Genomic DNA, 119,429 nt, shown 5'->3' on the forward strand with positions numbered 1-119,429 from the left:
CGGCCAGACCTTCAACAGACACTACTAGGGATGGGAAACTGGAGCATGAGCTCTGCTGCTCGCTTTAATGTCATAGCTTTTGCATATATTATTTGTTTAAAAATAGTCCCAAAGGCCAAAACAGCTTAAAGGTAACTGAGTTTACTGTATGTTCTAACTTGGGAGTTTGTGAAAAGGTAAAAGATACACGTGGGGTGGGAGAGTTGGTTTGTGGTGTCCTTTCCTCTCTGTGCTTCTCACACAACATGTAGTACGTTCCAGCATGCCATCTCCTTCCCCTGACCAACTATAGCCAAATCTGTCCTACACCCAATGATTGATAGAGAGCTGCTTAATTTGTCCTGATAGAACCTGATGGAACTCTCTGGGGAAGCCTCTTAAAAATGCAGATTTCTGATACCACCCTGGATGTTCTGAATTAGATCGCCCTCCGGTGGGGCCAGGAAATCTGTATTTTGGAAAACTTCTCAGGTGATTCTTATGCACAGCCTAGTTTGAGGACCAGAGTCCCAAGGGATATTGCATTTGGATATCAAACGGACAGAGCTGAGAAGGCATCTCCCAGCTGTTGTTCTGGGAGAAGCATAGAAGGGAGATATTTGTGAGACATGTAGCAAGGAGAAATTTCAATGTGTATGTGATTACCAGTCATACATATGTACTATTGCAAATTAAACTGTTTTTATAATAATACATCCATATGATAAAAAATAAAAAATCAAAGCATATATTTGGATATAAAATGAAAAGTTAACTGCCCCTTCCTGCCTTATTCTGCACAGGACAAAGGTTCTCATTCCTGACTGCAGTCTATGGAGATCTGAAAAAATACAGATGTCTGGTTCCTTCCCCAGAGCTACTGAACCCATAGCGCCTAGGAATCTGAGCGATTGTTTTAGAAACTCTAAAGGTGCTGTTGACGTGCAGCTAGATTTGAGATCCAGTGGTTCGTATGCTCCTTTAATTTGTTACTTATTTATAAGGTTATCAGGTACATGGGTTTTGCTGGAAGTCGTTATTTTTATCCTAAGATCCCTCAAAATTCTGGGCTCTCATTTTGGTGTCGGGGGAATCCACACAAAATCTGGGCAAGAACCTACTTGCTCCACAATTGTTTTTGTACAACGCTTTTTGGCTCTAGAGGAAGCATCATGCAGGAAACATTTGTGAAATGTGGTTGTGCAATCATGGTAATAGTAGCAACATTAACATAAATCAGAAAAAAATTTAAAAATTACCCATCAACCCAGCATCCACCCCAATAAATCAAGCTACTTTCATTTTCACCCGTGACTTTTTCTATCTGTGTACACACGGATACATAAACAATGGAAAAGTTGAGGCAACTCTCCAATGTATGTTTGCATCTCTCTGAGATTAGACCAAAATAATGACAGAGTTGGGATTTCCAGATGCTTAAGCAATTGCCCCAAATTATTTGGCTTTGAACTTCCTAAAGAAATAAAAATACTTTGCAAACGTCCTCTACCAGAAGATAAATGTGACAGTGTTTTATTCTCAACCCAGCTACTTACAATCCCCAAAGAATGTATTTTAAAGTTCTTTCAAAGTAGGTTTTCCAAAAGTTTCAAATCTATATTTTTTCTCTGTTTTATCAGAAGCTGATGGGCATCTAAATAATAACATACTGGAGGCTTTGTTTTACAGTGTGCAGCCCTGAGTTTGGATTTTTTTTTTTAGGCACTTACTTTCAAATCTAAATATTGCTTCAATTTATCTGCTTATAGGTCCTAAAAGATGAAAGTGGCAATAAATATTTTAAAACCCGGAATTTAACTTTTTTCTTTATGGTTTGAAAGACTCAGTGTCCCTCATTATTGGAGTTTGTGCAGTGTATTTGTGTTTTATTATCCTTAGACATATGGCTCAGCAACTTTATAAAACCCACAAAGCTTCTGAGTAACATGAGCCCCTGCGATTCCCTCAGGTTCTTTTTGGCGTTATCAATATTTCATTGTTTACCATTTGCTTCATGGTTTGGCACGCTTTCTGTCCTCCTCCCAACCCAAAAATACTCTGTAGTTTAAGCAGCAGCTTCAGGGATGAAGGGGGAACGGTTGGTTGGGGTCTTTTGAAACTGGGGCACAGGAACAAGCATCTAAACCTAGTTTAAGATGAAGCTTTTGGACTCCTAGGCCCATGAGAGAGCATTCGGAGAGTTATGGTTGAAATTTTATGAAAGGAATCTTTTCTGATTCACATGGAACTTAAGTGTTTCTGAGCTAAAACTGTGACCCTTAGAAAATCAAACTGCAACCAAATATGTTTAAGAATTTATAAGAATGTTCTTGACGCAGACTCGTACAAAACAATAAGTGAATTTAATTGGATACTGGTTTTATACATTTACAGGGTACATTTCTTTGGCTACTTGCCCAATAACGAGTGGGATTTTTATTCTGAAGTTGCCGTGGGCATTCATTTAAAATGTCTTTGACTATCAGTGACTTGGATGACGTTTGTCACTGTGTGCTACACAATAGGCCTTTACATAGGCACCTTTCATGCTACTAACAGGAAAACTCTGTGGTCCATCTTCTGCATACCGCTCCTCGTTAAAAGCAAATTCAGTTTGTCCCACGATGCCTGAGCTGGTACCTGTCTCCCCTAAGGCCCTTCTCTGTTTTACGGGTCAGCGTTGGTGCCACCATGCATGTTGTTGTCACTGTGTATTAATGGCCTGGGTGAGTTAAGATCCATGTTTTGTACTCAAGAATGTTGGGTCTCCCAGATTGAGGGGAGATGAGTGGTAGGTAGCCTCACCTAGATGGAGGTTAGTCTGAGGGCGCCATCAGGCCTCCCATAGCCTTCTTCATCTCGGGGGGGGGGGGCGGCTGTTTTCCAGGGGAAACTCTGATCTACCACGTGACGACCACTGCTTTATTCCCAGCAGAAACTCATTGTCTTTCCCTGTTCTGTTTAAAACTCTCCATCCACAAAAACAAGAGTAATATGTATTTGCACACAGTACACTGTGACGTACTGGGAGTGCCTCTGCTGGATTTCGACCATTATAACTGGAGACCTTTATTAGCATTTGATCACCAAGTTTTATGGTTACACAGTAATCACTTGGCCAGAAGCTGTACACTACGTGGTCTGATGGCCCAGTAAAAAGTAAATCCCGGAAATTCCTAAGTTAATGATATCCTTTAGTAATAGATATAACCTGAAAAATAAGAGACAAAGGATACTAGAACATTCCATTCAGTCATTAACAATTGGTTCAGTTTATCATAACTGTCCTATGACTAAAATGTCTCCCATAGCAGTGCCACTCAGGTTTGCAGATTTCCACTTGACCTTGTCAGATTTCAAAAGCAGAGGTGGTCTTGGCAAACATGACTTTACCCCCTCAGGCATCTGATATAATCGAGCTAAGAGACAATATCCTTCTGTGGCTTTGAGCCTCTCTAGAGGCACCAATGAATAATTGGATGTCTCCTTTGGATTTCTCCTTTTGCGTAATCCATTTACTCCTTCCTTTACCCCCCAGGTAGTTTCTCCTTCTCTCCATGTGTCATCGATTTTTACCCAAACGTTTTTACCTTTTGAAGGAATGTTACATTCAGTCACTGTGCTGGTCCAAGCAGCAATACCAGGGTACAAGCGTCTCCCTTCAGTCTACTCCTGTTCGCGTAGAGTAAGTTACAGGGGTACACAGCTAGCGGGCTATGGCAACCCCTGGGCCGCACAGCTGCACTCACTGTCACCCTGATTTTGCCAGATGAAGTGAAGGCACAGGCCCTTAGGACTTTGACATAAGATTTAAAGGTATAGTTACAGCTTTTTGCTTAGGAATCATCTCTGCTTCATCCTGTTTCCAGGACCCACAGTGTAGCCCAGTCCCAGAACCATCCGTTAGGAAAATAAAGTTGAGGTGATGTGGGAAATAACTGTATGGTAATACTAGCATCATTCCCACTCCCTCTCCTCCAACACCCTCCCCCCACCAAAAAAGCAGAGGAATCTATTGAATGGGGAACCCTCCGTGACCCCCCTCATGTTGAGTGTGAGCACGCACTCACAAAGTGTGTAAACCAGACCTTCATGCTTTTACCTCCCCCAATTGTAGACAGTAAATGTTTCAATGCCCCTGCTAATTCTCTATCAAACTGCTACTCTGACATGATTTGCCCAGTTGATGTGATAGCTCCTTGCCTACCCTTGGACACTGTGGGCCGTAAAGTGTGTTCTGATTTATACCTCAGGAGTCCAAACTGGTACAGCATCTTCGGGTCCAGTCCTTTCCTAGTGTTTTGCGCATTTGTATTACTACTAGGTATGCAAAGCCCAGTCCAAAGTAAGTGTCTGTTTCTGTCAGGACCCGTGTATAGCCCCTCAGTGCTCCTGGCAGCAGCCCAATGTCTACATGCAAACCATGCATCGGGGTCTTCTCCCTGGCATTCTGCCCCACAGCCCTCTGCAGACAGGACAGCTCTAGTTGGCATTTTGTGCGTCTGGAGATGCAAGAGGAACAGGCCAGCGATCATGACATTTCTTCATTGCTGCAGCTGCCCTAGATCCCGGGCCCAGTTGCACGCTTCAAGTGAGGGCTCCCAGATATCTCCTTACTCATTCCAATCTCCTTCCAATCTGGGAAGGAGGTTCTTCTGTTGGGCATTGACATGTCCTATTTAGTGCATCCCCTAAATTCCCATAGTGATTTCCACAGGGCCATGTCCCATATGGATATCCATGTAATAGTCCAGTTTCCATTGTCTTTCTGCCTGAGCAGGTGGCCAAGCACTGACTACAGTCCAAGGGTCAGAGTACACCTGACTTCGGGCTCTAATTGTTGTTCACTTCCTCTATCACTGCAAGGAAAACAGATGCAATCCAGCCCACTGAGCTGATGTGTTCTCCTCTTCTTCAATCAGAGCTTTCCCTTCAGTTGGTCACAGTTCACAGCCTTTCAACAGGATGCTGCCTCTCCACTTTAGAACTGTCATCCGGGGACCAAACAGTTTTTGTTGCTCAGTCGAAAGCAGTTCATAAAACACCACCCACGTGTCAGTCATATCTGGCAGCTCCTCAGATGGTTCCAAAGTCAAGGCTAGAGGAAATGAGGCTACTTGCTCACGACCATGATGGCAACCTCCTTGAATTCCTCCAGTAGCCTGTTCCTGAATAAGCCATTTCCTTGGGCACTTCTCTTCACTGGCTTCCTTATTGGAGTATTTCTCCAACATCACCAAGATATTACGCATATTTCAGGTTTCAGATTATTTTATATCCTTCAGTCATAGAGGAAGTTTCGATTAATGTCCAGTAATATCAAGCCAATAATTGTCTCTCAAATGCCATCTGCCTTACTGCTGCATCTGGTCATTTTCTGGCCCCCAATCCCAGTGGTCCCCAGTGGGCAGCATTCATGGGGTATTGCCATTAGCTCTAGTCTGCGTTACCTGTAAGTGGCAAATACTTACAATCATATCAGAGTATGGATCATAAGGGCCCAATAGTGATTGAGCCATTGCTTGGTGCTGTTGTTGAGGTGCCCATTCAAATACAGCTGTCTCTCAGGTAGTTTTATGATAGGAGCAAGAAACATTCCCCGGTGTGGAATACGCCTTCAAATTTAAATAACCCAATAGGCGCGGTGCTGCTCTCTTAGTTCCAGGGATGGTGATGAAGATTGTTTCTTTCCAGTTCCCTGTGGAATATCAGGGATGGCTCCGGCGCAGGTCACGCCTCAGAATTTCATGTTTGGGTGAGCTCTGGGATCTTTGCCGGATATGTCAACTAGCCTGTCATCTGAGTGACCACTGCTTTTAAATCATCCTGGCTTGTTCCTCAGCTTCTGATATTATCACGACATCATCAATGTAGTGAATATCAGACCAAATTAAGGCAGTAAACTGGAGAGTTCAAATAACCCTGGGGCAATGCAGTAAATGTAAATTGGGAATCATCCCGCAGGTAGGCAAACTGTGGTCAGCTCTATTCTGAGGTTGTGATCAAGACAAAAGCATCTGCAAGACTAATCTCTGAGTACCCATCTCCTCTGGCTTGTATGTTTTGCAGGGCGGAAACCATATCAGAGACTGCTAATGTTATAGGTGGCACTACTTTCTTCAAGCCTTGATAATCTATTGTTAGCGTCCACCAGCCATCCACCTTTTTCATGGGCCACACAGGGCGAAGGTACAGAGAATTTGTTGGCACCAGCACTCCAGCTTCGAACATCTCATTAATTAAAGTGGAAATCTCTTTTTGTTTACTAGGTATCTAATACCATGTCAAATTAACAACCTGTATAGGCCCTAGCAAATCTATCGGTTCTAATTTAGTATGTCCAATTAATAATATCTGAAGGGCAAACTTACATGCCTTCCGTTTTACAGTGTAAGGTATAGGAAGAGTTCCCTGGTCAGACATAATACCCATCCTGGTAATTTATTCAGGTAGAGGAGAAACAACTACTTCACATAAAGTCTGTTCACACATTATTTTAAATTTCGTCACCTTAGTCCCATCACTGCTGCATCCCCATATGCTCCAAAGCTAACCGTAGTCTCCATTAGGACCTCACCAATCAGTTTTTAAATCACATCACATTAGAATCCTGCATCAAGAAGTCCCGGAAAAGTTGTTGTCCACCCCCTGGCCATTTTACCCACACATGCGTACATGGCCTTGAGTCCCCAGCTAGGGATCAGGCCAAGGGACTCTGGCCCTTTCCTAGGTCTTCATCCTGATTAATTTGCCTGACTGACCCTGGGATATTGTGATTTATAAAAAGAAATAGATATTTGGTCTTCCTCCCATTCCTGGCACAGAGCTCCTACAAACCTTGGAATTTCCTAAGTGATGAGAGCCAACAAAGTGTTTTGTGATGTTAATAGAGTGACTTTTGGAAAGCACCTAAGGGTAGAAATGGTTCCCAGGGGAGCCAACCATGTGATTAGAGGGTTGGAACTTTCAGTCTCCACTCCCCAATCTCCTAGGAGGGAAGACGGGCTTTGAGTTCAATCACCAATGGCCAATGATATATTCAACCACGTGATGGAATAAAGCCTCCATCGAAACCAGAAAGGGCGGGGTTCAGAATGCTTCTGGGTAGGTACACTCGGCGCATGCAAGCTCCTCATCCTCCTCACACACCTGGCCTGCGCCTCTCTCCCTCCTGGCTCGTCCTGAGTGACATCCTTTCACAGTAAATCAGTGCTCTAGTAAGTGCAGTGTTTCTGTCCTGTGAGCTGCTCTAGCAACTTAACAGAACCCAAGATGGGGTTGTGGGAACCTCCCATCTATAGCTGGTACGTCAGAGGCACATGAAACAACCTGGACTTGCAACTTGCATCTGAAGGTGATAGGGAAGAGGGACAGTCTTGTAGGACTGAGCCCTTCACCTGTAGGATTGGATGCTCTCCCCAGCGAGATAGCGTCAGAATCGAGTTGAATCGTAGGACACCATGCTTGTGTGTGAAGATTGCTCTGTGGTGTCGGAAATCCCCCTGCCCCCAACACACATTGGAAATCGGGTGCAGAATTAACAGTATTACCCTGACTGGAGGTCAGGTTTTTCATTGTCATCTTTACCTTCCAGCTTTTAAAATTCTTCCAAACTAGGGTAAATCGAGTGGATGTGTTTAGGGCCCTTCAGTGTCGGGGCATCACCAGGAGCTCCTATCAGTGCACTCGGCCTCTGATAGTGCGGCATTAAATTAAGATCTTTGTTTCAACCCCATCGGTGTCCTCCATATTCATCCCATTTCTTAGTAACTGTTTAAAGATTTCAACCCTGTTGGGACTAGTCCCATGACTACCCTCCTTCCTCCTCCACTCCATTCTTTTGTGAAGGGGTCTAATTTTCTTAGTCTAAGGGTAGGCTGAGATAACAATCCTGATACGGTTTCTTGGACTATTGCTTGATTTTGCAGCAATTAGTTTACCTGGGGTGCTTATGCAAAAGGGGCTCCCTTAATCACATTTGCTATGACCTGGGTAAGGGGCATATTAAGTAAATGAACATCCTGATCATCATAAAGCCAGTCCAGCCTGAGCTGTCTCATTGGGGAAGTTCCACTTAGCATTTAAGGAGGGAAACCATCAGTTTACCTTCTCAGGGTAAACACACGTGACAGTGGTTTTCCTCCAATCCACCACGCCAGCTGTCCCTTCAGAAACAACCTGCTATGCTGTCCCTTCGGAAACAATCCTGTGTCTGGATTGTGTACAGCCATCTCTGGTTGTTCAACAGTAAGCTGAGGGTCCAGCATCAACCCAACATGTTCTTGTACTCTGCAGCGTTCCAAATCAAGAAGACTGCTCCTGAGTCATTTGTTCTCATAGCCCAGTTTCATAAATGTCCTTCAGGAAGCTAACGATACCAATCTACAAAACGAGATAGCTCCTTCACACTATGTTGCCTGGTTTAGTGGTTCCTTGGTTTTGCACACCCTCGACCCCCTCTCTTGCACCACCTGGAGTACTTTCTAGGTGACCGCAGGTTGTAGAGGTGTTATCTGTTGTTCCAGTATAATTTGGCTCTTTGGTAGTGGCCCTGAAACTAGAAACATAGCTTTGAATGGCCAAATCCAAGTACGGCACTATTCTAGGATCTGCCCCATCACTTTCCTTTTACTTTCATTTTAGTTATTACGGGTGAAAATAACCAAGGGATTGTATTTTAATTGGTCTCTCATTATTTTGCATTTTTAAAATCTATCCAATGAGCCAACTCTTTGGGAAATGGGTCTAGCATGTCAAAATTCCACTGGTGACCTTTATCTCCAGTAATTGACGGCAGTACAACTGCTGTCTCACCTCTCATTTTAAGAGGTGAGACAACTCAAGTGCAGAGAAGTTATGTAGATTGCCCAAGGTCACACAGCAAGAGAATGACAGAGCCAGTATTTGAAATCAGGCCTATCTGACCTCAAGGACCTTTAGCAATACTCTCCCCTATGAATAGATTCTAAACCTTAAAAACAAGACCTTCTCCCACTCTTCCATGTGGATTCCTTTTCCAGCCATACCCCTCTTTTTCACCCTTTGAGATTGGGCAGTCCACTCAATCTTGCTCAGCTTCAGATGTGTGTTGGGGGCCAGGAACATCCTTTGGGCTCCTCTTTGGGTCTCTTGTCTGTTGCCACCCAACGGCCTCTACTGGGAAGGAGGTGGCAGTTGAAATAGATCACTGATTCTTAAACTTGGCTGCATGTTGGAATTACCCAAGGAGCTTTAAAAAATACTAATGACCAAGTTCCACCTTAAAGAGCCTGATTTAATTGGTTTATTTCTGTCTTAGTCAGTTTGGGTTGCTACAACAGAGTATCATAGACCAAGTGGCTTATAAAGAACAGAAATGCATTTCTCACCGTTCGGGAGGCTGGCAGGTCCAAGATCAAGGTGTCAGCAGATTTCGTTTCTGGTAAGAGCCCGATTCCTGGTTTATAAACAGCCGCCTTCTTGCTGTGTCCTCACATGGCAGAAGGGCTGAGAGAGCTCTTTGGGGCCTCTTTTATAAGGGCGCTAATCCCATTTACGAGGCCTCCACCACCATGACCTCATCCCCTTTAAAAGGCCCCACCTCCGAATACCATCACATTGGGGATTAGGTTTCAGCATATGAATTTGGGGGCAAGGAGACACAGACATTCATTCTCCAGCAGTTATAGTGGGTTGAATGGTTGCCCCCCAAAAAGTATGTCCCTTTCCAGAGTCTGTGAATGCAACTTTATTTGGAGAAAGTGTCTCTGCAGATATAATTAAGTTAAAGATCTTGAGATGAGATGATCCTGGATTGTCCCAGGGGGTTCTAAATCCAAGGACAAATGTCCTTAGAAGAGACACTCAAAAAACTAGCAAATTAAAAAAATAATGTGCTGAAAAAATAAATAAATAAATAAGGAAAAGGAGACACTTAGAGCAGAGACACATGGAGAAGAGGTGAAGGCCATGTGAAGATGGTGGCAGAGATGGTAACTATGCAGCCACCAGAAGCTGAGGAGACGGGAAGGGTTCTGCCCTGGAGCCTTCAGAGGAAGCGTGGTTCCTCTGGCACCCTGATTTCAAACTTCTACCCTCCAGAACTGCAAGAGAACAGACTTCTGTTGTTTTAAGCCACGGGTTTGTGATCATTTGTTGCACAGTCTCTGGAAACTATAATAATACGGTTGGGGTGTGGCGTGGGTGTGTATATTTTTAAGGCTCCCTGGGTGGTTCTAATGTGCAGCCAGGGCTGGGAAACACTGGAATGGGACATTTCAGAAGCATTTCCCCTGGTAGTGTTCCTTAGCTCAGGGCTTAAATAGTTTTTGCAATATCATGATGTCTTAATTATATTTTTATTATCTTTTAGCAGAGTAAATATTTAATGCACTGTGGGAGCAGGCAGGATATATAAAGTTTATAGTAAGGAAACAAAAAGCTCTATGTACAGGTATAGAGGTGTCTGTATCTTAAGGACAAACCCCAACACCCAGGATGTTTCCTCTAAGGCTGTTTCGGCTGTATCTGCAGGATTGTTTACTATTTCTTTATCTGATTATGAGTTATCCTGCCCCTTTTCTCTCCTGCCTTCTTGTCCCCCTCTGCTGCCTCTTTTAGGGCCTGTAGTCAGGGACTCATCAGCATCTCTGGAAAGATAGGCCTGAGGAAGGTAAAGGGACCATGCCAGGTGCACACCTCTGGCTGCTCTAACAGGCTGAGGAAAGGTTGAGTGGGTGAGCAGGGGATGGCTACCGTGAGGTTTCTGGTGTCTTGCCCTGTCTCTATATTGCTGGACAAGGCGATCCTGTTGGTAATGTACAGTCACCTTTCAATATAAACCTTGAGGAAGAAGATGCTAGGGAATGTTAAGGGCTATCTGTACTCATGTACTCAGGTAAAGAGAACCTGTTACAGCTTTAAGGGAGTGGGGAGTAATAGAACTGACATTTTGAGAATTTCCTGGGGGCTGGGATTCAACACAAGTCTGACAGTTCCCTCTTCTATTTTTTTTTCTTACAAATCTGATAGTTTCTGAAGCCTATAATTTCTCCACCATCCTCTGCCTCTTCAGAAATATATATTATATATATATATATATATATATATATATATATATATATATATATAAAATCTATCTATATATATAATCAATACCAATATATAACTATATGTAAAAATATATATACCATGTTTCCCTGAATATAAGACCTAGCCAGACCATCAGCTCTAATGTGTCTTTTGGAGCAAAAATTAATATACGACCGGGTATAATGTAATATGATATAATGTAATATAATACCGAGTCTTATACTAATTTTGGTTCCGAAAGACGCTTTGGAACTGATGGTCTGGCTAGGTCTTATTTTGGGGGAAATACAGTATATTTAGTGATACATGCTAAAACATGGATGACCCTCAAAAACATTATGTGAAGTGAAAGAGGTCAGACACAAAAGACCACATAGTGTATGGTTCCATTTATAGAGTGTCCAGAAAAGGTGAACCTATTGAAGAGAGAGTAGATTAGTGGTAGCCTTGGGCTGGAGATGGGAAACGGGTCTAACTGTGAATGGACAGGAGGGGTCGTTTTGCGGTGATGGAATTGTTCTAATAGATGAAAATGATGGTTGCATACCTTGGTAAGTTCACTAAAAACCATGAAAGTATACACTTACAATTATTTTATGGTATGTAAATTATACCTCCATAAGCTGGTTTAAAAACTTGTATATATAAAATATCTAAATTTAACCCTGTTACTATTAGCGTGCATGTTAAATCTTTAATCTTTAGTTTAACACGCTGGTGGCAGAGCCTCCTTTTCTCTGAAGGGGTTGGGCACCTGTCTAATCCTGTGAAGTCATGAAGGAAACATCTGCTAAAGTAACCTGAGACCCAGGGAGTTTTGCTCACTAGGTCTTCAGGTTAGTCCAGGGACTTTCTCATGGCAGATAGCTTGGAAAAGTGACACTCGTTTCCTCTCCTGTCAGCACCGTACTGGGATATGTACAAAGGGTTTATTATTATCATCCATAAGAAGATCATTATAACCATATTATTATTACTAGACTCTAAGCAGGGCTTCGGTTTTAATTCCGGTATCGGTCAGGATGGATTTCGTTTTGCTGCAGTAAAAACCGACACCCAAATCTCGGGTGGTTTAAGAGAACAAAAGTTTTTTGCATACTCACAGGACATGACTTCGAGGGTTGGTAGGGGGCTCGGCTCCATATCGTCCTTACTCAGGAACTCAGGCTGACAATGGCTCCATTATCTAATGACATTGTCAGTACTAGGACAGGAGGAAGGGATGATGGAGAATTACATACCAGCTCTTATATGCTTCTACCCAGAAGTCGCAGCATCTTTTCCACTCATGTCTTCTTGCACAAAGCAAGTCACGTGATATCACTTAACTTCAAAGGTTCAGAGAATGCAATTCTCCCTCTGGCTGGGAAATACAGGGGAACAGGAAGTGGGTGGGCAATACTGATGCCTGCCACATCCACCTTCACCAGAAGAAACAGCATAGTAGTGATAAGGATTCACAGGCTGCCCTCTGCTGGGTGAAAAACCTTCCCATTTTTCCTGGGATAGGTTTTCCTCACTTTTCAATGCTAACACTAGGACTAACACTAGGACTAACAATGCTAACACTAGCACTTTCAATGCTAACACTAGGAGAGTTGCAGGCCAATTGAGATGGTTGGTCACCCTCGCTGGGTTCTGACCCTGATTCCCCCGTTTAGAAAAGCTGCCCCAAACTCTTGTCAGCCTTTTAATTAAAAATTGAGGTTACTACAGAGACTGGCCAAGGAGTTCTCAGTGGACCCCAACTCTGAGAGGGAATTAGAGGACTTGTCTCCACTGGCAGGGCCTGGGAACTTCCTTTGCTCTTTCAAAAACCATCACAGCTTTCACCACGTGCATGAGGTTTTGGTTGGTGAGAGATCCTTCTCTGGGTCTGGAGTAGTATCTCATGACAGGAGAGGTCACACTGTGAATGGGGGGGGGGTGTCTTTGAACTGTTACAGGAATCTTAGTTCTTCTTGCCTACTTGCCTACGCAGTGAAGAATCAAAGGTCAGCAAGCTGATTAGTATGCAAGCAGGGTTTATTAGCGATATGTTTGTGGGAGAGAGGGCGGGAGTGAGAGGGAGAGAGGGAGAGAGAGAGAGAGAGAGAGAGAGAGAGAGAGAGAGAGAGCCTTTGTCCTGAGGACTTATAGTTTGCTGGGTGGGGTGAGGGAGTGAAATCTTGATTTAGCGGGAAAAGATGGTGTATGCTCTTCCACAGGAGGGTGTGACCTCCTAAGATGGGTGGAGGTCTGTTGACTCAGGTCCTTATCTTGCTCCAGACCACCTTTGGTCATCTGTTGTAAAAATAGATACCGTGGCTGGAGGCAGTTAATCAAAGCCAGTTATGAGCTTTTTCTGTAGGCACTAGGGACACCCTCCCACCCCTCCTCCTCTTACATTTTCTAACTTCTACCTAATAGAGCCACCACCCAAAGGGACCACTGCCCCCATTGGAGTCTACCTGCATCTCATAAAAGGACAAAGCAGTCTTTCCAACTTCTTTAATAACAATGCTACCGGTTTTCACACCTTGTTCCAGGTGCTTACACATGCTATTCTGAAAGTGTTTTTAATCCCAATGTAGCAAACAAGGAAAACCAGACTGGAGAGGTTACTTCCCAAATTCATAGAGTAGGAAGTAGGGGAAAAGGGTCCAGCCTAAGACTCTCAAATGCTTTGCTGTGTCCATTCCTGACAGTGAAATGAGTCCCCATTTCGAGGCGGCTACTTACAGCCGATGAAGCTGAGGCCTCAGATCCCCTCACTTGCATTGGGCTCTTAAATGTGTTTGTATGGTCATGTGTTATATAAAATTTACGAAAGTAATATCTGTTTGTACATTTTTTCTGGAAGAGGGCTTCCCAAATTTTATCCTTTTCAGGCCCGCAAAACCTGGATTGTCTCCAGATTGCATCAAAACATGTCCTCTATGCTCTTCATCAATTTCTCCTCATGCTTCAGAAGGCAAAAGGGCATGACTTTCCTTAGGAAAGCTTTCCCCGTCTCCCCAGGAAGACATTTCGCCCCATTGTACATTTTCAGAGTGTTAGGCACGGCGGGAGCAATGAGTCGCGGGAGACCAAAATTGGTCTATTAGAATTTATTTGGCATGTTTGAGCTGCGGGAGGTCAGGCTAGAAAACACCATAACCTCCCCGTGCAAAGAGGGGTATGGAGTTTTATAGGAGGGGGTAAATGAGGCTGTTCCCCCTTCAATGCTTCAGGGTGTTTTTGCTGACAAAGGGTTTCAGGGCATGGCCAAGCCCTCCAGCTCCACACTTTGGCCCCAGGTTGCTGTCCAGTCAGCCCAGGCCCACCCAGAACAGCTGATCACAGGACCCTGGCTTTTAAGATAAGGATTCTGCTCCGGGCCTAAATATGGCTTAACACAGAGCACCACCTACCTCATTCATAACACGGGAGTTGCGGTTTTAACATTGGCGTGTGCAATTCTGTGATTAGAGTCTATCTCTCCCCTGTGAGACTGTCCACTCCGTGAAGGCTGGGCCCATGTCCACCTTCACTTGTCACTGTACCCCCAGTGCCTACAGGGTGCCTAGTACATGCTCAGGTCTCAATAAATGTTGCATAAAATATCAGAATATTGTGTATACTGTATGCATAAACATTTATTTTAGTTAAGTTTATTTTGAAGAATTTGTTGAATCCTTAGAAATAATTGCATATAACCTAAAATTTTGCAAAACTAAAGCTGAGTGTCACTGCTTTAGGTTAATATCTAGATATTGTATCTAGATATATCTAAATAATATAGGTTAACATACATACACTCTAGTGGGGTCACCATTTCTGCCTGGGACATGAAACCTCAGTTGTCCAAGAATCTGAAAATATCTCATATTAGCTCCCACAGTTCCTTGAAATACAGATAGGAGAAAGCTCAGTAACTAAATAAGGAAGGAGCGTGTGCTTTGGTTCTTTCTTTCTTCCTCACTGGAAAGTAGACTTGGTAGTAGAAGTGGTAGAAGTCTTGATGGTTATTGCTAAACTAATTCACTCAGCTTTGAACTGTCTCACTCTAGAGCAGGGGTGTCCAAACTTTTTCAACCTTTTTCACCAAGGGCCGTATGCGGTGAAATACACAAACAGCGGGCCACTCACTCGAGGTGAAGTACGTATTGCCTCACCTGGTTTATTTAAGTAAGCTAACTATATTTTTGAAATTTGCTGCGGGCCAATAAAAAATAGATTGTAGGCCGCAGTTGGCCTGCGGGCCGCAGTTTGGACACCCCTGCTCTAGAGCCTATCCTAAGCTAGGCTTTCAAAGGCAACCACGTTTAGAAGAATTTAGCAGAACTCAGAGGTAACCTGCTCTCGGGAAGCAAAATGGCTGTGGCAATGAACCTACATAGGTGGGGATGGATGTTGACTCCAAAACTTATTGAGTGACCATGGGCAAAGTTCTTAATCAGTCTGTCCCTCATGTCAAGTTAAGAAATGTCCAAACCTGTAGAGAAGTTTTATAAAAGTTTACTTGAGCCAAACTGACAGCATATGCCAGAGCGCAGGATCTCAAATGCTCCGGAGAATAACAGTTGTGCAATTTCTTTTATGCATTTGAAATTAAGGAGGGAATGTGAAGAAGATTACATGGAGGTGGAAGAAAGCAAGGTGGGGATTGGATTACAGGATAGTTAAGATGATGTGCTCTCTTGAGAGTGGTCCACTTTAGGAGAGGTCTGAAAGGGTGGTCAGTTAGTATTATAGTAGGAGGAGTCTGAAAGGGAGCATTTCAAAGGTATGTTAACCCAGATGCACAGAAACAATGGATACGACTCCATCAAGTCAAAGATAAGCCTTTTAGTAAAGAAGTTACAAGCCTGGGATGTGACTACCCCCCATAACCTTCCCAGTTAGAGATTTACGATCGTATAAATCCTGTGAGGTTACTTTCCATAGAACCCCATTTTTCATCCACACTCAGTTTCCTTAGCTGTAAAATGGGAATGATAAGAGTAATTACCTCATAAGGCATGTGTGAGGACTAAGCAAGGCAATACATGTGAAAGAGCTTAACACTATTGCCAATTGCATTATAAAAAGTAGCAAAAATTAGTGATTATTATGATTATAAATAGTCAACTGTATAATCAACCATATAATGTTGATAATATTGTTGATTTGTTGATAGTACCAAAGGGGATTTGAGATAGTACATTTAAGATGCTTAGCATATAGTCCTTGGCATATAGTAGGCACAATTGCTGTTATTACCAATATAGAATATTCAAAATAGAAAAGGACCCCTCTCCCCACAGAAAAGGCAAATAAATGAATAAGAATAAAGATATTTCCATTTAGATAGGGTAGTGATAATATTTATCATCATATATTTGTAGAGCAAGGACTACTTCATACAGTAATAAAATATACTAATCCTTTCTCCAGCTGCTTTAGCTGAGAATTTATTGCCTTGAGCAGGCTTTGCAAACGACGTTTGACCTTGAGACCTCACCCAATTTGAAATCCTGTTAAAAAGTCTTTCACTTGATGTAACATCAATAACAAAAAAAGAACTAGAGTTAATGGAATACATAACAGGTGATAAAAGAATCATGGGGTGTGATCTACTGTTAAAAGAGAGATAAAAGGATAAACTATCGAGTCTTTCCAGAAGAAAAATTGAAGAGACTCATTATTTTAGAAACCCAAAATAAACATTGATTTTTTGAGAACAGAAGACTGGAATTCTGGCTTTCCCTTTGTCTTGGTGCTTTAGCAGCCTTTTAACTTCCTAACACTGGAGTAGAACTTTGTAGAACTTAAAAAGTATGAAGAGAAATAACAAACAATTGAAATGGTTGTCATTTTAGTTCTTCAAAATAGTTCATAAGAAACATTTAAGAGTTTCTCAGTTACTTTCTGCAGAAGACTTTATAAACAATGAAATAATTTTGGTTTGATCAATTCCTTCTGGGTTTCTGTGGCATTCCTTTATTGCTCGTTAACATACACCTCACCACTGATATTAATTATTAACTTTTCCTGGTAATAGTTTTACCATACCACAAGGCAAGAAGGGCGCTGCAAATCCTGGGACCAACAGCATCACGGTAGGTGATTCAATTCAGTTAGAAGCATACATATTTTAGGAGTATTACTAGAATAATAAGGAACGCCTTTTATTGAAATAACACATTATAGTGTTCAGTGTACTTCCACAAGCACTGACTCATTTCACTGTGGTTACAGGGATACAGTACAAGAAGCACTCTTAGGCAAGTTATTCTGTGCCTCTCTTTTCCAATCTGTAAAATGGAGATAACGCTACTTTCTTTATCACAGAGTTGTCTTGTGGCTCAAATGAAAACATATGTATGTATGGGAATGCTTTGCAAACTGTAAAGTTCTATGTAAATAGAAACCATCATTTAAAAGTAATATTAAAGATGAGGAAACAGAGGCTGTGAGATGTCCCTGGACTTGGTAAAGGTGACTGGGCAGGTCATGGCAGAGCTGGACTCCAGCATTCTTCCAAAAAGAAGTATGTAGGGAATGGAGGCCTGTCATTCTTTTTGGCCACCCAGCAGATGAACCCCTTTGCCTATGTTTTGAAGATTCCCCTCCCCACCCCCTGCACCCGCTTTGGAGGCCTACTCCTCCTCTCATTACTTAAATGGAAAATGCCACTCCTTTTCTTAGCCTCCCCTAAGCTGGGGGACAGGCTGTGACTTGGGCCCCAGCAACCTCCAGCATCTCCCTCATGCCTTGGATTGGAAGCCAGAGAAATGAAGATGGGGCTGGGCCCACGTGGCTCCAGTGGTGAAGTCCACTGCTGATTTCTGGTACTATAGGCTGCGGGCCTCACTGAGCCCCCCTGTGGAGTGCTTTGAGCGTTGTTCCAGACAGCAACATCCCAAATTTGGCTCTCTGGCCTTCCTGGAGTCTGTGAACTACCCAGTATCTTTTAAACCAGTGCCTGTCAAACTGGAAGGTACACACAAATCATCACCAGGTTGTGTGAAACGTAGGTCTGAGACCAAGAAGGTCTGGTTGGGTCTGAGATTCTGCATTTCAATCAAGCTCCCAGGTGATGCTGACGCTGTTGGTCCATGGACCCCACTTTGTGTAGCGAGTCTTTTACTTTATTTTTATTTTATTAGTTTCAGGTGTACAAAACAACGTTAATATTAATAGTTAGACACTTGCACCCCTCACAAGGTGATGTGTGGCAATCTTTACTATATTTGTTTTCAGCTCACACTAACAACCTTACTGATACATAGTGTGTCATCAAAAATGGGAAGGCAGTGTTTATAAACAAAACAATACCAAAACACACAAAGGAACATTTCCAGTTTTTCTGGAATTATAACTGTCTACTGTACTCTAGAAAAAAAAAACACAGATGATATTTAATTTTAAAAATTAAGGTGAATTCAAATTGTGTTGAGCGATATTTTATTGTTCTGTAACAGCCCTAGAGTTAATTGGAGGCACCGTGATGTATCATAAAACCAGACTTGGAAATCACTCCATGAGGCAGTTACATCTTCCGCTGCATGACTAGAATGGAGGGATAAGGGGTGTGGAAGGCAGGAATAGTAACTTCCTGGCTAAATTTACTTTCCTGGAATCCCTTCCTCACACGCTCCTTGTCTCTTTAAATAAATAAAAGAGAGATAAAAGTTCAGCTAGATAAAGGCGGAAGCATAGCAATCCTCCAAAAATATAGTAACCTTTGTCGACAATAAAAGCCTAAAGACTAGCGTCTAAGTTATCCTGGGTTGCCATAACAAAATACCACAGCCTGGGTGGCTTAATCAACAAACATTTATTTCTCACGGTTGTGGAGGATGAGAGCCCTCTTCCTGGCTTGTCGATGGCCGCTTTCTCCTCACAGATGGAGAGGGAGCTCTGGTGTCTCATCCTCTTCTTACAAGGACACTAATCCCCTTTTGGGGGCCCTATGATCATGACCCCATGTAAACCTATTTACCTTCTCAAGACCCCACCTCCTAACACCATCACTTTGGGGGTTTGGGTTTTAACAGAAGACTTTTGTTGGGATATAAACATTCAGTCCATTACAACTAGATAAAGATTCTTCTAGATAAATGATTTAGCTTCCGTGTCAGGAGTCTGTCAATTCTGGGCAAAGGTCTCTGATGCCAGTGGTGGTGTGTTTCACTGTAACGATTGTGTACCATGATGAGCTCTGACTGAGAGCAGAACAGGGAGCAACATTCTCCGTGGAACCTGGAGGATCATGAGTTTTGTTGGTTAGAGAAGCAGATGCATAGCAAGCCCTACGATGCCATGAGAAGTACCTCAAACAAAAAACTGGATGTCCTCATTCTAGAAAACAAACACCGCAAGCTCCAAGGTAGCTCAGAAACCAGAGAATACATCAAATGACCTTTAGGAAAAAAATTGAGTTGCTTAAATACATAATTAAAGATTTCCACTGGCTAATGTCAGCATCCAAAGAACTTCTTAGTGTTGCTTTTTTGGCTGTACCTGTCTTTCCAGGCCTGATACAGAAGAGACGAGTCTACAACACAGAGAAAACAGACATGGAGAGAAAACTGGGTAGTCTTTGCCATATTTAAATCAGGAAATGGCTGGTCTTTTCTTATTCACAGCTTGGATAAGCAATTCTCACTTTGATATTACAGTATTTAAGGAACTCTCCAAGGTGTCTTCAGGATATCCTCTCTTCAAATCTCCAACACCCCATTCTTCAAAAATTAAGATTAATAAACTTACACTTTTAATCTAAAAATATGCATGACTCACAAATTTCATATAGTGTATTTAGTATCAAAATAAGGTAAGTAAAGTGTTTTATAAATGGAATAGTGCGAAATATGTAAACAGCAAAATTTGTTCTGAGGACAGACATTTGAAATATATTGTGGAATAAAAACAAATTAAAAATTAGTGCATATGTGCATACAGTCTTTGAGGCAAACACACACACACACACACACACACACACACACACAGAGTTTTCTATAATATTATTAAGATTCAGGGAAAATGATCTGGAAGAGACACGTCCAACTGAGAGGAGTAATTACCCAGGGAAAGGATTGAACAACCACAGCAGCACTCAAGAATCCAATCGTGGGCTCCACCAACAGGTATTTCCAAGAACAAGACCCACTCGAGCTTCAGAGAGAGAGGACCCACCATGTTCATGGATTTAACCAAAGATATTTAAATAAAAGGAGATGGAAAAATAATCACTTTATCCCATTGCCCTCCTCTCCCACTCAAATGATGCCTTGGTCTTCACTTCCTCAGGCAAAGAGAGGCCAAAACTAAAAAGTAAAACAAAGATAAAGAAGTTAGTTCTTGACCAGGTCTTCCTGGTCATTTGTGGGACCCTGGGCTAGTGTACAAATGATATCTATATGTAATATGTCTGACTATTTAAAAGCTATAAGTCAAGCTAACACACTGTTAAATAAAATATATTCTGTCCTCCTGCCTTGAAAAATATTCCTATAAAATGGCATGAAGAGCCAGGTCAAGCTAGAGTTCTGAGTCCAACACCAGTGTGAGGCAGCCTTAGGAGAGCTGGCTTGGCGTCCATAGGCCACCTCCTCGTGTTCTTTAACATAATATTTATTGCTGCTGCTGCTGTCCCCATGGCCAGGGGCTTTGTGCACACGTGAGGACCATTTAGCTCCCACGTACAAGCTCCATTCATATATCGCTATGAACAGCTGCCCCTTGGTGTCACCTTGGCCCGGTGAATGCACTCCCGTGGTATGTTCCACCCTTGGAAAGTTGGACTGGGGAAAGACCTATGCAAGCCCTAGAAATGGGTTCAGGGCCATTTGGACAGAGAATTTGGGATCTCTCATTCCCTGAGTTTGGTCTAAAAGAGTGTGTGTGTGAGGGGGCAGACACAGGCTCTGGGAGGGATATACCTTCGCCCTCACTGACTCCTCACCTCGTGGGAGTTGTGGATGGAGAAGGGCCATGGTGGGGCTCTGTGAAGCAAGAGTGCAGGGCTGGGCTCCCTCTTACACAGGTCTGGGTATTATTCTTGGTTGGGCGGAGTCCTAGGCTCAGGTCCTGATGAGTTAAGGGATTTTGAGACTCATTTTACATATACGTCTGTGTGTGTGTGTGTGTGTGTATGTGTGTCATGTGTGTATGTATGTATGTGTGTATGTGTGTATCCCAAGTCAGAGTTAGACTAATTTTTCCCACTGTGTACAAAACTTGGATATTTGAAAAAATGAGCAGCACTGCCAGTGTCAAGACTTTCTCCTCTATGAGAGATGCCCAGAAATGGGACCGAAATTGACTGATAAAACCAGACCCGCCTCTTACATCTCATCATCTCCTTTCACTGGAATAGCAGGCGGAATTGGCAACACTGTTGAAACTGTTCTCTCTTCCTCCTTTGAGGACTAAGTATGGATGAACTTACGAAAATTAAAAGTGCAAATGATTTGATTCCATTGCACTAAGGATCTTGTTTCCTGTTTGTATTATTTATAGCTGCATAACAAATTACCCCTAAATTTAGCAGCTTAAAAACAACAAACATTTATTATTTTATAGTTTGTGTATGTCAGGAATCTGGAAGGGGCTTAGCTGGGTGTTTGTTGCTCAAAGTCTTTCATGAGATTGTCCACCAAGGCTTGCAATCATCAAGACTCAACTGGGGCTGAAAGATCCACTTCCAAGACCACTTGTATGGTTGTTTTCAGGTTTTAGTTTCCCACAGGATGTTGGATGAAGAGTCTCAGTCCTCATGGGGTTCAGTTGCTTGTCATACCGTGTGGGTCTCCTGGAAACCAAAGGAGAATTTCAGGAAGGAGAAAATGGTCGAGAGTCAAGGGCATATGGAAAAGGATACCTCAGTCTAGCAGCAGCAACATAAGTGGTGACTTTAACAAGATTGGGGAGTGGGTTGGCAACCATATTACAATTGGTTGAGAAGTGAATGGTGGAGAGGGAAAGGGAGATAGGGCCAGTAGATCCCAAACCAGGGTCTGCCAACAGGTGCTGCGTTGGGCCACCTGGAGAGCTTGGAGAAAAAATACCAATTCCTTACAGTTAATAGCATTGTATTGCGTATTTGAAAGTTGTTGAGAGTAGATCTTAAAAGTTCTCATCACAAGAAAAAAAATGTAATTGTGATGATGGATGTTAACGAGACTCACTGTGACCATTTCACAATGTATAGATATATAGTTATAATATTGTACACCAGAAACTAGTAAGTTATATGTCAATTATATCTCCATTTAAAAAATACCAGTTCCTAAGAACCACCTCTCCCCTTTTGTTTTGCAAGGAAGCTGAAGTTGAAAAAAATGACTTGTTCAAATTCCTATAGCTAGGAAAGGGCAGGGCTGGAATTCTGCCCTCATTTGGAAGCCGAAGTTCAGGTGAGTAAGGAACATGCTAGCCTGACTCCCCACAAACCCATGTGAACACGAACCCTGGCTCTCCACTGATAGCTGGGTTGCTGTCGACAGACAGCAATAATGCTGAAAAATCGGGTAACAAACTGTACAGTGAGGGTCACCAACAGTCTAAGAGGTTCTGGCACTTTCCTGCACATTGGAATCACCTGGGATCTTTAAAAATACTGATGCCTGAGTCCCACTCCACTGATTAAATTGGTCTCGGATAACACTCAAGGCATCACAATTAAAAAAAAACTCGCTGGGTGATTTAATGTGCAGCAAAATTTGGGAACCACTGGTTTAATCCATAGCTTACAGTTTGGGGTAAGAAGGGTCAGACAGCTGTTTAATCCAATGAAGGCTGTGGTCCCTCACTCTAGCACTTATGTTTAGATACAGAATCTGGCATAGAATTTCAGGGGGTTTACAGATCCTAAGAAGCGAATCTGGGGACCCCTTAGAGGAGGGGATGTCTCGTGGTCCCCAGTGAAAATCTCCAGGTACAGGAGTATCCAACTCCAATCAAGGGGACTTGAGTTTTCTGTCCCCTGCAGAACGGCGGGGCCCTTCTCCTCTACAGAAGCCTCAGCATTAGTGTCGTCAAACCGAGTTCCCACATGGCGAGGGCTCTGACAAGCAGGCACGCGCGGCCGTTGTGCGAGGGTGCACGCCGGTGTGCACGCCGGTGTGCACGCCGGTGTGCACGCCGGTGTGCACGCCGGTGTGCACGCCGGTGTGCACGCCGGTGTGCACGCCGGTGTGCACGCGCGGGTCCGCCGCCGAACTCGCGTTTCCGTTACGGGAGCCAGGGCCGCCTCTGCCGGCGGCTGCAGATGGGCGCCCGGCGCCCCCTCCCGCCCAATCCCCTCCCCCGGGCGCTCTCGCTCGCTCTCCTCCCTCCTCCCACCTCACCCACGGCAGCGGCGGCCGCCTCCGGATGCGCAGGGCAGCGCTCCGCACGCGAACCCCTCCTGCAGCAGCGGCGGAGCGAGCCGAGCGCCGAGCCCCGGGCGTGCGTGCTGCTCCCTCCCAGCCACCCAGAGACCATGAGCCGCGGCGCGGGGGTGACGGAGAGCAGGTGAGCGTAGCCGCAGGGCTCGGGGTGGGGGTGGGGGGCGGTGCGGGGTGGGGGAAGTAGTAGGAAGGAAAAAGCGCAGAGCTGGATAGGGGGCGGCTGGGCCCCACATCGCCGCGTGCGTCAGGGGCTTCGCCATCCCGACCCTGGGCGGGGCGAGGGCTCCACTGCCACCCCGGCATCCCCCCTCCAGTCACACAAACAAAGCGCCCTTCGACGGCGGCACCTGCCCCGCGTGGGGGACGGACTATGCGGACGCGATGCGCCCCCCATCCCCCGACGACACCCTATCGGCGGCAGGGGGCTGGGAGGTCGCACCCGGGTAAGGCAGGCGGCGCCGGAGTCGCGCGCAGGTGCCCGCGAGGGAGGCGGCGGCGCGCAGCTCGGAGGCCCCGCGCTCCAGGCCCGGAGGCGGGGCCTACAGGCGGCGCTGCTGCCCCCTGCAGCTGTGGCTTCCCTCGCGCCTGCAACCCGGCTGCGCGGCCACGGCGGCGGCAGGTGAGCGCGATTTGTTCACATTCTGGTGGTGGTGGTGGCGGCGGCCGGCGCCGGGCGGAGGAGAGCGGGTCGCGCGCGCTGCGGAACCTCCTTTGCTCTCCGTGGTGGACTGGCGCCCTTCCCGCCTCCGCGGGTGATTCCCCGCCCCGAGGCCCAGCCTCTGCTGTCCTTATCTGCCCCCAATTCTCGGGCTTCAGCTCTCCGGAGCGTCTGCGCCCTCTGCACCTGGAGGACTTGGGAGGTTTCCAAGGCGGGTGCTCCGTGTTTTTCTCAATACTGGCTGCGCTTTGGCCACAGGCTTTCGGATAGTTATAGTGGAGGTCAGGGTTAGTTCCCTTCACATCCCCTTTGCCCATGCGTGGAGCCCCCCCCACCCTTCCTGTCAGCCCCTCACCCCCCATTTGGCACTAACACAATGTCTTGCGCAAAGAAGGTTTGCTTGAAGGCTTTCTGCTATTACTGTAACGGTAGCCAGTGCCTCTGTTGGTGATCAGAGTCCCACAGACCTTTAAAAGCCGATGCTTTTTACATGGGAATGTTTATTAAGAGGTGGTTTGGGGACACTCTAATCGTGGGCTGTCGGGTTCTCCAGAGGTAGTACCCACTGTCATCTGCAAAAGCAGGCTTTTATCATTGGATGTGGTGTTTCAGCAAAAGACACGTGATGGTTGGTTTGTGAAATGTATCCTTTTGGTAATCCTCTCATTGCAGTAAGAGTGCTTGCAGGAAGTCCACCCAAAGCGGTACAGACACACTCAGCCAAGATTCAGAGTCTGCGCAGAATTTACTTTCGGGACAGTCACAGACTGCAAAACAAAGTTTCTATAGGAACAACTAGAGGAAGAAGAGAATGCCAAGGTTTAAAGTGTCCACACTTCAGTTTTTGGTGGATCATTAAACATTTGGCCCAGCTTCTCTCAGGGTGGAGGGAGGTGTTTTTGTTTTTTGTTTTTGTTTTTGTTTTGTTTTGTTTTCCTGTTCTTTCTTTAAAACACTATTGCAATCAGGAAGACAGCTTAGAAAAGTCGTTTATTTATTAATTTATTTGGATTTCTTGACATTAGGATCATGAGTAAAACTACACTGGAACATGAACTGAGTCCACTTTGAAGATCAGAAACACTTCTTAGAGGTTTCACTCAACAGCAAGACTTGTGAATGATGTTAAAGAGAACTTGGAATCAAATTGTGGCTTAAAGTAAAAATTTCCCCCCCAACACAATAGAGACAGGAAGTGAATTGAAATGTAATATGTGAAATTAGCACAGTTATTTACACAAACAGCTAACCAAACTGCAGGCTGCTCAGAATCACCAGCCCTTCCTAGTATTACACTAGTATTACACTAGGAAGGGCTGGACTCTCCCCAACCCTTTCCATCAAAACTCCTTCATCTCATCGTCTTGCCTCCAGGGACATTGTTGCTAATGTGTTGTTTTCACATTTCAGTTCATATAATCCTATGTCAGGGCGAGATGCAATCTTAGTAAACTGTAAAGCACTTGATAGATGTTTGCTACTCTTGTAATTTTTAGTAGCTGCACAATAAGTCACTGTGATACTTAGTCATTCCTATATTTTTGGCCATTTAAGCTGTTAGTACAGATTTCTTAACTATTGAGGAATAGAGTCTCTACCTTATATCTAACTACCATATTCTTTCCATCATTTATTTGTCCAATGAACATATTTTTTTTTTTCAGTGAAAACTATGTGCCAAGCAATGTGTTGGATGCTGGGGATTTTGAAAACTTGCTGTGTGTGCGCGCGCACACACACACACACACACACACTCTTAGTTCCCAAGGGTGACCAACTTACAAAGAAAGCATAGCAGAGCAGTGCAATAAAACCTTTAATCCCGTTGTATGTCAGACAATATTGGCTCAAGACAGGCAGTGTCTAAACCTGCAGAATATCAGGGGGTCGCACAAAGGCAGCCCCCATGTATGATGTTGATGACAGCAGATTCTGGGACTGCTATTGACTGCTCTCAAGTTTCACTTTCTCCTAGAGATGACGGCTCAGCCGACTGAGTGATCGCCACTCGTGGGTGCCCTCAGTTTGGTCACAGAGTTAGGATTTCTCTACTTCCCTGTCCCTCCTCATCTCTTGTGCCTCTCTCTGCCCCACCACACTTGCTTTCCTCCTCTTCCTGGAGGGGGTGGAGTGGAGACTGGATCCCTTCTCCTGGGCTAAGTGGTGAGAATCCCCCCACGCTATACAATTCCAGCCCAGGCTGGCTCTCCTCCTTGCTCATCCTGGGCACTTAGGGTTTCTTTCTCTTCCCTCTTCCTCTCCCCTCCTTGTTGCGTCACTGCTGGATAGATTCCAGCTGCCTCCCTCCTCCCTGCCAGCCTAGCCCCAGCCCTTTTCCTTCCTGGCCCCACTTCCCTTGGGAGTACGTTATGCAGAGATCTCATTGACAGTTACAAGAAGGAAGAAAGGAGGAACCCTAAAACTGCCCCCCGAATTCCTGCCACTGCACAGCAGCTGTCCTTTAGGCCATATCCCTGATGCAATCAGTCTCTTTACCTTGCCCCCCTACTACCCAGGGTCATTCTCCATTTACAACCGAGGACCACAAAGCTAAAGCCCTAAGTACTTTACTTTTCCTTTCCCAAGGTGCTGAAAACCCTTCCTCTGTGTATGTGTGTATATACAATCACACAGAAAACACGGGCATCTTAAGCATGCAGCTTGATGAATTATCACACAGTGAACACATGTAGTACAGCCATCACCCAGGTGGAGAAATAGAACATCACGTGCTAGAAGCCCCCCCCCCCCATATTCCTCTTACTGTTACAGTCCTTCTCCCCAAAGGCACCAGAGATTAGTTTTGCTTGTTTGTAAGCTTTATAAACATGGAATCACACAGTATATATGCCCTGTTGTGTCTGACTCCTTTTGTGCACCCTTATGTGTATGAGATAAATCCACATGGTTATGTGTAGCAGTTTTTTGGTTCTCATGGTTGATAGTGTTCCATTATATGACTATCACATTTTATTCATCCATTATCCTCTTGATCAGAGAGGAGCTTCCAGTTTTTGCCTATTACAAGTAATGATACAATGAATCCTTTAGCTTTTTGATATCAAAGAGCTACCAAGTTTCACCATTATTTTTTCCTACTGGTGTAACAACAAAGGAAAGGAAGAGAGGGGTATGCTGGCGTGATGGAGCCAGCCTGGAGCGCCAGCCCTGTGGATTTCCCATCTTTGCCAGAGCTAAGTCCCTTCGGAAGCATTGAAAGGTGCTCTCATTCAGGGACCCGGACATGTGAGGAGAAAACATGGGATTGCTTCTGTCGTGGTCAAGTTGACGAAGTGGTGATCTTTGAGGTGCTTAGAAGAAAAGAAAGTGGGCAATGATGGGAAACCAGCCTGGCTTGGGAATTATTCCCTGAGAGGATCGATCGATACCTGGCAGCTCAAGCTGCTCACATCTCTCCTATCCCCCCACCTGCTTCTCACCTTCGAGCCCCTGATCCACCACCTCAGGGCCTAGTTCCAGAGGTCTGGGTACCGAGGAAGTCCTGTCCTGGTCAGTATGGAGGTGGTTCTGTTGTTGGCTTCCAGAGCTCGATTCTGAATGAAGTCCGTTTCCCTGGAGGATGTTTTCACATCACCTAGCCTCTTGAGAAGGATTTCTCATCTAGTCGACAACTTCTTGAGCAGGGTGGACTGAGTTTGTGGCCTGGAGGCGTGAGGTTTTCTTTAGGGAAGGGCTTGGGCCTTTTGGGCTCAATACAGGCAGTGTCTAGACCTGCAGATTATCAGGGTCACACAAGGTCAGGCAGCCCCCAGGTATAATGTTGATGACAGCAGATCCTGGGACTGCTATTGACTTCCTCCTCTGCTCTCAAGTTTCAGTTCCTCCTAGAGACGACTCAGCAGACGGAGTGATGGATGCCCACTCGGCATCCTGGTGGCTGCCCTCAGTTTGGTCACAGAATTAGGGTTTCTCCTCATCTGTCTTGCCTCTCTGGGCCTGACTACACTTGCTTTCTTTCTGTTCCTGGACCTCGATCAACTCCTTCCTGCCTGGGACAGAATCCCAACCTTCTCCCCGCCCCCCAGTTCTTCCTTTCTTCTCCATTCCTGCCTGTCCTCTGTGGCTCAGCTTCCGTGTCGCTTCTCCTGGAGCCCCCCCCTCCCCAATTCCTCAATCTTAGACAAGCTCTCTTGTCTTCTCTCAAAGCGCTTCCTGTTTTAGATACAGGAAGAGCCTTCCCCATCACACTGGGGTTTCTGGAAGGCACAGACCCAGACCCAGTTGCTGTGTTCCCTGGCGCCTAGCACATAATCCACACATGTTAAGTGAACGGACTGTTACGGAAACCAGGAGGCTGAGACGAGTTGTCAGAGGTCTCTGCTTATAACTTCCTATGTGATCTTGGGCGGTTATTCACTTTACCTCTCCTAGAGTCCCATCTCCCCCTCTGTAAAATAAAACATCAGACTTCTAAGACCTGGTAGGCTCCTTCTGGTTTCAACTTTTTCTAAGTCTGACAGAGGATCTGTTTGGGGTGTGGTTGCACTCTGAAAGTGCAAGATGGCCTGAGCATTGTGGTTTAACTGGCCTTTTAGTTAGTGCCTGTTTCTTGGCAGTAAGAGCTCAGTTCTTCCCAGGTCATCATAGCCTGCTCTGTGCTAATGCTGTAGCTTACGTTTGTTTTTAATTGTGCTCTTCCCGCATCATATACATTTATTTTTTTTCTGATCTGTCTTTTCCATTAGTGTGCCCTTGGGGACAAGATGCATGAGTTGTGTGTGACTTTTATATCCTCCCGTCCGCCTGTCATATGGTAAATAGGTGTTTGGGTTGATGAAGAGAGAACTGTATTATAGAGAATATTGCTTTCATTGAGATTATGTCTGGGAAGTATATCTATCTAGTGATTATACAATAGTTTGTGACTAACGTAAACTCTTTTCCACCTTTTTTTAAACCCATTTACTTCTCATGGCCTATTTCCTAGAAGGTGTAGGGGCTAAAAGAAGTAAAACGCTACTTGGTTTAAAAGTGAAAAGTTAATTAAAGGAGGATTTGGGGCCCATCATGGATTTAATTATGCCTGATAACTTTATATTAGTTACTATAATGTAACCATAGTTGAGAATTACCTTCACAGGCAGTAGGAACCTTAGGAAGAGAGACTGGTAGGGAGGTGTTAGCATTGCTGTCTGCCTGGCAGAATTTTAGGCTCCTTGTTGTAAAATGTACTGATAAAAGCTTGGGATCTGCAGTCTGATGGACCAGGGTTCTTAGATAAGCTACCCAAGATTTCTGAGCCTTATTTCTTCATTTGTAAAATAGGGATAATAGTGGTTCACTGTCAGGCACTAAAAGGGTTGTTGCGATGAGTGAAATGATGCATGCCAAGTCCTTGGCTTAATTTCAGGCACATAGTAAATGTTTAATAAATATTAGCTATGACCATCTTACAGTTTTATTTTTACTTTAAGGATTGCTAAACACCTTTAACTGGGGAATTATTAGTCATTGAGCCAGATTTGAGTGAAATCATTCTGACACCAAATAACTAACCAGTCTAGGCTGCAGAAGTCAAGCTGGGATGCCGAGGGGGGAGAAAGAGTGCGCTTCGATGTCAGAATTCCTGAATTCTAGTTCCAGGTGCTCCCTTTACCAGCCTGTGTGGGTTTGGCCAAGCACCTTAATCCCTCTGCACGTGGGCACGGCAGTCCTTGGTCCTGCAAGCACTTCGGGAGTGCTAATGGACTCTGCCTACCTGACTGCACAGTTGGCTCGAGACTTCATTTCGCAGCACCATGACTTAACTCCAAAAATGATTTTGTCGTTTGACTCATTTGTACCTATTTTAATATAATCCACCTTTTTTCCAACACACATGCAATAAATACCCTCATTTAATGTTAGTCCTTTGAAGTCTTCAGCCTGTTTTTTCAGTCCTGGTGTAGCTCAGCAGTTTTACTGTGCCAAGACGCAGGGTTCCCTCTCCTCAGGGAAAGGGGCCTGTGGTAAGGTGGGCCTGAGCCGATAGGCGGGAAGTGGCCTAGGAGTTATACCTGGTAATGGTGATTAAGTCCAGACCAAAATTAAGGAGTTTTAAGTGCTGTCCATTAAATGTCCATGCCTCTCCCCTACTGATCTCTAATCCCTAAATTACCCTGAAAGGGTGTTCTCTCTCCATGGTTACTGTGGTGTTCCTTATAACAGTCCACATGGGCAAAGCAGGAAGGAAGAGAATGTGGGGGACTAGCATGCACTGAGTGGTAAGGGTCCCGTGGGTCCCGTAGGGTCCGCGTCCGCCACCTGGCTGTACAGGGGCCGGGCTGCCCTGTGGGTGGACTCCTCCTCATTGGGTCTAAGCCCGGCCCCAGCTCCCTAAACGCAGGTGCTTTTGTGCAGAGAGCTGGCCGTCTCCCCGCAGCCTCATTAATCTTGTCTTGGACACCATTCACTCTCATCTACTTCATAGAGAAAAATAAAGGTTTTATACAGAGGTTTCTGGGTTTTAGCAAAGGTCTAATATCTAAGCAGATGTATACATGTCTGGAAATAGAGATAAGCAGCTGTAAAAGGGGATTATGAAAGTGCCAGTTAAGAGAAAAATGCAGTTTTGTCGTTGAGGACACAAAAGTGGGTTGTTTTTTTTTTTCCTTCTTCCGCACCCCCTTTCCCCCTCCAGTTCAAGCTGTTGTTTCTGTCTAGTTGTGTAGGGCACAGCTCCCTGGTCCATGCTGGTATTATGACCCTTGCGCTCCCCCGCTGAGGCAGTTGGTCATTGGTCGGCCGCTCACACTGGCCGCCGGCCGCTCACACTGGCCGCCAGCCGCTCCTGGCAGCACACGGTAGCCCTGGGCAGCACACAGCAGCTCGCGACCTTCCACTGCTCACGGCAGCCCAGCTCCAGGGAGAGCTGTTGTTCACAATCTTAGCTGTAGAGGGCGCAGCTCACTGGCCCATGTGGGAATTGAACCGGCGACCTCAGTGTTAGGAGCACAAGAGCACGGCGCTTCAACCACCTGAGCCACTGGGCCGGCCCAAAAAGTGGGTTTTAAGCAGACATATCTTGTAAAATAAGAATGACTAACTTTCAATTTATGTTCTCATAGTAATTATTTTCCAATTGAAAGGCATGGTAACGGCGTTATAAATGGTGAGTCTAGAGAAAAAAATGTAATGATGGCTTGTTCTTTTATGCATTTCATCAGGAACCAGATTTTAGTTTCTTGAAGCATTTCCTAATTTCGGGTTCACTATACCACTGACTTCTTGAGAAATTTATGATTAAAAACAAGAATCTTTAGGTCTGAAAATGAGAATACATGTATTTCCTAGAACCATGGAACTTGGGAAATACCAAATCCTTGGGAAAATTTACCATATAAAATCTTCAGTCAAGGAGCTTTACAAAATCTAGGGGTTTCCAACCAACATGGGTGAAGAAGGGAAGGGAAAGGGTGAGCACTTGGTCTGCTTCCTTTGCTGTTTTCTTCCTCTGTTTACTTCTACCAGGATTGGGATTTGGGGGTGAAGTGGTGGGCAGTAAGGGGAAGACATGGTACCAGGCAAGTACATGGACTTCAAGTCATAATGGCCTACAGTCAGTGTTAGCTGTGTGACCCTGAGGAAGTTAATTAATCTCTCTGAGCCTCAGCCTCTGCATTTGTAAAATGGCCTTCATTGGCTTAGTGGGATGATTAAATGAGAAAATAAAGATTTTTTTCAACACCCATAAATGCAGATAACACCATTGTTGTTTTCTTCCTGCCATTTCGTTTATTCATCAAAGATTCTGATTCAGTGGGCCCAGAACAACTATTTTTACAGGGCACCTTATAGAGTTCTAGTGGTCCTCAGACCACACCTTGAGAGATGCTACTTTTAAAGGATGAGTGGAGTTTGGGCATGAAGGGGGAGGGCATAGCTGTCACTTATATGCACGCATAACCCCAGGCGGTACCTCAACGTTACAGTACACGTCCATGGCGCACCCAGAGTTGGGGTTCATGACCTGCAAGGCTGCAGGCAGTGACCCCAGGGGAGGGATGCAGAGAGAGGGACGTGTGTGTGTGTTATGCAGCGTATGCTTGCGACACTAGATCTTTCTTTCTGGGGGAGCAGGCAGGGTGGGAGACAAGGGAGCATGCCATGCCAAGGAACTCAGGCTTTTGTCAGGAAGCAGTGAGAAGCCACAGAAGGGTATAAGCAAAGACATACTTAGACCATGGTGATGGTCACGTGAGGGATGAGCCAAGTACCTGCAGGCAGGTATGATAATTAGGAGAAATTATAATGAACCAACTAATGAGAGCCAGTGTGAGAGAGAGAGAGAGAGAGAGAGAGAGAGCGAGCGCACGCGCGCGCTTGAACTGAGACAGACACAGTGTATGCTGCGGGAGGGATGGGTATGAGAGATGTCCAGCAGGAGCTCAGTAGGACTTGGATTAGCTGCTTGATGAGGAAAAAGGAGCAGGAGCTGCTGGTGACCTGGAGATTCCAGTTAGATGACCCGGTGATGTGATTCTCTTTAAAGGCAGGTCAGGAGGAGCAGGTTTTCATGGAGAGGGAAAGCAATGATTAGCTAAGTGCTGAAGTGACCCCCAGGTACCAGGCACCGGAAAAGAGGCCTGAGAACAAGGGAAAGGTGGGATCTGAAGCCTTGGCGTGAAGGTGAGCTCCATGGCAGTGAGAAGGGGGAAGAGGAGGGTGCAGGGGTGCTTCTGGGTCACATCAGTCTCCAGGAGGCTGGAGCAGATGGAGGCAGGAAATCTAGCACGTGGATAGAGGAGAGGTCGCTGATACGGGTGGTGGGAGAAGGGAGCAGACCAGGTGAGAAGGGACTGGAAGCCATGGAAGAGCCTGGTACCCGCTTCATCTAATGAGAAAGTGGTCACTAAGCCCGTTTGGTCTGCTGAGCAGGAGTCATTGGTGGCTCTAGCTAGAGTGGTTTGGGTCACAGGGGCGATGAGAAGCCGGATGGCTTTGATTCTAGGAGAGGACAGGGAGTGGGAATGTGGAGCCTGAGGTCTTTTGTGAGACTGGCTTGAGAAGGGCGGAGAGAGTTCACACAGTGGTGAGGGTGGAACATATGTTAAGGGAGGGGCCTCTTAGTTAAGTGGGAGCTACCAGAGGCCAGAGAAGCTGAGTGAGAAGACCTGGGAGCGGAAGGGGACAGGAGGCTCTCAGAGGGAGCCAGGCGGAGGGGGAGGGGCTGGAGGCCTGCGCAGGATGGGCGATGAGGGTTGTGTCACAGGAGACAAGACAGAGGAAGGCCGATGGCTGCCCTTGGACTCGGCCATGCTGTGACCCTGTGAAGGTGTATTGGCAGGTCCTGGGGGTGTTCAGGGCACTCATGGTAAGCTCCATTTATCTGTGCAGTTCCGAGTCAGGCCATGGAGAGAGAGAGGGGCAGGAAGAGCAGAGAGCAGGGAGAGAGTTCTTTAATCTGCAACGTGTCTGGAGAAATACAACATAATGATCATTTTGAAGATTTGCATAATTATCCTGTATAAGATTAGTATCAGTTTCTAAAATTGTTTTTTTTTTTTTTTTTCCCTTTGTTCTAGTGAGGATCACAGTGCCTCTTCAGAAGAAAAAGGTACGGCACCCTAGGTCAACGTCGAGTTACTGAAAAACGTAACCTGTACTATATGAAACATTTGCAGTTTTAGAAAATGATTTATTAATTCTACTTATTGGCTGCAGTTGCTTTGTTACATTCATTCATTTGCTGACTTACAGAAGTAGAAATGTATTAAAATAATCATTATGTTAGGATGATGGGATAATGACTTTTTTTTTTTTTAGGATGTTAAAACTGTTTTTCACCAGATATTTAAAAAGGTGAAATGTAAAGAATTTGGACCTTTGTAGCTTTTTACAACTTTTAAACTCTGGGTGTAATGTTCTTTTTAACTTTATTTTAAATTCAATAAAGTAAGTTTAGAGAAGCATTATCAACTGAATTCTATAAATTTTTTATGCTTAATAACTAGTTGTTGTCTTTAATACTTGAGTGCTATCGTCAATTTTATATACGTAATGAAAATAGCAGCACATAAATCTGGGTCAAATAAACTCTTATTATAAAACGAATAGACTAGCTCTGGGTTTGGTGTGGGGACTGCTTTGGTGTTTCTTGAAAGTATGTAAAATGGGTGTGGGGCTGTATTTCTTGCTTTGGCCCGGTCCCTCACGGTGTGTGGCTGAGAGCCATTCTAGAGGATGGTTGTGGGGCCACTTTAGGCGTTAACCTTACCTGTGTCACTGGACTATGTGCAGACTGACTTAGAAGCTCTTCAGCCCGTTGTTGGGCCACTGTCTTGCTTTTGCACGTTCTGTATCCCTCTTGTAGTTCATTTTTTTCAGTGCAGAATAGCAACCGGCCTAATAAAGTATTACCATTACAATCCAATAAAGGCTTCTGTGACGTTGGGCTGGAATGTGCAGCGTCTGGGGATGTCCCGTGTCTATCGAGACTGGTTAGATTCTGCTTCACAGTGCAGAGCTGGACCTCCCACCCACAGTAGACGTACCCCTTTGCTTTGCTTTTGCCTCTGTTGCTGTCTGCCCGAGATGCCTCTCTCTTCCTTCACGTTTTACCTTCAAGACTTGTTTGAGTTCAACCAAATTTATGAACTCATCCTGAATCCCTCATCTTCAGTGACTGCTCTCAGTTTCTCCCTTGGACCAGCAAACTGCTGGCCTTATTTCACATTGTATGTTGTAGTGATCTAATGCACAGCTGTCCCTTGCCCTCACAATTGCATTAACCCGTAAGCTGCCTTCTGGGGCATGGGTTGTCTCCTAATCTCTCTAGAGTGCCCGTCACACATTGTACACTAAGTCAGTGTTCATGAAATTGAAGGGCCAGTAGTCACTGCCCATGCCCAGGGGAATTCGTCAGCTAGTAACTAAGCCCCTGTCGTTCAGCCGCACAGATAGGAGAGAAATGGAAGACTCCTAGGCCCTGTTCGCTGGGGCAGTCTAGTTGAGCATGGCATCAGTACAGACACGGATCATGATAACTGCTGTGTTTCCCCGAAAATAAGACCTGGCCGGACCATCAGCTCTAATGTGTCCTTTGGAGCAAAAATTAATATAAGACCCGGTATTATATTATACCTGGTGTTATAGTAAAATAAGACCGGGCATTATATTAATTATATTATATTATATTATGTTATATAAGGCCCGGTCTTATATTAATTTTTGCTCCAAAAGACGCATTAGAGCTGATTGTCCGGCTAGGTCTTATTTTTGGAGAAACACGGTATGGAACAGTCCTTCCATACACAGAAATGCCCTTGTTTTATTTAACATTGTTGGTAACTTCTCCAAACCCCTCTTCTCCTTCATCTATGATGTCTTCATGCCCATGGCCACCCACACGGGCCTAGCCTCTCATTACTTTGTAGCTGGACCTCTGCAGTGGTTTCTGTGTCAGGCTCTCTGAAGTCTGATCTGTCCTCAGCATCAGTGCCCGCCAGTGGCCCTCAACATCTTGGGGAAGACCAAGGCCCGTTCCCGTTTGAAGCTCTCTGAGTCTCCATGTAAGGGAACCATCACGGATGCCAGTTCTTCCTAATTGCATTCAAGGCCTTCCCTGGTCTGGTCCCACCTTATCTGTCAAGTTCAGGCAGGGCCTTATCTTCAGTGAATTTGTGTCACTTCACCAAACTGTTGACAGTTGTTTGCCTGAGGAAAGTCATCGCTTCTTTGTTATAGGAACACTATTGTCTGCCCTTCTGGTTACAAGATCTAAAACCAGGTGCTTTTTTCCTTTGGGGTCAAGTTACTTAATTGCCAGGGATGTTTTTAGGGAGCTGATGAGCTGATCAATCAAAGAAACAATACAGCTACTTTGGCACAAAATTGAGAGTTTACCAAAGTTTGTTGGCTTTCTGTTCTCCCTCTACTGGAAAAGGCTTAATGTTTCCTGGTCGAAATCTTTTTTCCCCCGGAGAATATGCCATCATTTTTATTAGTTTGACATGCAATGCTGCTTTAGGTCTAAAAAGGTGATTCAATTTACAGCAGAGGGTGTTTCTATTATTACTGGCTTAATGGCTTTTACAAAAAGGAACATAATATTTTATTTTGTGCTTATATTTACACTCTTAACCTTTATTTCTTTTTAAACATTTAGATTGCCCTAGCCCCAACCTAGATACGTCAAAGGACTCTAAGTCAGGTAAGGGATATGATTAATATTGATAAATGCCCAAGGGAAATTTTTACAAAATAAACAATTCATAGCGAGATAAATTACCGTTTATTTTTCTGATTTACTTCAAACAATCTGAGTGAAAGGTAGGGACTTTTATCTTTCTACTTAAAAGAGTTGAATACATTTTAAAGTTTTATGATTACCATTCTAGTGTAATCAATTACTTTAAAATTTGGTGATAAAGCTGTACTTAGTGAAACAGGATTTATCTGATGGGGCAATTAAGCCATTTTCTAGACCGACCACACTTACCTCATACAGGTCCTCCTTAAGCCCGGCCAGGGGGGATCCGCTTGGCTGTGGTAGTCCTGGGAGGCTTCCTTGAGGAGGTGATAAATTGGGGTAACAGGGCAAAGATGAGTAAAAGAGTTGTTTTTAGTTCAAGGGACTTGCAGGCGTAATGAGGCCCTGATGTGGGAGAGTGTACATACAGTGCTTCCTTCCAGAGACTGAAGAAGGTCAGATCACTGGAATCAGAGAACAAATGAGCTCGCCCTTGCACAAATATGGGAAGGTTTAGTGCTTTGTAATAACAGGGTTGGCCAGTGCGTGTCACAGAAGTTTAGGAGTGAGTGTGACCTATTAGTAAAAAACACCTACCACTTATTAAGGCCCTGGGCTGGTCACTCTTTACAGATATCTTATTTAGTCCTCAAATTTGTGCCATAAGGCAGAAAAATGGTTCTGGAGCTTTAGGGAGCAGAGCTAGAACCAGGAGTCCTAGGACCAGAACCAGCAGGTGGGTGAACTGAACAGGTGGCCCCAGATTCACACCCTCCTCTTGTCCCCACCCCCAAAGGAGATTCCATCTTCCAGGGACCTGGGGCAGAAGGTGGGGTCTCCAGGGGCAGGTCCAGGCAGAATTATAGCACTGGAGAGGTCCCAGACTCTTCGAGGGAACCAACAGAATAAAGAGGGGCCATGGTAGGATCTGCTTGGTACTTGAAAGCTGGGCAAAGCATTCATTGATCCAATACACATTCATTCCTTGAGCAGCTGTGTAGGGATAGGTGGGGGTGATTAAGGTGGTAACCCAGGGCATCGGTCCTCCAGGGATCACACACCAGTAGCTAAATAAGCAGCCACTATTTTGCAGTGGGAGAAATGTGACAGGGCGACAAAGGAGGCCCATCTCACTGGGTGGGGTGGGGAGAAATTTTCAGCAGGAGTAATATTTGGGCTGGGTCTTAGTGGATACCTGGGAGCTCTGCAGGTGGGGTCTGGAGGAAGGATTCCAGGCAGTGAGAAGGCATCTCTAAAGGCTTGGAAGAAGGAATGGCAATCATCTGGTATACGAGTTGGGGGAACACAGGTGTGGTGAAGATAGGTTGATTCTAGTCCAGTGGTTCTTAAACCTGGCTACGTTGGAATCACTTGGGGGCATTAAAAAAATACTGCTGCTTAGGCCCCACCCCAGTTAAATCAGGACGTGTAAGGAAGGGCCGAGTCCCAGGCATGGTGTGTTGAGAGAGTTCCCCTGGTACTTCCCGGTGCAGCCAAGGATGAGAACCACTGCTCTGTGCTTTCAGCCCTGGAGGACAAAGTCACGTCTTATCACCTTGATTTCTCAGCACCTGTTCAAATAATACCAGTGCCTCCCCTGTATTCAGGTGTCCTGTCCTGCAGGAACTTTCTCCTATTCCCCTTCTCTCCGGCACACCCAACCAGATCTATCTCCTGGGCGTTGAACTGCTTCAGTACTAATAAGTATACTTGGAAGTATGACGACGTTGCAAGCCGGCCAGTCTGTCCACGTTGAAATCCTAGCTCCAGACTTCCTGGGGTAGGATGGTGAGGTGGTGGTGGTGGTGGTGGTGGTGTCCGCCTAAGTGAATGAACTGGCCTTGCTTACCGTATTGAGCAGTTACGAGAACTAATGTATAAGTGATATGTAGAGCACTTTCATAAATATGTGTAGAATATGTAGGTATATATGCAAAATAAGTAACTAAATATAAATGAGTATATACATCTAAATGAGTAAATACATGTACAGTGCCTAGTACATACATGTACAGTGCCTGGTACATAGTGAATACTCTAAAAAAAGCTTCAATTAGCCCATTAGCTGCTATTATTATTGTTCCCATCATTATTCTCAAACCTTTTCTTTCCTCCATGGAACTATTGCCAGTTCTTTGTTTTGGTTGTCATTAAGTTGTACGAGTGAGGGAAGATTGGAGAATAATGCTGGTAGCTTTCCATGAATTTACTCATTGACTCCTGATCCTGAGTGGAGGCTGAGGCCACACAGGGAGACTAGGAAGAGGAGCGAGGGAGGAGGGCAGGTGGAGGGGATGAACGTGGCCTAGCCGTGCGCCTGGGCTTTTCTGTGGTGGGCCAGGAGAGGCCCACGGGGCCCCTGGAGGTGGAGGTTGGACTCAGATTTGGGAGGTGAAATGCCCTGCTAGGGCTCTAGAGGTAGAAAGGAGGGTGGGGAGTGGGCCCTGGGGGTTAGTAATAGGGGGTGGCTGGTAAGAGGAAGCCAGAGGCAAATGGAGGGTACCCAGAGAGGAAGGAGGGGAACCAGGACAGACACCACGGTGGGGGGAGGCCTGTGCAGGCAGGAGGTTCCTGTCTGTCCCTGCAGGAGCCATGGACCTGGGGGTGAACAGGTTTTGGGGGACATCAGGGAAAGGATCCCGAACTAGTTGTGAGAACAGAAGCCGGATTGCAGTGGGTGGAAGCGCTGAGTTGGGAGTGAGGAAGTGGGGGGAGCATTCTTGGGGGGACCACTCTTTTCAGTAGTACTTGAACAACATGGACTAAGTTTGTCCTGTGCTTCAGTGAGATGGCACCTACACTCCAGAACTGTTCATTGTTCCTCGGAACCTTCTAGATGCACAAGTGCAGGGGCAAGATGGGAGGCATAGGGGCAAGACAAGGCCAGGTGGGACTTGGGTGACACCCATATAAAATGACTATTGCAGCCAGAGTGTGATCTGAGCTCACATTTAAATGACTCAAGGTTATTTTATCCATTTCCAAAGAAGAATGAGCCCCTTTTTATGGGAGCCACACTAGTGTTGGACTTGAGAATTGACTAACAGAAGAAATTAGTTGAATTTAGATCCATTTTATAATATGGATAATAAAATAAAATAGTTCCTAAATTTTATTCATTACATATTTCTGGCGTTTGTTTTTATTTAGGAGAGGACAGCAGTTCTGAGAGCAATTCTGAAAGTGACTCTGGTAAGTAATGTGTTTCTCTTTAACTCAAGTGAAACATATAAACGTTTATTTTTATGTTAAAGTAATGCACATGTCACTTATATTGCTTTAGGACCTGTTAATTACTAGCATGGTTTTGTAAAGTACTGAAAAAGTACTTAACATGGGGAATAATTTCTAGTTGGCAAGAGAAGTGGCAAAACAGGATGAGCTGAAGAAGAAAGACAGGAAATGGTTGCTATTGGTGAAAGACAAACATTTTACCTATTCTCCCATTAGCCTTTTTTCTCTTAGTTGTCATATGAATCTGATTTAGACTCTTTTTTTTTTTTTTTTTTGCAGATAATGAGGAGCCAAAACCAGAAAAAACAAGTGAGTATATCCTTCCTCTGAATTTTATCTTTTGTTGTTGAAAGAAAGAAGGTAGCCTTTGGGATTTTTGAGTTGCCAGTTGCTTGTTCACAATCCATTTTGGTGCAGAAACTGACGTACACGTCAGGACACTTCTAAGCATTTTGAAAATTGGAGCTCACTCCACTTGGAATATAAAGACTGTGTTCTCTGTCGTGCGTAGATACCGACACTCCTGTGAGGTTCTGTTCTGACAGTTTCCCTAAGGAAAAGAGATTGAGAGACCGAACCTAATCTGTAGTGCAGCCACTGCGGCATTGGCTTCCTTCCGTGGTGGTCACTGCTCCCAGATTGTCGCAGAGTAAGCTGTTTGCTGCGGAAAGTGTCGTACCATTTGTGGTTTCGAGTTTCTGGCTTGCTGTTCTTGCTATTTGTGAGCAACTTGAGTATGAAAGGACATTGATTCTAAATATAAGATCGTGGTTTTTGTCTAAAGTTTTGTGAGTGACTAAGCTTATATTTTAACTGATTTTATTTTGCTGTCAGATTTTGTCCCAGTTCTTAGAACTTGATCTGCCCATGAAGACGAATACTATACAACGCAGTTGGAGGGCTCCTTTGTAATACTTTAAAATAAATGAAGTCTCTTCACTCAGAAGACCTTCTGTATTTAATCTAATTCTCTCTGCAGTTTCCTAGTGGGGAGTCTCTGAAGGCAAGTGTAAGCTCCTTGCAGTTGTGTTGTGTATTGATAACCTGTGATGATCTCTGCATCACCTGGTGGCGTTGAGGTCCCATTCTGATACCCATAGGGAAAAAATATGTACTAGCCCTCCTACTCCCAGTCCTCTTTATACATTGATGGATTATTTCATCCTTCAAAATGTGGTCTAAAGTCCAGCCTCTGCAGATTGGATTAGGGTAGAAATGAAATTAAAAAGCTGTGTGTTGGGGTCACGGCTTTGTTGTCTCTGGCTGTTAACTGGGTCAGTGGCCACAGGGAACCTGAGACCAGAGGCAGGTCCAGAAGCCAGGCCTGGACCACGGCCCGCAACCCAGGTGGAAGGCGTTTGGAGTCAGTGAGGCTCAAGATAGCCTCAGAATTAGGTGGGTGGCTGGGGTCAGTGCTGTCAGGCAGGGCATGCGTGGGGCAGAGAGCAGCTGGCACTGGCCCGTGGCTCAATTGGATGTCCTTTAGCGGTGAAAGTGCTCTGGTATCTTCTGTAGGCTGAGGATGCTTGTCCTTGGAGCCCCAGGTCCATCCAAGGGGCCCTGCCTTCCCCCAGGGTTACTCTCTTTGAGGAAAGGCCTGTTATCCTCCACACTGGGGGAAGAGATGGGACAGGCACCCTCCCGCTCACCTCCGTTCTCAGGTCAGGTGTAGGAACAGGTGGGCTACCCCTGGGAAGCTTGCTCCTGTGTGGGCTGGCCAGCACTGGGGGTTGAAGAGAAGCTGTGGCTTACAGGTTGGGGGAGAATTGGATCAATCTGTCTGTCTTGGCTGGGAAGACCTTTCAGAGACTCTGCATTTGCCAGCTGGTTAGGATTCTCTGATCTCTTTCCCTTTCTCTGCTCTCCCAAGGCAAACAGTAAGATAGAAAAACATGGGATGTGGATGCAGTACAGTGTAGATGTGCAGCCATTAAATAATTTCTAATTTAGTGGTCCTTTAAAGGACAGTGGCTGAGGAGAGACGGTTGGAGGGTTGTGGGGTGCAGGACTTGGGTCAGTATTTCAGAACCTTTTCATCTAGAGTATTCTGAGTCGAGGGTTCCGAATAGTTCGTTTCCTTTTGCCATTTCATTTTTAAAAATGCCGTCTTGGGAAGCTGGTCCTCTCTTGCAAAGCTGGTCATTGAATGCTGCACTGATAGCTGGAGGCATTAGGCAGCTTGTGTGGCAAGGGCTGCAGCACTGGCCTGGGGAGTGTCTGCACCGTCTGGCACTGGTGATGGCAGAGGACCTTACACAGGTGTCTGTTCTTCACCCCAGGGCGACCCTCCCAAAGGTTGTTCAAACCTTTAAAATGCAAAGCCAAGTGTGTGACACGTTTGGTCTGACCCCAAGTGACAGAGTTGTTGTCTGCTTTAGAGTTCTTGCATTTTTTAATGATTCCTGCCCATCACCATAGCAAAATAATAGTTATTAACAGTTAGATAACATACACTGAGCACTTGCGAGTGCCAGGTACAATCCCTACCTGTAATTAATTTTCTTAACTTTGTAGGGATGGCATTATTTTAATCCCCATTTAACAGATGAGGAAAGTGAGGCACGGAGGGACTTAGTAACATAACTAGAGAGCCAAAGCTCATGCAACTAGCAGCTAGTGTAGATAATAGGAAAATTCATTGCTGTAGCCTCTCGTAGTATGTGTTTGTATTACGGAATTCTAGGCATTCAGAAACTAGTCATTGAGCACATACCAGACCCTAGAGATACAGTCCTCATAAAGCTTGCATTCTAGTGGGGAGAGTCAGGAAGCAGAAACACTAACTGTGTAGTGTGCCAGGTGGGGGAGGAAGGCATGCCCTGAAGTAAAATGAAGAGAGAAGAGTGAGTGCATCAGGCAGGGGAGACAACAGGAAAGCCTCTCAGATCAGGCGACACTTGAGCAGAGCACCTCAAGGCTGTGAGGGAGGAAGCAACATGACTTGGTGCGAGGAGAACGAATGTGCCAAGGCCCTGATTTAGGAGTGTGCTTTGGTGTGGAGAAACGGCAAGGAGTGATCAGAGAGCAGTAAGTGTGGGCAGGCTGACAGGAGCCGGGCCGCACTGGGCCTTGAGCCGTGTGGGAGGACAATCAGAGACTCCCACAGACTACACCTGAAGTCAGATTCCAGTTTATGCCTAAAGTCAGATGTTACCCCTTTTTTTACTTCCAAGCTAATCTCTCTCTAGCTCTGTAATAACCTGGAGGGCTGATGCCCACCAAGCGTTATCTTGGGGATAATGACTCCAGCTTAATTCCTGACTCCTGGTCCCCGTGAATGACTCCTCAGTGGGGGCTGCACCTCTCCAGTTGACGCTGGCCTACGGCAGGTGAGGAATAACTAATGAAGTTGCCTGTGCCCTCAGCCCTTGTTGTCTCCACAGATGGGGAGCTAGGAGAGTCTTTCACCGAGGAAGCTGCCACTCAAGGTAAGAGTGAGGCAATGTGCTTGCCCCCTGTGTTCTCTGATTCGTACCGTTCTCCTCATGCTGCGCTGTTAGAGGAGGACCTGAGGAGCAGGTTGAAGGATGATGAGAGTGGTGGCTTTTGTATGAAAAGATCCGGTACACACTTACGTGCCAAAATGGGGTGCATTGAAACTTGAGTCACATTCAAACTTACTTTCATGCGTTAGACTTATAGTGGTATTCACAAACATGGTAATGTGTCATGTGCCATTAAATCGTCTCATGGAGAGGTTTAAATATACCAGGGGAGCCAAGAAAATGTATGCAAGTGGACACTTTGGTCGACGTTGCTCAAGCAGTAGTTCCCCGTGATCAGAAGTGTCTAGACGCTGATGGTAACCACTTTGAGCACCTCTTGTAATTGCAGAAGTCAAATGTGACTTGTATTCATCTTTTGTTATCGGTATATAATGAGTATTACAATTTTAATAGTTTTCCTTTCTTAAAATATGTATACATTTTTTTGGCACCCTCTGTGTGTTTAAAGTTCCTGTTGATTGTGAAGCTGAAGGTGTGTGTTTAAGTAGTAGGTGATTTACCCTGTGATTGACATGTGTCAGTACATGTGTGATGATACCTTTTACAGCTGAAGAATGGGAGGATAAAGAATTACCCACAGATCATTTGAATTCAGGTATGAATTTAAACGTTTTCCAAAATATTCTTTTAAATATCATTATTGCGGAGGGGCATACACCTTTGAATTTTATAATCTGGGCATATCATACATATTTATTTTGTAAATTTTATTTGAAAATGCCAAGGACATTCACATAAGTAAAACTTTGTTTCCGTCATTTAGAACTTACTAAAATCCATCCTCACTGTGAACACTGTAAAGCTGAAAATGTAAGTATCTTTTAATTATAAAATATGATGCTCTAATTTGCTTTATTTAAGAAAACATTCACTTTTATATTATTTAACTTACCTATGTACTTTTTCTCCAGAAAAACAATGAAAAAGTGACCCCCAGACTTCTTTCCAGGGGACAATTTTTGTAAGTAATTTTGAATACAGGAGACTTAATATCATCAGTCATTTAATTTTCTGCATAAAAATAACCCCAAGTAGGGGAAACACAAAAGAGCATAACTAATTTCACACATTTTATGTAACGTGTTTTCTTTGGTAATGCTTCTTCAGAATGCTATAGAGTTCCCTTAGTGTTTTTGAATGAAATTAAAAACATAAATAATTTTAAGAAGTCCCCTCCTAACCAAACATTAGGACTGAACATGTGTTGTTATCTGTCCAATGCAGACTGAAGGTGGACACGGAGGGAATTTACGAGTGCACGGAAACTGGTCTGGTATTTGAGGTTAACAGAAAAGTTGACATCAAGTATTGCATTTTGTCCTGGAGCAGATACGCAGACCTGGTTGTTAAGCCCTGGGCTGTTGGGGGCCCCTTGTTTGATGTTAAATGTGATCCAACCTGTCTTACCTCCATTCAGTTGCCACATTCCCTCTGCTTGGGTCGTAAGTACTTGTTTGCTAAAATTTTAATTGTTGTGTGCATGTGTTTATGTGTAACCCACACAACACCTGGAACACTAATTTACTTTCATGTTTTAACAGACCATGACGTTAATATGACATTCAAAGTCTTACATGTCAAACCTTCTGGGGCCTCATTAGAATATCCTGTGGATCATTCTGCGTCCCATGTCAAATGGCACGTGAGCTCTCTTTCTCCTGTGGGACCTGTTATTCAAAGTGAAGAGACGTTATACCACCACGGGGCTGTGGTTCTGTACAAAGTCATTGACCAGAATCCATCCTTGTCTTTTCGCGTGTACGTAGCAACCAATAACGAGTCCTTCATCAAGGTAAAGCCAATAAAAATGAATGGTAGATGTTGACTGCTTTGTGTTCAAACATTGCACCGTGATTAGTTGCAGGTCCTGTCCCTGTTAAATAGCCCCCCAGCCTGGGTCTAACCTGCAGCGCTTAGCTACAGTGATTATCAGGTCAGTGGCTAGGTATGTGCCGAGTCCTCAGGTCCATTGGGTATGATTGTCTATACATGTAAACAGCATCGAGAAGACAACAGATGGGAAACAGCTCTCCAGGGATGAGGTTGGCCCAGGCAAGCAGGCCTGGCCTGGAGATGGTTGCCTCATGGACAGCTGAGGCCAGCTGTCTTCTGCTGCATTGCTACTCAAAGTGTGGTCCGGGGACCAGGACCATCGGCATCAGTGGGGAGCTTCTTAGAATTTTAGCCCAACCTCAGTCCCACTCCCGACCTGTGGGATCAGAGCCTGCACTTGACAGGATTCCCAGGGGAGCCGTCCACACTTTCTAGAGTGTGAGAAACACTTGCTCTGGAAAACACTGGGGAGACGTTTGAGGTCTTTGGGTCAAATGTAGGGTGACTGACGAGATTTCTCCTTGGCTTAATGCTCCTCAGATAAGATGGGCCTCCCAGGTTAACTTATTTTATTCAGAACAATGTTTTGGATAAAAATTGACCTGTGGTTCATGCGTTCAGCCTTCTGTGTTTTGTAGCAGCAAATCTTCACGATTCACCTATTGTACTTGAGGGAAGGAGAGGGGGATTTGGATATTCTTCATGGGGTTTGGATTCATCATGGTTCAGTTTTCCAGATTGTAGAATAAGGCTGTGATATTTAGCCCATTTTCTGAACTCCTTGTATAAATTAGAATAGTTGTAATTGAACCTCCTTTCATACCTTTAGCCATTGTCAATATAGTTGTAATGGCTTAGAGGTGGTTAGAGAACTGAAATGAACAAAGTGGAGAGCTAAAACAGTGACTCAAAACTATACTTTGAGATTTGAGATCAGAGTTTGACGTAAGTTAAAAATACAAGCATTAGATCTATAATAAAGTGTAAAAATTGATGAGTTATAATTTGAGTTATGGAATTTACATCAAACTACTCACAATGTATTAGGTTGTCATGTTTGTTTACTTGTCTTTAAAAATAAGTTATAGTGATTATAATTAGCATATATATTATGAAAGTTTAAAAACTTTATTAACTGATAGGCTTTTAGTTTCTTTCTAAGAAGGTAAAATGTACTTCCTGTAATCTCATTAAAGTTAATATGTTCAACTTGGGAAGCTCGTCTTCAAATGCTATAAAAACAATCCCATCTAAAATATAATTAGCATAGCTTTGGAATAAGTACTGTTATTTAGTGAACTTTATATGTACGTATATTTTGAACTTTTTATTTTTTAAAAGTAAATTCCGTTAGTTAAGAGGGCATTATCCGTGCTTGCTGGGAAGCTGGGCTAAGGAGCTGATGGGATCCGCAGAGGTAGAGGAGAATGTCACTAGACAATAGGGAGTATGCCCGGCTCAAGCAGGAAGTCCTTCCTGGTGGGTGTTTTATGCTTACACTCTTGTTCTTGGATTGATTTTTTTCCCCATACAGGAAAACATTTCCTTGAACTTTGCCTTCAGGAAACCTAAATTTCATGTCAGCTGTGTAGCTGCTTTATCAAGAGAACGAGGGTCAAAGTTTAGTTTAACCTCTTTGGGGCATACACACAATGCATATAAAATCAGTGTCCCCTCTAAGGCCATGGAAACATATGAAAATAAGGATGGAAACATATAAAGTGCTGGGTAGAAACAAACACTGAGTCAACTGGAACTGAGTCCGGTAAAATAGTTGCTTTCTGTTCCCATGATGGGCCTGTAATTAGAACAAATGTACAAGCTGGTGCTCCTTTAATTTTCTCAAGTCCTTCAGGAGCAAACTCTTGGTGCCACCCAGGTCGTGTGTGTTGCTTTTGGCTGTAGAGCTTTTGCAGAAAGACGTTTGGAGATGTAGGAGGCTGCAGTGCAGATGGAAGGCACTGCGGCTTCTGTGGCGTTTCTTTAGAGAGCACTGTGACAGTTGCTCCATTGCTTTCATTTTGTAGGAGGGAATGCAGATAATGCAGGCTGGCGCTGCTCCGCTTGGATGCTTACAGCTCTTACAGTTGTTGCTGATGAATTTCAAAACCAAAACCTGTTTCCATCTTTAGGATATTTCCAAGTCTGTAAAGCACTCCTCTAAGAAATTCATGAAAATCGACAAGCCTCCTGTTTGCCAGAAGTTACTGCAGAATGGGAAGAGATACAAACTGATCAGTGAACCAGAAGCTGATATTACCCCAGAGGTATAGATTTTAAAAATCAACTTGGAGTAGGAGCAGGGATGTATATTTCTTAGGTATATGGTATTTTGAAAGTTTAAAAATGATGCATTTTGTTCTCATTTTTATCCTATTTATAAAAAAAACAGCTGCTTTGCTAATCTTGTAGCTTATTGAATTTCAGAATTATCTGCAACCATTGCAAAAATAGACTAGCTAATCACATTCCTTTATGAAAGGTTTGAAACGTTCTTGAATATTTTATTAAATTCTTCAAACAGTGTTAGCTTCAAAGGAATAAAAAACTTAAGTTTAATTTTAAGTCACAGAGCATTAAAGGCTAATGGAAAGGAATGGCTAACAAGGGATATTCAGCTTTTCTTACTGGAAGGCATTTGAAAAATAGTTAATGGGAACATACTCTCATTTAGATTTAAACTATTCACTGTGTACACCATGGCGTTTGTAAGTGATTTTGGTTTCTTGGAAATGACTAAGTTATTTTTAAAACTTATTTTCATTGTGTGCTCTGAACGTGTACCATAGCGGATCTAGACATCTGTGTGGAAGTTCCTTTTGTATACCTCATTCTGTTTGTTTGTTTGTTTGTTTTTTATAGCGTATGAAAAGTTGAAAACATGTTTTCATTCCATTATATTAAAATGTGGAGCAAGAGAGAGCTAATTGTAGCGCATTATTGTATGACATATATTGTTAGGGTCTTAGCGCCCTATGTAGAAGCGATTTGGTTGATTAGCCTTCACTTTTGCACACAGACTGACCTGTTCCCTTTCAAAGGGTCTCGTCCAACCCAGTACCATATGAGCCTTAACAGCAATGCCGCTGAGGAAAGTCATGTGCAAAGCAGGCACAAGACGCAAACTGCAGCCTTGTCTGGGAGGTGGGAATGGATTTGAAGGGTTTGCTTAGAACAGTGATTGTTGGCCTTTGCTGCATAATGGAATTCCCTGAGGTGCTTTAAAGAAGTCTGTGGCTGGGATCTCACCTCTAGAAATACTCCTGTAATTGTTCCGGGAATGGCCAGGGCATTGGGCTTGTTAAAGCTCCAAGGTGACTGTAATGTGCTGCCAAGGTTAAAAGCCAATAGGAGAGGGAACAGGACGAACTGAATGGGTGAATGTGCCCAGGAAGAGACCGAGATGGTTGCAAGAATGCTTTCATATAAAGATGTTGGTGGCTGGAGGACTTTGAATAGTCTAATTGTGTGCTCTCTCTTAACCAAATTTGGGGCCTTTAAAATGGGAATAATCTCCCAGGATTGTTCTAAGGATCAGATGAGGTAATGGTTTGGGGGCGCTCTGAAGTTTGTAAAACTGTGTAAGTCTAAGGTGTTCTTACCGGTTTTATACCATTAATGATTTGTTTAACTGCCATTTACCAATAAATAGTGCCTATTACAAGTCAGCTTGGGATAGTATCCTAAGAATTGAAAAATAAGTAAGTCATGATCTTTTCCCTCCAAAGATGCCAGCATAAAGGGGGAAATATTATAGTCCTGTAAAGAAATAGTTTTAATATAATGTGGTATTTCCATCGAGGCGGGTACAAAGTGCAGTGGGTTTTCAGGGAGGCTTTCCGTGTGGTGACATTTGTGTTGGGTGTGAAGGGTGAGAGAATCCACTGGAAGAGACGACCTCTCCTGGAAGAAGGAACTGCAGGGCCTACGTGAGGTCTTGGGATGTGTAGCTGGGCTCAAGGCACTGAGATGGCTTCTGGGAAACTGGAAGGTGGAGGGCTTTGGGAGGAGTGGGGCCAGGGTAGATGTTGTCTAGGCTTTATAGGCCCTGGTGACTCTTGGAAGGTTGAGAGGATAATGCTAGTGATTTGGAATGGAAAAGGAGAGGGACTGGTTAAGGTCATTGATTTATGATGGCGATGCCCAGTGCAGTTCAGCGATACACAGGCAGACCTTGGAGACGTTGCGGGTTCTGTTCCACAATAAAGTGAATATCACAATAAAGTGAGTCACAAATTGGTTGGTTTCCCAGCGCATATAAAAGTTATGTTTACGCCATACTATAGCCTGTTAAGTGTGCAGTAGCATTATGTCTAAAAAAACAATATGCATACTGTAATTAAAAAATACTTTCTTGCTAAAAAATGCTAACCATCCTCTGAGCCATCGGTGAATGGCAACTTTTTGCTGGTGGAAGGTCTTGTCTCAGTGTTGACGGCTGCTGACTGATTAGGGTGGTGGTTGCTGACAGCTGAGGTGGCCTGTGGCAATTTCTTAAAATAAGACAACAATGAAATTTGCCACATTGATGGACTCTTCCTTTTACAAACAATTTTTCTGTAGCATGCAGGGCTGTTTGATAGCATTTTACCCACAGTGGAACTTCTTCAAAATTGGAGACAATCCTCTCAAACCCTACCACTGCTGTATCAACTAAGCTTATGTAATATCCTCAATCCCTTTTTTGTCATTTGAACAATCTTCACAGCATCTTCACCAGTGGATTCCATCTCAAGAAACCACTTTTTTTGCTCTTCCATAAGAAACAACTCCTCATCTGTTAAAAGTTTTATCCTGAGATTGTAGCAATTCAGTCACATCTTTAGGCCCTACTTTTGGTGCTAGTTCTCTTATTGTTTCCCCCACGTCTCCAGTTACTTCCTGCACTGAAGTCTTGCACACCTCAGAGTCACCCACGACTCTGAGGGTTGGAGGAATCAACTTCTTCCAAACTCCTGTTAATGTTGATATTTGACTTCTTTCCATGAATCACAAATGTTCTTAATGGCATCTAGAATGGTGAATCCTTTCCAGAACATTTTCAGTGGACTTTGCCCAGATCCATCGGAGGAACCACTGTCTATGGCACTGTCTGTGGCAGCCTAAGGAAATGTATTTTTTAAATAATAAGACTTGAAAAGTTTAAATTAGTCCTTGATCCATGGGCTGCAGAATGGATGTTGTCTTAGTAGGCATGGAGACATTAATCTCACTGTACATCTCCATCAGAGCTCTGGGGTGACCAGGTGCATTGTTAGGGAGCAGAAGTACCTTGAAAGGCATCTTTTTGCTGAGCAGTAGGTCTCAACAGTGGACTTAAAATATTCAGTAAGCCATGTGTGCTGTCATATGGCTTTATTGTTCCTAGAGCATAGTCAGAGTAGATTTAGCATGATTGTTAATGGCTTTAGGATTTTCGGAAGGTGGTAAAAAAGCATTGGTTTCAACTTAAAATCACCAGCTGCATTAGCCCCTAACAAGAGAGTCAGCCTGTCCTTTGAAGCCAGGTATTGACTTTTCCTCTCTAGCCATGAAAGTCCTAGATGGCACCTTCCAGTATAAGCTTGTTTCATCTACACTGAAAATCTGTTGTTTAGGGCAGCCACCTTCATTTATCATTTAGCTGAATCTTCTGGATACCTTGCTGCAGCTTCTACAGCAGCACTTGCTGCTTCACCTTGCACATTTATATTATGGAGACAGCTTCTTTCTTTACACCTCTGCTAGCTTCAGACTTTTCTTCTGCAGCTTCCTCACCTCTTTCAGCCTCATAGAATTGAAGAGAGTTAGGGACTTGCTTTGGATTAGGCTAACTGGCGTTAGAGGCCTAGCTTTTGGTCTGTCTCGGCATTTGACACTCCTTCCTCACTAAACTTAATGAGTTCTAGCTTGTGATTTAAAGTGAGAGATGTATGACTGTTCTTTTCACTTGAACTCATGGAGGGCATTGATTGGCCTGATTTTAACATTGTTGTGTCTCAGGGAATTGGGAGGCCCGAACAGGGGGAAGAAGAGGGGGGAATGAATGGTCAGTCTGTGGAGCAGTCAGAATACACACAACGTTTATCTATTAAGCTCTTATATGGGTGTGCTTCATGACGCCCCGGAACAATTACAAAAGTAACATTAAAGATCGCTGATCACAGATCATCATTACAAATATAATAATGAAAAAGTCTGAAATATTCAGAGAATTACCAAAATGTGACAGAGATGTGAAATGAGCAAATGCCACTAGAAAAGTGGTGCTGATAGATTTCATGTAGGATTGCCACAAACCTCACCTTAGAAAAACGGTAAGATCCATGTAGCACAGTAAAGCAAAGTGCAATAAACTGAGGTATGCCTGTGTTTTTTAAAAATGCGTTTCTCCCTTCAGGTTTGCTAGGAGAGGAGCAGAGGAGGTGGAAGGCAGGAAGGTGTGTGTAGTGGTTCAGAGCTCACACTCTGGAGTCGGAAGGTGTGGGTTCACAATCAGTCCTACCACTTCGTAGATGTGGACTTGGGCAAGTTAATTCACTTCTCTGAGATTCTTTATCCATAAAATAGCCAAAAACAAAACAAAACAAAATATTTGTTGGGGGAAGGTGGCACCACGTTCGATGAGTGCATAAAACACCCAGCATTGTTCTATAAATGTTGTTGAGTCTGTTCCAGATTGTCAAATGATCTAAGCACAAGATGGTGAGGAAGTGTAAAAACACTTAGGAAAGGGTGAGCACACATTCTCATTTGGGAATACGAAACATTGAAATCAGGAAAGGGCTGGAAAGTTAAGCTATTGGAAAATGGGGCAAGGGACTGGAAGCCTCAATGAAGCAGAAAAGGAGGTTGGAGTAGAAGGGGCCAGAAGCAAGAGGATAAGAGGGTGTGTGATTAAGGAATGAGATTTCCATGGTCCAAAGGTCAGTGAGCATTCCAGTGAGCACTAACCCTCCTAATTGTCATCACTCTTTATTTGGTATTTATGTTGTCAATTAACGCAACTTTTCCATTTAAAAAAAAACACACTTTTTTTTTTTTAAGGAAATTGAATTTGTGGATGGTTCACTTTTAAAATTGAAAAGTTATATTGAAGTGTATTTAGAGCAACCAGTGGAGTTTAAATTACTGTTGGTTGAAATGGATTCCGAAGAAATTGTATGGAAAGCGAAACTGAGAGAATGTAAGTGTTTTGTTTCTTGAATGAAAACTTGGTTTGTGGGGCGGTGGGGATGGGAAAGCAAATAGAGTAATGGTCTGTCCTGCCATCATAACATTTAAAAATCTGATGAAGAGAAACAAAGGCCCCAGCTCCTAGAGCAGAAGTGCCAGCTCTGGTTCTCAGTTACCCACATGCAGATCGCTGGAGGTCGGTGGGTGGTTCAGGCATCTAGGCGGGCTTACACAGTGGGTGGGTCTGGCCAGTAGAATTGTGTTTTTCCCCTTACCATTCTGAGGTTTGGATCTCAGATATTTTCATGTGAATTAGGGGTATTGTGACAAAGTCTCTTCCGTGACCTGGATTTAGATCTGTATTTTGGCTGATTACATGTCTCATTTGCCTGATTCTGCCTCTTGGGTCTTCAGCTGGTAGCTCCCGCTGTCTCTGATTACAATGGTACTGCATTCTCCCTGTTTAGCATTTTGGTGCTGGGAAGCCCTCTCACAAGCCCCTCTTTAACATCCTCTCCTGCTCTGAGAGAGGTAGGAGGGGCCCCCCTGTGGAGAGGGGAGTCTCAGGGAACACCAGGTAGCTGTGTCCCCATCCTGCTCCTCAGGCAGATCTGAGCTTGACCTCCAATTCTACTTGAAGGAAGTTTATCGAATAACAGATGTGTGTACAGTGATCAAATTTTGGAGCCAGAAGGGAGACAGAAGCATTGGGTTGGGAGTGAGGTCGTATGGACTCTAGTTCCAGCCCTGGAATTAACCAGCTCCATGTGGGAGTGGGGACCAGTCTCTCACCCGCGTGTGGCTGCAGTATCCTCATCTGCAAATGGCATTGAGGTCGCTCCTGCCGGTGCCACGTGTTTGTAGTAGAAGTTATGTTTGCATCAGTTGCATTTTGCATTGTGCTACCTTAACTCGTTCCCAGTGTCACACATAGTGCAGTGTTGACTACAGTGTGATTCCGAAAAGCAGCACAAGTGGTAAGTGCCAGTAACTGGGCGTTGAAGGAGTTGTAACCCACTCTGTCATTCCTTTTGTCCTCCAGAATTTTTATTTTGCTGTACAAATGCCATAACGTGGAGGATTTGTTAAGTGCTCTGAAAATCTCTTTATCATCTGAACAACATTTGAATGCTTTTTCAGCTCGTGTCTTTTGTATCCATTGGGTTATGTCTGTATCCTGGTTTTCCTGTCATGTCTTTACTGTCTAGAAACAAAGCCTGATCTAATTATTTTGGAATCCTCAGTCCTAGTTTAAGCATGAGCCTTTTAGATACGATTGGTTCTTATTCCCACTATTATACCCTTAAAATTAGCCAGTTTGAAAGAAGCCCTTTTATCCAAGCTAAAATTATGTACCTGTAAAGAATCTAGCTGGGACTCTGTGTTGTGGATTGTATTGTTTTTCTTGGTATTCATTAGTTTGTTCAAATAAAATGAACCTGAAAGATGTTCCTTTTCAGTCACCACGAAGGCTCTAGTAATAGAGGTATTTAACATGTAGCAACCTGCCTAACAGATGTTCTTCTGGACTAAAAACAAGTCTCTCGGCGGTTTTAAAGACCACTTCATAAGACTTCTTGCTATGTTTGATTTTTTTTTAACAACTTCTTTACTAGTACTCTGCATTGTAAGATGTTTCTGGTCTCCATATTTATTCATTTTATTCTTGGCCTAAGCTAATGGTTCAGTGAGATTCACCCTTAAGGGACCTTCACTAAAGGGACTTAGAGAAGACCTGTGTGAGACGTAGGCGCTTCATAGAGCCGGGGCTAAATTTCACACGAGGAAGGAAGGTGGTGTTGAATCACAAGGACGTGTCCAGAAAGAACCTCAAGCACAATGTTTTCCAAAGTACAGAATGAAAACATATGAGGCTGTTTTGGGTGGAGTACATATAAATATATTTAAAATAAAAAGGTGCTGACTTCTATGCCTCCCTTGTCCATATGGCGATTGACGCCATTGTTGTTCTCTGTGTAGTAGCTATAGATTTAAAGAACATTTCACCTGGCATACGGTTGTGACAAGTCATGACAGTGGTGTGCAGAGGACTTGTGTTTGGGAAACACTTCCCCGACAAGACCTGTTGGAAAGAGTACTTGTTATTTATCTCAAAAAGTCTAGCCTAGTGCATGTGCCTACATACCTAAAGTTAAACCCCAAACGTGTATTTGCACTTCCGAGAGGTGGCAAAGACTCTGGAGCTTCGCACACTTTTCACACACTGATTTCTTGAATTCAATTTCATGCCACTTTTTCTAACTGATGCTCATTGTACTTGAACAGGTGACTGGGTCCAGCAGGACCAGAGTCGGAACATTTCAAAAAGCAGCACAAGTGGTAAGTGCTCGTAACTAGACACGAAACGAGTTTTAACCCACTCTTGTATTCCTTCCCTCTGCTGTGATTTCTACGTTGCTGCGCAAAGGTGGTCTCGTTAAGAATCTGGTAAGCGCTCTGTCATGCTCTTAATCTGCCGAACCACCTTAGAATCCCATTTTCAGTGTGTTTCTACCTGAATGGTGATTTTAAAAGGAAATCCAGACTGAAGGTAGCTAGAAAGTAATAAACGTGATGGATTAATAAAAACATAACAATAAAGATAAATAGTGGAGACCAGAAAACAATAAACATAAAGTAAATTTGTTGATTGATTTGGTTGATTTATTTAAGGTAAGAGGCGACGGAAACTGAGCAGCACCCTGCCTGCTGAGGAGATCTGTGATAAAAGAATGAAGGTGGACACCTTAGGTTTGTAACAGTGTCATCAGTGGCTGCAAATCCTTTTCCCCGGTCTCCCTGTTGACGTTCATCCAGCACACGTGCTCTTTGGTCGGTCTTTCTAGAACCACATCCCACGTGTGCTGCCCTCCCATGTACCTCCTCCCTGTGCTCTAGGCTCCTCAGGCATGCATAAGGGTCTTCTTTGGCCTGCCCCGGCCGACTTTTCCAGCTTGATTCCCCACTCCAACACTTCACTCAGTCCTAACAGCATCGAGGGATGGAGGGGTCCCTTGCAGTCCTTAAAGGGAGGGTCATAACCGGTCCATCTTTACATTTCCCATAGCACTGAGCATGGAGCCTTTATGTAGACGATAGTGAACGCTGACTGAGTGAATGACTGTCCGTGTCCACGTGACTGCCCCTGTGTGCATTCATTGGCTTCACAGTTCTTAGATAAATCCAGGTGGGGCACCTCCAGCTCAGGTTTGGAGGCAGAGCTCAGTTTCTTTCAATTAAGTGGCAGAGACCGAGGCTCTGTAGTTGTGAAAATACAGTAAGAGATTTAAAACATGTACAGTACTCTAAGGAGCCAGAAGATGGAGTGTGTAGCTCAAAATGCAAGTCCAGGGGCAGCTGGTTAGCTCAGTTGGTTAGAACGCGGTGCTCTTAACAACAAGGTTGCCCGTTCGATCCCCACATGGGCCACTGTGAGCCGCGCCCTCCACAACTAGATTGAAACAAGTATTTGACTTGGAGCTGATGGGTCCTGGAAAAACACACTTAAATAAATAAAAGTTTAAAAAAAAGGAAATGCAAGTCCAGCAAGAATTCACAAATCTAAGTTTAAAAATCCAGACACAAATTAATATGAGACAAGGTCTCAAGCTTTTAGGGACCTCATGTAAGTCTCCAAATTAACCTTTTCATCAAAATACCTTTTCTTTTACTATTATTGTAAGAAGGTATGAATCTCCAAAAGCAGATAAACTCTTTAAAGTGAAATAAGATATTCTTCAGTTTGTAGAGCAGGAGGCTTTGAGGATGATGTGTGATTTTACTGTATATCACTATGGAAATGCTTATTATTAAGTCAACAAAATAAATGAGGCTCTGGAATTATTTTTTAGACATAACTAAATTGAGATACAATTTTTTCTAGTTCTATTGAGATATAATTGACAGATGAAATTGTATATACTTAAAGTACACCATGATGATTTGATATACATATACATTGTGAAATTGTAAATACCAATCAAGTTAATTAACAGACGTGTCTATCACCTCACATAGTTACTATTTTTTTTTGGTGATGAGAACACTTAAGATCTACTCAGCAAATTTTAAGTATATGATACACTATTATTAGCTGTAATCGCCATGCTGTACATTAGATCCTAAGAACTTACTCATTCTTGTAACTGAATGGGACACAATTTTATATTAAATTGATGTATAGAACAAGTTTTTCTTATTTCATGCAATTATTTGGCTACTTAAAATTAGCGCCAATACCAAGTAGCTAGAAATAGAATTAAAATTATCAAACACACTTAGAAAGATTAAGGATTTCCAGTCTTTTTGGAGTTGACAATATGGGATCACAATAAAGAAATTAATACAGATTTATTTTTGTTTAGGTATTTCCACAGCATTCTTTGAGATAGCCAGTCACTAACTAGCCTTGTAGTTTCAGACTCGGTATATCACTCTGTTGCCTTTCAAAATATGGTCAGCGCTCAACTTGAACAGAATCAATTTGAGATCTTGTTAAAATTTCAGCTCAGAGACTGATGATACAGTGGGTTTTGGGATAGTCTTGAGAACTTGCGTTTTTCAGTCTAGTTGTGGAGAGCACAGCTCACTGGCCCATGTGGGAATCGAACCAGTGACCTTGGTGTTATGAGCACCGCGCTCTAACCAACTGAGCCAACTGGCTGCCCGAGAACTTGCGTTTTTAATAGGTTCCCTGCACGGTTTTCCTTGACAGTGGGTTTTGAGAGCAAGGAGAGAGCGGCCATGTATCAGGAAACCACTAGAGGGCGCAGGCCGTCTTCCAGAACCCATTCTTGAGTCTAGAAAGTTGGAGAGGAAACTGACGTGGGGAAGGGTCCGAGTACACGTTAGATTCACATTAATACATTGTTGGCTTTGGATGAGCAGAGGTGCTGCAGTCCTGGAGAAGGGGCAGGAAATCTTCTTACGTCTCTCCCTTCTAATGTCCCCTCCAGTATTTGTAATGCCTTGAGGATCTTTACCTGAAGAAGCTGCAGCCAGTGAACGCGCCCGCACCAGAGCACAACCAGCTAATAAAAGTGATTGTTGAAAATCTAGTTTAATGATAGGGCTAATATTTTTTATGGGGCCAGTTGTTTCCGTTGGAAAATATATGCCCTTCCAAGATTGTGACACTTTCTTAGAGGTCAACAGGTATTACAGATACCTAACTTTTCTGTGGAATGTGCTTTTCCTCTAAAGCCAGGAGATGGCATAATGGAGACTGCAATTCAGATCTCCTGCTGCCCCCTTTAAGCGGTGCTAACATTTAGATAGAGATGCAGAGGTGGGCAAGGGCAAAGCTATGCATTTTGCCTTTTGAGCCACATAAATTATTTTTTGGAGTCTGAATTTTTTAAATTCCAATCTAATCTGTGCTGCTCTGTCTTATCCCTGAATTATCGTTGTGAACATTATACCCCAGTTTAATGTTAATTATATGAAATAGTTCCCCCCTAGTCCTTACGATGTTTTGGAAAGCAGGGATTTTTTTTTTTTGGCATTTAAAAATATTTTAAAAGTAGTAACAGTTACACAAATCATAGTATCCTTTTTAATAGAAGCAGAATCCATTTTCATTGTAAGTTGCTATTAATGACTGAAGTGTTGAGAAGAGCTACTGAATTCCTCATTTGCTTTTAGATGGAGCGAAGACCCCTTTAACAGACACTCAGTTGATTACCCTTGCTGAGACGTTGGGGAAGGAGTGGATAAAAGTTGCCATTGTCAACCTGGAGTTGGATATTAGCGATATTGATTCTATCCGGGAGAAGAAGGAAAATGATACAGCCTGTAAGTTTAGGATGCTGAAGAAGTGGCAAGAAAAGGAGCAGAGTAATGCCACAGTCCAGAATTTATATAACTGCCTGAAAAGCGTCTCCGCTGAAATCCAAGCTGTGCTGGAAGGTGAGCAGGAAATTATCTTCGTCATTTACTTGGAATCAAGCTGTATCTTGGTGAATAGCAAATGTCTAGATTGTGTTGCTTGGTTATGTATAAGTTGGGTTCAGATAATTATGCAGATGTAGCAGTAAGTACGTGAACTGCCGTAAGCTAAGTAATGATGATTTGTGCCTGGAGTCAGAGGAAAGGTTCAGATCCCTGCTCAAGTGTTGGCTAGCTTTGTGACTAAGCAAATTCTTAACCTAACTTTAAGCCTGTCTGTTGCCATCTGTCAGATGGATGCAAAAACTTCTGTGGCCTGGGTCTCTTGTGAGAACGTAAAGAGGTAACGCATGTAAAGCTTCAGTCAGGTAGTAAGGCTCAGATACGAATGTCGTGGTACTTGAGACAACTACCGTGTTTCCCCGAAAGTAAGACCTAGCTGGACCATCAGCTCCGATGCATCTTTTGGAGCAAAAATTAATATAAGACTGGGTCTTATATTATACCCAGTCTTATAGTGAAATAGTAAAGTAAGACCGGGTCTTATATTAATTTTTGCTCCAAAAGATGCATCGGAGCTGATGGTCCAGCTAGGTCTTACTTTTGGGGAAACACGGTGGTAGCATTGAGCCTGCTGGGCCTTCTGTGATATTGAAGCAGTGCTCGGAGAGGCCACTGGGTGGCACCAGTGAACCTCAGGCGGCAAAGAGGGGAAGGGAAAAAGCGGATCCCAGAGAGGCTAAAGGGAGTGTTTCTAGTCTCAATCCAGAAAACCACAGGGTTCCTTCCTTTGTTTTTTAAGCACTTCTTTTGTGGTTTGATTTAGCACGTTGTTATACCCGAGGTCAAACCAGTTCAAAACTTGGATTATTTTATATCGTTACTGTAGTTAACAAATGCAGTGTTACATCTCGGAGCTCTCAATAATATCAAGAAAGAGGTTTTTGTTTGGAGTGCTATTTGGACTTTTTATTCCAAAAAGGATGTAAAAGTGTGTAAAAGCCCCAGAAGTTTATATGAAAAGTAAAAGCATTCGGTGATCTATCAGGATGCTTTCAGACACGGTGGACGAGGTTTCTGAACTCATCCTGTAGACACTGGATGCAGAAGCCTCAAGCAAATAGAATAGCTGGTTTCAATATACAATTTTTCATTCTTATTCTTGGATATGTTGAAGTTATGTAACTGATTGAGGTGCACGTGTGGAAATCTGCTTATTTGCATGTAGGTGCTTCTGCCAGTTGACAACAGCGGTCACTGTGCTGTGATAACCAAAGAATCACAGTGTCTTCCGTCAAAGGAAGGCTCAGAAAAATCTCTCTCAAACCCTTGGTAATGAGTTATTTTGTTTGTTTGTTTTTATCTGCCCCTGACCTCACTGACACTTAACTTGCTGATATATTAGAAATAGAAAAGGGTTTGTGACATATTTTAGTAGTAAAGAGATCATAAAACTTGTTAGTCCAAGCCCTTCATTAAATAGGAAAAAAAATATCTGAGTTAAAGACAAACAAGCTACCCCTCCCCCCAATTTACCAGTATTTTATACCCTTTTATAGTCAAAATACCCAGTTAATTGGCTGCACGTTTTAGTGTCTCCTAACAATAGCCTTTAAATTGGAATGGCTTCTCTGAAGTTCAGGAAAACTCAGCAACTTCCAGGAGTTCCTTTTTGAAATGGACAAGTGATTTTATTTTAAAGCATGCCCCTTGTATCCCCAACAGCGAATCCCTGAATTTGTTTGATTATCTGTTTTGTTAGGTTTCTTACAGGCCATGTGAAATGTGGAGGATGAACTGAAAAAGGAAGCCTCAGGAACTTGTATCTGCAAAACACCATTTCCACTGATAATTGGTTAAAGACTTGAGGAGACCTTGAACTTCACGGGCCTGTGGAAGGAACTTTTTTATAGTCAGCCACTCTATAGATCATATTATCCAGGGGCAAAGAGAATGTAAACTATTTGGAAAATTGAGGAAGAAAACGCCCCTATTATATCAAGATTTTTTTTTATTTTTTTGCACCTCCTCCTCACACCGTCCCACCCTGCTACCCCACCCAAACAGGTACAATTACAAGGGGTGCTTAAAAATGACTCAACTCAGGTGAGAAATGTGGTAATTTTCTTTTTGGAGTCTGTGGACTATGAAATTCCTAACAAGTGTTTGAAACATTTTTAGCAATTAAATGGTGGTGTAGTTAAACTTGCACCCATTTAGTTTAGCTTTTATTGTATTGACATGAATGAAGAGAGGTTCCTGCTCTTTTAGCTCCCACACAGACAGACACACATGCCTCTGGCTACAGTCTATCTTTTTATGTGGGATATGATTTCTGTTTCGCACATTACTAACCTATCTGGCTAGTGGCCTGTTAAACCCTTAGACCAATCATGTTATCTAGCCCTAGAGTGATTAGAAATGAATGTAATCCTCTCCCATCGTGTTTGTATACACACTCAGAGGTGATCTTCTCACCTTATGGGGCAATTGAACTGGATCAATTGTCAGAGTTGCTGCAATTTTCATCAACTTTCCAAAATCAACCAGGCCAAACACTACATTTCTTGACTTTTACCCTGGGGTCATTTACTTCCTGGGGGGGATAAAACCCACTCAGAAATGGCCTTAGCAGGACCAAGGGAAAACTGCCATCTCTTCTTGAAGAAGACTTGCCCCAGGGAATCATGGGCCACATTGGCTCTTGTTAATTGGTGAAATATCTTTTTTTTGGAGGGGCGTATGTATAGATATTGTCACTCTCTCAGAATCATGCATGTGGTGATTAACATTTTGGATATGTTTTGTTAACTTATTTGAAGAAATTATAAATTACCATTGGTCTTCTGTCAACATTAGCTGGAGAGTACAATAAATCTCAATGAATTAATCAGAGAAACACACTTTATTGTTTTGCCTGTGAAGAACAAATTTACTTTATAGGGAAGAACATATTTTTAATTGTCAGGGATCCTGTGGAATTCAAATCAGTGTCACTTTATGCGTTTTTTTTTTTAATTGTACTATATTTTAGGAAACACATGGAGTTTTAACATTCGGAAGTATAAACTACTTAAAGGACTTGAATTTTTAAATGTTTATTATTTTTTATAAGTTGTTTTTTGAAGAAAAGCATAATTGCAGAAGTGCTTTGTATATAAGCTGGTTTCCTAACAACTTACAACCGTTTTCATACTATGGTTGAAGGGAAGAAAAATAAATCTGCATTTGTACAGTGTAAATGTGGCTTCATTGTATTCTTATTTCCTTACAAATTATTTTTTAAAGCATCATATTCCTCGACTGCTGTTATCTTCACTATTTAGCCATTAGTTGCTTTGCGACCAGCACTCCAGTTCTTGGACCAAGGCTGAGTGAGTGTAAACCCGAGTTCTGGTTCTCCCAGGAGTTTGCACAAGTTCAGAACAACCTGTGCCTTCCCGTAACCCATCTCACCGCAGGAATGCTTTAGAGCCCCCCGCTTCCCGCCCCCCGACTGCTGTGATGGGATGGTGTGTTTTTACTTAAAACCAAGTGGGCCCAGACTAGTTCCCCACCTGTACATCTCTAATAGGATTTTCTTGCACATTCGGGAGTCATTTTGTTATTTTATTGTATTGCTTTAGGGGAAAAGTTCCCTCCCTTGCTTTGTCATGTGGAAGCGCGTTTTCAGTCCATTTTCTAAAGAGGCCACCGTATTTGCTGATTTTTAACTGTGTCTCAGGAGGATGGTGGTTTCAGCAGTTAGCCTAGTCCATTGCCCAGTGCTGGGAGTCCTTCTTGGGGTGAAGCAGCGCATTGCCGGTGAAGGGCGTGATCCCCAACTGGGTAACCAGGGAGGTGCTGCTGGGATTGTGTCTTTTCCAACCCACATACCGTGGTTTGAGCATTTCTCATTATGGCTCTATAGCTGCTGATCCTTAACTAGAGTCCCTGGGGTTGAATTCTGAGTTCTGAAGCTCTTCCCGCTGCTTCACTGGGACCTCGAGCTCTGCCCTGGAGCCCTCCAGTGGACATAGATGCAGTTTGTTCCAGTCGCGATGTCGATTCCTTGTTAGCTAGCATGGAGTGAGTCAGCCATCCTTGTTCTGTGGAAGTCCATCTTGTTGTTTGCTTTAACCTCCAGCATGAGTTTCGTTTTTCGATGGGGGTGTGCTCTGTGCATTGATAGCTGTGTTTTATTTTCAAGCAAGTTGGGAAATCTAAAAAATGGTTTTGTTACTTATAAAAATGTAACTGCAGGGGGGAGGCGCTTGGACTAGTTCAGTGAGTTTTTAACTTTTCCTTATCTGTAGAAGCCATTTGTGAAAGGAAATATTACCTGGAACCTGCATTGGCGAAGCATTTAAAAGTGGAGCAGTACTGGTGTGGGCGAGGTTCTGAGCACTGCTGAGGGATTTGTGAAGAGCCCTGCTGCACCCTGAGCCATTCCTGTCAGGCAGAGTGGGAACCAGCTGATGACAGGGTTGCTAGGGTCTCTTAAACTATCATCTGGGAGTTTGTTTCTAAGACATCTGCAATGTGTAGTAAGCCGCGTTCCAGTTCCCCACTGTGGTATGTTGGCTCATTGCTTCTGAAGGATAGTAACCACATAATCCTAAACCATAGATACGTCAACTATTTAGATCAACAGGCTTATGAATTTTGGATTTCTCCCCCCAATATAAGCATATATAATTGTTTTGAACCAAGCAAGCTTGTGCCTTTACAATTTTTAACATTTTTTTGTAATTGGGAATAATTTGATGTTTAAAGACTGTAAAAACTTTATTCCTACATTAGGAAAAGAAATGTAAAGCAAGTGGGAACCCATGAAGATTTGCGTTTCTCTTTCTACCATTTTTGAGTGCCAGGGCCTGAGAACACAAATGCATGAGTAACGTGACATTTCCTATACTTGAGCTCCTCGTGTGTAGTGAGGGAGAGAAGAGATACATAAAAGCGAGGATGATGTTTGTATGGTTATGATGAAAGTGTCCCATGACTTAACTGGGATGTCAATGCAGGAGGCAAAAGGGTGCAGTGGTTGCGTGCACAGGCTCCATGGAACCATTCTGGTTTGCAGATGGCCACTTTGTCACTGTGTCCTCACATGGGGTAGGGGGATAGCTCTGAGTCTCTTCTGATAAGGGCACTAACCCCATCACGATGACTCCATGTTTATGATTTAATTAACTTCCTAAAGTCCCATCTTCAAATACCATCACACTGGGGATCAGAGCTTCAAAATAAGGATTTGAGGGTAACACATTCAGACCCATAGCAATATTGTAATGCACTTTGCCTTAAAGTAGGAAACCAAAATTCTGCTGTCTACAACCAAATGTTTAGTCCCTCAACAAGGACAACTGACTAGCCCAGGGTGACACGGCCAAGGGGTTTCATGATCTCTTCAGTGCTGGCCCAGACTAAGCTGGCTTTCTTCCCTTGTTATCCCCATGTTTTCTTTCCCCTTTAGCGTGTCTAAGCCCCTTTAAATCTTTTTTTTAAATAATGTTTTATTTTTCAATTAGTTGACATACAATAACATATTAGTTTCAGGTGTACAATATAGTGATTAGACGTTTATATAACTTATGAAGTGATCACCCCAGTAAATCACGTACCCATCTGGCACCATACATAGTTGTTACAATGTTACTGGCTATATTCCTTATGCTATACTTTACATCCCTGACTATTTTGTAACTACCAATTTGTGCTGCTTAATCCCTCTCCCCTTTTCACCCATTCTCCCAACCCCCCTCCCATTTGGCAACCATCAAAATGTTCTCTGTATCTGTGAGTTTCTGGTGTTTGTTCATTTATTTTGTTCTTTAGATTCCAAATGTAAGTGAAATCATAGTATTTGTCTTTCTCTGTCTGACTTAACCCCACTCAGCACAGTATCCTCCAGATCCATCCATGTTGTTACAGATGGCAAGATTTCATTCTTTTTTATGGCTGAGTAGTATTCCATTGTACATGTGTACCACCTCTTTATCCATCCATTGATGGACACCCAGGTTTTCTCCATATCTTGCCTATTGTAAATAATGCTGCAAAGAACATATGGACCCTTGCATCTCTTGAGTTGTACAATATCCACCTTTGGATGTCGGGCTAGCTCCCGAGAACCTTCCCTGTTCTCCAAAGCTCTGAGTCGTCAGTGGGGCAGCTGGCAGCTGGCTTTCATGTTAATTATCTGATTATGTCATTCTCAGGTATGCGAAACACTCACTGTTTATTTCCTTTTGAAAAAAGTAATTTGTTAATCAAATGAATCTCTAACAGGCTAGGATGGGAATACTTTTGGGGGGGGTTTGGACCTCGGTCTTGCTATGTTACTTTTCTTCCCACCCTATGTTCTGTAAAGGCAAGGACCCTGCCTTTTTGCACCAGATGGCCTCCTGTGAACGCCCACGCTATGGAGGGGCTGTGTCACTTAGGTCTTTAGGGAAACGATCTTAACAATGTAAAACAATTGATGTTGAGCACTGACTAGACGCCAGCACTGTACTGTGTCATTTAATCTGCGCAGAAATAGGGGCTGGGAGATAGGGGCTACAATTGTTTGAATTTCACAGATAATAGTAGCAAAGAGACTTGAACCAATTTAGCCCGGTCACCAAACCCAAAGGCTAAAAATACTTTTCAAAAATTGCTCACGTTTATTGTGCATGTATTATGTGCCAGACCAATGCCAGTGCTTTGTATGAATTGTTTTATTTAACCCTGGTGCTGATCTTTGAGGCAGGTTCTAGTATTCATTTCTTAGAAGAGGAAACAGGGAGAGGTTAAAACAACATGGTCGTGTTATACAACTTGTAAATTACAGACCCAGGCTTAAAAGAAAAACGTGGAAAACTAACCATGTGATGAAGGATAGAATTAGTTGTGAAGACGTTGCTGGGGCCAGTCATGTTTTGAAGCATTGTGTCATGGTAATTTCTAGAAGCAAAGCAACACCTGTGTTCCTCTGTATAAACCCAGCCCATAGGAGGAATGATCTGCCGGCCTCTCCTTGTTTCTGGGCACAGACGAGACAAGTCGCCAGTCTGTGTGAGGAGTGGCAGCAACGGGACAGTCCCAGCCCCATCAAGCCATCGAGCTCTTCCCACAGTCAAAGCTGCTGAAACCCCAAACCCAACACTTCAAAGGCAAGAAACTCCTGTCTTGTGAATCACTTGTGGGTCTTTCAAACTTGTGGAAGAATCCCAAGAAAAGGGAGATATATGATGGGATCTGGGTGCCAGTGATTTCTATCTAATTGGGTATCAAGTGGAGTGAGAATCTGAAAAATGAGTGTGTCACACAGATGAGGACCTGGGGTGGCCAAACACATTCCCCTCTTAGTTCACAGGGATGTAAGGATTGGGGTCTGGTGGGGAGGATTCACATGAGGAAAGGGGGAGGCCACCCTAAATAGTTTGTTTTTTGCGGCCTATTCATATTAAGGAGGAATATGATCAGAGTACTAAAATTATGTGGCATTCAGTCAGGTGAATCTTTTAAAATTCACATGGTTTAGAGAATTAAAAAGATGGAATTTAATATTTGGCTCATTATGTTTGTGCAGCATAGAACAGCAGAAAGTTTATTAGTAAAAGCGAGTACACTCTGAGACATGGAGCGAGCTGGCATGAGAGGGAAGCAGCCTCTCACATTGTGTGAAGGTTTTTATCTCTCTGGGTAGAATTGTCTCCCATCTCCTTCCGTTCTCTTTCTCTTTCTCTCTCTCTCTGCTGAGGTGCCTTGTCCTCTCTTCTGCTTCTCAAGGTTGCCTCAGAATGTAAGTGTGAACCTGTTAATTTCCCATGATTTATTTGAGAAGCTCATTAAAAATGGTCCTGAGAAACAGGATACATATTCTGAAAGCAGGATGGTTTCTCTCTCTAAGCTTCTAATGACATATCCCTTTGATTTAGGGGTGTAAGCCTGGAATCCTTCTGGGCTAGTAAGACATTGGTGCTCTAAGTGAGGGCAGCTGCAAGGGGTCTTGACCCAAGTAGGAGCCACAGCAAGGGGCTTTCTAACTGGGGCTGGGTCTCTCTCCTCCTGCTCATTTCTATCTACCTACCCTATCAATTAAGAGCACATCTCTTAAGCCAAAGCAAGGCAATTATCCATGTGGTTCAGGCAGAAGTTCTATATAATTTAAAGCAAATGGAGAGTTTTTCTCATTGTAATTTAGAAACAACTTCTCCCGAGGGCCCAAAGGGTCACGAAAATTAGAATAATTTAACTAGAATGCCTCTTAATGATGTTTTTCCCAGTTGGAGGATATTACAATGTATTTGTCTAATGCACAGTATGTTATGGGGCTGTGCCTAACAGGGAAAAACATTTTTCCCTAATTTACTTTTAGATTCAGATGTGAATAAAAATAAAATATACTCTCAAAACCGTAATTCAGTGGCCTCAGTATTAAAACATATGTAGTCTTAGAAAGCTGTCTTTAAAATAATGGGATTAAAGGAATTAGGAAATGGGTAAGAATATTGTAGAATTCTTTCCACGGTAATTTTGTTCAACTCTCATCAGCATTTTGAATTTTCCCACAATGTGTATGTTAACACTTAAAGTACTCCAATTACATTAGAAAAATATGAGAATTAGTTTAATTTAGTCACTTTATTTTTAGAAGAACATATGGTATTTTTCAAATCCATTTGAAAATAAATATTTCAATAAATATAACAAATAAATATGTTATTTATAATTTATAAAAAACTTACAACTTAACAAAAGTTCGCATGCCTTGATGAACACAAAATTATATAAATAAATATTTTAAAATAAATTATGCTTGAAAGTTTCTACAAAGACTTTGATATAGAAATAGCTTATAAATTCTTGCTCTCCTATTAAAAAGAAAAACATTCAGTGAAGAAATTTTTTCCTCCTTAGCAATTTGCTCATTAAAACTTTAAAACAAATTATCCGTAGGAAATGTGAAACATACTTGATGAAAGGAATCATGTGACTATAATAGTTCAACTTTTGGGTGGTGACAGATATAAACAACATGCAAATTACTGTACTACCGTGTTTCTCTGAAAATAAGACCGGGTCTTATATTAATTTTTGTCCCAAAAGACGCATTAGGGCATGTGTTCAGGGGATGTCATCCTGAAAAATCATGCTAGGGCTTATTTTTCAGTTAGGTCTTATTTTTGGGGTAACACGGTAGTAGGACGAGGTAAAGCCACCCTCTCCCTAGTTCTTCCCACATCCTATTAAAATTTCTTTGGTTCAGATTTTTATAAAAATGACTTGAAGTTTGGGAGAGACCTCAGCTTTTCAGGAAGAATTCAGGTAGCTCATCATCCTATCGATAGTCACTGCACGAATTCTGAAAGCATGAAGAAGGATGCAAAGCTTGTCTTTAGTCTTATAAAAATCCAGTTCTTCAAGGGAGGGTTTTTGTGGCACGGTCTCCCTGTTGGAATTCAGGGCCTAGGAGAATAAATATTGAGCATGACATATATGGTATTCCAAAGTTAAAACATTCATCTATAAAAATGAGGGAAGCCGACACATGTCTCAGAGCCTGCAACCTACTCCCTCATTACATCTAAACCCAGCCCGGTCTACTCCCAGCCAGATGGCTAGGCAGAACCTGAGAGAAGAAATCTCATTATCTAAGCACATGCATCTTCAGTGAGCTCTGGAAAGACCCTTAAAGCTATTTAGAAAATCATCAGTGGAAGTTGCATTTTAGAAAGGAACAATTCTGTGAAGATGACATCTGCTGCAATATCTAATTGATTCTTATGTTATATTAAGAAGCTAAGTCGTTTTTAGAACAGGGAGGTGATGGGTTGCTATTGATTGAAACACTGTCAATAACAGGCCTGTTTACTGGAGACACCGATTTATGTCAGTTAAATAAACCCGGCAATGGATCTCCCAGTTTTAGCCCTTGGATTTGACAGCACAATGCAAGACCTATTTGCACAATGATCAGTACTTGCACTTGTTCCTCACAAAAAGCCTAAATGAAAGGTAGGGTGGGTAAAGCCCTCCCATTTTACAGAGGAAGAAACTGAGGCACTGAGGGGCAAATAGCCTGGTATAGTTACTCGAATTGATTCCAGGGCCCAAGTTACCCAACTTGGTCCTCAAAATGAAATATTATCTACAACTCTATAGATGGTAACATTCTTTGATACTTGGATGGCATTCACTGCCTTTCAAACAAGTAATTTGCCACACACAATGAATGAATGAGTGAAATAAAAATAAATTCCCTTTTAGACACAATGATTTCTGACACCATATTTTTATCCCATGCCCTGGTCATCATGGTACTCATCCCGCTCTTTCTTAAGTGAATATTGCTCCGTTTTGTATTAGCATCGTGTGCTATGGTGCTCCAGAACTTACAAAGCAAGTTCTTGTCTATGAATAACATTGTGGGGGGCCCCAGGTGATAGGTCCTACTTTTATTTCCTTCACAATTTTGGTGCAGAATGGGTCATATCCAGGCATTAACCCCGTTTGTTTTCTCGAGCAGTATTTGCAGACAGGCAGGCTGGCCCCTCACAAACCCATCCTGGGGCCTGTAGAGCTGAGTGAGAAGCGTAGTGAAATCCTTTTGACGGGGGGTTAAATGCTAGCTCTGTCTCTCACAAGCTGTATGACTGTGGACAAGAGGCTAACTCTCCAAGCTGTGGTTTCCTCCTTTGTACAAACCCCATATAGTTGTTGTGAGGATGACATAAGAAAATGTATGAAAATATTTGCAGGGAGCCTGGTGCATACCGCTTGGTCAACAAACAGGTAGTTGCTTTCCTTAATTGGACTTAATTGCCCTTTCTCTAGAGGGCACTCTCAAGGCTATAGCTCTGCAGGGGTTTTGGAAGGGGATTTCAGGCCTCTCCCAATCCAGGAAGGACTGACAGTATTCCTCTTTGTCAGGGACCCTGGCTGGCTGTCTCAGCATGAAGAAATTGGTCTTAGTGATAGGATGAAGGCCTTACCTGCATTAGCTCATCGATAGCTGCCAGCATGTTTTGATCCAGAATGATCTGCCTCATAGGATCCATCAAAAGCTTTGCATTTATGGCCTTGAACTCCACCTGGTACATCTTCAAGTCCTCATAGATACTACTAAGGCACAGGGTCTGGGTGATACGACAAACGGGAGAGGACCTATTGAGATGGGCTGGACATGTACCCCCCTCCACCTGCTGCATTTAAGGAAAGAGTGTGGTGTCTTACCATCACAGAAGAGGCCTTTCTGGAAGGCAGGCAACTCCCATTCTAGAAGAAAGAAGAATCAGACATCAGTGACAGGAATTCATAATATGGGCTGAAACTTTTAATTTTTTGACTTATAAAAGAGATCTCTTTGGAAACCAGGCAGCTCTCATTCTAGGGAGGGAGAAATCATACATCAAAGACTAATTCTGAATATAAAATTTTCTGACTTCTCACATACCTGTTTTCTTATTGTGGTTAAAAAAACATAAAATTTACCATCTTAATTATTTTTCACTGTGTAGTTCAGTAATGTTAAGTATATTCATATTGTGAAAAAACTTATCTGTTTTTATAATTTTTTTTTCAAATCTAACTTTTTTCCAAATATACCATGGGACCAAAGTCCCATGATGGTGGAGACCAGAAACATGTACATTTTTGGAAGAAGACGAGGTTTGATGCACAGCTTTTAACTGCCTTAGGTGGTTTTGGAGGGAAAGCATCCATACCGTGGTTAATTCCAGTGGTAAGCAGGCCTCTACTGTACTGGTTTTATCTTTTATGATAGCTCCATGATCAATCTCTTCAGGGGTGCAGGAGTAAAATTGTAGAGTTTGCCTGGCCTGTAAATAACACAAGGAGAAACCCAGTTTATAATATGAATAAGGAACGTGGCTCCCCATACCTTGGGATGGATGCCAGCAAAGCCAGAGCTGGTTACCCTTGACCTCCTCTCTTTTGACCTGTAGGAACTTTGGGCTCTTCATAAGACAAAAGGAAACAGGTCATTTACACTCTCCCTCCCTCTACCTTTGCTGTTAGGACACGTTTCCCTGGATGATGTGTTTTTTCCTTATGTAAACACTATAAATCATTTCAACGGGCTGTGCTAATCAGCATCTACACCACGCTGTGACACTTGCTTCTGGTGAGAACAGTTTTTTTTTTCTTTTGCCAAAGCGCCTGTGTTTTACGACAATCTTTTTCAATTACAGCTTCTAAAGGGGAACTGTTAAGGTTACAACTTGATGGATATAACAAACATGCAACCCTAAAGACAAGTTGAGATTTAATTTGTGGTACACACACACACACACACACGTCCCCTTAGAAACATGTTGGGAAGCATAGTTGAATATAATTATGAAATTTATCTTAAGAAGTAATGACTTTTGGATTGAAGATTGGGATCATTTTTCCATTCAGCAAGCCTGATGTGTACCAGGCAGTATGCTAGGTACTAAGGAACATGACAAAGAAGGACTGTGTTATGTCTCCCAGGATTCCAAGTTCATCTGAAGAGACAGGCAAGTGCACAAATGACTACCCTGTTTCCCCGAAAATAAGACCTAGTCGGACAATTAGCTCTAATGCGTCTTTTGGAGCAAAAATTAATATTAAGACCTTGTCTTATTTTACTGTAAGACCGAGTCTTATATAATACCCAGTCTTATATTAATTTTTGCTCCAAAAGACGCATTAGAGCTGATTGTCCAGCTAGGTCTTATTTTCAGAGAAACGGTAGGAGACACATCAGCAGGTGAGAGGTACTGAGGAGGTATGAAGGTTCCCAGGAGGGGATGAAAGGGGAGCAAAGGCGTCTCCAGAGATGGGGCATCTGCATTAAGAGGATTAGAATGCTGACTGGCAGGGCAGGGGAAATTTCAGGCAGCGGGAGCTGCATGAGCCATGAATCAAGGCTTAAGAGTGCAGAATATGTTTGGGAACAGGTAGTAATAATCCCTGTCTAGTAGGCAGAATAATACCCTTGTCCCAAGATGCCCACCTCCCAATCCCTGAACCTGAGAAGATGTTACGTTTAAAAGCAAAGAAAGAGGAATATTAGGTTGCAGAGGAAATTAAGGTTGCTAATCAGCTGACCTTAAAATAGGTTATCTTGATTATCTAAGTGGGTCCCATGTAATCACTGGGAAAGAGGGAGGCAGAAGAATCAAGGTCAGAGTGATGTAGCATGAGAAAGACTCAATTGGCCATTGCTGGCTTTGAAAATGAAAGGAGGCTACAAACCAAGGAAAGTGGGCAACCTCTAGAAGCCGGAAAAGGCAAGAAAACAGAATCACCCTTAGTCTCCAGAAAGGGATACAGCTCTGCTGACACCTTGATTTTAGCCCAGTAGGACCCATTTTGGCTTTCTGACCTCCAGGGCTGTAAGATAATAAATTTGTATTGTTTAAAGCCACTAAGCTTGTGGTAATTTGTTACAGCAGCAGTAGAAAACAAATACACTGTCCCTGGAGGTGTTCAAGCAGACCTGGGCAGCCACTATTCTGAGCAGGTTGAAAAAAGCTAGATTTGCAAATGTGGGTCCACTGTTATAGTTCTTCAGATCTTTTCAAGAGAAGCTGGAAATTTGGATGCTTTATGAAAGGTCCACTGTTTCGATGGCATCAAACGAAAAATTTCGAAATAAAATATAAAAGACATGGGTCAAACTCCACAAATCTGTGTGCTGGATATGGCCTATGAATGGTGTGCATTTGCTACTTCTGTTTTCTGTAGTAGCCAGATATTTGTTCTGGCCAATTTGACATAGGAATGATATTTAAAAAAATAATCAAATTGAGTTCTTAATCTTTTGAACTTTAGTGCTACATTTGAGAGTAGAAGAGTCAACTTTTTCACAGAATGCATCTGTTTAAGTTGGAGCTCCTAAATTTTGCCCATATTGAACCTTTCTTCAGGAATCAAAGTACTTATCTTGGCAGTTTTCGTTTGGTAGGCCACCTTTTTAATTAAGATTGATTGAACTGTAAGGAGCAATTGGCAGCACATTATGAAAGACAAGAAGGAAAAAAAGAGTTCTTTAAGAAGGCCTTGTGGCATTGAGTTTATTTTAAGATACTCATAAAGCAGCAAGCTAAAAATATTCAAGAAAGATTTACTAGCGAGCAGGAAGGCAAAAGGACACCTTTTAAAACATCAGTCTTTGGCCATTGCAGCAAAAGCAATAGCTACTAGAGCACTTTTAAAAGGAAAAAAAAAATTTTTTTTTTTTTTGCATTAAAGTATGAAACCTAAAAAATGAATGAAGCTGTAAATAAATTTATATAACTTTTCCCCTAGGAGATGAAGGCTGGATGTGGACCGTCACAGGCTTCCTGAAATGCGTCACTCCAGCAACGAACTGAGTTACCAGACTGGAAGCTGGCGAGCGGCGTGAAGGGCAAATCTAATTCATCTTTGTAGCCCCTGGAGCACAGAGGCTGCACCTAATAACAGTTTCCTGGATTGATAAGTGTGTCAGAGAAGCAGTGTGGGCCTGACACAATTCCATCTCTGTTGGCAGGCTACAGGGAACACTGTAAATATCCACTTTCCTCTGTGTAGACACAGCCAAAATGAATGCCATTATAATTTATTACCACTCTTGCTTTCTCTGGAGACACAATTTCATTGAGACCTCTTTAGCTAATAGTTGGGCCATTTGTAAAGTTCCCTCTTCCTCTCTTGACAGCTCCTGATTAACTTCCACAATTTACCTGCAGTTCCTTCAGGTGACGGGTTCAGAGAAACCCCTTCCCTAGAAAGGCTGCTGAGTGGGAGCAAGGACATTGAAACACTCACCTTCTGAAGCATGTTGCCGACCGCCTTCAGCAGGTTTTGGGAGTGGTAGAGGCACTGGAACGTTCCTGGGCTTGGTGTGGCTATGGGGAGGTTTCTGGCCAAACTGAGGTGGTCCAGGTGGTTTAGGAGGACCAGGGTGGCCACAAGGAGGAGGCCTGGAAGGGAATGGAGGGCTGACTGAGCTTGTCTGCCTGATGTGTCCTGACTCTACCTTCCATCCATCCTGGCCATCTCCGCCCATCCACCTCTTCTGGGCACCAACCCCCTTCCACCCAGTTTGAATCTTCCTTCAACACCTGAGAAATGAATCAAGTTCTTGGAAGGCAGTGCTCTATTGCAGGGTTAGAAGCCAACTCGCTGTGAGGAAACCCTAATAGCTCAGACAAGGGTGCTGGACTCAGAGCTCACCCAGAAAATGTCTCTATTTCACTCGTCGGGAGACTGAGGCTAAGTGGTGAAGTGACTGGCCCAAACCCACGCCCCAGTGGAGAGGCGCCCCAGTGGAGTGACAAAACCTCGCTTTGAAGTCAGCTGGGAACTGCCCTCTTAGAGCTGTAGCTGAGGGGCCCTGGGCAAGAAACCATCCCGTGGAGCCTCAGTTTTTCAGTTGCGAAGTGGGCATAATGATATTTAGCTCACGGGGCTGTTTCAAGATCAAGAGAGACAATGTCCTATTTAGCTCATGGTAAGCGCTCTATAAGTCTTTCCCCACCCTTTCTTTCTGCTCTACACGAAATTGTTTTCAGTCTCCCCTTGCAGTCCCGAGTTTCTGCCTCCTCTTCCCCAGTGGCCGCCCCTCCCCACCAGAGCCCAGAGGCTCGGCCGGCTGCCGGGTTACTCACCGCGCGGTGGGCACATGCTGAGCGGGCTCTGCGCAGACACTGAACCAGCAGCTGGATGCCGACCGCTGGATGCAGCAGGTGAGGTGTTTAGGAGGCCAACCCAGGGGGTCACATTTTTATAATTGCCCCGAGGCGCGGCAGGACTTTCCCGGGACTCTGGTCTCTTGCTTGCTTTCTCTCTCTGTCTCTCTCTACATCACCTTCTCGGTGACACGTGAAGTTCAGCCTGTGGGATTTGCAGCTCTTTCAGATTAACTCCCCGGGTGCCCAGCCGCAGTCGTTTGGGACGGCCCCGCCGCCTCCGGCCTGGCCCAAAGTGAAAGCGAAATTCGCGCCGAGTCGCCACACAGGCCTCCCGGGCACGCCTGCCCCCTTGACGGCCCCCTTAGTCACCCCGACGCCCCAGCTACCCAGCCGTCTTCCCGCCTCCCTGCAGCGCCGCCTCCCGACGGAACGCCGAGTAGTGCCGTCCACTTTTCATCTAACGTACGCAGGGTGTGCCCTGAACGTCACCTCCCGCCTAGTTCTGGATAGGAGTGGGCAATTCATTCATTCATTCGTTTGTTCCTTAGTTCATTCATTCATTCAGTTCGTTGGTCCACAGTGTGCCACGCTGACATTGTGCCAGACAGGGGACAGCCAGCGGTGAACAGCCAGGCCCCTTTGAGACGCTTCCACACCAAATCTGACTCGATGTGTTTTGTTCAAGGGTACTATCTTAAACACGCACAGAGGTGAAACCAGACTGGTTACGCAATAACGACTTTCTAAGAGAATCCAGTGTCTTGTAGTGTCCAGAAGAGAACTGGGACCATTTAGTAGGATGGATGCGCAGGGTCCTGGGAGGAGAAGCCCAGAGAGAGGACACCTCAGCAGGAGCAGTGGGGGTGAGGAAGCAGCAGCGGCATCCAGGAGCAGGAGGTGCCCCTGACCTGAGTGTGGAAGGAAGAGTAGGCATTAGAGAGCTTCTGGTTGGGTGGGATGCACATTCTAGGTGGGAGAGTAGGATTCAGAAGCACAGGCAGGGAGGGCAGAGGGAGGTGGCCATCTAGGGGTCCTGCTGTCAGGGTGTGAAGTTGGGGAGGAGGACAGGGCTGTGCCATGATGGCAGCAGGTGCCATGCTCAGGATATACATTCTGCAGAGGGTTGTGGGGAGCCTCTCTAGGGTTTTAGGCAGTAGACGTGGTTGGATTTGCATGATGCGAAGATTTTTTTCAACAGTAGTATTGAGGATGGAGCCTAGGGATCAGGAGTGGAGCAGAGGGAGCAGTTGGGAAGGTGTGGCCAAGACCCCTTTCAGAATGGAGAACAGAGGGTGGGCAGGAGGGATTCTCCCCGGCGTTGGGGAGGGGCCAAGGCTTGGTAACTCCTCAAGTGTGAGGGCCAGAAAGGCAGTGAGAATGGCCGAATGGAAGTTGTTCCAGTTCCTGCACAGGGGTTACTGTAAGAAAGGAGTGAGTTTGGAGGAGACAGTGAGAAGTTCCATTTTGGATATGCTGGGTTTGAGGTTTCTGTGGGACTTTTCAGTTCACTCATTTCTACCGCAAGCATTAGTCATCCTGGGTGTGTATGAAAGGGAGGGGATGTGTTTGGTCACCCAGTCAGAGCTTCTGATGGGCTTACTGCCCGAAGGCCCCAGGACTTCACTGTGGAGCTGCCAGTGCCCGCCTTGGTACAAATGCACCAGTCTTGGGTAGGGATAAACCTTTTGAGATACCGGAGAGAAGAGTGGGTGCTTCCTCTTTCTCTACTGAAGATGGGGGCAATGAAGCCAATTGGGAGAAAGGCGTGTTAGCCCCTGGTCTGATTCAAGCTCTCTCGGTCATTGGCATCAGCCCCCTTAAGCAGATCACCTACTCAAGGATTATGGGGCACCTGCCATGGGGACTTACAGATGTGTGTACATGAGAGCAGTAGTTGGTCACTAAGGCTCCTTCCAATGGTACTGTCTGTGAATTGCCACATGGGGGTAGAGACCAATGAACTGTCAGGAACAATTTCATCTAGCAGATTGTGAAGCAAATGATAGGTGCAGAGCTGTGTTGTTGCCATAGGGCTTTAGGATGGAGTTAAATGTACTTAAAGTCAGAATGAAGTCAAGTTTTTCACAATTGAGCTGTTTCTCCCCTGGAAGGGCAGCCTCCTATGGAAAAGCAATTTTTGTGGCATAAATGAGCACAAGGCCTGTGCTCAGAATAGATTCTTGGCCACCAGACACAGTTTCTACCCTGTGCTTCTGTGGACAGTTCTCCGAAGTGCTGCACAAACTGTAGCCAAGATGAAATGAAAACCTGCTTCTAGGGTAACATGACTTTCCCATAAGAGACATTATTTGCCCGTAATCACTACTACATAGAGTTGAGCGTTGTCCTGGAAGTCTTGGCCAATGCTATAGAGAAAGAAAAAGAAGTGAAATGTTTAAAAATTGGAAAGGAAAAGGCAAAATTGTCATTATTTACAGTTGACATACAAAAAAAGCAACAGAAACAGTAGACCTACTAGTAGGACTAATAAGAGAATTTAGCAACTTCCCTGGATACAAATATCAACTTTCAAAAGTCAACCAAGTTCTCTACATCTGCAACAACCAATTAGAAAATATAATAAAAATAATCTGCCAGATAATAAATAAATATAAAAATAAGATACTCTTTACAGTAGCAGCGAATCTATGGAATAACTGTAGATAGAGAAGCAGTATAGTGGTTAAGAGTATGGACTCTAAATTATTTGAATCCAGGCTCTGCTACTTGTGTCGTTACTGTGTGTTCTTGGGCAAGTTACTTATCTGTGGGCCCCGTTTCCTCATCTGGAAAATGATGATCATAAAAATACCCTTATTTTGGGTTGTTTTGTTTATTATATGAGCTAGTATAAGATGGTCTTTGGAGAAAAATTTAAAAGTCAAACCAAGTACATAGAGTGATTTAATTGAAATGGAAATACATTCCATATCCTTGGGTAGAAGATCTTAATACATAAAGAACTCAAGTCTCGTCTAATTCATTTACATAGTCAATACAATTCAATACAAATTACAAATAAATTTTCTGAGGAACTTAATAATAAGCCTGCTCTAAAGTATATAAGAATAAAAGTTTACGGATATCTAAGATAAACTTCTAAAGGAATTATAAAGCTGTGGAATTAGTACTTCCAGATATAAAGGCATAGTTCAAAGCAATAGTAATAAAAATAGTATTTGACAAAAGAAGAGCCAAATAAACCATTGATACAAAATAAAGACTTGTACATATAGGTATTTGGTATGAGATACAGGTGATTTTCAGATTAATGAGGAAAGCACGGATTGTTTAGTAGAAAGTACTCACTGTGTGGTGAAATATAAAACTGGACTCCAGCCTAAAACAAAATGCAGAGGTGAAGCCACTTGGAAGTGGATTAAAGAGTAAATGAAATGCAAAATTATGATAGGAGTAGAAGCAAATTTAGGAGACGATTTTGTCACCTAAGAGTAGGAATGATTTTTTAAAAAACATCAAAGTCCCAAGCCATAAGGCAAAACACTGATAAGTATTACATAAAAATTAAGAATTTCTGTAGTATGTTTCCTGTTAACCATGAACAAAGTTAACAGACAGCTGACAGACTGGGAGAAGATATTTTGCAATGTCTAAAACCAATAGGGAAGTATACAAGGAACTCCTGTAAGTCAGAAAGAAAAAGACAGAAATCCCAGTGAAAATGGACAAAGCTTGTGAACAGGCGATTTACAGAGAGGAAACCCCAAAGGCTAACCAGCATCACGAGACACTTAGATATATTATAATCAGAAAAATGCAAATGAAAACAAGAATGATACATCATTTTATAACTAAGAGACTGGCGAAAATCAGTACATGGTCACTGACAAGTGTGGAAACGTAGGATTCCAGGATCCTTTCTATAATGCAAGTGGACTGATGCAGCTATACTGGAAGGTATCCTGGCACCTGGCTAGGTCAGATTAAGTATATGCACACCTGATGACCAGTGCTCTACCTTGGGTATATATCCCAAAGAGATTCTTATGCAGGCCCCTAATGGGACATGTAGAAGGATGTTCATTAAACCGTTGTTGTAGTGGAGGGGAGTTGAAGGCAATCTAGTTGCCCACCACTGGGGGAGTGAGTAGGTAAATTGTGAGGGATCCACTTCCTGGGGTGTTCTGCAACAGTTATAAGTAATGGACTGGATGTACATGCAGCAAGATGGATGGATGGATCTTAAAAACATAATACTGGGTACAAATATAAAGATAAAAACAGAATAATATCTCTATATACTATTAGAGGTAGACAATTAAACCCCTAGGAGTCACATTTGGGTTGGAATTCAAAAAGTTTGGATTTTAGAAAGGAAAGAGGCAGAATCTCATGATTGAACACAATATTTTTGCAGCAAAATGTATGGTTACACTAAGTGGATAAAAAATACAAATAACCTCCTATCCCTTGAGTCATATTTAGCTGCTAAGTGAGTTGAAGAAAAAATTTTTGGTGTCCAGAGTTTTGTAGGTTTCATAATCGGACCTCTTTTTACTTAATTGAGAAGAATATATTCAAAATGGTATACCTTACAGAAGAACACTTATAAACAAAAAGATATATGTTAAGGCTGGTGGCTCAGGCGGTTAGAGCTCCATGCTCCTAACTCCGAAGGCTGCCGGTTGGATTCCCACATGGGCCAGTGGGCTCTCAACCACAAGGTTGCCAGTTTGATTCCTCGAGTCCCGCAAGGGATGGTGGGCTCCGCCCCTTGCAACTAAGATTGAACACGGCACCTTGAGCTGAGCTTCCGCTGAGCTCCCGGATGGCTCAGTTGGTTGGAGCACATCCTCTCAACCACAAGGTTGCCAGTTCGATTCCTTGACTCCCACAAGGGATGGTGGGCTGTGCCCCCTGCAACTAGAAACGGCAACTGGACCTGGAGCTGAGCTGCACCCTCCACAACTAAGATTGAAAGGACAACAACTTGAAGCTGAAGGGCACCCTCCACAACTAAGATTGAAAGGACAACAACTTGACTTGGAAAAAAGGCCTGGAAGTACACACTGTTCCCCAATAAAGTCCTGTTCCCCTTCCCCAATAAAATCTTAAAAAAAAAAAAAAAAGAAGAAAAGTGAAGGATAAAAATATACGATCATCTCAAAAAAAAAAAGATATATGTTAAACATATTAGGATAGATCCTACAGAGGAGTGAGGGAGATGGGAATGAGGAATGGGGGTAAAGAAAAAATATATAAACACCTGCATACACACATATAAGAGAAGAAACCAGTGATGTCATCAACTGAAGAATATGATCAATTTAATCCTCTTTGTCTGAAGTCTTTATTTTGCCCAAAATGAAGATAAGTAAAGATATCCTTTCTAAGCAGATAACTCAAGATAGTTGTTTGCAAACTTCAAGTATAGTTTGGTACATTCAGATAGTTTCTCTATTATTTCTTTCCCACTCACTTTGAACAATGGGCCAATCTGGGATCTCACATTATTGTTCCATCACTGGGACTCCAGGGCCTTTTCAAGAAAGTGGAAGAATATATTAAGGCGCTAGATCAGGGGTTCTTAATTGGAGGTGATTTTATTTCCCAGGGGATATTTGGCAATGTATGGAGACATTTTTGGTTGTCATAATGGAGGAAGGAGGGATCTAGTGTATATGCTACTGGCATGTAGGGGGTAGAGGAATGATACTAAATGCTGCTAAACATCCTACAGTACACAAGATAGCTGCCCCCACCCCAAACTATCAATAGTGCTGGATTGAGAAACACTGGCCAATATAAGGCCGACAGGGAGCTTGCCATGCCTGCCTTCATCATTATTCTTCTCCCTAAGTAGACAGTTCATAGTCACAGGCCCTGAACAGAAAACTTTGGGCTGTGTCTTTGGTGCCATAATGTAGAGTGGCAGTCCATCCTTGGAAGAAGTGAGATCCCAATGAGGCTTGTAATTAGTTGAAACTGTAAATGGGAATCTGTAGGTAGGTACTGTAAATATTAGGGTCCTTTATAACAAAGCAAGGACTCTGCTGTCAGCTTTCCTGCAGTTCCATTCCGTAGGTATCATTGAATTTGAGCATAAATCAGCTGGTGCTCTCATGGCATCTGATAGGCTGGGGTCCAGTACAGCTCTAATACTGAAAGGTGACCTATCAGGGTAAGAAACAGAGCTTTATGTTCCTTTTTGCATACCAACCCCAAGCACGACATGCTCATGAGGCTGGTTCCATTGAGCAATTTCTTCTTTGGTGGTGAAATGTTTCTGGCTCAGTGAGCTGAGCCAGACTGTGGTAGAGCTCTTACAGCTAAAGTAACTTTGAACCTATTGTCAAAAGACCTAAGTTTTAGCTCCTTTCTGCTACTTGGTAGCTGTATGAGCTTGGACAAACCACGGCTTTTCCTAATTTTCGTATCTGCAAAATGGAGATGGATCCTTCGTTGTCAAGCTTTGTCTTGCGAATCAGATTATGATAGACAGTTAAGAATTTTGTAAAGTGGTAGCGTGTCATGACTATGAGATGTCACGATATAATGAGAGGTAGTTTCTTCCACAACTGCCTCTTTGCACTCTGAAATGTTAAGTGGCAATTTCCCAATGAGGGGGGAAGGGGAGTCCTAAATATTCACAACAGGGATTTATTCCATAGGCAACATCTATATGTTATCAATACTGTCTTGAAGAACTTCAAAAATATTGACAACGGGCTCAAGAAAAGATTGCAGGAAAGTTGCCATGATTGCTTATTGGTGCTCCAGAATAAAGATTTCACTAATATTGGTGCAAACTTCTCTGCATCTTGAGACAGTTTAACAAACTCTCTGAATATGATACCACTCCTGGGCAATCAGCCTCATGAATGATCCATCACTTGATGCCTAGACATTATAAAGAAAAGATTGGTAAATTTTGCTATGTAAAAATTAAACATTTCTGTAAGGAAAAGATACCATAGATAACATTTAAAGACAAAGGATAACTTAGAAGAAACATTTGCAACAGCATATGACAGACCAAGGCTTAATGTCCTTAGTATGTAAAGATGAATATTAATAAGAAAAAGGCCAACAATCCAAAGCAAAAATAGGCAAAGGATATGAATAGACAGTTCAAAGACAGAGAAATACAAATTACTTATAAACATATGAAAAATACTCAGCTGTACTCAAAATTTTAAAAATGCAAATTAGAACTACCAGTTTTTAACCTATAATTTGCAAAACTAGAAAGTTTGATGATTGATAGAGTATGTAAATGTATGTGGAAACAGTTGCCGTATTCTATTCGAGGGAATGTAATCTAGTGCCATCTACGTGAAGGATTAGTTGGCAATAGCTGTCAAAATAAAAATGCACATAAACTTTTTGTCAGCAATTCCTTTTCTAGAAATATATCCTATAAACTATTTGCACGTATACATAAAGACTAATTTCCATTACAAGTATTATTTTTAGTATGAAAAGACTTGAAACACTCTAAATGTCCATTAATGGGTGATCATTTAAATAAAACATGATTCATCTTTTTAATGGACTACTATATACCTATTAAAAACATCAAATTAGATTTTATATGTGTGATAGGAACAATCTTCATTATGTGAATAATCAAGGTTCAGATCAGTGTATAATATACTTCCATTTGTGCAAAGAAAAAAGTATATACAAATACATACACATACATACTCAGAGATACAGTATATATAGAAATCTACACTCGTAAGAGCATAGAAAATCAATGACCATTGCCTCTGGAGAAGGAAATTGGGTCTTTGATATGGGAGGAAAACCTGCTTTTTGTTGAATATACCCTCCGTACTGACTGAATTATTTAACATGCAAATATATTACAGTTTTATTTGTTTTTGTTTTACTTGCATTTTGAAAGATCATCTAATAGCAGGTGACATGAACTGCTAAGACAACTGCTGGGCCCATTCTGACTGTTTTTGAACTTGGTGAATTTACAATACGAACATTGAATCTGTGAGTGGATTAATCCTCTACCTCAAAGGCAGGGGCTTTTGTGTCTGACTCACTCCATTTATCCATCCATCCATCCATCCATCCATCCATCCATCCATCCATCCATCCATCCATCCATCCTATTCATCTATCTACCTTCTTACTCTATTTTAAAGAATATTCTATATATATGTTATGCACATTTATTTTTTTTAACTTTTTTTGATTTTTCGATTACAGTTGACATACAATATTGTATTAGTTTCACGTGTACAATGCAGTGATTAGACATTTATATAACTTATGAAGTGATCACCTGGTAAATCTAGTACCCATCTGACACCACAAAGTTATTACAATATTATTGGCTATATTCCTTATGCTATACTTTACATCCCTGACTATTTTGTAACTACTAATTTGTACTTCTTAATTCCTTCTCCCTTTTCACCTATTCCCCCACCCGCTTCCCATCTGGCAACCATCAAAATGTTCCCTGTATTTATGACTTTGTTTCTGTTTTGTTTGTTTGTTTATTTTGCTGTTTAGATTCCACATATAAGTGAAAACATACAGTATTTGTCTTTCTCTGACTTATTTCACTCAACATAATACTCTCTAGGTCCATCCATGTTGTTGCAGATGGGAAGATTTTATTCTTATTTATGGCTGAGTAACATTCCATTGTACATAGGTACCACTTCTTTTTTATCCAATTCTATTGATGGACACTTAGGTTGCTTCCATATCTTGGAATTTTAAATAATGTTGCAATGAACATATAGATGCATATGTCTTCAAATTAGTGTTTTGGGTTTCTTTGGATAAATACCCTGAAGTGGAATTACTGGGTCTTTCTTTGTTTCTTGTTATAGCCCTTGTTTCCTTTTTCTCTTCTTTTTTTTTTTAAAGCTTATAAGAGTTTATTTGAGCCAAACTGACGACAATTGTTGGGAAGCAAAGTCTCAACGGATTGAGAAAATGCTCCGGAAAATGGCCGTTTTGCAACTTATTTTATATCAGCCCTTGTTTTAAAGTCTGTTTTGTCTGGTATAACTATTGCTACTCCAGCTTTTATTTATTTTTTATTTCCATTTTCATGAAATATCTTTTTCCATCCCTTTATTTTAGTCTGTGTTTGTTTTTCAATCTGAAGTGAGTCTCTTGTAAGCAGCATGTGTAAGGGTCTTATTTGCTTATCCATTCAGCCTCCTTTTGTCTTTTCATTGGAGCCATTTACATTTAAAGTAATTGTTAATAGGTATGTAGTTATTGCCATTGTATTATTCATATTTTTGATCCTTTTTCTTCTTCTTCTTGAAGAAGTCCATTTGAACATTTCTTATAATACCGGTTTGGTGGTGATGAACTCCTTTAGCTTTTTCTTGTCTGGGAAGCTCTTTATCTGTCCTTCGATTCTAAATGATACCTTTGCTGGGTGGCATAGTCTTGGTTGTAGATCCCTGCTTTTCATCACTTTGAATATTATGTTTCAATTTCTTCTGGCCTGCAAAGTTTCTTTTGAGAAATCAGCTGACAGTCTTATGGGAGCTCCCTTGTAGGTAACTAACTGCTTTTCTCTTGCTGCTTTTAAAATTCTCTCCTTGTCTTTAAACTTTGGCATTTGAATTATGATTTGCGTTGGTGTGGGCCTGTTTGGGTTCACCTTGTCTGGGACTCTCTGTGCTTCCTGGGCTTGTATGTCTATTTCCTTTGCTAGGTTAGGGAAGTTTTCCATCATTATTTCTTCAAATATGTTTTCAATTCTTTGCTCTCTCTCTTCTCCATCTGGCACGCCTATGATGCAATTGTTGGTATGCTTGATGTTGTGCCAGATTCTTAAAGTATCCTCATTTTTGGGGGGCTCATTTTTCTTCTTGCTGTTCTGATTGGATGTTTTCTGCTGCTTTATCTTCTAAATCACTGATTCTATGCTCTGCTTTATCTAATTTACTGTTGATTCCTTCAAATGTGTACTTTATTTCAGTTATTGTATTCTTTGTTTCAGACTGGTTCTTTTTTATGTTTCTTATCTCCATTTTTATGTTTCCTATCTCTTTGTTAAAGCTCTCACTGAGTTCACCTACTCCTCCCTAGGTTCACTGAGCATCCTTATAACCAGTGTTTTGAACTCTGCATCTGGTAGATTGTTTGTCTCCATTTTGTTTAGTTCTTTTTCTGGAGCTTTGTTCTCATCTTTTATTTAGGACATGTTTCTTTGACTCATCATTTTGGCTGCCTCCCTGTGTTTATTTCTATGTAGTAGGTAGAGCTGCTATGTCTTCTAGTCTTAGTAGAGTGCGGTGGTCTTATGTAGCAGGTGCCCTGTGGGGCCCAGTGGTACAGTCTTCCTGGTACCTGAGCTGGGTGTTCCAGGTGTGTCCCTTGTGTGGGTTGTATGTGCCCTTCTATTGTACTTGAGCCTTGATTGCTTTTGGCATGTCAATGGGAGGGATTAAATCTTGGGCTGATTGGTTGTGAGGACTGGCCATGACTACAGTGGAGGAGCTGTTGTGCAGGGGCTGACTTTAGGGAGCAGGATTCACTTTAGTGGGGTTCTGGTGCCTGCCAAGTCTGCCCTTGGTTGTGTCATTTTTGGAGGTGGTGGCTGATGCTCTGGTGTAGTCTGAAACTGGCCACTGGGTGTGTTGGTTCTGGAATCTCTTGGGAGGGGCTCTGCTTCAGGCCAAGGTCAGCTCTGTCTGTGCCCTGCCTGGGGCCACTTAGTAGGAGCTGCAAAGTGATGGTTGCCACTTGTGCTTGGAGGTGCCTGGGAGAGGCTAAGCTGTGAACTGAGGCCTGCTGCTGGTGCCAGGCTTGGGGCTACTTAGCAAGAGGTACGGGCATGCTGAAGCCAGTTACTGCTTATTTGGGGTTTGTGAATCTTTGAGAGGTTTTAGGAAAATCCACAGCATGAGCCAAAATAGTTTGTTTGTATGGAAAAAGCACTGGAAACAGCTTAGGTGGACCCACAAGTTGGATGGGTCGGGCAAATGGTGTTAGAATTAGCCAGGTCCACAGAGACTCAGATATGGCACCTGCTTGCATCTGCTCAACAAAGAAACAGTGGTTTCTACTAGCACTTCTGTCTGGAAATAAGCTGCCCCTTCAGGCCTCACCCTAGAGCCAGACAATTCAGTTCCTTCCAGTATGTCCCTGGCAACTTTCAAGCTGCTGCCCCAATGCTGGAGCTCAGAGTGAGTGAGTCCATTAGCGAGTAAGTCTATGTGTGAGCCCTTTAGGAGGAACGCTTGGGACTCTAGTTGCCCTCCATCTCATCAGCTACAATCTCCTCTGGTTTTCACAGCCTGAAGTTATGGGGACTTTTCTTCCTGGCACTAGAACCCTGGGCTGGGGAGCCTGGTGTGGGCGGGGACCCTTTGTTCCTTAAGGGGAACCTCTTCAGATGAGATATCCCTCCCAATTTTTAACCACCATACGTGTGGGACCAGCCTGTTCTACGCCTCTGCCCTTCTACCAGTCTTGACGTAGCTTCTTCTGTATATCCTTACTTGTAGGACTTCTGGTCAGCTAGACTTCAGGCAATTCTTAATGATGATTTTTCTGTAGTTTAGTTGTAATTTTCAGGTGGTCATGTGAGGAGGCAAACACAGTGTTTTCCTACTCTGCCATCTTGACCCTTAGATCATCTCTTTTAACTATTATGTGCACTAACATTATTTCACTGGCTGGAACATTTATAGCCTGAGGCCTGGCAGAGTGCAAAGACCATGGGCTTTGCAGTATTGGGTTAAAATCCAGCCCCTGTCACTTTCTAATTGTACAATCTTGGGCAATTTCCTTAACTTTTCTGAACCTACCTATTGGGTTTGTTGGGGCGATTTATTGGGATAATGTATACATAGCAGACAGGGTAGAGCCCTGTAACACAGCAGCATTGCGCTTAGCCGGTTGCTAGTTTCCTTTTGTGGCATTGCTTTCTAAATAGTGACTAATGAGGTTTTAATAACCCCTGAAGGGCTCATCACATGTCCTTTTCTTCAGTGAGTAGAATGGTTGGGGTTAGTATAATATTATTATACTATATGGCCCATAATATGGAAGGAATCAGAATATTCCTAGTCAAGATTACTCTTTTTTGCTTCTTAATAAACAATGAAAATTTCTCAACATATGAGACCTGAATGGCAGGCTGGCTGGCGCTTGCTTTGTAAAGTCTCCAAACAGATACTTTTTATATAGTCACTATTCATTAATGTTTAGTTTCCAGAGTTTTCTATTCCTCCACATGTACATGCTCTTCTATCATGTTCCTTCTGCCTGAAGAACTTCTTTTAGTCTGTTTTTAAAGCACTGGTCTCCTGGCAAAAAATTCTTTCACCTTTTGTTTGTCTTAAATGTCTTTATTTTGGATTAATTTTAAAAATATATTTTGCTAAGCAGTTGTTTTCTTTCAGTACTTTAAGACAGTTGCTGTCTTTTTGTTGTTTTTTAGTTGTTGCTCCTTTGAAGGTAATTTGTTTGTGAAGATAGTCTGGCTGTTTAGGATTTTTTTTTTTTCTTGGACATTTGGTTAGGACATTCCTAGGTATATTTTTCTTTGTATTTATCTGATTGAGGTTTGTAGCACTTCTTGAATTTGTAGCTTGATCCCTTTAAATTGGTTTTGAAAAATTTTCAGTCATTACCTCTTCAAATATTGTTCCTATTGCTCCCAACTCAATCTCCTTCTGGAGCCCTACTGAAACTAATTACACATATGTTAGACCTTTTCACAATGTCCTTTATGTTTTTAATGCTATCTTCTATCTTTTTTGGGGGTGGGGGGGGTCTAGGTGTTTCCATCTGTATATTTTCTGGCAGCCAATCTTCCAGGATATTAATATTTTCACCACCTGTGTCTAAAACTATTATTAAATTCATTTATGAATTTTTAATTTCAGTTATTGCAGTTTAACATTTCCTCTTGGCTTACTTTATACATTTCAGTTCTCTGATGAAATTCTCTATCTTGTCATCGCATTTCTTGAACATGTTAATCACTGTTATTTTGTATTCTGTGCCTGATAATTCCAGTATCTGGATCATCTGCGTGTCTGTTTCTATTGTATATTATTTCTCTTGTCCCTGTCCTTTGTATGCCTCATAATTTTTGATTGAATGCCAGATATTGCATATGCAAAGCTGTAGAATCTCTTAATGATGCTATCTCTGACAGGCAGTCAGATTAGAAGCAGAACACCCTAAACCAATTAGGGAATAAGATGACTTGAGGCTGGGTTTCAATCCTTACAAAGGCTGGTTTATATATATTTACCCTTATTTCTAGGATGTAGTTCCATGTGTTCCAACTGAAAGCAAGAGGTGTTTAGCAAGGCCACTCTGATTTGGTAGGCTCTGAACATTAATGTTTATTTATCCAACACTATAGTACTGTCATGCATTCTGTTTAATTTCTCAGTCTCTTAACAGCCACTTTTTGTTCTGCCTTTCTAAATCTTAGCTTATTCTGTTTACTAATCAAATATGGAGAGGCAAAAAGCAGCTCATTCTATTTGAATCACTTCTCTGCACTTTCTTCACTCTAGAATCTTAGCATTTCAAGTCCTGGTTACTCTGGTGGCCCTGAACTTCAATAATTGTCTCTTCAATGAGTCTGCCAAAACCTCTACTCACCTTCTCTACTTTTTAACAGACACTTTATGCTCAGCTTCTCAGTCCTGTATTCATTATGCTTCTGAGTCAGCAAATGACTCAGTCGGGAGTGTAGACTGTCAGACTTACCTCAGTCAGTTTTCCTTCTTTCAGGGATCTTGATCCTTCCAGTCCTGGCTTACTTCTCGGTCACTCTTCAATGGTTTCAAACTTTTTTTTAAATTTTATTTGGCTCTGGTAGTTGTTCTCATAAGAGGATTTTCCTGCTGCAAACTAGCCTGTCATGGCTGGAAATAGAAACCAAATCACCATTTTAAACACAGGGTCTGCTCAGAAGTCCAAAGTTGAAACTCAACTTCATAGTGATTATGACAACTGATGGTGTCCTTTTTTTTAAGTTGAAATTTATTGGGATGACAGTGGTCAACAAAACTACAATTCTATGAGCATCATCTATATATTGTATTATGTGTTCACCACCCCTAGTCAGTTCTCCTTCCATCACCATATATTTGACCCCCTTTTCCCTCTTCTACTATTTCCCCTCCCCCCCAACAATGGTGTCTATATATATTATATATAGACACACACACACACACACACACACACACACACACACACACACAGTTCTCGGTACTAGAAGAGCTGTGATGGAAACAATAATAATTATTAGTGGGTTATTGCTATTATCCTCCCCATTTTTCCAGAAGAAAAATGAGGAAACTGAGGAACAGGTCATCTAAGTCAATCACTGAAAGTCATATAACAAGTAAGTAGCATTGCTGGGATTTGAATCCATGTGGTCTGACTCTTGAGGTCACCTTAACAGAAGGGTAGACTTTCAAATAGTTCTTCTTATTGAGAAAGTAATATGACAGTTTTTCTCTTTCCCTATCCCCAAAGCTTATACAAGCAATGAGAAATGTACAGAGACTTTTATACCATCATCATCCTTCAGAAAGTAGTAGAATCCTTCTTCTCCCTGTTGCAGGTCTTCTCCCATATGCAGATTCACAATAAAAACATTTTGGTTTCTGGATTAGAGCTGAGGTCTGAAGTTATATTTTGTCATTTATCCCTGCTACTTTTCTTATGTTATTATAGGAACTCAACAATACATATAGCATTTGTGAGAATGAAATTTAGGGTGCAGAGTATGATTATGTGGGCCAAAGAGGCAGTTTTTGGCAAAATCTAGCTTGTGCTTTGCTTGTCAAGCTGTGACCCTACTGCAGCCTGGAGGAAGGGGTGCCTTTTTCTTATTCAGGTTTCTTATTCTGAGCATCTCTAAGTAAGAATTTTTCCCTCCCTCACAGGAGGAATTACGCCTCTTTTCTGGCCAAAATAATTGGACAGGAAGACATCTAAACCCAACTGTTCGTTATCATAAAGCTCTGTTTATTTGGTGACTCACTGGATGGGAAATTTACAGGTCTGATAACACTGATCTCAGAATAAGGAGAAGGAAAATAGGACAGGAAAACACTGGGCATATTTGTACTTCAGAAAGGGAAGAGTTGAATCAGTTTTCTGTTCCCAAATGCTACTTTTGGCGTCAGATCAAAGCTTTTTTATTTAGTAGATTTCCAGAGAAGAAACTCCAGGTGAAAGCAGCAGCAATTTCATTTCCTCTGTTTTTACAGCATGAAATGCCCCAGTGTTTCTTTCCTAAATAATGACGCAAATTTACCCAATATCAAGGAATTCCAAAGAATGTAGAACATGTTCTGTATATTTATCTCACTGGTGGTAATATCCCTTTAGACAATGGATACAGAATTGTTTTGAGTAGTTTCTCTCTAGAAGCTGAATACTAATGTTCCCACACCTAATAAATATCTAGCTTTACAAAATGATTAAGTGAATGTATTTTCATAAAGCAATCGAAAATGATCTATTTTGGATTTAAATAGAACTAAACTGATTTCATGTAACAGTTTTAGGACATCCATCTGATAAACAACCTTTTGCAAGTGTTTTCCTTTATCTTGGGATCATCTCAACCAAAAATTCTGGGGCAAGCCAACCCAAAACCTCACTGAATTCTACACAAAGTTCCAACAGACCTTTCAAATTAATTGGAATGGCTTTGTCTTAGTTAAGTTGCTTACGGACATTAAAAAAAAAATCGATCTCTTTTGAGAGGCTATGATCAAAATGTAGTAGATGCCCAGGAGGCCTATTTATGATGATGAATTATGAAGCTATTTACGTTGAGTTCCTCTCTTTTTGGAAAAAAAATATTTTCCAAGTTGAAGCCACTGCCCCTTAAAAAATTTGTTTCCCTTGAAATAATAAAGAACAATATATTGTTGTTAAAATAATGTATAATGGGCAGAAAAACACCTTTTAGAAGATCCTCTTTGTCTCCAGATGGTAATCAAATAGGCTATTATATTTAGAATATGAGGCTTTGTGTGTGGATGCCATAATTGAATGATTTCAGCTATTGAATAATTTTGTTGAATCGGGAAGGTTGGTACTTTTTCCGACTATGGTTAGGGGATTTTGCACCCATATATTACTCTGGATAGAAGAGACTTGCGGAAGAGTGATTTTCCTGGTTACTGGTAGCAGTTGCTGACATTTATTGACTACATGTGATGTGCCAGGGACTGTACTAGGCAATTTTATGTTATCATTTCATTTAATTTTCATAACAACCCTGTGAGCTAGATACCATTACCAACCCCATTTTACAGATGAGGAAACTGATCTTTAGTGAATTTAAATAACTTGCCTAAGATAGTGAAGCTGGGATTTGAACCCAGCATATCTTTGTTAGTCTCTTAAAATGGGGAAAAGGGGATGGTTGAGGGTAGTAGGAGGGGAGTGTAAATTAATACAACCTTTTTGGAAAGCAGTTTGAAATACTTATCAAAAACCCTTTGAAAATGCCATACATTTTGACCAAATAACTACACTTCTGAGACTCTCATTTAGGGCATTTATCAGAGATTTGGACAAGGATTATATACAAAAAGGTTCACTGTTAACAAGAGTTTATAATATAGGTTGAAAATAACTAATTGTCCATAATAGGCACATAATATAAATGGTGACAAAGGTATAGTTGGAATATTACATATCTTTTAGTAATAATATTAAAAGACATATTAGGAAAATGTTCAGAATTTGTTGTCAGGTGAAAAAGAAAGATATAAAACTATATTTGTATGGTATGATCATAATTATGTTTAAAATGGAAGGAAATCCAGCCAAATGTCAACAATGGCTATGTCTGGATAATGGATTATGGGTAATTTTTATGTTCTACTTTATGCTTTTCGGTATTTAACATTTTTTCTATAATGAGTACAAATTAATTTTATAGCCCAAAGAAAATATTATGAACTTTTTAAAACTAAAGAATAGTAAATTAAACAACGTTACAATTTCCATTTTTAGCAAAATCACCTTTCTTCCTGGGGTTAATTTTTTTTTTGCTCTCAGTCTTATTATTTATTTATTTATTCTGTGCAACTTCTAAAATGTCACTGTAGAGGAAATTGTCATCTCAGGCAGATATCTTGGGGCAGAGTGAAGCACTGTGTTTACTCAAACCTGTGCTCTAAATGCTGTTTGTAGGTACTCTCATTTGGCACATTTAAATTCCCTAGACCTTCCCAGCAGATGAATAAGAAGACACCGAAAGGCCAGGCTCTGGGAGCTATAATCAAAGAGCCTTAGAATCAGAGAACACAGTCAGAATGTGTTCTCTGAAACTGATGCTAGTCAAATTAACAGAAGAGAGCACCTACTAAGTAAAGGGACCATGAGAGGAAATTTGTGAATGCATTTTTGTTTATCCAGCAGATATTTATAGAACACTTTTCATATTAAAGATTCTGTGTCAAATGGCTTGGGGAAAGTTCATATATCAGCCATGATGAGCCCAGGTTACTGCCTGTTTTTATTAAGACAGTGGGTTTCCAACCAGGGGAGCAGAGTCTCTCAGTTTAGTTAAGAGGCAGGCAAGAGAAGCTTTCAAATCCAATTGCAGTTAGGAAGTATAATAAAACCTCATAATAATACGTGCAACAAAAGTTTACATCACCTCGTAGATAGTTTTACCTGTGTTCCATCCTTGCCAGACCCTAGGTATAAGTGGGGAAGGGAGTGGAGGAATACGGACGTCCGTTAAGCAGTGTCTAATACATAGGAGAGAAGACTGAGATGTGGTGATTAAACAAATAAAAGCAGAACTGGTTCCATCTTTCTCCTTCTCCTTTTAATATCCAGGACTAGAATCTCAGATTCCTTTGGCCAACATCACAGTAAATCCAAACATCTCTGTAAATTGCCGTGAAACCCCTCATGGACATGCTGGGCTCTAACATGCATCCTCTGGTCTGACCTGGCTACCTCTCTACCTCCATTTCTCAAGACTTCCTCTTGTTTGAGTCTCTCCAGAGACACTGCTCTTCTGACCATGAAACATGCCAGGCATTGTTCCCATGTCAGATTTTTTTGCACTTCCTGTTCCTTCTCTCTGTACCCCTGTGCTCCTAGGTCATTCACGTGTCTTATCATATGTCTCTTCCTCATAGTTCTCTCAACCTTATATAAAATACACTATTTATTTCCCCTTCCCTGTCACTCCCCTGCCCCTACTCAGTTTTATTTTGCTTTCCTAGCACTGACCATCACTTGACAATATATTATATGTTTAGTTTTTTGTTTATTGTCTGTTGTCCTGCATTAGAATGTACACTCCATGAGGGAAGGGACTTGTCTATTTTATTAACTATTATATTCCCAACATATAGAACAGTGCTTGGTACATAGTAGATGCTTGAGAAAAAGTTATTGTGTAAGTAAATGAATGGATGTACTTTTCTGGAAAGCAGTTTGGAAGTATGTTTCAAAACATAAAGTGATACATACTTTTGACCTAGCCAATTCAGCTTCTTAGATTTGTACTAAGGAGATAATTATGCAGGTGAGAAATGATATGCATAATAAAGTTAATCACAGGATTGTTTATGGTAACACATGCAGAGAGGATCTAAATATCCATTAATGGATCATTGTGATATAGGCAAACTCACTGACATTATGATATGTAGATCAGCGCCTATCAACATGGAAAAATGTTTACAACATATTAGGGGGAAAAGAAAATTGATTCTGGAACAGCTTATATGGGATGATTACGTTTTAATAAGATTCTATTATGTATGTATTTCTGCATACAAGAATTTGTAGAAAGGTATTCACCAAAAATAATAACAGTTATATTGGTGGGTGAGAGTGAATTTGGAGGTGATTTTTACTTGTTTCTGTATACTACCGTATATTTTTTAAAAAATAAATGAACTTGTTTCTTTCTGAAAAAGATTTTAAACCAAGCTAATAGAGTTATTTTAAAAGGGAACAATGTTTTTTTTTCCTACTTTAGAATTTAGTCAGTCCACCTTATGTCAAAGCAGCCCACAGTTAACTGACTTGCTTCCTGCAATTCCAGCGAAAGGTATTGTAGGTTTACCTCACAGCTCCCACAGGGGCTGTTCACTGTGCTTCTTGATGTTGTTATTCCTTTTCTCCATTGCCCCTGTCTGCCCTAATTTAGACTCTGACTTGGTCATGTGGCCCAGATAGCAGCTGCCTTCTCTCTGGTCTTCTGGCCCCTTCCTCCTCTCTGCTCCAATGGCACAAAGCATAATGGCTGCCTGCCTGGACCTGAAGGAGAATCTAAGCTCTGAACTGACTGTCTTGCACTTCTGTACAGAGCCCCAGCTTCTTTTTCTAACCTCATTTTCAACCACTCCCTTTTCCTGCCATTTCACCTGCCCAGTGTCTTTGGCTGTACCTTACACATTAATGCCTGTCTTTCTCTTTCTCTGGAATTCCTTCTTCTCTCCCCCTCCTTCTCTTAAGGCTCATCTTACCTGTGACTTTTGCATCTAAGTCCTAGAGAACTAACTTCCAGAATAGCTACAGTGCTTACAATCTGTACTAATCTTTTGCTTCTTAGAAAACTGGTTTCTTTTAATTTATGGATTATGCTTTTTATGACTGGAAAACTCTTTGAGGGCAGGAAATATTTCTTATGCTTCTTTGCATTATCCAGAGAATGCATTTATTTATTTATTCAACAAATGCTTGTTGAGCACCTGCTCTGCACCTGACCCTGTGCTAGGTCCTTGAATAAAGCAATGAATACACCAGAGCTTCTAGTCCAGGAAGCCACTAATGAAGGGCCTTGCTCATTCAGATCTCTTGCTTGATAGTCTTCATTCCAACTGCACATCTACTGGTAAAATTTTCTCTGTCCCTTCAGCAAGGGAATGATTTGTAAGGAAGAGGGATCAGGAACTAACACTTGATTCTCTCTATTATCAATACAGACTTACCAAAGGGTTTCGAAAGGAACTGGTCTCTTTTCTTGGTCCTTCAGGAACCGCAAACCCTAGGCTTTGTAAAAGGAAGCCTCCCCTAATTTCTTGAAGAACAGAATCTATTGAATCAGATAAGCTTCCTGCTGAAGAGAGAGGATAGTTAAAATACCGAAAGGTGAGGTCTTGAACATTCCTGGGCCTTTGCGAACCTGTCAAATGGATCATATCCACCATGAAGTGCAGCAAAATATATGGTCGTGTCATATCATACACTTCCCAAGTTTTTCATGGATGTTAGAGCCCATGAAGTTAAATCTAAGAATGCTAAAACTACTGTTTTTTAAAATACAAAATATGAAGTTATTATCAATAAGTTTGAAAAGTTGATAAATATGAGTAAGCAATTAAAGTTCTCAACTGCTAAATTAATGAAATGCACATTATCTCAGTACTTGCCCTAAGTGTTTTAGGGGGATTCTTGGCCAATAATTCCTTTCACTTTGCCCAGCCATAGATTAAGTAGTTCTTTTTATTGAGAAGTGAATGAAAGATTCAGAACTCTGAAAGACAAACATAATTCAAAAGTCTTTCTCAATAGAATCTCTTTTGCTATCTACTCAAAGTAACATTAAATAATAATCAGTAATGTTATTACTGGATTTTTTTCTTTTGTCCCAAAAGTCCAAATGGGGACAGTCTCCTAAACCATTACTCATAACCAAGATGATTCTCAGTGGTCATCCAATTGCAACTTTTCCTTTCTCATTTAGGTACTGGAAACTCAGTTTACTCTATTTTTAATAGAAATATCACAAAGTAGCAAACATCCATAAGCCTCAAGACAGAGCAAGATATAAAATTTTTGCAAAAATGTCTTATTTTGCATTAATTCCCTTGTGGTAGCACACATTGTCCCTTGGGAATGAGATATCTTGCACCCACAGCCCATTCCATTCTTTTCTGGAGGCTTCCAGATAAAAGAAGTATTGTCATATGGTAAGTGAAACAAATATAAAAAAAAGAGTTTTGGTCTGTGGGTGTAGGATTTTTCAAAAAGCACCTTCATCCTTTTTTTTCCCTATTGCGAAAAATGGCCATAAAGATGGCCATGCATTGTATTATTAAGGATGTAAATATTTGTGCTATTTTAAAGACAAAAGTAGCAGTAGCTCAAATAAAATAGACGTTTCTCTAGCTCACCTTCCTAACAATGTGGGTAGAAGCAGCCAGGGTGGGCTTGGTTAGGGATCTAGGTTTTTTCATCTTCTTGCAGCTTCCACCTTGCGGGCCAGTATGACTGCTCTGGCTCCAGCCATCACATCTGCATTTCAGTTGTTGGGAAGGGGATAAGTGGAAGGGGAGCACTCAGTTCTTTCCCTCAAGGATATGACCCCACAGTTGCCGGCATCATCTACTTACATCCCCCTGGCAAAAACTTAGTCACATGACTACACCCAGCTGCAAGGGAGGCTAAGAAATATCAACTTTACCTAGGCGGTCATATGACAAGCTAAAAACTGTATTCATGTGTAAGAAGATGAGAATGGACATAAAGGGACAAATATGTACAAACAGGAAGGAAAAATAAAGGAGAATGAAGAATCTGGGAAGTTAAGAAAGGGAGAAAGAGAATGGGAGAAGAAAAAGTCAAGGATTATGTTGATAAAGGTAGACTATATTTTAAGGTATTTTCCTATTTTCTGTTGTTCAGTTAATCCTAGACTTCTGAGTTTATTTTTTATCACTGCAATTTACAATGTTATATAACCAACTCAAACTTCTGTTTATCTCTTCTCAGTTGCTAATTATTGAACTCCATTCAAGGAATACATATTTGTGAGTGCTTTCTGCAAACCTGAAACTGTGGTAGTAGGTGTGAGACATAATGGAGAAGAAGAAAGATCAGTTCCCGCCCTCAAAGAATCATATGAAAACATTCGTATGGTGGGGGAAGACATACTGACCAAGTTATTAGAAAGTGATTAATGGTATAAAATGAGGAGTACAGGGAGCTATAACAGCATAGAGGTGAGCACCCAAGCTATGCTGGAGAGAGAATAATTTCCCTTATTAAATTTCTGTCTGAGTAAGATACCCACAAAAGCCCATTAGAAAGAGAATTATTTTTCTGGATTGCATTGATTCCAAGAATGTCACACTAGAGGCTAAAGAGTCAAGCCCATTTAATTTAATCTAATGAAACTACCATATCCTGAGTATCTACTGTGTCTGAGGTCTGGGCCAGACATTGTGAGAGCTACAAAAGAGAATAAGAGATGGTCTCGCATCTTAAGCAGCTTATGCGCTAGTGAAGGAGACAACAGTGTAACCCAGGGCATCCGTCACCAGAGCTACAGCAGAGATGTCCACAAAACCTAAGGGGAAAGGGAGATGAATTCTGAGCCTTGACTAATGTGATTGGGTAGACGGGTCTTTTAGGGGGACAGCAGGAACAAAAGGCAGAAAATGCAGGGTGTTTTTATGCATTGACTTCTAGTCAAATGTAGCTGATGGAGTATAGGGAGAAGACGGGTATTGTGTGACACTAGAGGCATGCATAATAGATGCTTCTGGAAGGACAGTGGGTAGACACGGAAAGGCCTTGATCATAATACCAAGGACTTTCTTTTGTAGGCCACAGGGAGTTGAATGATCAGTTGTTCTCTGCTTTTGGAAGCTAACTATGGAGGGAGGGAATCTGAGGGCAAGGAAACTAGAGAGGAGGCTTTACAAATTGGCTGGACAGAAAGATCGAAGAGGAGGCATCTTTAGGCTGAGCATCTGACTGGATGTTTAGGGGTGTGGGTGGGAAGGAGAAGTACAGAGGTGAGAAAACTGAGGTTTTAAGCCTGAGTGGTTGGGAGGGTAATGATGACCGTTAGTGGTTTCAGGAAGAAAAGGAGGGAAGCACTACTGGTCGTGTACCCAAAAGCCATGTCCCCGTTCTTCACAGAGCTCTGATTTCCTCAAATGTCTAACCCATCCTTAGCCCCTGCGGGGTGTCCTGATTGGTGTACGCCAATTAACTCAGTGATCCTCTACCCCGACTGGTATTGATCCGGGGTGGGGGGAACATGGCACTTAAATGGGCCCTATTATTTTGAGTGCATAGTTCATGGTATAGGAAACGTGTAACTCCATGTTGTAGGATGGATACAGCAGAGTGGAGTAACTAAACACCCAGGCTGAAAAGAGAAGTCACCCAGGGAATTGAAAAGGATCAAGGAGATCACGGAGAGAGAAGATCTCAGGGGAGCGTTACATTTAAAGACAAATCAACGGAAATTATCCAAACTGAACCACAGAGAGAAAAAAGATTTGGTCAGAGTAGGAACTGCATGACTTCTCTCCCTGAGGGAGAATACCAAAAGGTCTAACATTTGTGCCATCAGAGACCCAGAAAGAGAGTAGAAAGAGGAAATGTCAGAAAAATTTGAAAGAATAATGACTGTAAATCCCCCAAATTTTGAAAACAAGCAATAAAGATACGGGATAAGAATTAGGAACAAGGCAAACAAAATGTCATAGAAGACAACTGAGGATTGAAAAGGTTTTAAACATATGAATGTCCAATACTGACCCTTACTTATTGTGTGACCTTGGGGAATTTTGCTTATCTTTCTAAGTCTCAGTTTCTTCATCTGTAAAATGGATTGCATAAAATCTACCTAAAATAAGGCTGTCAAGATGGTTGAATGAGATAATCTAGATAAAGCACTTAGCACAATTCCTGACTCACAAGAAGTGTTGCGTAAGTAATAGCTTTTTTTTTTTTTTTTTTTTTTAAGATTTTATCGGGGAAGGGGAACAGGACTTTATTGGGGAACAGTGTGTACTACCAGGCCTTTTTTCCAAGTCAAGTTGTTGTCCTTTCAGTCTTAGTTGTGGAGGGTGCAGCTTAGTTCCAGGTCCCGTTTTCTAGTTGCAGGGGGCGCAGCCCACCATCCCTTGCGGGACTCGAGGAATCAAACTGGCAACTTTGTGGTTGAGAGCCCACTGGTCCATGTGGAAATCGAACCGGCAGCCTTCGGAGTTAGGAGCATGGAGCTCTAACCGCCTGAGCCACCAGGCTGGCCGGAGTAATAGCTTTTTAAAAAGGAGGAGAGTGGTTAGCAAAGATGTCAAGGTCAGTGAGGACTGTAGAGACACCACAGGGTTTTGCAAAAACGAGATGCTCTTCTGCGATGATTTTGGCCAGAGTAGCAGCCGGGCTATTATGAATTGAGGAGTAAATGAGGGCAGAGGAAGTCGGGGTAAACAGTTTGACAAAGTTTGGTGGTGAAAGGAAGGCGAGAGAGAAAATACTTGCTTGAGAATACAAAGCTGCTGGAATATACCCTTCCTTTTTAAGATGGAGAATTTTATCCTGTTTTTTATGCTGAAGGGAAAGAGCCCAGGAGAAGAGATTAATGTTCCAGAAGAGAAATAGGATGGTTGACAGCAGATGGCCTTAGAGAAGACAGGAAGTGAATGGGGCAAACCCACAGGTTTTTGTTTTTTTTTAAAGTTCTTGTTGATGCAATGGCTTAAAGCAAAAATCAATCGTCTATTATAAAAGAAGGTGCATGATTATCATGATTTGCCGATGATATGTTTCCTGTTCTAAAATAGAGGTTCTCAACTTTGTTCCACATTATGGCCCACAGAGAAAATGATAATATCTGTAAGATATATTGAAGTAAACCGTAGGGGATTTGGAGTCAATTTTCAGTGGCTTGGTGAAAAATATAGTGGGTTTTTTTTAATATATATTATGTGTTAACAAAAATAAAATGTAAAATATTAGGGAAGATACTAAATATTGAATTTTTGTAAAATTTCCATGTAAAATATTCTCAGATTATTTATTAGAAACTTAGGCTTACTTCTGGGACATAACTTTAACATAAGATTATATGCCTGAAAGGGCTATTAAATATTTCTTGGTGTTGCCTTTTTAATGATCATCTCTTGCCAGTCAACATGAATGAGAAACTTTGTTCACATAAGTGGCTGATGTAAAATATTTAATTTTTTTTGATCTTTAAAACTTATAATAGTTGCCAAGAGCATCTACCAGCTCTTTTGTTCTTTCATAGACAACTATGATATTGAAGTTTGTGGTGATGAGGTAAATAGATTTTTCTAAACAATAGAGCTTTTTCATATCATGTACTTCAAAGTAGTGATGAAGCTCTAATGTAAAGGAAAGGCCGGTGTTATTGGAGCAATCACCTTGCCAGTCACTTGAATGTCACTAAAAGAATCCAACGGCCACAAAGAAATGGCAGCATCTGCTGTGTGCCAGGCCCAAGATTCCAGGTTGCCACCTGGTGGAGTGCCTGCCCTGAGCCCCCAACCTAGTGCACTGTGGGATGTGATCTGGGCACAGTGGGTACCTGGGACCCTCAGTCCTCCAGCAGCTCCTTAGGCCCATGGGCACGAGACAGACATGTGCTCTGCAGCTGGTGCTGGAGGATCGTACTGGCTGGAGGGTGCCCCTTCGGCTGGGTTTAGTGTGATGCCACAAAGCAGGGCAAGCTGGATGAGGCCAGTTGTGTGCATCGCACACCGTGAGAGCCACCCCGCTTGGGGCATTCTCTCAAGCCCGCAAGGAGCTTCATGATTGTCAGTGACCAGTCCCAAGTGGCTGCACGAGCCCTCCCTTGAGCACCAGGAGCCAGTCCCATTCTCAGCACCCCCGTGATCCACAAGCAGCACCCCAACTGGCAAGCTCCGGGCTAGAACAACCTAGGCAGAAAGTCTTGCGATTAATACAAGAGTGAAAAGAGAAACTTAATATAGGAAAGATACACACACATAGATAAATATCTGAAAGTTACTGGGTTTTCTATATACTAACTATAGTGAGCAAACATGATGGAAAAACATACTGCATTCCCAATAGTAACAAAAGAGATGAACTACCTAGGAATAGCTTAACAAGAAACGTGAAAGATTTATATGAATAATGACACAATTTTACTACAAGATATAAAAGAAGGCTTCAATAAATAGAACTGTACCATGTTCTTGGATGGGAGAACTGAATATTATAAAGATGTCAATTTCTACTAAATTAATTTATAGTTATAATATAACTCCAATCAAAACCCCAACAGGAATATGACAGAATCATTCTAAAGTGCATCTAGAGGACAACAGGCCATAGTAAGTAATACATTTTGAGGAAAAAAAAAAAGAGGGGGCGCGGGAGTGGCGGAGAGGAATTAGCTTTCCCAGAAAGTAAAAGGCAACAGAAATGAACAATAATGTTATCAATATGTTTCTACCATGAGTATAGTTTAGTGAAACAGAAGAGATAGGCCAGAAATAGCCCATAGAATATCTATGATGATGATTAAAAAAAGATATCACAAAACAGGATGGAAGTGAAGGATTCTCCAGTGAATGGTGCTAGATATTGGTGGGGGTGGGAGTGGGGTGGGAGAAAGGAATGGAGAGAAAACGTTTTCCCGAGTGTGTGTTTTTTTGTACAGTGTCTTCAACTGGACTCACGCTTCCCACTTCTTTCCCAAAGCCCTCATTTTCTCCTTCCACTCTCTGCCATATGGAGCCTTAATGAGGAAGTTCCTGCCCCTGTCCTTCCAGGATTCACTGGGAGGCCAGCAGGTCCTGGGTTTGGGTGTCTGAGGTAGCTTAATCCAGAGGTGAGGTGTATTAGCAGACTATTTTGGCTGTTTATCTAAAATTACAGGTTCTAATCGAATTCTTAGAAATAAAGACACCATCTTCCCACATTGTGTCTTTATCTTTTAATTGGTTTCTAACTAGTGAGGGGGAAAGGGTGTTATTTGTTGGTCCAGCTAAAGCTCCAAAACTGAAACAAGTGGATGGCTAGTTGGTGGGAAATTTTATATCCTAACACGTGCCAATATAGGAAGAATAACTTTTACAAATGTCAAACTGTTGAAAATAAAACCTAGAAGACAACATTAAATTTCTAGATTAGGGAAGACTCTTTAAGGCTGAAAAAAACATACATTGCTTTAACAAGATTTAAAAACTGTGTGTACACATTAAAAAGCAAAAATGAATTAAAAGGGAATTATCACATGGAAATTATTTCCAGTAAATGTTACACATAATTACTACACGAAATCTATCAAGTACACGCAAAAAAAATTATCAAGAACATGAATACCTCAATAGGTGAATGGGGGAAAAACAATAATTGGCAGTTCACAAAAAGAAAAGTACAAATAGCTAATGATTATGTGAAAAATGTCATGTACATGAATGATCAAAGATGCAGTTGAAAGAAAACACCATTGTTTACCTATCCAGTTTGAAAAAAAAAAAGATATAACAAGAATACCTAGTCCTGGTGAAGGTATAGTGAAATGATCTTTGTGACTTGTAGTAACTAAATCAGTACAACTTTTCCGAAAAGAAACTTGGCAAAATTTATCATGAGTCTTAAAATCTTATGCCTTTTTTTTTTTTTAAATGTACTGTTTTTTTAGCCTTTTTTTTTTTTCCCTAAAGACTTTATTGGGGAAGGGGAACAGGACTTTATTGGGGAACAGTATGTACTTCCAGGCCTTTTTTCCAAGTCAAGTTGTTGTTCTTTCAATCTTAGTTGTGGAGGGTGGCGTTCAGCTTCAAGTTGTTGTCCTTTCAGTCTTAGTTGTGGAGTGCGCAGCCCAGCTCCAGAGTCGAACCGGCAACCATGTGGTTGAGAACCCGCGCTCCAACCAACTGAGCCATCCGGGAGCTCAGCGACAGCTCAGCTCAAGGTGCTGTGTTCAATCTTAGTTGCAAGGGGCGCTGCCCACCATCCCTTGCGGGACTCGAGGAATTGAACTGGCAACCTTGTGGTTGAGAGCCCACTGGCCCATGTGGGAATCGAACCGGCAGCCTTCGGAGTTAGGATCACGGAGCTCCAACCACCTGAGCCACTGGGCTGGCCCAAATCTTATGCCTTTTGACCTAAATAAATCTAGGTACATACCATAAGGAATTTGCCGAAATGCAAAGTAAAAATTTCTGTCCCTGGGTTTTTAAAACAAAATGAATGGAAAAATATATGTCTGTCCAACATCAATAAAGGTTAAGTACATACCATATAATGGAATATTATGTAGCCATTAAAATTAAGTGAGAAAGAGTTTTTAAAAATCACCTAAGAACATTAAAAAGAAAACATAAAGCCATCTCTGATAAAATGATTTAAAGCAGCTTGTGAATAGACTTAAACTTCAGCAAGGTTGTCTGAGTTAGAAATAGGTGGGGGAAAGAAGCCAACAAAACTAGGGACAAAATGAGAACTGAAAAGAACCTACTGCAGAAATGAAAACCAGTTGCTCAAGTCTGAACATTGGCTATGGGTGGGCAGCAAATCTTACTCCAAATTCAAAGAGGAAAGTTGTTTTAAAACATCACAGCATGGAATTTGCTAGGGAGGCAACATGAGATAAATAAAAAGATTGTATGAGGCAGTATGATTTTGTGGTGGATCCACTTGGCAGAAGTCTGTAATTTTCTCCAGCAACTCTCAGCAGCCTGAAAATAGAAGCCACAGCATCAGAGGCTGAGAGAATGAGTGTTGGGTAAATTCAAGTTTAGAAATTGACACAATGAAGGTGGGAGAAATCTGAGGTGATAGAGGTGTCTCAGGTGTTTGTTGAGCAATTATTTATTCATTCAACAAAAAATTATTGACATCAGGCACTAGCCTAGTCATTTATGGGATACATCAGTGAACGTAACAAAGATCTCTAAATTTGGGGGTTTGGTTGGTAGGGAACACAGAATAAATAATAAACTCAATACATTTGTGTATTTAGTAAGAACACAAACTATTGAGCAGGGTATTGAGAGTGTGGACTCTGTGTGTGTGTGTGTGTGTGTGTGTGTGTGTGTGTGTGTGTGTGTAACTGGTCAGTAAAGACTTAAAGGAGTCGAGAGAATGAGTCACAAAGATATCTTGGGGAAGAAGGTCAAAGGATGAGGGCATCTGGGCCCCCACGATATAGAATGGGCAGTTTGGAAAGAAAGGTGAGGCAAGGAGTTGTGTCTTAGATGGAGCGTAGAGAGGGCCTAGGCACAGCTCCTGAGAGAAGAAGACACAGAAAAATCAGGAAGCTATCCCAAGAGTGGGGATAGCTTGGAATCTTAGAGTTTCACAACTTTTACCTTAAACTATTTCCTTTCCTCACGGAATTCTGTTAAAAAATTTCAATTCCACATGTATTCCACAAGGCCCTTTCCCTGTCTTGATTTCAGAGCAAGTGTTATGTGAGCATAGTGAAAATTAGGATATTACAGTAGAAAACTACTTGCTAAAATTTTTTTTTTAAAAATTGAGTGGCTCACATTCAAATGTGCCTTTTTTAGAGGTTTAAAAATAAAGATCGAATTCTAAGGCACATAATTGTACAAACAGAATGAATTCAACTTTATCAGATAACAACATGGTCCAAAACCAATTACATAGAAAAAAAAAAAAGAGGAAGAAAGAAAAGGAAGATGGAAGAAAACACCAAAATATTTACTGTGGCTACCTGTCTTTGGGTGATGAGACTATACAAGCTCTTTTCTTTCTTTGTTTCTTCTTGTTTTACTTTTATAATGGCTGAAGAATCTTTTACTTAAAAACAGGATAAGTTTTTCTCTCAATTTTTGGCTTCAGTATCATCCTGCTAGCAAGGAAGGGAATGCAATGGACAAAGGATATGAAAAGATAATTAACATAAGAAATAAAAATAATAAAGGTAGTATGAAAGATACTCAACATCACTAGTAACCAGAGAAATGAAAACTGAACCCTTTAAAATTTATCATTTTTTGCCCATTACATTGGCAATAAAAAGAAAAAGATTTATAATGTAGAAGAAATGGAAGCAAAGAAATCATCAAGGAAATGGTTCAACAAAATTGCCTAGAATTAAAGAAAATCAAAAGAGCCCACTGAGTGGCCATCAATATAGGTGAAAATAGGCTCACATAAAGGCATAGTCTCATGAAATTTCACAACACAAGGGACGTAATCCTACAAGTTTCTAAGGACAATAGAAAACAGCTTAGGTATAAAGGGATCATGAATCAGAACAGTTCTGGATTTTTCAAAAGTAAAACTGGAAACTAAAAGGAAGTGAAGAAATATACTTAAATATGTCACAAGCAAAATGATTTCCAACCTATAATTTTATACCCACCAAACTATCAATCAAATGAAGATACAACAAAGACATTTTCTTTTTTTTTAACAAAAATCAATAGCCTTATTTTTCCTCAATATACATTTAGAAAATAGGCCTGAGAAGAGGTTTCATGAAATAGACCAGAGGATTATGAACAAAGTCAAGAGTTTCAAATCAGCAAGACAAAGTGCACAGACAAATCATTCTTCCCTGAGGGCCCTGGCAACCTGATAGGATTGTCCCATCAGAGGTGAGGCAAGCTCTTGAATGGCTTTTCAGTTCAGCTGAGAAATCATGCTGATCTTCAGGAGTTTGCTGCTTGCATATTTATTCTTGATGGTGATGAATTTCCTTAAGTTTTCATTCACTTTCATTCATTTTTGGCCACTTTCTCTCATTTTCGCTGCAGGATTTCCAATACTTCATTCTCTGTGTATCCAGTGTAGCATTGCTGCTTTAGTTTCATTTTTCTTGGCCTAGAACCTTCTGGGAGAGGCAGGTAGCAGCCGCTGCCACCTTAGGAGAGTGATAATGCACCATGGCATAGTCAGTGAGAGTCAGCTCCATCAAATATTTGGATAAGTGTGCTGTTCAACATCAGCCTTCCGGCTTAAGAAATGTAGTGGCAAAGATCAACCCAACTCAAATTTCAGTTCTTTGAAAATTAGAGTTTCCATTTCTTGGATTTGGGAACTGGTATACAAATTGTCTGTGATGTAAACAAAGTCTTCAATATTAGGAGAAAATATCTCCTCATACTTGGAAGCCAAGAGCAGAGCCATAATCTGAACCAGCTGAAGCTTCTTTTTTTTAAAGACTTTTACTAAAAATATAGTGAATATACAATATTATATTAGTTTCAGGTATACACCATAGTTTTTCAACATTTCTATACCTAAAGAATTGATCATCGTAAGTCCAGCAACCACCTGACACTGTACCTCGCTACCACAATATTATTGACGATATTCCCTATGCCGTACATTACATCCCATGACTTGTTTTATACCTGGAAATTTGGACCTCTTATTTCCCTTCACCTCTCCCCCCTTTTCAAAAATTTCAAATTATAGTTAACATTCAATATTATTTTGTATTAAATTCAGGTGTACAGAATAGTAGTTAGACATTTATATAATTTAAGCAGTGATCCCCCTAAAAAAAAAAGTGGTCCTCCTGACTAGTCTAGTACCCCCCTAGCACTATACATAATTATTACCATATCATTGACTATATTCCCTATGCTTTACTTTACATCTCCATGACTATTTTGTAACTGCACATTTGTACTTTTTAATCCCTTCACCTTTTTCACCCTGCCCCCAACGCCCTCTCATTTATCACCCCAACAAGTTTAGTACTCATTTGACACCATACATAGCTTCTATAATATTATTGACTATATTCCTTACCGCTATACCCTACATCCCCATACCTACTTTGTAACAACCAAATTGTACTTCTTAATCCCTTCCCCCTTTTCATCCACCCCTTCAACCCCTCTCTCATCTGACAACCATTACAATATTTTCTGTATCGATGAGTTTGTTTCTGTTTTGTTTGTTAATTTTGTTCTTTAGACCAGGTGGCCTTATGTATTAGGTGCCCTGTGGGGCCCTGGCACAGTCTTCCTGGTCACCTGCTCCAGGTGCTCTAGGACTGTCCCTTGTGTATATGCCCTCCTGTTATAGTTGAGCCTTGATTACTATTGGCATGTCAGTGGATGGGATTGATGCTCAGGCTGATTGGCTGTGGGGTTTGGCTACATCCACAACTTATAGGCTGCTGTGTGGTGTCTTACCTCACTGAGTTGGATTTGTCCCAGTGGTCTCTGGTGTCTGTTGAGACTGCCCTTTGTGTATGCTGCTTGTAGGGCTAATTGAGTGGGGCTCTGCTGTGGTCTGAAGCCAACCTCCAAGTATGTTAGTTCTGGGTCTCTTGGGAAGGGCTCTGGTGCAGGCCCAGGTCAGGCACTGCATGTGACCAACTGGGGGCTACCTTGTGTGAGCTATAAAGTGATCCACAGTTGTTTGCTGCCTGTGATAAAACTGGAGGCGCATGAGAGAGCCCATGCTGTGAACCAAGGATGTCTGCCACCAGTACCGGGCCCGGGGTATCTTTGCAAAAAGCTAGGACACTCCAAGGCCTGCTACCACCTGCCAGCTCCCTTAAGGTTCAGCCACTGAGAGCCTCATGCAGTACACAAATTGGGTGAGGCAAGGTGTCAGGGAATCACTAGAGTGGGAAGAGGTGTGGTCACCAGATTAATGTAAATTCTGGTTTGGTTCCAGTGCTGAGCCTGAAGCTACTCAGCAAAAGTCTCAGAGCACACTGAGGCCAGTTACCACCTGCCTGGGGCCTGCCGTATTCCAGAGTCCGATAGTTATCTCAGGAAGAGTGAAAGGCAGGTGGGGCCGGCTACTCATGGAGAAAGTGCCTCCAGCGTTGGGGGAGTTGGATGGGGCCAGGTCTCAGCGGAACTCACCAGACCAAGCAGATCCAGATTTGGCCTAGTGGGGGAGGGCTTACCACAGGAAAGATGAGGCCCGCCTACCTGCTTCATGGGAGGACCCCTCACAGGGAAAATGGCGACTGTCCTCCAGCCCTCACTACAAAGCCACACAGCTCAGTTGACCTTCTATGTGCCTCTGGCACCCCTGAGTCACTGTCCCTCCACCGGAGCCCAGGGTGAGTGCCTGCGAGTGAGTACGTCTATGTGCGGGCTGTTTAAGAGGACGTCTGGGTTTCCTGGAGCCCTCCGTCCCCCCTAGATGGTCGGAATCCCCACTGTTTTTCACAGCCAGATGTGTGGGAGCTCCTTTTCCTGGCACCAGTACTCTAGGCTGGGGAGCCTGGAGTAGGCCTGGGGCCCCTCTCTCCTTTTGGCGGAAACCTCCACAGCCTTGCTATCCCTCCTGATTCACAATTGCTGCATGGATGTTTGGGGCCCATTCTGCTTCTTCACCCCTACTACCAGCCTTGATGTGGCTTCTTTATATTTTCAGTTGTGGGACTTCTGCTCAGGTAGACTTCAGATGATTCTCCAGATTGATTGTTCTATAATTTAGTTGTAATTTTAATGTGCTCATGGAAGGATGCAGCCACTGTGTTTAGCTACTCTGCCATCTTGGATCTCCTCTAAACCAGCTGAATCTTCTTATGAGAGACTGGCTGAACCTGTAAAAATCGATCCACAATGGCAATGCACGAGTACAATTTCCTGCAGCAGCCTAAACTTGGAGTGGATTTGCACTAGACAATCCACCAGGATGGCAAGCATATGTCTGTTTATATCTCTTCCATCTAAGAAATGTGTATTTATGGATTACAGAACTTCAAACTGCCTTAGATACTGGTAGATATTCTTAACGTGGTCACTGCAGAGCTGAGGGTTCTCCAAATTTTCATTATCAATATCCTTGACTTTGCAGAGTAAGGCATCAGAGAAAGCTTGGCAGAAGATCTCTTCCTTCATGGATATCCTCAGGTATGGAAGAAGGATTTTTTGGAGCCAACATTTTTACCTGTACTGGTTTCACAGAAGCAGTAAGTTTCAGTTGTTTGTTGACATTTGTTTTGGAGTGTTGAACAGGTACTTTGGTGTTTGAGCTTTCTTAGCTATTTGCGTAGCTCCAGTTGTAACTCTATTTCCAATTTCTTCTAACACTGCCTGCTGGAGTGTCTCATGAGTCTTTGCTTTAGAATTGAGTAAACCAAGAAAGAGAACTGTGAAAGAAGAGACAGGGAAAGAGAACATCTAGGGCGGTGTTAAAGAAAGATTCCTAAATGAATCTTTCAGAACAGGTCAGAAGTCTCCAAGAGAAAATTCTTCAGGAATATGATTTGATAAGCACTCAATGTTTCCAAACATCTTGAGGGGAATTTAGGTGATTAACAAGGAATTTGTGGTTGAAACAGTAGTAAATATGTTGAAAAATAAGCAAATAACATAGATAATTAATAACTCCAGGGAAAACACGAAGTTGTAGAGGAAAGGGACTATAAATCGTAGTATATCTTCTGATTCAGTCCGAATAACGTCTAAACAGCCCTCGGAATGTAAATATTGACCATCTCTCTAATCAAAGCTGCGATGTGAGTCTTCTGGGAGGATGGAGGACGGGGAAGGGGCTGGTATGTAGTGGGGGGAAGAAAGCTAAATCCTTTTTCTTCATAGAGGGAAGTTAAAAAATATTGCATAAGCCAGACACCTCTCATCCCTTTGGACACTCTTTTGTCTGGATGGGAAGTTATCAGAAAGCCAAACAGCCCAAGGTTAAAGGTAGCATACTGAAGATAGCCAGACGGAAAGATAGAATCTCGATCCTTGGTGATCTAGCTCTGAATTAACCAATCCTGGAATCGACTGCAATCTACTTGGTGTGCAAAAACCTCAGTGATGACACAGTGAGCAGCTATGGTTTCCACTTTCAAGTACTTTGCACTACTATCCCTACAAGTTGGCTCTTCTTCTATGTAAGATTTTCTATAGAACTCTAAAAGCAAAGAACAAGTCTATGTTAATGATAAGATACATCATTATTAAGCACTGACAATGTGCCATGTCCTTCAGGCTACCTGAAGAGTAATAGCCATTCCAGACTATGAATTTTACTGCCTGTGGTCTTAAATCTTTGCATACACAGAATTATTTAAGAAAAAAACGACTTCAGTTAAAATAGCCCCTAATGTTTGTATAGAAGTTTATACTGTTAAAGAATAACTTCACACATGACAAGTTACTATTGTAAAGAAACACATTATGTGCTAGCTATTCCAGAAGTGCTAAACTAAAAAAATGAGTAAGACCATGTAAATTTCTACAAGGACTTTCAAATATATGGAGTTACAGAAAAACAAAAAACTTCCTCAGATGAAAGGAAGGAAGGAAGGAAGAAAGAAAGAAGGAAGATAGCTGGAATTTTTAAGAAATCATGAAATTCACCTTTAAAATAAACATATTATAATCACAACTGTTGCAATTAGTCTTATCAATATGTTTGCTGGTATTGGTGGTGATTCAAGGAAAATGACTCAATCTCTTTTTCACAAATAGCCAAAAAGGAATTCACCTATAGCCTAATATACAATGACAATAGTTAATAATTATTTAGTTCTCTGGATGTGGTAGGCAGTATATTCAGTACTTTATGTGCATCTTTTCATTTAATTTTTGCAATTATCTTAGGAAGGGGGTATTATTATTGCTACCATTTGGCTTGAGAAAAGTATCGTTCTTGGAGGCAGGAGTTGAATCCAGATATGCTTGGCTCCAGACCGCGTCCTTAACACTATGCTATCTGCTCTTGTATTAAATGTGAAAAAACCCTGATATCACATGCAAGAATAATGCCTCAACAATTTTTGAATAGATTTCTATATTAAATATTCAGTGTCAGTATGTTAACGTGGGCCAAGTGTTCTCTGACTGCAGGGACACACCTGGTATTCCTCTCAGCTCCGAAGTACCTGACCCTGGACTGCATGTACCATGGAAAGACTACTTTCGTATTTGTTTGGGGTTTTAGTATTCTGTTTGTAGGCCTTCCACTTATTCACCATAGTGCCATGTCTGGTTTTGATTACATGCTCCCCTAGACCAATGAGCATGTCTGTCTCACCCGCTTATTAAAGAGTTCTGTCACGGTCCTGAGTTTGCCGGTCATTCATGCAACCTGCAAATCAGAAAACTGAGGGAGTAAGAGGTGCGGAGTAAGGGGGTGGCAATGATCAGACCCCACTCAGGCATGGAGCCCAGCATCTGTGTAAACCAAGTGCACAGAGGAGCACAGGTCCTCTCGGCACCAAACAGAGAATCAGAGTCTGAGTTCTCCTGACATAGCCCCCGTGGGCCGGCCACCCTCCAGAGGTATTTCATTTGCTTGCCAAGGTATTGGTACAAAACGGCTTGTGCACAATGTCCCAGCATGCGCCTGACAAATCCTGGAATGGAACTGGAAAGCATTAAACAGGATTGGATTATCAATCAGTGATATATAAGAACATCAACATAAAAAGCTTTTATGTCTGTCTCAATTATTCAATCTCTGCCAGTTCAGATGTGTATCTTCTCTGCCCTGCTGTTAATAAACACTGACATCTGAAGTGAAGCGAGCTGTTTCCATATCCTTTGGAAATGGAAATGGAGGTGTCCAGGGAGCTCAGAGAATAGAAATGGGGAAACCCTGTTCATCATAATATCCGCTAATTAAAAATGCGCAACACCGCCAGGGCCATGAATTTGTGCAGCAGGTCTTTCTGATGCAAAAAGTGTTTGGCAGCTTAGGCCTTTTGCATTGTGGTGCCAACAGCCCAGCTGCAGAGACTGCTTCTGTAGGTATTTTTTATTTTTTAACGCTGGATGTTTCCCTAAATTTCCCTTTTGTGGCAGTTTTAAGAATATGGATATTCCATACTGGAAGGGATGTTAGACACGACCGTGTCCAAAGGAGGAAATGTAACTAAAAGACGGGGGGCAGCTTGCCAAGGTCAAAGTGATGGTGACATCAGTGTCCAGAACAGAACTCAGGCCTTCTGAGTTCCCACCGGAGTTCTTTCCCCTGTTCTACAAGGCCTCCCCTAGTAAAGTACCTTGTTGTTTGTTAACTCACTGACAAGAGATCCTTACATGGTGCAGACAAGCACATGGTTAGTTGAGGGCGACACACAAGTACCTATCCTGTGAAAGACAGGTCCAGTCTTTCTCTCAGACTCCTGGGGACAGACATGCACAGCCATGTTTTGTTATTTCTGGAGGATGGGACCATGGATAATTTTAATTTTCTTTTTGTCTCTTTCTTTTTAAAAGAAGTTAATAGTATTTACATTTTTTCTCCTCTGGTGCGTCTGTATTGTGTTTGTGCTTTCGAAACCAGATAAAATATTTAAAAAAGAATGTCAGGATCCAGGGAATGGGTTGTTGGATCAGAGCAAAGAGTGTTGAAACTGGGGATGGGGGTGGTGGCAACAATTTAAGGCCAGCTTGTCAGTCGGTTTGGCTATGTAGATATTAAAATCATTCATGATGATGGTGTCAGGTGGGTCAGAGAGAAAGCTGGGAATCAGGGGCCAATGTCTTCACTAATGAGCAGAGGTGGCGCGGGGCGGGGGGCCATGTAGAAATCATGAAGGACAGTAGGTGACTTAGCTAGATGGCATGGACTTCAGTGTAAAATAAAAAACCTATGCTCTGAAAGCAACAACAAGACTCTAAAAGGGGAGAAGGGACGTGGATGAGAGCCAGAGCGCCACCAAGACAAGGAGACGGAGTGAATATTTTGTGAAGAGCTTGAAGGTGTAGGGGAGTTTCTTTTTTCATTTTTTTTTATTATTATCAAATATAACACACATAAAAAAAAGTACATCAAAACCTAAATGTACGGAGTCACACATAATTATACAGCATATGGTCATGTAACAACCAACTTGTTGAAGAAATAGATCATTGCCAGCACTCTAGAAGTGCCCTACTCATTGTATCTCCTTCCCTTACCCCTGGAGTCAACTACTATCCTGACTTTTAGGGCAATTACTTCCTTCCTTTTTGTATAATTATTGAGTATTTTTTTATTCCACTTTTTTCCTTCTACTTGTTTGGAAATTATATGTTACCTTAGATATGACAACTTATTTTCTTAATGTATTAAAGTCTGATGTTTCCCTCCCCAAGGACAATGAAAAAGATTAGGATACTTTCATTCCGTTTGCCTGACCTATATGTTATTGTTATGATATATTTTAATTCTATATGTTTTAAAAGCATTAAGACATTATCATTATTGTTTAATACTGTCAATTTTCATTTAGCTTTATGCACTTACTACTTTCTTTACTTTTCTTTGGTTCTTGTAGCTTAGAACTTTTATTTCCAATCATTCTCCTACTGTGCAAAGCATATCCTTTGGAATTACCTTTAACTTCAGTGTGGTGGTGGTAATATCTCTTGGTGTTTGTTAGTCTAGAATGTCTTTATTTCACCTTCTTTCTTGTAGGATATATTTCTTGGGTGTAGAATTCAAATGGCAGTAATCTTTTAACACTTTGGAGACAGCATTCCTATGTGTTTTGATTTCCATTATTGCTCTTGAGAAATTATCTGTTTGTTTAATTGATGCTACTTTGAAATTAATGTCTTTTTTCTTCTGGATGTTTTTAAGGTTTTACGTAGCTTTGTCTCTAGTTTTCTGTACTCTCAATATAATTTGTTTAACATTGTTAGTTATATTGCTTGGGGATTGTAGTGATTCTTGAATCTTTGGATTGGTATCTTTCACCAATTCTGGAACATTTTCAGCCATTGTGTCTTCAGATATTATCTCTATCCCATTTTATCTAGCTTCTTCTGCCACCAATTAAATATGGATTACACCTTTTCACTCTATCCTCTATGTTTCTTACCTTCTCTTCTGCGATTTCCTTGTGTGTGTGTGTGTGTGTGTGTGTGTGTGTGTGTGTGTGTGTGTCTTTCTGTGCTGTACTGTGGATAATTTTTTCTGACCCACATTTCAGTTCACTAATTCTCTCTTCAGTTGTCTTAATCCACCCACTGAATTTTTATTTGTTATTGCATTTTTCTTTCATAGAAGTTCTATTTTTCTTTTCCAAATATTTTATGTTGCTTGTTATGGGTTTCTGTTCCTTGCAGGTATCTTCAAACTTTCTTTCATTACTTTAAACATCATAAACATAATTATTATTCTACAGTCCTTATCTGATAATTTCAGTATCTGAAGTCAGACACATGAGCTTTTGTTTCTTTTATTGTTATTGCTCTGGAGTTGTTAGCTGTGATTATATGCATGCCATTGTATTTGAACAAAAATTTGTATAAGAATTCAAGGCCTAGGATGAATCCTCCAGAGATTTATTTTATTTTATTTTGCTTCTGCTTGGGTTCTCAGATAACTAATAGTCTAGGAACACCTTATCAAATCAAGGATTGAGGTTCCCAGCGTGGGCCAGTTTAGCCTCGCCCTGAGGCTCACCGTAGCTTCCTATGGAGCATGTCTTTGTGTCCCCTGTGAGACCCTCTGCCTTGTGCAGGTCCTGGGTTGGTAAATGTGCCCTTCACCGCACAAAGCCATCAAAACCAAAGTTTAAACTTTTCAGAATGGACAAATGCTCCCAGTAGCTTTTCTGCTTATTTAACTCACTGGCTTATCATTTTCGGTTTTAAAATTCCTTGTTGCCTTTTCAGGCCTTTGATTCTTTTAAGAAGATTTAAGTTCTAAGGAGAATAGAATTAAGAATATGTGAGGTACCAGAAACCCAGGGAGGCTTGCCTTTTGTACTATGGTTTAGGGATTAAGGAATTATGGGATTAACTGGCTTCTAGTTTCCAGAGAGTAAAGGCAAAGACCCCAGTGACGTCAGTGCAATAACTGGTTAGACTTGGAGACTGGGCCTATGGGCATTGCCTTTGCTGGGAATACAGCAAAACTCTGAAAATCCGTTGTTCTGGGGATCCTGGAGATTTCTCTTCTTGGATGGTTGGAAAGGGAACTCTTGATTTCCAAGAATGCTCACCTCTTGAAAAAGTTGGCAGTGGTGCTCTGTGGCTTGGAAGCCTCTGTGTACTCACTGTAATTCGAGGTGGTCTCTAGGGTAGGAATTGTGCACATTTTAGAAGACTGAGTAATCACTTTATGATTTTAAATTGTTATAGAAGTTTGTCGTTGTAGCTATGTTTTATGGCACATCATTTATGGCCATTTCATTTCAGCATTTCATACATCACAGTGATGTATGAAATCACGTAGTATGATATATGAAATGCTAAAATCCAGATCAGAAGGCAACCCCAATTGTAACTTTTCCTATGGGAAAATAGACCGTGCTTCTTAATATTGTAATTACAGGTATGTTCATATATGTACAGAAAAAAAAATCCCTAAGAAAACACATCAAATATTGACAGAGGATTTTAAATTTTTTGTTCAGACTTTTCTTTGTTTTCTAAAATTTATACAATAAGCATATATAATTTGTTTAATCAAAAAAAATAACAGAGGTCATTTTGGAACAGAAACAAGGTGCTGTCTACTCTTCAGCTGAATCAGAACAATCCACAAATCCTCTGCAACATGGAGTACAATTATACCATAATTTAAGAAGAAGACACTACAGAGTAAGTACTGGGGATATGGGAGAAGTCTTCAGTTTTAGGTGTAGGAACTAAAGTCAAGAGCCAGCAGCTCCCAGAGAAGTATGTCTTTTCCACTGGGATTTTAGTTTAGGTGGAGTCATCCTTTACCCTGGGATCGTTTATGGAATCCAGGAAGACCTCTGATAGCTTCACTCACTCGCTCCGGAAGGTTCTCCTGGACAGAAATCCTGACCTTGTCTCAGTAATGAAAGTGAGAGAGAGAGAGAGTCTGAGTGAGCATGAGCGGCTAAATTGCTCCTTGACTCAGTCTTTCTTTATAGCAACACGTAATAGAAACATCTGTTTTCAGATAAAAGATAAAAGATAAAAGATAAGTAGCTATTCGTGGGTCTAACTCTATCAATACTTTTGGTTTAGCTTTTAGAAATGAAACTTTCAAAGTCTCATTTGGCAAGTTAGAGGGTTCCACTTTGGTTCCTTCCAGCAAGTCAGTGAACAGCAGTTATATCAGGAGCATTGTTGTGGAAAGACTTTGCTAGAGTTTTCCTTTGACTTGACTCACCCCAGTGATTCTGAAAAAGTCACCTCTCCTGGTCTCTGTTTCTGATATCTGCTGCGAGAGGCTCCATGCTAGTTCTCCCCAGCACACTTCATTACTTCCTCTGTTACAGTTGTTACCAATTGCATGGTCAGTTATACGGTCATTTACATGTCTGTTTCTGGTGGCCACATGGGATAACAAGTCAGGGACACTTGTCTTTGGTTTCTGTTTACTTAGCCTAGAAACAAGGAGCTAGCAAGCAAAAAGAAGTCATGCTTTGAATTCTGTTCTGAAATTAGCCAGAGAAAATATTTTGGTTTTGCATTTTCATTCTGTTCCAACCACAAGCCATACACTCCCCATCGTCACTGCACCATTACAAGCTTCCTCGTTGGGTGACTATCAAGCAACAAAACTAATTTAAAAAATAGTAAGTACTTAACATTGCTCTTTAAAATCTTGCCCCGAATCATCATGTAGTTGGTTGTTGTCCTTCCAAGGGGTCCCCCAGGTGGCTATACATTTATTTTCAAGATCTTATAGTTGGCTAAATCATTTTGAGATGACCTCTTTTTGAACTAGATTTTACCACACATGAGATAAATCAATCTCGACTCCACAGTCATAGGTTGGTTGCGTCTCTGTGGACTTAGAACAAAAGCAGATTGCTTCGCTTGCTCATCCAACTAATTCACCAGACCTGAGTTCTTATCTTTGTTGGCTGCTTCAGAATCTCCATTGGATTTTGATTGCATCCAATATAATAAGTTAAAACTTCTTAGAATGATACAAAACTCTTTAAAGCTTGAACTCAGCCTCTTGCTCTCCCGTATCTCTTGCTACTTCCCTACTTCACCCATCTCCTACATCCTGCTACCGATACCCTGAGTTCCAGCTACAGAAACCTGACTCTTCCCTCAATGCACCATGTCCTTTCGTCTCTTTGCTCCTCTGCCCACAGTAACTTTCCACACATTATTTGCCTCCTTATTCTTTAAGTTATAAATCAAATATCACCAGATCCCAGTTGTTGCTCTCTCTAAGCTCTCTCATCTCACTGAAAGTATTTCTGCTTTTAGCCTTTGTGCTCGGGGGGATGATTTTTTTTTTTTTTTTAATTAGCCTGGCTTCCCCGCTACAGTGTATGTGCCTTTAGGACAGGCTCCAGCGGTGTGTTGATATTCCCAGGGCTTAACACTGAGCTGGGCACATGGTAGGGAAGGATGATCACAACACTAAGTCCCCTTCAAAGGATCAGAGGCGTTTTTAAGTGTGTGCTACAGACTCTGAAGGCATTAAGCATGTGTATATTTTTTTAAGTTAAGTGTATTGGGGTGACAGTGGTTAGTAAAATTATATAGGTTTCAGGTGTTCCATTGTATAATACATCATCTGTATATTGCAGTGTGTTGTCACCACCCCTAAGTCAAATCTCCTCTATTATCACGTATTTGACGCCCTTTACCCTCTTCTATCTCCCCCTCGTCCCTCTTTCCCTCTGGTAACCACCAGCCTGCTTTCTGTGTCTGTGAGTTTTTGTTTGCTTGTCTTGTTTATTTTTGCTTTCAGTTTTATATCCCACATATAAATACAGTTATATTATATTAATTGTATTCCAGAGTGAAATACAATTCTCGACTTTTTCCATCTGACTGACTTCACTTAGCATGATATTCTCAAGATCCATCCATGTTGCCACAAATGGCACTATTTCATCCTTTCTTATGGCAGAGTAATATTCCATTGTGTATATATACCACATCTTCTTTATCCAATCATCTATCAAAGGACACTTTGCTTGTTTCCATGTCTTGGCCACCATGAATAATGCTTCAATGAACATATGAATACACATATCTTTACAGATAAATGTTTTCAGAGTTTTTGGGTAGATACCCAGATGAGGGATTGCTGGGTCATATGGTAATTCTAGTCTTAATTTTTTGAGGAACCTCCATAATGTTTTCCGTAGTGGCTGCACCAATTTACATTCCCACCAGCAGTGTATGAGTGTTCCTTTTTCTCCACAGCCTCTCCAACACTTGGTACTACTTGTCTTGTTGATAATAGCCATTCTAACAGGTATGAGGTGGTATCTCATTGTGGTTTTGATTTGCGTTTCCCTAACAGCTAGTGAAGTTGAGCATCTTTTTATATTATCTGTTGGCCATTTGTATGTCTTCTTGGAAGAAGAAGACATTCTGTTCAGGTCATCTGCCCATCTTTTAATTGGAATTTTTTGAGTTGTATGTGTTCTTTATATATTTTGAATATTATTAGCCCCTTATCGGTTGTATTGTTTGCAAATATATTCTCCCAATTGGCTGAGGTCAAAATCCTGGGTTTCTTCTTCTTTGGTGTCTCTCACATCTGGCACTTCTTTGGACTCTTATTGTCACCATTTTAGTTCAGGGAACAGTCTCTGAAATTATCTTCTCATCTTCAGTCTCTCCTCACTGTATTCCATCCCACTGCCCAGTTAATCTACTGAAAACAATTATTTCCCTATTACACAAATCTTCAAAGATTTACCCAAACTTTTAATCTAATATTTAGGGGTGTTCATGAGCTGTTTCCAGCTGACTTTTCTAATTTACTGTGGCAGTGAATTAGTTAGAAGATAGATCAGGCAGCTGTAAGAAAAAGCCAAGTATGGTAACATAAACAAGACGGATATCCATTTCTTTCTCATTTACAAATCTAAGTAAGGGGTCCAGCGCTGGTTAGGTGGCTTGAGAGTGACAGGAACTGTGGTAGGCTGCCCTCAAAATGACCTCCAATAATTCCTGCCTCCTCCCATTCATTTCTTCTCACCAAATTAAATGGGGAGAAGTTTTTTTTATTGTTTGTTTTTTTACATTTTATGTACAAGAAACTGGTACTCAAAGTTAAGTTAGTGACTTGATTAATATAATGGGCTAAAGGGACAAGAATCAGATGTCCTGACACCAAATCCAACACTTTGTTCACCTTTGATGCTGTTCCATGGAAGGAGAGGAAATGGAATGAATGAAATCAAACATTTTCCATTCATTTGAATGGCTGCTCACGAAGTTAAGTAGCGCCCTCACACCCAGAGGTAATGATGCACAAGAACATATTTACCCTTCAAAATTCTTTTCAGTTAAATACATTAATAAATGATGTGTAACATCAAGAGGGATGTGGACGCCCCCTTTCCTCCTCTATCTTTTTAATTAATCAACCCACCCCCTTTTCTGCTGGCTCAGAGATAGAAAGATTTGCATAATATCCGGGTTGCCATGGCTGATAACATGCTTTGTTGGTTAACTCTTAGAGGAGGAGCCATGTAAAAGCCTATAAATGACCACATGAATTATGCATAAGGGACTCAGCTCAAGTCATGCATACAAAATGGGCATTAAGAACACAAACTTGATTCTCTTATTATTTTATAAAGACCCCTACACAGGACTTGCTAGCCTAGTCTGTAGCCTTCTTGTAGCATGAAATGGAGTTTGATTTACTAGTTAGAACAAATTTACAAAATGGAGACCACTAACCAAGAAAAGAAAATTTTATAAACACAGTTGGCATCTGACAAATAATACTAATACATCTTTTCAAATTTCTGTGTATCTTGTAGAACGTTATATAATTTTCTGTGCACACAGTGACTGATAAATCTAACTCCTTCTTCCACCAGCTAAGAAGGACTAGTTTTAGACTGGTAAATGATTTGCTGAGGAGCTCAGAATGTACCAGAGGAGATTCATATTCAAATCCCATCTTCTGTTCTCCAATCTTATTCTCTATAATACCTTTGAGGGCAAAAGTGGGGATAGTCTCCATGGGGATAATCCTACACCAGGTGGACAGACTATTGCTAATTCAGGAAGAAGGAGATGCAGGGGAGACCCTGCTCTTCACCACAACAGCCTAACTCCCTTCAACTTGAGCTGTCTGAGACATCGTCCAGCTAGTTCAAACCCATCTTTTCACCAAATCCTCAGGCTATTCAAGATTCAAGGATACCTCAAAGGGGGTGTCTAGTCTACCCTTTTGAAACTCTAAACTCTAGCACAGCCTGTTGGAAAAGAGCACCCCTACGTGGTTCGATTGAATCTTATCTGGGAGAATTTGTTTTTGTGTTTTAACCACATGTAACTTAAAAACAGCTTGCTGATGCTCTCCCCTAGTGATAATGGAAAAACCAAGATATGGGTCAACAGGCATGCGTGCCTGGTCCAACCATCTCCATCTCTCACCAGGCTACTAGAATGGCTCCCTGCCTCCCCCGTCTATGCAGCCCATTTCCCACACGGCAGCTGAAGCCACCTATAGCTTCTCCTCACACTTAGCACAAAGGCCAAGCCCCTTACGCTGGCCTAGGAAACCTGCCATGACACGGCCCTGCCTAGTGTTCCTAACTGATTTTGTCCCACCCTTCTTCTTGCCCACCACTTTCCAGCCCTTGTTTTCTTTCAGTTTCTTAAACACATTAAGCTTGTGTCTACCTTAGGTCCTTCGCACTTGTTCCTTTTGCCTGGAACAATCCCACCGCCCTATCTTTGCTTTCCTAGCTCCTTCTTGTCATTTCCATTTCTTATTAAATGTCACTCCCCCCCAGAGAATCCATCCCTGACCTCTAATCTGAATTAGTATTTCTAGCACACGACTTGGTTTTATTTTCATTTTATTGCTTCCTGATATTTCCTTGTTTATTCGATCTGTTCTTTGTCTGGCTTCCCCCTCGCAAACTGTAAGCTCAAAAGGCAGGAACCTCCTGTGTCTTTTTCTCCATTGTGTCTTTAGTGCTAGAACATTGGCTGGCACTAGCAAATACTCAGTGTTTGTCAACTGAACAAATGAATGAATAAATGCCTTTGTTTTCATTTGGATCACTCATGTTAGAAAAGTATGGTACTTTATTTCCATGTGAATTGATTCAGTCATTTTATAAAAACAAACCTTTCCTAGTTAACGTCAATTCATAGGTTAATAAAAATGATAATGCGAGCCAGCTCAAGCTTCAGTAAGTTAGTATGAGTCCCCTCACAAGTATATTTCAGTTCCCTGACTCAGACATCTGAAAATGTCGTTTGAGTTATAATTGTTGGTCCTGGAACTGCGTCACTTTACCTTTTTCAAGTCCTCTGGACATTTTCTTTGACCCCGCAGCCCCCAGAATCGCTCTTCTCCTCGGCTCCCTCCTCTTTTTGTAGCATTTAGTATTCTAGCCACTCATCAGGCCCTGGATTGAGGTGGCTACTGGATAGTCTC

At 42.0% G+C, this 119,429-nt stretch overlaps 2 protein-coding genes and 1 pseudogene across 4 annotated transcripts; 1 reads left to right on the forward strand and 2 right to left on the reverse strand.

Annotated features, from left to right (window-relative positions):
- The first annotated feature begins 23,182 nt into the window (after positions 1 to 23,182).
- On the forward strand, positions 23,183 to 72,406 carry LOC117036473 (uncharacterized). Of its 3 annotated transcripts, none has more exons than XM_033131433.1 (17): positions 23,183 to 23,514; positions 33,573 to 33,604; positions 36,155 to 36,199; positions 39,389 to 39,430; positions 39,752 to 39,781; positions 42,838 to 42,900; positions 43,526 to 43,573; positions 43,742 to 43,788; positions 43,890 to 43,939; positions 44,203 to 44,420; positions 44,520 to 44,770; positions 46,944 to 47,078; positions 51,838 to 51,976; positions 54,253 to 54,306; positions 54,640 to 54,717; positions 57,610 to 57,873; positions 72,124 to 72,406. In XM_033131433.1, exons 1-17 carry the CDS (start codon positions 23,270 to 23,272, stop codon positions 72,186 to 72,188), a joined length of 1,806 nt encoding a protein of 601 aa, XP_032987324.1. In that variant the 5' UTR covers positions 23,183 to 23,269; the 3' UTR covers positions 72,189 to 72,406. The 3 variants fall into 3 exon arrangements, with proteins under 3 accessions (XP_032987324.1, XP_032987326.1, XP_032987327.1); XM_033131435.1 differs by having other exon boundaries at positions 42,856 to 42,900; XM_033131436.1 differs by lacking the exon at positions 72,124 to 72,406 and adding an exon at positions 59,615 to 61,104.
- On the reverse strand, positions 66,661 to 73,832 carry IL12A (interleukin 12A). The gene is made up of 6 exons (XM_033131437.1): positions 73,467 to 73,832; positions 72,625 to 72,779; positions 69,549 to 69,662; positions 69,058 to 69,099; positions 68,817 to 68,960; positions 66,661 to 67,290 (listed from the first exon to the last, which is right to left on the reverse strand). The coding sequence occupies exons 1-6, from the start codon at positions 73,480 to 73,482 to the stop codon at positions 67,135 to 67,137; spliced, it is 627 nt and encodes a 208-aa protein (XP_032987328.1). The 5' UTR covers positions 73,483 to 73,832; the 3' UTR covers positions 66,661 to 67,134.
- Positions 73,833 to 103,739: 29,907 nt separating this feature from the next.
- On the reverse strand, positions 103,740 to 109,101 carry LOC117032892 (G2/mitotic-specific cyclin-B2-like; annotated as a pseudogene).
- Positions 109,102 to 119,429: the final 10,328 nt, after the last annotated feature.

The sequence above is a fragment of the Rhinolophus ferrumequinum genome, chromosome 2, assembly GCF_004115265.2.
Source record: "Rhinolophus ferrumequinum isolate MPI-CBG mRhiFer1 chromosome 2, mRhiFer1_v1.p, whole genome shotgun sequence".
NCBI classification, from domain to species: Eukaryota; Metazoa; Chordata; class Mammalia; order Chiroptera; family Rhinolophidae; genus Rhinolophus; species Rhinolophus ferrumequinum.

Coding starts and splice junctions, on each gene's coding strand:
- LOC117036473 (XM_033131433.1), top strand. CDS start 23,270: ATGGGCGCCCGGCGCCCCCTCCCGCCCAATCCCCTCCCCCGGGCGCTC. Junction 33,605..36,154: donor TGCCTCTTCAGAAGAAAAAG/GTACGGCACCCT, acceptor TTAAACATTTAG/ATTGCCCTAGCCCCAACCTA. Junction 43,940..44,202: donor CTTTCCAGGGGACAATTTTT/GTAAGTAATTTT, acceptor TGTCCAATGCAG/ACTGAAGGTGGACACGGAGG.
- IL12A (XM_033131437.1), bottom strand. Junction 69,663..72,624: donor TCGGCAACATGCTTCAGAAG/GTGAGTGTTTCA, acceptor TGTTATTTACAG/GCCAGGCAAACTCTACAATT. Junction 69,100..69,548: donor TACCACTGGAATTAACCACG/GTATGGATGCTT, acceptor TCTTTCTTCTAG/AATGGGAGTTGCCTGCCTTC.